The following is a 115,454-nucleotide window of genomic DNA, read 5'->3' on the forward strand; positions in this document are numbered from 1 at the left end:
TTTTCAGCTCCTACTACCCTTAATAAACAAATATAAAAATGGGCTCAGTGTTTCACTAAGACATTTTTAACCAATATCACTCCAGACATTGATGTAATACATCATCTTCGCAAACTCATATATCTCATTAAGATTTATATCAGTGTGATAAATGTAGCGTATAAAGAGTATTATTAAAACATCTTTTATTTCAATATTCCCTTTATTTTTATTTTTTAAAATATAGTCATGGGTGCTGCTCATTAAAAATAATGTTTGGAACTCCATGGTCCTGAAGAGTTTAAGAAAGACCATTCTAGAGGTTGTGAACTATTATTATTAATATATTTTAATTACATATTTTAAAGGAAAAAAAAGACAAGAAAAGAGCAAGAAAAGAGGCAAAAAACCAAATACACCATAAAGTGAATAAACAGGGAATTTACAAGCATCATAGAATTAAACAGGATTAAATTGGTTAAATAAGAATTTTCAATATTGGATCAGTTTTTTATAACTAAATATCCTATATTATTTTAAGTACTGCAGGTCATAGTTAAAATCCAATCAGTATATAAATATCAATGGCAATAATCAGCACAATATAAATCATAAAGATAAAGAATTACAGTAATTTCTGTCCAAAAAGTAAAAGATCTATCCTTATTTATCGAATAATTGAAAATTAGAATATTACAGCTTTATGTTTAGAGAAACCCAAATTTCATATGTGGTACAAGCCCATATATCTTTTCTTAGTTCAATTAAATTCTGTGTGAGATTTACTTTTGAAATACAAACTTACTGTGAACATTAAAGCATACTTTCACAATTTAATTAGCCATTCTTCGGCAGAGTAACTACATAATTTCCAATCAGAAGCATAAAGAATCCTTGCAGCTTTTACCATGTACACAGCTAGTTTGGTATACTTTGTGGGGATATAAGATTTAGTAATATTTAGGGTTGGAAAGGAAATTCAACTTTTAGAATTTGTTTCATTCTATTGTAAATCATTTTTCAAAATTGTTGAGCTTTGCAACATTGCCACCAAACATGGAAAAATGATCCAACTTGATTGCTACATTTCCAACAATGTTTAGAAAATAAATACAGTTTTCATGTGTACATTTTGCACATAACAAAAATGGTTTAAAAAATCCGCATCTTAAAAAACTTTGCACAGGCTGAAGTTTAATAACCTTTCTTGGTTGAATATGGCAAACATAGTAGAAATGAAAATAAGTTATTGTCCAACCCATTTATAAAAGAATTGGAAACTTCCGCTCTGTAAGGGAGCACATTTGAAGTGCTTTCAGGTAGACAACTCCTAATAGTGTGATCTGGGTCCAAAGGAGAGATGGTGATCTGGACTATGCATGGGTGCCCATTATATCTGATAGCACCTCAAATCAAATGCTTCTTTGCAAATTCAAGAAAACACAGCTTCTCTAAGGGATTACCAGTAGGTGTGTTGTACATACCTTTTCTCCTCTAAACCCAGATTACTGCTCAAATCTAATTCCTAGCACTACCAATCAAAAGGTATTGTGTGACAATTCCATCCTTTTTACCTTAATGGATTTTGAAAATTATGTTGTTATATGGGAGGGCTATAAATGAAATTTGGCTCCTGAACTACCAATATATTTGAGTCAAGGCAATTGAAAAATAAATGTGTTATCTAGGGAACCTTAATACACCAGTTACTAGATGGTCAACGTTTGATTCTGTATTTTGTTGTTCTGTAGAAAACTGCTTTTCATCGTTCCCAGACTCTAGATTACAAGAATGGTTTTGCCTTTAAGAAACATCCAACTGTGGGGATAGGTGGAAATCGGCTTTATGTAAACCAGCTGTCTCAAGCTGAACTTGATGAACTATCCAACAAGAGACCCACCTTAACTTATGGTGAACCCAAACAAGCCCCACCTTCAGATTTCATCCCAGCACATGTGGCTTTTGACAAAAAGGTATTTTCTCAAACATTTTTTTGGGGGGGTACAGGGATAGCAAAGCCTAGAGGAGTTAAGTATTTATTGCGAAGTTGAAAGGAAAAATATTGTTATGTGTCTCTTGAGTCACGATCAGTTGTATTCTGAATTTAAAAAATGCTTTTTCTACTTATTTTAGATAAGCGTTTCACTGTTTAAAAACACCCTAGGAATTCTTCCAATAGTTTACTGCCCCATATTCTTTTCTAAGTTTCTAAGATAAAATTATTCACTTACCAGTTTCTAGGTATGCAATCCTTTCTCCTCCCCAATCTTCTCTGTGGCTGGCCTCAATTCATTGTCTTGCTAATAGGGCTACCAAATTCAGTATTCAAATGAAAAAGTGGGAAGCCATAAGGAACCATGACATACTGAAAATTGCTTTTCTAGCTCCATGCTTAAATGGTATGATATGGGAGGGGCTGTTTTATCATTTTCTTCTCAGGGTTATATGGGAAAATAGCAAGAATATTGGGAATGCATGAAATATGTATCATCTGTGTTTCTCCAATGCTATTTTCACAACCACTCCAACCGAAAATATTTCAAGGTATTAGTATAATAACATGGTATAGTACATATAATAACTAATAGTACTATACTATTAGTATAGTAATGTTTTTAAGAATTTGCCAAATTTCAATTCCACAGAAGTCATGGGTCCTGGATTTTGGACACATTCTTAGTTAGCCCATTTGAGGTATCTTGGTTCAAAAACTGTTGGCCTATGATGCACTGTTTTGCCCAATTAAAGGTTACAAAGTATCGAACAGACACAAGAGTTTTAGTAGTGTATAGATAAATACAGTAGTAGATTTCTATCACTTGATGATCTCACAGAACTTACAAGTAGGTTTCCTGTCATTTTTATCATTAACATAATTTGCCTTATATAGGGTTGTTGTTGTTTTGGTAGGTGCTCAAGTTTGATGGATACTTTCAAGAAGATGTTCCTATATCTACAGAAGAGCATTTCCGCATTCGTCAAGTGGGCATTTATTACTATCTGGAAGATGATAGCATGTCTGTCATGGAGCCCATTGTTGAAAACTCTGGGATTCCTCAGGGCAAGTTCATCAAAAGGCAGCGCTTGCCCAAAAATGACCGTGGGGACCATTATCATTGGAAAGATCTGAACCGAGGAATTAATATTACTATTTATGGCAAGACTTTCCGGATAGTTGATTGTGATCGATTTACCCAGGTACTGTAATCTTGTTTGCCAATCTACAGCATTACAGTAACTGGATAAGATTTATAAGCCATGCCTATTGCAGTAGTAGGTATGTGAATAAAGTAGTATTAAAAATGTACAATTTGGAGACCAGAACTTTCTAACCATAAGTAGCATTGTGTATGTGTGATTTGTTTTTAGAATTATGAAACATGCCTTTACCCATGATACATTATCATCCTAGTTCTCATAATGATTAGTTCTGATTCTAATACCTGTTCACAGTAGTTTCAGGAATTTATTTCATTTAAAGTTTACACTTAAATACATTTGATTGAGATCTCTTTCTCTCTCTCTCTCTCCTTTTGATAGCACAGCAGGTCTATTTTGTTGAGAATGAAAACAGTGGGATCTCTTAAAAAGAGCTTAAACCTCACGTCATTCCCACAGTAGCATTAACCCAGTTTTGGTAAAGTTAATAATGCTATGGGAGATAATGCAGTGTAGACTTGTGCAAGGTCTGAGGTTTCTTGCCTTATTTCAGTAGCACAGAAAGAATTTTTTTAGTATGCCTGCCACAGATCACATCAGTTTCATCCCCCAAATGCAACTTTAATGATGGGATAGAGATTATATTACTTAGAAAATCTTTATTGCCTTTATTTGAATATTAACAATATGGCTATCCTTTTCCAGACTTTCCTGGAAAGCCAAGGAATTGAACTGAACCCTCCAGAGCGAATGATATTTGATCCTTACATAGAGCTACGTAAAATGCCCCTGCGTATGTATGTCACTCCCTCAGATTTTGACCAACTTAAGCAGTTTTTGGCATTTGACAAAAAGGTGAGCTTCAGGTTTGTTTGTTTCATATTACTCATAGCCTACATTTCTGTGTATTCAAAATATTTTAAGCAAACAAAATCTGTCCCCCCCAAAAGTCAATAAAATCAGTCAATGAAGCTGTGAAAAAGAAGAAGCAGGTAAGGTTGTAAACCATAATTAGGGTAGGAGCAAATTAAATAGTAGAGGCTGTCTAGGCTTGTGTAGATTTAGAGCATGCAAGAGGAGATGCTGAGAGGTACAGTGGTGAAGCCCAGCATGAGGGCCTCCTTGTCAGTGGTACCACAGCTATGGAACTGCTGAGTTTTCTGCTTTTCATCTTCAAAAGATAGTAAAGCTATTTTTAGTGAAGTCTGTTTACAGGTAGTCCTTGCTTAACAGCAGCAATTGGGACTGGAATTTCCGTTGCTAATTGATGTGGTCGTAAAGCACAATGTCATGAGACCGTGCTGCTAGCAACAGAAATTCTGGCACTCTCAGTTGCCATTGTTAAGTGAATCACCATGGCTTGTTAAGTAAGGATGTCACAAGGTTGCCATTTGCAACCTTCTGCCAGCTTTCCCATTGACTTGACTTGTAGGAAGCTAGCAAAGAAGGTCACAAATTGGGACGCTGCAACATAATTGCAAGCTGGGTGCCAAGCAACCGGATTATGATTATGTGACCATGGGGATGCTGTGCAGACCATAAGTACGAGGACCAGTCATAACTACCACTCATTTAGTGCCGTCATAAAATTCAAATGGTTGCTGAATGAGTGATCATTAAATGAGGCCCACCTGTATTTATTTGCCTCCAAACTCATCTGAAACCGGGCAGTTAACAGATTTAATCAGCGGCTTGCTATTTTATGTTGTTTTGTTGAAGTTTTAATGTGATTATCTTTTCTTAATTGTAATTGTAAGGAAGATATAATTTTGTCCTCTTTATTATGTTGTGATTCACTTTGGTTATGATAGATCAAGCTTGTATGGGAAAAGTTTTTACTCTTCCATGCTGAAACTGAACCCTTCACGTTTCTTTCAGGTTCTTCGTTTTTATGCCATTTGGGATGACACCGGGAACATGTTTGGTGAGAACCGGCGATTTATTATCCACTACTACTTGGCAGATGACACAGTGGAGGTGCGGGAAGTCCATGAACGAAATGATGGCAGAGATCCTTTCCCAGTGCTGATAAGGCGCCAGCGCCTGCCCAAAACATTTTTGGAGAAGAAAGGTAATAGCCTTCTGTGGTTGAAGATTTGGATATTTTGTGGGATAATGTGTATATAAATAAAAAGTTTGGTGCCTTCGAGTTCTATGTACAAACACTTTTAGATATAATATGAATCCCATTAAAATTTGCTATGCAAAGAATACATGAAGATGTGAACATGGGAATCAGCTGTAACAAGGCTAAGGAATGCATATGTCTTCAGAGAGGCTGATGCGCTAAAATTGGCAATTCCAAGATAAGAGATCATTTATTCTGTCAGTCAGATGCACTACTGAAGCACTCATTTCTAATTACACTCCTTGATAAAGTATTTAAATAAACCCATGCTTGCTTTTCCTAGAGATGCTGCAGCTTTTTCAGATGCTGGCTAAATGATGTTTAGCAATAATGTACTCAGATCCTATGAAAATTAGGCACATGATAATAAATGTATACCTGTTTAAAACTCAGTTGTCTTAAGAATGTGAGCAAGTCAAGGAAGGACTGCATTTCCCCCCAGCATCTAAATATATTTCTTCATTTGGAATAAACAGTGGCAATGGAAATCTCACTAAACTGCTTTTTTCCCGCAAGAAAACTTCCCAACCTGTGTGCTGGAGATTTCTGATCAGGAGGTCTTAGAATGGTTTACAGCTAAAGATTTTGCGGTTGGCAAACCCGCTACTCTACTTGGACGCACTTTTTTCATCTATGACTGTGATGAGTTCACTCGACAGTTCTATCAGGATAAATTTGGCATCACTAACTGCCAGCCAGTTGATATAAAGAAGCCACCCCCAGAGGAAATCAAACAGGTAAAGGGGAAAAACAAAGGAGAAGCCGCAAAACAGCCAGTTTTTAATTAAAGGGCAAGGAAATGGAGGTCAGAACATGGAGCAGGACTGAGAAGAAGGACTGACAAGAAGTAGAAATGAGAATTGCTGGAGAAATTCCAGAAAGTGACCAAGTCTTCATAGACATAAAGAACTGAAGTACTAGGAAGCATCACTTACGCTAAGTCAAATCATTACTGTTTATTCACTTCCCTACAGGGAAAAGTTTCAGAATCCACAGTAGAGAATTTAACTTCTTACGGTGATAAAGGCTGCTTTTCAAATGTTATTATTTATTTAGAAATAAATAAGAATATAGTGGAAGGAAAAACCAGGTAGCAAGTCCCAGATAGCAGCTCAGCACATTCATAGCCAGACTAAGCTTTTTCTTTCCCTTCCTCTTCTTCTGTTTCAAATGGAGAAACTGTTTTTTGCTATTTTTCTACCAACTCCAAATGCAGTTCTTTCAGAGGCTGGAAGAGTGATTGGAGATGACTACATGTCATTTGCATCTCTCCCTTTAATAAACTATGAACTGATCATCCAAACTTAACAGAAAGCAAACAATTCTGCAGTCAATAGTTTTGTCAATAGCTAGAAAACTAAGATGAACAGAAATATGTGGATGGTATTACCTAGGAACAGAATCTCCTAGTTATAAACATAATGTTGTCTTACCCATCCCATTTCTGCTTTTACTGATGATGCTTCACAACAGAGTATGGTAAAGTTCCTTAAATTAATATAGGTCATTTTACAATATTGTGAGTGAAGTTCCATGGTCTAATATTGTCATTTTTTTCTTGGCTTATTTTATCTACAGATAATTCCTCCCTACAATGGTTATGGTTTCCTTGAAGACTCTCTTCAAAATTGTTTCAGTTTGATTCCACAACCACCTAAGAAAAATGTTATTAAGATGCTAGAGAATGACCACAAAATTTTGCGCTATGCTGTTAGAATGGTGAGATGTTGGGATTTACAGTTTTTGTTTTTGTTTTAATAATGATTTTATTAAATATTATAGTTAAACAGATAAAACTAATAGAAACTACAAAAAATAAAAGAGTAAAAAGAAACAATAGAAAGTGCAGAAAAAGAGAAAAAATAATATAGAAAGAAAAATAAAAAAATAAAAAATAATATAGTGAAGAAAGAAAAAAAATATATAAAGCAGTGACTCCTCTCTTCATCACAATTATAAATAATTTTAACAACTTACCACCTTCTCTTAAAATACAACAATCTCTTCATCCCATATCTCATCTCTTATCTATAAACAAATCCTTAAAACCTCGTCAGTCCTAGTGAGCAAAAGTCCATTAAGGGTTACCAGAAATAACCACATATCTATTTTAATAAAATATACTCAATTTATATTCCTTCCTTTTACTCTTAACAATCTTGATCTTTAATCCCTTAATAATGTGCTAGAACTTGTTTTCTTTTTCTTTTTTCTTTGTCCCCTCTCACAAAATCCTTCAGAGGTTTAACAGATCTCTCTTGTAAATCCAATATAAGAGAGTTATCCAAGTCACTCTTTTGGTTTGCCATTTGTATATCCCTTTTAATTATCAAGACATCAGCCAGTTTCATTTGTATGTCCAATATAACCTCATTTTCTGTAACATTCTTGTAACTTACCATTTTTAAAACCACTTTCATGTCAGTCTCAGTCTTGTCCAATGAAGCTTGTTCTTCTTCCATAACATATTTTAAATACAGTCTGTCTATAATGGCAGATACCTTTAATATTTTGAAAATATTCTTCATTATGTCCAAGTTTAAAGTGTTTTGCTCCATTCTGTGTTAGTAAGTCAAATTTAAGTGCTCTTCTCCTTTAATTTTAAAATTTAGTTCCCTCTAGTGTCCAATGTTCAAATTCCCATCCTATCATGTTTTTTTTAAGAAATCAAAATAACTGCATTTCCCCACAGGAAGGATTCTTATGATTAATTTCAAAATCTTATTTCAAATCCATCTGGACCCTTTGTCCATTTATAACTTTCCAGAATCAATGTTCTAATCACCCTTTTGTTGTTTATTCCAAAGAAAGGTTTTTTTTCCTATCCTTAAAACTTTTCTTTAAAACTTCTTTGACTAAGGATTGAAGGAAGCTCACCTGGTGCGTGTTGTAAAAGTTATCTATTGAAAGGTTCTTAATGGTTGAAAGTGGTTAATAGGCAATTTCCAAAAATGATTAAGAAATGAGGTTCGGCAGAACTTTATGTTCACAAGGCTACATTGTGGTTGTGAGCTTGATGGGAATCCCTCAAATCCCAGCCGCTCCACTCACAAGCTGACTGCAGAAACATATTCCTGAAGTTTACTCATGAGGCGCAGCTATCCGGAGTACAAGTGAGTGATCTCACAATCACTCCTTTATCCAGAGAGACTTGGCCGGCCAGCAGTTGCCATCTGACCATTGATCTCGCTGCAATGCCATCTCTGCTCCCTCGGAGATGTCTAGTTTGCCTCACCGGAAGTCATGATTTACCGTTTTTGGAGTGATTATTGCGTTTTGGAATTAGAAGTTCTTCTTTTAATTTTTACTTCTGGTGGCAGAGGTCCGAGTGGTAAAATTTCAGTGTAGTAAGGATTCATATATAAGACTTTTTTATTTAAACTCTTGATGACTTTGAAAAACCTGACAAAATTGCTGAAAGAAGGTCCAGCCCATCCATAATAATAATAAACTCTAACTCTATTGCTCACAAGTCAATGAGAAATAGAAGCAGATGTTAAAATGTGTATATCAGAAGAGTCAGTTCAGAGCAGGATGGATACATGGAATCTGTTTTAAATTGGGAGTTCTCAAACTAGGGAGTTACGGGAACACGTATCTGTTTATGTATATAGGTTGCCTTGGCTGGTTGAGGATGTCTATTTAGTTCTCAGCTTCAGTATCTGTGGTCCTTTTTTTGTTGCTTCCATTTCAGACCATCTGATCATTTTATTCCTGTATGATTGCATTTCAGAAGGTTTTCAGTTGCTAGGGCAACTGTAACGTGTATTAAACTAGAAACAAGAAAAAATACAGGTGTCCCATCAAAGGAATAAGTTGCCACTAAATATGTGAAGCACAAATCATTTTAAAATGTACAGACACAAAAATAATACTCAGGCCTGTCATCAGGATCTAGGAGCTTGATTAAATCACAAACTACATAGGATCCAGCAGTGTGGTGTGGCTGCTAAACAGATTAATGAAGTCTTAGGCTGCATTAACAGAATTACGTCCAGGAAATTGCAGGGAGAAATTATTGTGACTCACAGCTGTTTAACGGGGACAATTTGCCTTCACTGGGTGGTGGTAGGGTTTCCTTCAGTGGAGGAATTTCAACAGAGGCTCAGCAGGCATCTTCATGGGGAGTGATCTAAATGTGATTTGCCTTGAATACAGAGTAGATGACTTCTGAGGTCATTACCAGATCTATGATTTGAACCATTTAAATAATGATTCAGTTGATTATGCAGCTGCTTTTTACATAATGGATTAATTCCGCAGCAAATCAGCGTAACTGGGAATTCTGGGAGTTTCAGTACCTTCATGTTGGGAATAGCCAAACATAACTGTGCCCTTAATGCACAGCTTATTTTACAGCTCACATCTGATCTTTAATCTGTCCAGGAATCCTCAAACCCCGATGACAGCAAACGGCATTTCGTCCTCTCCTACTGCCTTGCCACTGACATGATGAGCATTTATGAGCCACCTATGCGCAATTCAGGAATAATTGGTGGCAAATACCTAGGCAAAACCAGAGTCCCAAAGCCAGGATCCTGTACAGAGGATCCTGTTTATTATGGACCTGCTGACCTAACCACAGGCTCTATGGTAGAAGGTAAGTAGAAAGATGGAATATAAATATTTTGATGAAGTGAGTATCTTGGCACATACTCATTCTTCATTCTGTATTTTTTACACAAGAAATGTTTTCTCTGTTAGAATGCTCCAAAATAGTCTTCTGATAATTAAGCTGTAGACAGAGAAATATATAGGTTGCGGTTAAAACAAACTGGATACATTTTCTCCAATTCCTCCTGCATTTATTAGTCATTATTGGGCTATTTGAGCCATCTAGTTAACAAATGATAGATCTTTTCAGGCTAGTTACAACCCTTCTACCCATGATTTTTTTGGGAGGGATCTGCATTTTTAAGGTTTTTGACTTCAATATCCCTTGGAGTGATAAAATGCCATTTTACTGACAAATAAACAAAGCACTAAGAAATGGTGCAGGCCCAACATACTAGTGTTCTTACAGCTTATCCTTATAGCCTTATACACTTTCCTCAGATCAGAATATAAATCAAATGTTGTAGAAAGTAACTGCAGTCAGACAGTTCTGTCCTCTGTTGTGACAGGTATGGCTAGCTTGTTTCATGTTTTGCTTCAGTCGCTTTGCAAAGCGAAAATAGCTTTTTGAACTGCAAGATCAGTTGAAATCTGTCACTTCTTGGACTGTAGGTTTGTTCTTCTAAGAAAATAGCCAGCTGTCTACAGCAAGGATAGTTCAATCCCATCCTTGCAGCTCCCAGAGCCTCCCGGGATTCCACCAGTGCAATTCAATGGTGTATTGTTAATTTCAAGATTTCTATTTTTCATGTTTTCCCTGCATCCCTGAAAAGGTTTCAGATAAACACATTAAGTTTTTGCTAGGCTTAAAGCACCTATTCTGTGCTTGTAAAAATCCCCAAAATGTGGGTCAAAATGTTCAGCCTTGTCCCTTCCACCAGTGTTGCCATATCAACACCAGTGTTGTTGAGAGTTTTAAAGGCTGAAAAAAAATGTGCACCCTCCCCACCTCTGAAAAAGGTTGCACAAGTTTAATCTACACTTCTGATTGGCAGTTGGTTTATGGTGATGACTGAATGTCTCTTTCACGCAGTGTTTGGCCGCAGGTTCATTATTGTGGATGCAGATGACTATGTGTTGAATTATATGGAAAGCAATTTGGAAAGCTTCCCAGCGTCTGTTGTGCAGTCTATGAGAGATCATTTTGCACCTCGCCGGGCAGCAACAGAGGCAGTAATGAGGTATTTGAAGAACATATCTAGGAATATTTCTGTGGGCATGACCTGGTTCTGCTGCGAAAGCTTCCTGCCCCGTTTCATAGCCTAACATTACTTATGCTGATTCTGAAGCTGAAGGCCTGAGGATGATGTAAGTAAAGGTCCTCCCCTTACATCATCATAGACAACAAATGAATAGCTATATTGCTTTACCTTCAAACACCACAAGTAATCGCAGCTTGCACAAGGAGGACCTTACACTATGGCCCTGTTTCCAGTGACCAGAGAATATCATCAGGAAAGGGCACCTGCCTTCATCCTTCCCTAAAAATGGACATGGTTGGTTATTGTGAGAAAATGCTGGACATGATCATATTTTCTTTTAAGTTCCTAGATGAGTTAACCATCCCTGTGAATTGTGTTCAATCAGATTGAATAAACAATCAGGACTGAAATATTTTATTCATGTTGACTGCTACTTGCATGTCAGAGTTAAGAGTAGTGACAGTTCCAGCTAGAGAAAAGTTGCAACTGAATTTTAATTTAAAAAGACACAAAGAAGAAAAGAATGGTGGCTTACCTGGCAGAGTAAGATCTGGATCTGTTGTTTAGAATCAAATAAATCTGCTACAGCTATGCTGAAGTGGTTTATGATTTGTTTTCATCCGTCTAATTAATAGGCTGATTAAAAAATTAATAAATCAGAGGGTAAATTTTAACCATTAGTACTGCAAATTGGGGGTATACATTGTATGTAAGTCACTGCATTACTGTGATATAGAAGGGAATCTGAAGAATGTCTTTTCTTTTGAATACGTAAAGGTAAAGGTTTCCCTTGATGGCAAATGTTGTCCATTCGGTTGTAAGCTTTAATATCTCCAGGGGTCCCCAATGCTGACAATATAAAATTTATCTAAACATGTTAATTAGGTTAAAAGGCAGGTGATGAATACAATCCATTAATCATACTATAGGAAGCTTTCCAAGATGCTTGAGACTTGTGGACATTATAGGACGTCTTCTTAGCTCAGGTAAAAGAAGTTATTTTCTCCCTCTAGGTTAGCTTCCAGTGAGCCTGACCCACAGGAGCTGGCTGCGCTATCGACGCAGATTCAGGAGCACATGAGGCGGCATAATTACTTGCCAGACAGCAGTATGCAAGAAGCTTTCCTTCAGCAAGATAAAGATGGCTCAGGGCTTCTGAACAAAGCAGAGTTCTCTGCCCTCTGTGATCATTTTAAAATACCAATTGATGACCCAATTTTCCAAAAGGTAAAAAGTGGGAGCCAGCAATCTGTTCTATATTTATTTACTGTATTTTATAATAATTGTGATGTCGTCGTTTTTATGAGATTTTAATGTTTATATTTGGAGCCTGATTTTATTGTAAACCGCCCAGAGTCCCTCTTTTGGGGGAGATGGGCGGTAATTAAATTTGAACAATAATAATAATAATAATAATTGTAAGGCAAGTGTGATCAACAGTGAGAGCAATGAGAGAAATGTTCAAGAGGACAAATAATTGCAGTTAGGCTTTTGAAAGAATTTGGAAATGCATGTTAAGGTATTTATAGTGTATGGCAGCCTTTCTCAACCTTTTGACCCTGGAGGAACCCTTGAAATATTTTTCAGGCCTCAGGGAACCCCTGCACATTTAGGCTCAAATATAGGCCAGAAGTTATAAAATTATTGTATTTGTTTCATGTGTAGCCCTGTATATATGCATCAACAGTGTTCTTAAACTAAAAATGAGACTTACCTCTTTAATGTGAAATTGCCCAAATTTGAAATAATTTTTTAAATAAATCATGATCTCCCAGGGAACCCCTAGTGACATCTTGCAGAACCCTAGGGTTCCACGGAACCTTGGTTGAGAAACCTTGGTGTGGAGATACTGGTACAATACGGAAGGTATCCCTTCCATAAATCTACTGATATGACCCAGAGACTGGGATCAGTCTCATTGTGGCTATACATTTGTTTTCATTTCTTTCTCTTACTATCAATAAAAACGATAATCGTGGCATAAATGCTCCTATATAGCATGGAGAGGTACCATCTTCAATGTATCTTTATAGAGAGATTTCTTGCCAATTCATGTTGTAATTAACAGAATTTTCCTAAATATATCAAAGCAATAAGAAGTTACTGCATATTTTCATGAGTGCCACTTGCCCAATTTCTGCTAGGAGATTAGGAGTGGCAAATTTTAGAATTTCCAAGAGAAGTTTCTTATTAGCCATTTTCTGAAATCCTTTTGTATGCTCACATTTTAAGTATTATTAAATGATACGCTACTGCAATTAGCTAGTAGCACTCCAGGTTTTTTAAAAATTGATTTATCTTATTCAAGTCCTGATAGTGGTGATTATTATGTGGTAATACAGTAATAATTTGCAGCACTACTTCTTTAGCTAAAATGTTCCAAAGACTTTCCCAGTTTTATGTACAAGTAGTCCTCGAGTTACAACAGCAATTGGGACCAGAATTTCCATTGCTAAGCGATGTGGTCATAAAACTTGACATCATGTGACCATTGCTTAGCAACAGCAATCCTAGCAATCCCTGTTGCAGTTCTTAAGCAAACTCCATGGGCAATTAGGTGAGGACCCACCCCCATCCAAGCCATTCCTGGCTTGGTCCCTTCCAGCCCTGACCTCAGTAAGGTACGGGACTGCCTTCTCTCTAACTCTCCCCACCTGCCTGTCTTCCCCCCATCTCTGCCCTTTTGGCCACCCTGCACCCTGCCTTGTGTGGCGGCAAGCAGCCCCAGAACTGCGCAGCTCTGGGGCTGCTTGTCACACTGCAGCTCAGGGGCTTCTTGGCATGCTGCAGCTCTGGGACTGCAAGAAGCCCCTGAGCCACAGCCACCCAGCCCAGCCCTGCCCAGCAGTGCAGTACAAAGCCCCAGCTCGGCCCAGCAGTGCAGTGTGAAGCTGCAGCCACTCTGAGAAGCCCCAGCTCAGCCCCGGCGGCCCTGCACTCCGAGGGCCCTGCCGCCATAGCTGACCTTTGCCATCTTCTTGCTCTCACTGCTAATAAGATATACCCAGTCTGGCCACATGAGGCTTTCTCCAGGTCTCGTGAGGAAACTGGCAGACGCAATCCTGGGAAGAAAGGCTTGTGCGGCCAGCAGCTACCTCATGAAGGGGCAGGCTGGGCATGCTTGGTCAGTAGTGGGAGCATGAAGACAGTGGTCAGCTGGGGTGGCAGGAGGCCAAAAGAGCATAGATGGGTGGAGATAGGCAGGTGGGGGTTGTTGAAGTGCCCCTGTGGCCATTAAGTGCAGGTGGGCTGCCAAATGCCTGAATTTTGACCATGTGACCACAGGGGCGCTGCAACAGCCATAACTTCAGGGACTCGGTTTAAGTACCATTTGTTCAGCAGCACTGTAACTTTGAATGGTCTCTGAACGAATGGTCGTAACTCAAGGACTACCAGCATTTAGCTTAATTTTACATTTTCTTTGCAAGTCCTATTATTATTTTCTTTTGTTCCAGTTTGAAAAAGTAGTGATAGTCCCTGATTTTTTTCACTTTAAGCAGCATGCAAACAAATGTTACTTAAGATGTCAGATTTTATTTGAATAGCAGGGATTTTCTTTGGATTTTTGTTTAAGTAATAGTAATTCACTGCCATTGAAATGTGAGAAAGAAAATGATACAAAAAAGCTGGCTGGGGAAAACAGCACAATTTCAGTAATTGGAAGATAGCCAGTTGTCTCCTTCTCCCAACAGCATATTATGTCTGTATTTTTGCATACACTAAGAATCCAGCAATTTAGAGAAATTATTAGAAAAAGAAACAGCTTGCCTTCTGTTACTTTCTACCCTGAAGATTAGAAGCAAAAAATCTTACCACTGCAGATTAACTGTACTTGTTCATATGACATGTTGCAATTTTAAAAAATGAAATTACAGCATTTGCAACTTCTCATTGGCCCTCTCTCTCTCTCTCTGCAGCTTATTAACATATGTTCTCATGGGGAAAATCAGATAAGATACCCTGCCTTCCTCAGAGCTTTCCAGTGTTGATCAGCTCAAAACCAGCAGTTACCAGCTGTACCAGATCAATTTCTATTAAAACATGCTAATTCTTGAAAGGTGCTGTAGTATTCCTTCCTTTTTGTACCACATACTCAAGTTACCATTTTCCACATTACTTGGCAAAAACAGTCTATCACAGGTCTGGTCCTTCTAGAAGTAAAGTGAGGGTGGCTATCTCAAGGCATGTAACTAAAAGCTATAGATAGTTACTCATTTTATTGCCTGGGAAGCAAATAGGCACTTGTGGGATTTTCTGTATCAGGTGCCAATTAACCGAACTGTCCTTGAGTAATTGTATTTCTATACTGTTACTTGTTTTTAAATGTTTTAACAATCCGTAAACCGCCCAGAGTTGCTGGGAGTCAGGCAGCATATAAATTTTATTTGTTGTTGTTGTTGTTATTCCAAATGCACAGAAAAGTTAAATTCCTTAACCAACCCACCTTATGCCCCATTGAGGTTGAAGACATGTACTAGGAGAAACTTTAGAACCTCAGGATCCAACACATTCCAGTCCCTAAAGTGGGAGGGAAAGACATCCATAGCTCCCTCCTGTTCCCTGAAGTGGGAAGAAATTCCACCCCCTAAATTAGGAAAGAAAGGGTAAAACTTACTCAGGTCTATATATATGAACCAAGTGGGCTTTATGTTCCATGTTTCAATATGATGGAACTTTCTGAAAGAGTCACTACATTTGCTCTGCCCAGGATTTTCTTCTTTGGCAATTCTTACTCTCTCAGCATATATCCCACAGGAGTTCCAGACATGTTCAAGCATTTTGATATTCCTCAGCCAGGCAAACTGTAGAGTGAAGCCTACAACTATGTGCACCAAACTGGTTAGGAGCCATGCTTTCATCGTTGATGGTGAACAACAAATTAGTAGTGAATGAACAATGAGTTCTTCAGCTTGGTACTTTTCATCATTCTATGCCTTTTTTATTTCAGAAAAATAATTGTATCACAGATTGCTTTCATAAAAGCTCTTTAACAACAAAAATCCATAAACACATTGGATTTTTCAATGGTGGGAATAAAACGTTGAGAAAAAAAATCCCAAAAAGTTGTCCCCTCCCTCCCCACAAACCAGGAGCCAACAAGATTAAATTTAAATATGCAAGATTAGGCTTAGATTTGGTCCATAATTAGAAATACTAACAGGAAAAAACCCAGCCATGTACACTTGTAACATAACATGTTCTGCTGTATACTGTCACTTGTAGAACAATGATAATACTTAATTTCTGAATGAAGGTCAACAAAACAAAGCCCTTAGAAACAACCCTGATGTATCTGTGGTCTCAGGATAATAAAGACTTTTCTTCTGGAAGACACAAAAGAACGTATAGAGGTAACTGGTTTTCCACTTAATAGTATCAGAAACAGAACGAAGTCTTAATTTCAACCAGACTGAGAGCAAATTATCTGCAGCCTTCACAATAAATTTTATATAACATCTACAATTTGTTTCAAAAACAGAGCCTAAAAAACATAAAAATTGTATGGGTAGGACTTTTAATTATTTTGCTAGCTGCTTTATCATATGGATACTTTTAAAAAAAGCAAACAAACCCTATGCTATTTCCAAAATCACACAGATCTATTTACTGAGCTTTGGAACATTTACAGTTAGATCTCAATATTATGCTACATATCTGTTGATCCATCTAGGACAGGGGTAGGCAAACTGGTGCCCATGGCACCTTCTTGAACCCCATCGCACTCTCTGTTCCAACTGCTTTTTTAAAACTGCTTCAGTTTAAAAAAAATAATAAAATGGGGAAGCTGACATGCTTTAAAGCAAAGCACCAGCCTCTAGCATTATGATTATCTGCAACTTTGCCTTTGGACTCCAGAGATCTCACTGGGGTAACAAAGGACATCTTGGGGCTAGTTCACCATTTGTTAAGTGGGTATTTTGTGACTGGCCATATCTAACCTGGCACTCATTCTGCAAGCATGCTCAGCATATGCTCTCAAAATTCCAAACATGCCCTGACCCAAAATGTTTGCCTACCTTTGACCTAGAACAAGGAAGGAAGGAAAGGCACTATAAGGTTCTCCCCACTTAATTCAGTGTTAATGACGCCCCCGCCCCAAACAAATATAATTACATTATGGAGAAGTACCATTTCTTCCCCTCAAGATGAGTTCACTCACAAGGGATCATAAATCTCTGCAACCTTTTTTATTGGTTAGTGGGAGAAGCAGAGTATCGAGGAACCAAATAAGTTAAGAGTTCAGGCTCTTACTTAACTAAGAGTGAGACTATGCTTGTTCATGCAAAGGCACCCTTAGGTTAAAATCCCATTTGTGTTGGTGGATTGTCTCTCTTTACATCCACACACAACAATTTGAGACAGCAATTTGAAGCAGTACCAGAGAGGAAAGGTCACCCCACCAAGCTATTTTCACTTCAACACCCCACATCTTTTGTTTCGAGAATGAAAGCACCCAGAAGTAGAAGGCAATTCTCCATGGAAAAGTGGCACAATTGGTAATGCTACTATGCACGTGTAACTTCTGCTTAGAATTGCAGCACAGTGCTTTTTTAAAGGCCCCGTTCCTAAATACAGAACTAAGCATAACATCTAAGTCTAGCATCAGCTGCTATGAAAGAGGCTCAAAAACAGAGTTGTTCAAAAAGTTTTAGAAATACAACTTATCTATAATTGAAAGCAAGTAAGAGCAGCTAGTCTGCTGTGGCAATGTTTGTGATAATACTGGATTGTTCTGTACTACAAAAGAGAGGCTTGCATCTGGAATAGTTCCAACAACTACACTCATCAAGGAACTGCTTATGGTCAAAAAGGCATAGAAATTGAGGCAATGCATTCAGCAAAAGCTGTCCCTTTTTTGAATAGCTAAACTAGTGCATACAGTATATGTGAACTACAGCAATACATATATAAAGAAAGACCAATATGAAAGGTAAAAAGATTGGAAAGGCTATGTGGTAATGTAAGGCACTTGCACAAAATTGTACTACAATTGAAAACCTGGTGCTGGAGGAAAGGAATTGGGCAAATTGGGTCAGTGTATGGCTCGCTTGGAGGCTTTTCTGCAACTTTCTTGAAGTAGCTCTCTGAACCTTGGGAGACAGAAGACTTTTGACCAAGCTTGGTGCAAAAGAAGAAAAAGAAAAAGCTTCAGAAAAGCTCCATTTGACTAAGATAGGTCAAGTCTTAGCAGCTCAGAGTCAACAAAAAGCATGAGGGATTCCAATTCAGAACACTGATGTTAAGAATGGGTGTAAAGGAAAGCCTACAAGTTGCACACATGCTTTTTAGGGTCCCCAAAGCACTCCCAAATAAATGCAAGTAAACTATTTGGCTAGGTGTTTTTTTTTGTTGTTGCATTCCAGTGATTTTGGGGGAAAATGTTAAAGAATGAAGTGAGTTCATTATGTCTTCCAGAGACTTGGGACATTAAAAATCAGGGCAATTTTACTACACCCACTATTGGAAAGTGGTCATCAACATGTCCCACAGAGCCAAGCATGGTTCTTCTGGTGATAGAAGCCACACACCTGCTTTACAAGAGTGGTGGGCTTTCTATCAGGCTCAAGCAACAGAGCTGCTGCATTCAGGTATGCCTATAGCTTGGCCCACCATATCTGACCTATGTAGCACCATCACTAACCCAGCTTAGTCCTTCACTCCTGTATAAAAATGATACAGATGAGGTATATTTAGAACTCAACAAGAGCTAAGGAGAGACAGGCACAATGTGGTACAGTTGATTTCAGCTCAGAAGGGCTCTGATCTGGACATAAAAAAATAGCACTTCATACAGTTGCAAGCAGTGCCAAGCAGCATTAGAGTCCATAGCAAGAGAATAATAGAGATACATGCGATTCTGCAGAGATGCAAACATTGTAGGCAGTTTAGGGAGTCTTGTTCACCTTTTACACTCCACAAAATTTTACAGCTGGACTGCATCCCTGACTCATGAAACTCATCACTACCCACTAATCATGCACTGCTGCCTGCCAAAACTGCAGCAATCCCTCTTAACAGCTGTCCTAGGCTGGTAAATGCAAACCAGAGATGCCCTGGCAGGATGAAACTCATGGCTAATGTATTTGGTTTGGCAGGTCTTAACTTATGCAGACCTACTTTAAACACAACAAAAAGCTTACACAAAAAGTAGTAGTTGGGTCAAATCCTGGAAAGCCCAACTACTAAGTATGTATTCTATTTATTTCATTCCATCTATTCATGAAATAGATACTTCTATTCCAAGTTATGGCAAAAGAGAATAGAAATCGAAAGTCTCTTCTTTGTATTATAAGGAGAAACACACTGTAAGGTGATCCAGTTACACTACGGCTTAAAACAAGACACAGTCATGAATAACCCTGCTGAATAACGCGAGCTGAAGCATACACAAAGGAGAATACAAGACACTGTTTGATGAAAACAATGAACATTACAGGTGTACAAAGTAACTCTTAAGATATTTTTGAGTGAACAACCCCTATTTCTTTGTAGTTGCCAGATCAACTTAAAGGAAATGTAGGAATGGGTGGCCTCCGAGGTAGATTTCACTTTTAATATCATCCACCAGCTTTACAAACAGTGCTCTCCCCTTTTGAGACATTATTCCTTCTCCCCAACTTTTCATAATTCAACCATATACTACACAACTAGGAACTAGATTGCTTTCAATCTGAATAGAAACGATCGCTGTAGCTTTAAAAGTAAGAACGCCAGGGCAGGCATGAGTTCAGAATTCCTTAGATGCAACTTAAAAAAAGGGGTGCTTGGGGAAAAAAAATGACAAGTTGCAATCCAAAATGAAATGGAGTAAGCCTCTCTGAATTTACTGGAATTTACTTCTGAGAAAATATGCATAGGAGTACACTTCATAGGCAAAATATTACTATCCTGTGATTGGATGGTGTTAAACATGAATGACCTAGACAGCAAGACTATACTAACACTTCCTTAAGATCAGAAGAAAAAACATCAACATAAAAGACATTATCCTCTTGTGAAGAAGTCACAGTCTTCTCTTCTTCACTAATACAAATGCCCTGAGCTCCCATTTGAATGAATGAAGAAGTGTGTCCCTTCCCTCAAGACACTGTAGGTTGAGACCTTCTAGGCTAATGAAGATGGAAATCATGTTTCACACGTACCAAACTGACAGGTCAAGTATATTCTCCTGTTTTAGGAGAATTCAACTGTTTCTAAGAGAGCACAAAATACTGTCTTATGATCAGAGAGGAAAGATAAGAAAGAGGACTGCATCTGTTCCAGTCTCCAGAAGGTAGCTGAAACTACAAATGAAAACTTTAACTTTTCAAACTGAGCATGACAAATTGCAAACAGATAAAAGTAACTGTATCTTTCCTCATGTTTTGAAAACCTGACAAATTCTAAACATTTTACAAAGCTTATTGGATATGTAACAGAATTACAGAAATCAGATTAGAAGATGCTCTTTGAAGAGGATTGAAACTACATTTCTTACAAAATCTGTTCTTTCAAGAGTTGCATCTTCTAGAGGGACAAAAACCCACAGCCCCAAAAATCTAGTCCCTGGCACCAAATTCCATCATGGGCTGAAGCTGCAATCTCTCCAAGCCAAAACACAGATGTAAGAAGAGTGGAGGAAGAAAAAACACTATTATGTTGGGAACAAGTTTCTAAAGAAAACATTTCTGGGGGCATGAAAACAAGCAAAACGTTTTTTGAAATGCACAACAGGGCACAACAGGGAAATAAACAACAGGGCAAGGGAAAGCTTTTGGTGTTCCTAAGCCCCGCTGTCAAGGATGAAGGCCTTTTGGTTATTGCAAAGAGAGAGACAGAGACAGAAAGACATGGGGATGGGGGAGGAGAGAGAGAGGTTGGTTCACTATGTGGACACATCACTTGAGGTGGAGCTTTGTGAGAACAAAAGAGGGGAAGGTGCTTCTTATTTCCAGAGTCCTCACTCTTGCACCTTCTGTCTCCTCCTCAAACATCCCATGTAGGCTGTGCTTTGGCTCTACGGAGACTTGAGTTTCTTGTTTCGTGGTGAGGTACCATTTTCTGCCTTTACTACTCCATTTTCATGGTAGCCTGTAATGGGGAGTGGGGGAGGGGAATGATAATAAGGAGAAAATTGGTTGGTTTCTCTACCTTGCTCTCTTAAAAGACAGCCAGTAGTAGCTGACAAATGGCTTCTAGGCAGGTCATGGAGACAAAGTCTTCTTCAGAAATGTCATGTGGTCCCAACCCGGTGCTCCCCAAATGTGTAAGGCTGAATCCCCCAGAATCTTCACACTGAGTGAAACCACAGTGAAGACGGCTGCCCTAGCATAAGCCACAACACAATAATGTAGACAGGAGGTATTTCTATCATAGCAGATGCATTGATGCCACCCGCTGTACCCAAAAGCTTGAGCCACTATAAATCTCCAGAATTTAACTGGATTATCATCCATTGAAAGCAGTCTTGGTTATTTGCATGCTTCAGTAAACAAAACCTCTACACATTGACATGCATTATATTTTTCATCATGGCCTTTTACATGTATAATAAAAGTCAATTAATCTAAACTGGCATATTCATGGAAATAATACTTTTGAATGAAATGCGCACTTTGGTGCTAGGTGATGCACATGCAAGTCACAGGAGGTGCACTGCTTAAAGGAGACATTCCCCCACCCCCCCTTGGTATCCTCTCTTATTGAAGAAACTCTGCTCTTGCAATTTTTCATTCTTAGTAAGTACTTGTATTAAAGATTTTAATCTACTGCCCAATTAATCATTTTAGTTCATCAACATTTAGCAACCTAAGTGATTAAAAGGAAGCATCCTGCAGCTTTAGTACATGGTCCGTTAGACCCGATGCTCACCAGATTCCCTTTTCATTGCCTTTACTTGTTGTTTGAAGTGGACAGTGGCTGGAACCCTTTTTCTAGTGTTCTGCTCATTCCAGTATTCACGCCAGCGTCGCAACTGGAAATGAATGAAGCGCCACATCATCCAGGCCTGTGAGAAGCACACCAGAAGCAACACGCCCATCCTAGGAGGAGGCAAGGCAAGCACATTTAGAATAAGCATGTTTGGATCTGGCCTGTTCTATGGGGAAAATCATAATCTGCGTGCAGTCTCAGCTGCTTCCAAAGTGAGCCTCAGAGCATCTGGGGAGCCCTGTTCACGCTTCCTCAATGACCAACTGATCAGTCCTTCGTTAGCTGGGAAACAGGGAAAAGATGGCTGTTTCTCTGCTGCTAATGGCAGGATAGAAGCTGAGGATTTCCTCCCAGTGATCCTGCTTAGGGTTACTGCTTCCCCCAGGCAATGAGCATGGTCAGGAGGAAGGGATGGCAAAGCTTTGCTGCAAATGTCAAGACCAATCCCACAGGTTACAGCAATTTAACTGTCCTGGAAACAGGTTAGTTTTCCTTTTGGAAAGACTCAAGATGACAGAGATTGACGTTGGCGATCCCAAGAAGCCGGTTCTTCTGCAGTCTATTTTTATACTGGTAGACAGGATTTTTGTTGTGCTCTGCAACTATGCACAAAATCTTTAAAATATGATAGCTAGCTTCATTCAGGTGCTTCAATGAAACTATTAAGCTTATCACCCTAAAATTGTCATCTTCGTTTACCCAGAACACGAGTTCTCTAATAATAGAACTCCGTACCTTGTTTATTACCTTATTACATTTTTAGATCACAGCTTTAAGTATATTCTTCACATCTATCTTTTGTATGCTATAAAGGCCCAGGAATGTAATAAAATACTGTCCATGTAACTTTCATGATTATTCAACCACAGAAGATTGGGGTGGGTTACAGGAGAGTCCACATCCACCACTCTCTACAATGAATTCCTTCCATCCCTTCCTCCTGCTCTTAATCCTGGTTAAGCATAATATCACAATTAATACTACAAAGCAGATGCCCCCTAGCCAGCATTGGTTTATCCCCTCAGATTTAAAATAGTAGCTAAGAAGGACTCCTCAATAATGGCAAACTCCAACCAATAATGGTGTCAATGTACTTGTTAACAATATTAAAGTCACCAGGGCAGGAATTTCTGCTGAAGGAATATGTAAGGGAGAAGAAGCAATAATGCTACTACATTTTCCCAATCTATTGATCATGAGTAAGAAATATGAATAATTACATCAATTCCAAATGAACGGGAGAGATGAACTGACAATCCCTGTTTTTCTAGCCATCAAGCCACAAGCCATCTTTCTTCAACATCAAGAAGCACAACCCATTACAGACTTACCTGAAAAGCAAAGTGTTGAAGTTTCCTTTTTCAGGGTTAAATGCCTGGTTCTCAACCCGAGCCAGCCCAAAGCCAATGACCAGCACGGAAAGGGTGAGGGTGAAAAGCCGTGAGATGACGAAAACTACTGCCCATGCATTAAACCTTATGAAATTAAAAATACGATTCTTGTATTAAAGCTTGTCATATTTCAGTTTACAGCCACTGTCATTATGCACTGTGCTCTGGAATACTGTCGAGGTATCCCGAACTCTGCATCAGGAGATCTGGCATATCAACCACTGAGAATGCAGATCCACCACTAACACTGAAAGCTGTAATCAAACATCTAGTTTCTGCTAAACAGAACTGCATTCACTACTGAATGTTTGAGACAAATTTATTTGTCCATATAATTCTTTATCCCCATAGGTTGATTGGAACTGGGAATCTAACATTTTCCTACTTTAATAGAAAAAGGAATTTTACTCCCAGGCTAACAAGCCATGACTATTAGTTTACTTCATTCAACAGTTATATTAGCAATAACTTTATTTTATCAATGAAACACGATAGAGCACACTAGAAAGGATTATCCAGCTCCAGGATCACAGAAAGTTTACTGGTGGATTTTAGACGGCTTGGCCTCATTATCCAAAGTTCACTCAAGAGCACTTACAACTTTTCATTGTTTTCATCTGTGAAATAAAAAAGACGAGCCATGTGGAAGAAGAATTCAGCTACATACTGCAGCAGCATCAAGATTAGTCCCAGGCGTGTGAGGCTAGAGACAAGGAGGAAAAATCTTTAATGCTTATTGAACTTTCCCCCCCCCCAAGATTCCACGAGTGAGCAAAACCATGTATTGGTGATGGACAGAATCAAGTTAATAAATCATGATCCCACCCTACCCTTACAAAGACCATCGCTGAGACCTGATGTGTTTTATCAAACACCTGCTACTCCTAAACTAAAGTAACATAATTGTCCTGACTCCCAGGAAACACTCTGAGACAGGGAACTGTTCTCTAATGTTTTATTGCTAATACATAACAGGAATCCTAACAAACTGAACAAGCGTGGGAAAAACCCAGCCATATAAACCCCGCAGGTTAAGGCGGTCCCAATCTGTGCCTCTTGGAATGGCTCACCAATTCCTCAGTGCTACGCATGCGCTTAACAGTCTGGAAAGGAGCCCCCTGCTCGCCATCCTTACTCATGACAATAATATGTGCAATATGGACCAAATCAAGTCAGTGGATGCAGCTCTACTTGCTTCAGAGAAAAGTGAATAGAAGAAACTGTATCTTTCCTAGTCACTGAAAATCCTGCTCAAATGATAAACTTTTTTTTTTAATTGGGGAACCTGGCAGGCTGTAAAGCCTAGTGCCAACCTCTATTCATGGTGTTTATTTCCCAAAAATGCTTATATTTTGAAAATAAAACTGATGGGTGGGTGCAGCTCAGTGCTTTGTTCAGAAGTATGTCCACCTGCCCAGAAAAGCCTGGAAGTAACCTGAAAGTGACCCACTACCAGATGTGGGTTGCAAAAAGCTTGACAACCACCAGATGGCAGAGAAGAGCTAGCTCTCTGTATTTCCTTGCTGCCATCCAGTGATTGTCTGAACTTTTGCAGCCCAGATGCAGTGCAGACACAGTGCAAAGCTGCAATCCCATATTCATCACTAGGGAGCAAGTCCCACTGAACAAAATAAATTTTACTTTTATCTGGAGAATGGGTCTGCCCAGGGGTCTAGAAATTAAAAGTCTACTGTTAATAAAACAGATGGCTTAATTTTGGGCAAACAGATTAAGCAGCAATCCTATGGAAACCTATAGGCCCCACTGAAAAGCACAGAATTTATTTTGAGAAAACATTTGATTGCAAAGAACTCCCTTGAAAATCCAAAGCACTTTGCATGCTTTCTTTATAAAGGAATGAAATATTTTCAATTCTGGATTTGTAGGGGGTAAGGTACAGAAAATACAAAGAGTCCTTTTTAAATTGAAGAGGTGGCAGCTGCACATATATTTGCATTACCTGCTATATTAAGAGAAGCGTGCTCAGTAAGACTTACTTTAAGAGATATGCTCCTGATATATGCACTAGATAAAGGGTGATGTACTGCAACTGACGTGGAATCTCTTCCTAGAAAATAAGGAAAGGCCAGGGTTAATTTTAAGATGACAATTAACAGGCTGTGTATATCTGTGTTATCCTGGTTGCTCCCAAAGCAACTGGGGGATTAGAATCGGGGTTATCCATAAGCATTATAACGATACATTTTCAAAAGCTTCTAATCAGCCTGATACTGTGAGTTGTCATTGATAACATTATAGCAGAGTGGAGGAGAATGATTCTGTCCCTCTTCTATCAGGCAGTTTGGTTTCCGTTTGAGCTAAAGAAGCAGGAAAGCCAGCTCTCCCTATCCTCTGCAGCACATGTGGCAAATACAGGTAATCCTCATTTAACAACCATTTGTTTAGCGATGATTTGGACTTATAACAGAGCTGGAAAAAAACAACTTACAACCGGACCTCACACTTATGACTGTTGCAGCATCCCTGTGGTCATGTGTTCACAATTTGGGTGCTTGGCAACTGGTTCACATTTATGACCATCACAGCATCCCGTGGTCGTGTGATCACCATTTTTGACCTTCCCAGCTGGCTTCTGGCAGGCAAAATCAACAGGGAACCATATGAGTCGCTTAACGACCATATGGTTCACTTAATGCCCACAGCGATTCACTTAATGACAGTCACAAAAGGTCATAAAATGGGTCAGATTCACTTAATGTCCACTTCACTTAGCAACTGAAATTCTGATCCCGGTTGTGGTCATTAAGCGAGGACTGCCTGTAATACATTTATTTAACCAACCTGCAAACAGACTAATATCAGGGGTCTCTGCTGGAGATGGAAAAATAGTCTTCTCTGGGGAAAGAACAGTTTTGTAATTGTGAATTCGGGGCTGATTATTTCAGCCTCTGAAAAGAGTAAGTGTGAAGAGAAAGCTTTTCAAGCTGGCACTCACCTTCCGCACCTTCTGGAAATATAATTCAGGCAATGTGTGCAGCCAATAGGATAGCTGACAAAGGTAGAAAAACTTAACCTGGAACCTAGAATGTAAGAAATGGTAGCATTACGCAAACAGTTACATATTTCTTCTATCCCTCCTACTCTGTTACGAACATCCCTTTAGGAAGCAGCTTGCTATGAAGTTGTTTTGGGAAACAGCAACATTTCCAAATTTGCTTTGGAAAATAACAACTAGCATCAATATGCAGCAGTCCCACAACAGTTGGTGATACCTACTCCAATCCCAAATAATTAAATTACCAAGTACTAGGGGTGTTATTTGCACTATAACATTTTTCAATGATGAAAAGAGAAGGGAAATGAGGTATTTTTGCTAATTGTATGCAATACCCCCTTGTAATTTGATTCCACAGACAGAGAAGCTCATAACCATGTTATATCTCTGTGTTTTCTCCAGGAAGAGTTGCAGGTTTTATGCTTGAGTATGTTGGCAGCAGTGTGATGGACACAGGCTTTTGCTAGGCATCACAAACAGGAATCATAACATTAGAGACAGTCCAATTTTAATTCTATAGTAATTGTTTAATTCCTTATAGGACAGAAACTTCAGGAACCCTGGGCTGGATCATAGTCACTGCCTCAAACTGCACACTGCATCCAAAGGATATACATGTTGGAGTCCTGTGGCAACCAACCATATTAAAAACATTCAGCTGTGGGAATAATGAAAGATACCTTACGTCCCAGAAGACATGTACTAGTCAAGTGCCCCTCAAAACTAGGAAGACCTTACTTCTACTTCCTGTTCTGAGGATCTTCTGGGTAAATTAAAACCTTTCTACCTATTTGTGGGATAGCAAGTGGACTTCTTCAATGTCTTTAAATACTAGCGACTTATTTTGCCACTGCCACCACCCACAAAAGAAAGTTTAAGGACCTTTTAAAAGAACGTTTAAAGGACCTTGAAGTGATAAGGAGTGTTCATAGCAAGAGTTTCAGATATGGTTGGTTGGAGGGCAACTTGGCTATGCTCACTGGGAATTTTAGGAGTTGCTGGAGAGCATCTGGTTAAAGAAGTCTGTTAAACTATACAGAGATTGATTCCTGAACTAGGCAACTCACATTTCAAATAGGGAAGTGTACATTTCTCTCTTCCTTTCACACAGAGTAATTTGTTTTGGAAAATTGTAAGATGTGACAAGGCCCTTGGCCTCATATGAGTAAAGAAGGGGTAGCCAATATGGGAACTGTATTTAATATTTCTAATAAGTAATTCTTCATATTACTGTCTTTTGAGCAAACATCTTTATATTTTTGTACAAAACTTAGAATGTATAACTGCATAGACTGAAGCTAATTATAATGGCAATTAGCAATTCCCCTGAAGTAAACACACCTTGTAGCTCAAGAGTAGGACTGCATTCATAAAACACAGCTTTCATTTAGAAAGAAGACTCCTGTCCCATGTTTGCATGGGATGAGATGGGAACAGAGACTGTGCATTTCAGATTCTTTCTTTTGTTTGTCTTTGAAATTTCATTCAAGGAGAAAGAGAATCCTAAATTCTTCTTCAAATGTTTTTTGACAAAGGACTCCCAGTATTAGCAGTTTTAGCAAATGTGAGACTTTTTCTCGCAAGTAAAAAATGGAAATAATTACCAGAAAACAAAGGAGGATTACAACTGAAGACAACACCTGTAAAGTTCCTTACTTGTGCTGTAAAATAAAATTCTTATTTGGAATTCTTCCTCCTTGGATTTGACAAAAAGGAAGAAAAGTTCTTGGATAGCAAAGGAATGATATTAAGAAGACTAAGATGTTTACACTGCTCTCTTCTTCATACATACAGTCTATGAGTTGTATCACTTTTAGATCAGCATCATGAGCACCACCTTTTCTTGCTTCACTTTCCTCCCTACATGCTCTTTGTGGAGCTATTGAGAGTGCAGTTTAAATGGAGAAGGGAATGGGTAGAGAATGAAATGGAGTCACCCCACTTCTCCATTTAAGCCAGGGGTGCTGTTTTTGGAGACGTCTTGCCACTTAGTGGAAGACTTAAAATAAAAAACGTAAAACCAACATCTCCCATCAAACCTTGGGGAAAAAGACCCAAATGTGTCAAGTGTCTTCAATTGCCTTGTATCATCTCCTACCCAATGCAGCTCCTGTTCCTTCGAGAAAAATAAAGTGCCTCCCCACTGCTATGTAGACTCTGCATCTCTTGGAGTCAGGGATGTCTTTGTTCCCCTTGAAAAGGCTTGGTTTGTGCTTGCAATCTTGGCATTGCTCACAGGAGGGGGCTATGAGATTGCTTTAGAAGCCCTGAAGCTCTGAATGCACTCTTTTTGCTACCTTACTCACTGCTGACCTCAGATACCAAAGAGGAAGGAAGTGGTTGTGTTCAGTTGTATAATGGTTATGCTGTGACTCTCCTGAAGCGTAGAAACAAAAAATTGCCAAAGCATTAAATACTTACGGGAGATGAACATGAGGGTAGCTTTCCCACAGACTTTTGGGGTTTGATAAATATCCTTCCTGCAGAAAGGGAAAAAAAAAATTCAGAGATGGACACACATTACAGCAGCCATTTTTGCTGTAAGACCCCCTCACTCAAATTCTTGTGGGTCATGCTAAAGTAATGCTCAGTAATGCTGACAATCAAGGAGGTTACCTAGCTGGTCTGGACTGGCTCTTATGAACTGGTTCTTAAATTCTTCCTTGTCCTCAGAAGAAGGAAGAGGCAGAGCCCACCGGCTCAGGGTGAGAGAACTCATGGTCTCCCGCAGGAGGCTTGGGCTGCTCACCTCTGCCCCCTCACTGGCTGCCCCCTCTACAGCCATGGCTCTGCTGTGCATATGCTGCTGTGGCTGGGGATCAAGGCACTTCTGGGATCCAAACAGCCAGATCCAGGATGAGAGTCCACTATGCTGGCCAAGCTGGAGGAGGAGGAGGCAGGACAGAACTGGTTGTTGCCATCAGAACCAATTGTGGCTTAATTCAGATAGCACCCCTGCTGATATCCAAGCCGCTGGCAACTTATGTATCAAAAGCTAAAGAGCCTTCTGCACGGGAAAGGCAGTTGTAGAAGAGTATGTTGTTATTTTCTCTGAGAGCCCAGATAATTCCTGTTACTGGATGGTTTAAATGTAAACTCAATTTCTTAAAAAAAAATAACGTGAGAGGTGAATCCATCTTGGGGAAGACTCGCTGTACCATATTTTAAAAACTGCCCAGAGTCCCCCTTTTGGGGGAGATGGGCAGTGATGAAATTAATTAGATAGATAGATAGATAGATAGATAGATAGATAGATAGAATTTAGTTTTAGATGATAGTGACAATTTCCCAAGCTACTTTATAATCTTAATCACGCATATAAACAATGTGGTGGGAAGTAGTATCTGCAAAGGGTACAGGGTACCTCCAAAGATGGGAAATAACTACTATTCCTCGTCTTTTCCCTCCAGTCTCTTTTGTCTATGTCACTACATACACTGCTTAAAAAGTTTAGATGAGAGGTCTCCAAAGTTTTGGGCTTTGGGCAAATTTGGAATTATGTGACCATTTTGTGAGGACCTTCACAAAACAGCCACTCTGGAAAGGCTTTCCCATTCACAAAACAGATGCAATGAGGACAACATCATTTGCAAAGCATTTATTAAAATTGCCCTGTCACCTCCCTTAGAACCCTCATCCCACTCTGCAGAATTCTCCTTACCTCACCTTTCACCTTTCACCTGGCACACATTTTGAAAGAAAGCAACAGAGCCCATCACTTTTGTGCTCTCATTCTTATTTTATCCCACCTTTTTTATAAATAACTCAAGGCGGCAAACATACCTAAGACTCCTTCCTCCTCCTCTTTCCCCCACAACAGCAACCACCCTGTGAGGTGAGCTGGGCTGAGAGAGAGAGACTGGCCCAAGGTCACCCAGCCGGCTTTCATGCCTAAGGCGGGACTAGAACTCTCATACCACACCTGATTGGCTCTTGGGCTGAGAGAGAGGGACTGGCCCAAGGTCACCCAGCCTCAGACGGGACTTGAACTCTCCGTCTCTTGAATTCTAGCCGGTTGCCTTAACCACTAGACCAACCTGGGTCTCTTAGAAAAAGTTACTGAAAAACTTAATGGTATTCTTGGAAGTGAAGACACTCCTAGATACTGCTGCTTTGTTTTGCAGCATGCTACCTTTCCATTTCTTTTAATTAAAATGTTTCAAAAGTAGTTATGTCCTAAATGTTCCCAAAGGACAAAATCCAGCTCTGCAATATTCTGTTTTTTTCTTCGTAATAGACCAACCTATGCATTTCAGAGCTATCTCATGCTTTTTTGGAAGTATATGGTCCAGAATAGGATGTAGTTCAATGTGTTCCAAACACACTGCAGCCCCAGAACATGTTCATTTTGGAACACAAACTGTTTCCTATTCCAAACAAACCATTTCTGGAAAAGCATGAACTACGCATGGAATGCACAAATTGGCCTATTCCAGGGGGAAAACCCAGAACATTATATGCTCCCACGTGGAACATTTTGCACTTCTCTAATAACATCAGGTGGATTGGAAACCTGGTAGGCCCAAGGGAGAAGTCTGGAGGGATACTGGTGCCTTCAGATTCTATGCTTAAGACCATCCTGTAAACTTATAATAGAGATGCTAGAAAAAGAAACCTAATCAATCAGGGAGGAATAAACTGAATTTTATTAATGCTGCAATCATCAATCATTTGTTCTGGTACCAAAATGAAACCGTCACAAGTAGCATTTTTCTAACAAACTACCATCGGGAACAAACAAAGGGGATGGCTATTAACTCCAAGTCCTGTTTTCAAGCTGCATGATACATCTGGTTGGAATCCGTTGAAAAGAGAATGTGGGAATAGAAAGGCCCACAGTTTCATCTAGCAAAGAGGTTCACACACTCTTATGACTCCGTTCTTAGAAAGCAAAGATGGTAGGAGCTAAACACATTAGGGCCTCTTCCTACCCTACAAACACAGGTTTCCACCAGGGTACAACAAAAACAAACAAAAAAAAAACAATGCAAAACCCAGCATAGGTTGGAAATCTAGATACCAAATTAGCCAGAAACCATCTGCTGAGAACTGAACTGAAAAAACTCAGAAGGGTTTAAAGAAGCAACTCCAGTTCACCAACATTATGGCTCCATAACCTGCAGGGTTAAACCACAGTAACAGCTTTAACCAATTTCTTAGGCAACAAGAGGCCCTAGTTAAGACATCTAGGAATAAATGGGTGGCATTTGGAAAGAGCAGAAAGAGAAAAGTTTGGTTTACAAAAGCCACAAATAAAAGTCATTCAGCCTGTTTGCTCTCAAGGCAGATGGACTGGAAGGTGTGAGAAATGGAAGCAAGGGAACAGATACTCCCCCCTCCTTCATTTTTTAAAAGCACTCTTGGAAGCTCAGCTGTTCCTCTCAAAAGCATCACTTACAACTAATTAAATCAACAAGAAATAGAATGATAATAAATGCACTGTAATAACTAATAATAGCTGGTTTTAAAGTGATTGTCCCAGCAATTGCCAAAAACATTTAACTTACTACTGTATTTACACAGCATCAAATAACTAGTGAAAAATTAGAAAAAGAAATCAGAACTATTTGAGGTTGCCAAGCTTGCCCAGTCCCTGGTTGTTTTACCAATAAACATAGATTTCTCTCATTCATTTGGCTGCAAACAAAACTGGCAAGATAGTGCTCATGCATAAAAAAGAGAGGGGCTAGGGCCATCTCTTCTCATTCTCTTCACCTGTATCCAGACTGTAAATATCATGTCCAACTAGCTCATCAAAGTAAGTGCAGTATACAGGCTGTCCTCACTTAATGTCCACTCATTCAGTGACCATTCAAAGTTACAACGGCACTGAATAAGGGGGACTTAAAACAGGTCCTCATAGTTGCGGCCATAGCAGCATCCCCACTGTCACTTGATTGTGATTTGGGCACTTGGCAACTGGCTTGCAATTACATCACAGCGTCCTGTAGTCATGTGATCTCCATTTGCGACCTTCCCTGCTGGCTTCTGACATTCAAAGGCAATGGGAAAGCTGGCAGGAGGTTGCAAATGGTGATCACGTGACCACAGGACACTGTGACCATGTGGGATTCTGGGACTGCCAGAACTGCCATTTTAAGTTGGTGTGGTCACATGACATGTCTTACAACCGTGTTGATTAGCGATGGAGTTCCTGGTCCCAATTACTGTCAGTAAGCAAGGACTACCTGTATATGATCAGTATACATCAAAATGAGGAAGGAGGAAGAATTAACACATGGTTAGGATTACATACACCTCCACATGGATGGACCTTGATTCCAGCTTGGCATCCAATTAATTACATAGGACTAGTATGAGCAAAATTCCAGTTGTTCATCAGGTAAGTAAACTTACCTTAGAAAAACCTTGTAGTTTACTTAAGCAGTATTATTCACACATGACTTGCAGTGAATTCTTAAGAGTTCAGGCAAGGCTTCTACAAGTAGAAGGTCCTACAAGCCTTAACTTGTAAGGTCTTTCCAATATTCTGTAGTGTCAGATGCAGAATACTAAGAGATACAGAAATAGCTTCCCACCAAACAGAAGAACCATGCTATCAAGGCAACCCTAATGTTATTATGACAGTATAATGAGCAGAAATCATGGTGGCCTTATACAGCAATCCAAGGACTAGAGGTACAGAGTGGAAGGCATATACTTGATGGCCCTTCCACATTTCATAATGGTAACTTGAAACTTGAGCCTGCTCTGCTGCAGAATCAAAAGCAGTCCACACTGGCCAATGCTATATATATATATAAATATGATAAGTAAGTCCCACAGTTCAAATTAGGCAATCAAATAGAAATCTATTGATGGCAAAGGTTCTGTGATGAGGTTTCCACCACAAAGTGAAGGGTAGAAGGAATACCACTGCAGTAGTCTAATTTCAGCCACCAAAGTGGGGACTAAAACCCTGCAGGATTTTAGTAGGAGTGTGCAAAACATTTTGATTTTGAAATGCTCAGTTTAGAGTTCAAAATAGTTGTTCCTAATTTGACACAGGTTTTTCCAACAATTCCAGAAACATTTCTATACCATTATCAGTCTGAATTACCATGAACACAAAAACAATTTTCTAGACCACATATTACTATGAAACATTTCCTGTTCTGGAAGAGTTACCTTTACAAAACTATGGACCACCACCAGAATAGCAGGATTCATATGGCTGGGTAAATACAGAATATCCCTCAGTTTCCTAGAATGTTCTGTCTTTGGCTAGAACATTTTCACATAGCTACCATCTTCCTTTCAGGGAGAAAGTAAACACAAACCTATGGAAGAAAGCTTCAGAAAAGCAGACCCAAGAAGCAGCTTCAAGGAAGGAGAGATGAAGCACCATGTGAAGTGTTCACAAGCATCCTAGCCATAAATACTTCAGTCTTCTGTAAGTTTTTTAGGAGCTTCTATTACTGGCCTTTCCAGAGAAGTCTCAAGACACGGTTTTTCCAACAGCCCTAGGGATCCCCTGGGACCATGGAGCCCGTGAAGTGGCTCTACTATGTCTGAGTTTTTAAACCCGCTCCAGGATTATACTGTATGCATGTTTCTTGTTTTTACTGTTATTTTAAGATGTGCTTTAAAGATGTGTTTTTATTGTTCTGTTTTTATTTTACACCTCCCAGAGTCACATTTGTGAAATGGGCAGCTGTATAAAATAGATAGACAGACAGACAGAGCAGCATATAGCTAATCTTGGCTGATCTTGAAAGGCAAAGCAGGTTTGAACCTGGTTAGTACTTGGATGAGAGATCACCAGAAAATCCTAGAGCTGTAAGCTAGATAGGGAAATGAAAAACACACCCTATATATATTCTTTATTCCTTAAAGAATAAAAATGCTCTGCTTTCACTTCCTTTTTCTCTTTTGTTCTCGTTTACCACTGGCACAATCTTTCTCTCTTTAAAGATGACTCTTTCCTCTGATGGCTGCAGCTGCCTTATCCAGACTGGAAGCATGCATAACGTTAATTCTTGTATTTCTTTCAGTAATTCTGGAATAAGGCTTTCAGAATATCTGGCTTTTTGTGGAATTGCCTTGGCAGCTATTTTCCATTAAGATTACAAGACCTAAAATTATTCAGACAGTTTTTCTGTATTACTTCCTCTAGCCCAGCCTTTCTCAACCTTTTGACCCTGGAGGAACCCTTGAAATACTTTTCATGCCTCGGGGAACCCCTGCACATTCAGGCTCAACTATAGGTCAGAAGTTACAAAATCATTATATTTGTTTCATGTGTAGGCCTGTATATATGTGTTAACAGTGTTCTTAAACTAAAGATAAAGAATGAAACTTAGCTCTTTAATGTGAAGTTGCCCGAATTTGAAATAAATTTTAAAATAAATTGTGATCTCCCAGGAAACACCTAGCAACCCTGGGAGATCAGAACCCTGGTTGAGAAACCCTGCTCTAGCCTCATCAGTTCTCAGCAAATGTTCTTCCAAAAATTATCAGATTTCATGGCAAACCAAAATCAGCTTTTCCCAACTTGGTGCCCTATGAACACTGCCAAAAAAAAAAAAAAAAACCCCTGCAGTTTTAGAAGTGAGGCTATGTGTACTTTCTGAGATAGAACAACTGTTATTTACAAATAATATTTCAGGATAATGTCTATTTTGGTTAAATCAGCAGGAAGATTTGCTTGTAACAAAAATATTTATCATATACAACCCACTTATATCAGGAAGCTCAAGGAGTTGGACCAAATGAGATTCCTATACCATTAATAACTGAATGCACACTTAGTTCGCACCATTGCAATCAAAGTTTTGCACATTTGGACAGCACTTGAATATTTTAATCCCTAATTCATTAAAACAGTTGCTCACTCTTGAGTATAAGATGCAAAAATACCTAGGATGGGGGGAGGAATGTTCAACCAGCTGAACTCCCTCTAACAATCCAATCTGACACTTCAATGACAAGACATGTGCAGCATTTGTATCCAAAGTAGAAGTACAAGATGCCTCAGGTCGAGCACTGGCATGTTAATGCCTCCTTAACACGAATATGTCATATTTTTCTGGAATTACATACATTGAACAGGAAAAGACATGGCTTCTTAAAGACCTTACCAATAGGTAAAACAAGCATGCCTATGATGAAGTACCTTGCTTGCTTTGGATCCAAATGCACACCTCTAAGAAAAGTGTTTTAATTACTTTTTGAGAACCATGCTAGAGTTTATTATAATATTCAATCAAAGAAGAGGACTACAATTCTTGACTAGCGTCCTCAGAATCCTCTTCAAAATACTGCTACCAATTTTCAATGATACGGTACCACTGCACTAATTTTGCAGCAGTGGGAATTTAACAGTGAAACTTCCCTTGATAGAAATCTGCTACGCTGTGAACTCACTCTTAACATTATCTTCTCCATCTTCTCCAACTTGCAATTTCTGTCATGCTTTCTGCTGCTGTTGCGTTGCTTTTCTGCCTTACCGCTCACTTTTTCCCAGCATGTAATACCTTTGATCTTACTCTCCACTCACTGCTCTGTTTCCTTCACTTTCCCCATCCATGTTCTATAGCATCTGACATATTCCACAAACTTAAGTAAAATCCCTAATGCCAAAAAGGTTTCATGTTGATGTATTAAAATGATATCTTCACAGCCTATTGCCAGGTAAGCTAAAAATATGTCTGCTTCCAACTTCTGAAAATCATAAATTGTGAGCTGCCCAGAGTCAGTCTGGAGTTGGGTGGTGCCTAAATTGAATTAAGTAAATAAAACCAATCTCCATGAAGAAGATGGACATTCTTCTCAAATTCATCACTGTTCCCACACAGAAGACTATTCAAGCCTCTGTTACTGTAGTCTCCATGGAATCTGTAAATCCTCATTCAGCAAAGTTCTGCTAAGGGTTTTTGACATTTACTGCAAGCTAAATTTGGGTCTAAAATACCCTATTTGATACTGGGGAAAAAAGCCAACCAGTAACTATTAAAACAAAAACAAAAGACTTACAGAACTAGAATATTTTCACTGGGGATAAAGAATTCCTTTAATCAATAGATCATGCCTGCCTTTATTGTTCTAAAAAAGAAATGTTATCATTCATTTTTGGATTAACATTTCAAAAGATGGAAGTTAATTCTTTTCTAATCCTGTCTTTAAAGCTGATACAGACTACACCAATCATATCCTCTGTCTGCAAATACTATATCAACAGCCACTTACGTAGAAAGAAAATGTATAGCATTCATTACTATGTCTTACTACCAAAGTTTCTATCTCATCAAGGAAGGAAGGAAGGAAGGAAGGAAGGAAGGAAGGAAGGAAGGAAGGAAGGAAGGAAGGAAGGAAGGAAGGAAGGAAGGAAGGAAGGAAGGAAGGAAGGAAGGAAGGAAGGAAGGAAGGAAGGAAGGAAGGAAGGAAGGAAGGAAGGAAGGAAGGAAGGAAGGAAGGAAGGAAGGAAGGAAGGAAGGAAGGAAGGAAGGGGCTCAAGGCAACTTACTGTTACTATTACATATAAGCACCAAACCATAGAAGCAAGATGAAATGCTACCAGTTGTCCAGATTCATTGAACTTGCTGTGCTTGATTTTGGAAAGATGAAGTCGACGGTTAATTTTCTAGAGGAAAAGAAAAAAATCAATAAAAGCAGAAGAAAAACAAACATTCCACCCCACTACCCATAAAAAAACATAAAACCCAATCCCAGCCATGCTAGTCCACAAAAAAAAAAAAAAATGCTCAAGATGAATAGCTGTGTTGCTTTCACTAGGACCTCCACAGTAACACAAAAGGCACTTGTGTTCTTCCAAACATTTAGTCAGGCAATGTATTTTTAAAAACCAGGAGGCAGGGAAGAAGCATGATATGTCATTACACCAGCCAAGGACAATCAAGTCAAATGACCTGGGGATCTAACATGCGGGACCCATGCATTTCAACCTGGCTTAAAATTCAGCATTCGTTATTGCTGCTGGCCGTTCTCCTTCCAAGCAAAATGAAACAGGGATCCCCACCCACTCACCCCAGCTTCCCTGAGACAGGATTTTGGAGAAGGAGGTACAAAGCAAACCTATTTCTCCAAAGCAGGTACGTTCATCATTGGCGACAATGGCAACGCTCTCCTCTTTCACTTGGAAATAAGCAGATGTTGCTGGATATTAGAATTGCCTCTAAGTTAGAGCCAGATGTACCAGAAGGTGCTTGGGCAGCTCACAACGGTCTTTGCCCCCCTCTAGTCAAACAAGCTATCTTTGCTACCACTCACGGACAGGATGGAGAAAACAGGACCCCGCAAACACCAGCAGCAACCAGAAATTCTCTCCCCTCCCACCAAATGGGGTGGGGGAGAGAAGAAAAGCTTTCCCACTCCCTCCAACAAGCAAGGACATGCCTGAGGATAAAACTGATTTTTTCCCAGGCAAGGGAGAAATATGCACGAAAGGAAAAATGGAAGAGATCTAAAGATCTGATAGGTTAAAAGGACAGATTATATCATTCAAGATGGGGCAAATTCACATCTGCCCACCCCATGCTTTAATAAAGTTGAATGTAAAACAAAGACTAAAGTTACTTTACAACCTCAGTTGTAATACAGGATCAGAAACGCAGGGGGCTGTTGTGCCAAACATTCACCCACTTTAGGTTTTCTACTGAGCATGATGCAAGACTTACATCCAACGCATATTCCTGCACCACAGCATGCAGAATGATTGCTATGAAGATGTAGAAGAGGATTGTGACCAAATCCTTCAGCCCGTAGTGATAAAGAACAATTTCACCATCTAAAGGAAAGGAAACAGGGATTGGGGAAGAAAGAGATCAAGGTAAAAAAATTAAGCTGAGAAACCATTTAGGAACCAAGCTTTCCAAGGCAGTTTCAAAGAGGCAGAACTATAGAAGGAATGAGTGAGCTTAACACTGGCAAGAGACAGAAATCAAACCCCATGAATATTAATCAGTTGGGGCTGCATATACGGTGACTATCGCTGGACCCTACTGTGCTGGACAATTTTCCTCCAGTCTCCCACCTCCCTTTTTTGGGGAAGGTGGTTGAGAAAGTGGTGGTATTGCAGCTCCAGAGGATCCTGGAGGAAGCGGATTATCTAGACCCCTTTCAGTCAGGTTTCAGGCCTGGTTATGGGATGGAAACGGTATTGGTGGCACTTCTGGATGATCTCTGGCGGGAGCAGGATGGGGGCAGTGCATCCATCCTCGCTCTCTTTGATCTCTCAGCGGCTTTCCATACCGTCGACCATGGTGTCCTTCTGGGGTGGCTCAGGGAGTTGGGGGTGGGCAGCGTGGTTCTGCACTTGTTCATCTCCTTCCTCCAGGGCCGGTCCCAGTCGGTGTTGATAGGGAGCGAGAGATCTGGCCCGCGGCCCCTTCTTTGTGGGGTACCGCAGGGCTTGGTACTCTCTCCGCTCCTTTTTAGCATCTACATGAAACCGCTGGGCGAGACCATCTGTCACCATGGGATGAGGTTATCATCAATATGCTGATGATACCCAGTTATACTTCTCTATCCCGGGTGCAGTAAGTGATGCCATGACCACCCTCTCTTGGTGCCTGGGGGCTGAGGGGGACTGGATGGGGAACAACAGGCTTCAGCTGAACCCTGGTAAGATGGAGCGGCTGTGGGTTAATGGCTCCTCAGTATCTGGGAAATTGTCATCTTTAGTTCTTGATGGGGTTGCACTGCCCCAGACAGACCCGATGCAGAATCTGGGGGTCCTCCTGGACTCATGACTCCTGCTCGAAGAGCAGGTGGCAGTCATGGCCAGGAGGGCTTTTGCTCAACCATGTTGTGCACCAATTACACCCCTTCCTGGATCAGGAGGCCCTTTGAATGGTCACTCATGCCCTGGTCATCTCCCATATAGACTACTGTAATGCACTCTACATTGGGCTACCCTTGAAGAATATCCAGAAGCTACAACTAGTCCAGAATGCAGCTATGCAGGCAATTTTAGGTGCCCCAAGATCAGCACATGTAACACCTTTGCTACGCGAGCTGCACTGGGGCCCAGTTTGCTTCTGGGTCCAATTCAAGGTGTTGGTTATTACCTTTAAAGCCCTGCATGGCATGGGGCTAGGCTTCCTGAGGGACTGTCTCATCCCCATCACATCGATCTGTCCCACCTGGTCATGCAGACCCCATCTGTAAGAGAATTCCACCTGGCGGGGTCCAGGAAGCGGACCTTCTCTGCAGTAGCTCCCACCCTCTGGAACATTCTTCCCCTGGAGGTGAGACAAGCCCACTCTCTCCTGGACTCTGTAAAAAGCTGAAGACCTGGTTTTGCCAGTATGCCTGGCACGGGAAGGGGAATAGTCATTCATGAGGATGGCTAGTGCCCTAGAATGGCCCTTTTATATTAATGGGCTGGTGTAGAATCTTCAGCCATCGGGATTTTATCACATTTTATATTTTTATTTTATATCTATATTTATATTTATTGTATTTATAATTGTATTGAATTTTGAATTTTGTTTTTATTGTAAACTGCCCAGAGTCCCTCCTTTGGGGGGAGATGAATGGTGATAAAATTTGATCAATAAAATAAATAAATAAACAAAATTATGTTAGGTTGAACATACACAGGTTTGTTCTGTGCTCCCACCAGTTCAAAATCAAAATTCACTTGACCATCCAGGTTATCTACAAGCATGTTTATGTACAGATCTACGGGCATATATACCTGTTGGCAATCAGAGGCTGCAGTAATTCAAAGGACCAATATGTTCTGGGAAGATTCAGTTCAACAATTTTTAATTTCTGGGTAAAGGCCTTAGCAGGTTGGTTTAAATTACTGTAACATAATGAAATATAGACCCCTGGATTGTTAATGTTTTCTACTACATTTTAAGGTTACTATGGTAACTAATCATTTTGGCCAGGTGAAGAGGTTGAATTCAACTGTCCCCTTTTCCAGTGTTAATTTTTGCACCTGGGGGAAAGAACTTGCCTGGACTTGTTTTTAGTTTCTGTTTCCCTTCTGTGTAGGCATGTAGCAGCTCTCACTGAGAGCCTGTAATGAATGCAGAAGCCTTTAAAGATGTTTTGCTTTCTGTAAATAAAATTATTTTTATAGAAATGCCTGGTGTGTGACTTTTCTGATCTCTCCTGGGCCAAAGGCTTTCCTAGCAATCTGCCAACATGGATATGACCTCAAAAAGTTAGCAGAAGATCATAGCTGGTTTTTACCTAATACTTTCCTCTTTTGTACATCCATACATTTTCCTAGTTACTATTTTCTGTGTGCTTTATCAAGAGAATTGGAGATTTAATTACATAGGATCCACTCACAACAACGTAAGATTATTGTGTGAACAAGCCTCTATTAGTAGAGAAAGACCATATCAGAGGTTAACTATTGAATTCAATTAGTGTGTTCTTCATAACTGACCTGAGAAAGGGGGAACTGAAAATAATTACTTCTCCCTACACAAGGTACATAGTGCTGCTGCTTCGGGACACCGTAGCTCTACCTCTGTTATTTAACTGGCAGATAAACTCAGTATTCAAGGTTGATAGTCCAACACTTTGCATAAGTATGTCATTATTTGACTGTAAGGCTCAAGCTGGCAAGTGAGTAAGACTTGATGCAAAAAAAAATTGTTTTAAGCTGGCAGCCTCCTCCCTTTCCTCCTCCTCCTCTGCTAAAGAATCCAGGAACAAGGCAGACTCAGCCTCCTGGAAAAATTGCTGTTGTACCAGGGGTTAATTAGCATGAGTATTTCAGCACTCCAACTGCCACGTGCCTCCATGAACGCTCAGCAAGAGTTCAATTTATAAGTATTTTAAAATCACCCAGGCCAAGCAGCAGCACTGGAAGGATGGAATTCAACTCCAAATAAGAATTTTTTTGGCAAAACGGTTACTACCCAAGCCAGGGATCAGTCTTAAATATTACAAGAAACATGTTTCTATGGGTAGACAGAGGTTTTGTTAAAATTGGGGGGGAGGGCAGGGGGAAAAGAGAGAGGAAGCACCCCACACACTACTGTTTTAGAAGGCTTGCAGCACATAATTATTTAACCAAAAATGGTACAATATGTGTAACTAGGAGGGATTTCATTACATTTCCCCCTACTTTCCCCTCAGAATTTAAACAGTGACAGAGATATTTTTGTGCTTTTTCTGCTATGCAAAAAGAAAAGGCAAGTGAAAGATCAGCAATGGCTAGTAAAAGGCCAGCTGCTGCCCCTCCCCTTCAGAAACAGCACGGCTCACTTTTTTCAGTGTGCAGCCTTCACCTGTCTTGTTCTCACTAAGGTTTTGAGTACACCATTTCAGACTACAAGTGGAGATGCTCTTCATCTGAAGGGGGGGAAAAAAAACTTCATGTACAATTAGCGAGAAGGGTAGCTTAGAACTCTTCTCCCTGACAGCTACTTCATCAAGAAAATGTTTTGTATGAAACATCATTCACTCATGAAGTGGCACTCCAACTAAAGGTTACAATCTGTGAGCTTAACAATATGTACTCCCTCTTCCAGGCACAGATTCTCTAGCTAAGATTATTTGAGGCTGCCATGCTTCCAGTTAATTCATCGCCCGTTTCCCCAGTTCATACATGCCTTTCTTCCTCTCCTGACCCCCCATCAAAAGAGCAGATACATTTTTTACAATAGAAACTTGCATTCAAAAACAGGAATTGTTCCTCTTCTGCTTCTTGAGCATCCAATACTGTGCTGTAAATCTGGGTCTCCTCTAAAGGGCCCTGGCACAGCCAACAAGCAATGTAATATAAACAACCACTTATATTTTAAGTCATCCTTTCCCAGCCTGCCATCCTCCAGATGGGTTGGAACTAGAATTCCCAACTAACATGGTCAACAGGAATTCTGGGAATAATGAATCTAATGCATCTGGAGGGCTTCAAGTTAGGAAACAGTGTTTCAAATAATAGTAATAATTCAGAAAGGGGTCAGTACTAAAAGCACCTAACCACACATCAGAAGCTCTAAGAACTGAAGCTGGCAAAAACAATACTCTTGTTTATTCAACAAGTTTTCTGGAACTATGGCTTGCCAACTGTGTCATTTCAGACGGAAGCCCACAATTCATGGTGCATTTTTGGAAAGCTCTAATGCTAGATATAAAGCTTCCTCTGCCCATCATTCATAGCTGGCTGCTGAAACTGAGGGAACTAATGCCATGTTAGAGCCCTATTTTCACTGCTCTGTAAAGTACCAGCAGAATAATTGGCTTCATCACTTATCTATTTGCTGAGTTCATCTAGAACAATTTACTTCATGCTTCTACTTATTGTCATTTCAGGCCATCTATGGTTACCAACTTTACGTACTACCAAATGCTTCACATCCCTCCCCAATTCCAGAGGGGTTCCAGCCACTGCTAGTGGCTTCACACCTCCTGAGGAATCAACTGGATGATGCTAAGGTCTCCATATAGGATTCTGCTGACTGCCATCACCAGGAAGATTCTCCTCCCCCACCTTCTGTTGGAAGATACCCAGTTTTTTTTACCAAACTTCCTCCCTCCATAGAACTGTCTAAAAAAGCTGGACACCAAATTTACTAGATCATTTCCTATACTGGCACACATCAGTCTGCAGCTTCCAGACACATTGAAAATACAACTGTCCTGACTCCCAGGAAACACTCTGAGACAGGGAACTGTTCTCTAATGTTTTATTGCTAATACATAACAGTAATCCTAACAAACTGAACAAGCGTGGGAAAAACCCAGCCATATAAACCCCGCAGGTTAAGACGGTCCCAATCTGTGCCTCTTGGAATGGCTCACCAATTCCTCAGTGCTACGCATGCGCTTAACAGTCTGGAAAGGAGCCCCCTGCTCGCCATCCTTACTCATGACAACAACTGATACTTTACTGGATTTCTGATCAACATCTGTAATAACATTTTGATTTGATTTAACATCCATATGTTTCTTGTAGTTCTGGAATGCCCCTGCTGTATTTTGAGTACCTGTGCCCTGTTACCCCCCTCCCCCCAATACTGGGATAGGACAAAGAATTAAAAGAGGAAAGTATTTTGGACTCCTAGCAGAGACTGCAATATTTGATTCAATGGAAGGGCTACAAAGACATGGAAAGATTCCAGCAAGCAGCAGATCATGTACATGCCCCTTGCTTCTTTTGACAGTTCCATTTGCAATATCTTCATGGGGCCAAACCACCTAACTGGTGTCATGTTCTGGCTTCGGTGCCTTCCAACAATTCTGATTCTGAGGTAGAAAGAACCTAGTTTGGGGAAGGAGAGGAAACATCATTTTGGACCACCTGCAAGGGCTGACTGATAGAATCACCACTCCATCTGGTTCTACTTCTACCTGAGTGGGGGTTTCCAGCTGATAGTAATGTGAGAAGAATGATCAAGCCCATGGTTGCTCCAGTGTGAAGTACCAAAGGGCTAGACTGCCAGAGGTAGGTTTCTGAGCCCAGTCCTAAGAACTGAATGAATGAAAATCCTATACAATGTGCCTCAAGATTATATCAGGGACAACCTTACCCAATGTGATTCTGCCCCTCCTGTACAGATATCAAGAAAAGGCCCACTCAAAGTTCCATCACCACAAGAGGTAAGAAGGTCATGAACAGGAAGCCAGCCTTGTCAGTGGTGAGCCTGGAACAGTCACTTGTGGCGTTTCATTTCTATCTGGTTGAGTCATTTGTGGGTTATTTTAGATGTTGCATTTTACTATGGAGTTTACTATGTACCATCCAGAATGGGCACAATTGGCTGGTATAGAAATAATGCAAATATATACATAAATACATGCATTTCTCCGACAGTATCTCCGAGATACTGCTGTACCTGAAGTTAAGAAGGAAAGTTCTGGAATGGGGAACTGGAAAAGTAGCACATACAATGTCTGGTGTCAGGAGGAAAGGGAAAAGAGGGCCCTAAATAGGGAAAATATGACTTTTGCTGCAGAAACATGAAAATGCCCCCTCCAGCTTCATCCCAGGCAAGAGGAAAGCTCTCTGATTTGGACAGCCAAATTCTCCTCCCCATACCAGATCAAGTAGGAGGAGAGAGAGGTAGAGAAAACTGATGGAAGGACAACTTGTCAGTTCCAGCCAAAGAAGTAATGGAAAAGAAAGAAGGGCACAATGCATTCAGTTTCACATGACTAGAAGGAAGGGGGAGGAGATGCACCTGGAACTTCCATGTCCAGCAGGGGAGGGGAAAGAGAAACTAGATATGGAGGTAGCATAAGGCCTGAAACCGGAAAGTCAGGAACCAATGTGACTCATTCTAGACAGAACTGCTGTCTAAACACCGAGCAGGTGTATTCTAGCCTCAGAGGTGGGAAACGAACAACTAAAAGTCCATTGACCCAAAAGGGCAGGAGAAAAAGGCTTATGATTCAAACCCTGGGTCAGAAAGATACATATCAGATTTGGTTTTTAGTTTTCCATAGGCAGATCTTGTGTATATGATTTCTTTTTTGTCTGTAATAAAGCAAGTAATCTAGTAGTATCAAGTCCTTGAAGTCTAATCTGGATTGAGTTTCTGGAAGTATGGAGATTTATAGCCATGCCTATTCCAAAGTCTGACAAGAAGCCAGAGAGCAAATTCCCTGTGATTTAAATAATAAAAATGATCTGGCCCTCACAAATTTGATTTAAGATCTTTTTATGTTTTAAGGTTTATTCTTTCCACCCGATAAACCCTCTGAAGATTCACGGAACCATCTCAACCTTTGCCTACTCCTCATATTAAAATTCACAGATCTCCAAGACATTCAGAATAAAAAAATGTAACATTATTTGACAACTACATCGCAGAATTTACTACAATAAAACTTATGATACTGGGTCAGAACACTTTACAAGATGATTAGAGAAATTCATAGAGGAGATGACTACTCATTATCTGTGCTATATATGAAGGCTTCATTGTTTAGAAGCTACTATGTTGGGAACTGGGGGAGATGTACATAGTTCCAGCGCATCTGGAGGGCAAGAGATTCAGGAAGGCTGATTGTATTATGCAAATGAAAGCTAGAAAGGTTTAAGGGTTTTTCTTTTAGGATGCCTTGGTTCTGTACATTTGTGCCTGTCTGTACGAATGAATGTGTAAATGTTTGTGTTTGCCTACCATATGCACAACAAAGACACTTTACCCAAAAATCAACAGAAAGCCAGTTTGTGGTTACAACCACATAGGTTTTGAGTTTAGAGAAACTTGAGCATGCAGACTACCAGGCAAAAATTTTCAATTCAGCATGCTATACTCTTACCTGCCGTCAGCACACTGACGTTATACTGAGGTAAGATGAACAAGAAGGCAGTCTTAGCTGTAACCTGTGAATATAAAATACATTCCTCAGTTAGCTTGCTTCATTCCACCTTCATAATGAAAATCCTTCTAATCTGTTATTCAAGCATCCTCTCAGGCAACCAGATACTCAGTTGGCCTTAAAAGCTTTCATGAAAGAGGATTCTAGAAGTTTAAGTTCAATTCGTCTTCCTGCTTCTTTCCACATCTGTTTTTGCTGGAGGCATTCATTCATTCATTTCCCCAGCATACCCCAAATCCAGCTGCTTATTCCACAGATTGCTACTTACCTCTCACAGAGCTGCTAATTTAAGCAATGGACAAAATCCACCTCTCGTGGTCTGGGAGCTTGCATGATTCTATCATCCATTTGTTTCTTCCACATCCTCTGTTCTAATGAAGTCTAAAATCTCTATTTCTTATAATATAACGGTATGTATGGAGATACACAGTACAACAGAGAGAATTTCAGCCAAAGCTAGCTAGCTTCAAGATGTCAGGGGGAAGGACTAATCTATGCATTTTCCTTCCTCCTCCTCCTGCTGCTGGTGGCAAAAGGCAGAACTTTGTTAAACTATGAAGCTTTATTCCCAGTTAAGCAGCAAGATGGAGGTAATCAAAGATTAATGCATCTCAAGGGATAAAAATCACCGACAGATGGCCACAGCAGGCAAATATGGCACAAAGAAACTTGCCAAGCAGACTCAAGAAAAATAATTTTTTAGCTAACAAGCATCAATGCAGGACAAGCAAAAACAAGTATTAGTTTTCAGGTCCTTTTTGGAAATCTAGTTCAAGAAAATTCAAAGAAGAGAACTGCTATCCTGATGGCTGATGAAAAGACAATGATTGAGGCATAGGAAGCTGGATATTTAATCATATTTAATTCACAGACTAGAGAGATAGATTGTCCTCCTGCTGTGTACTTCACAAGAATTAATATGCGAGACTGAAACAGCAGAAGAGAGGTTCTCTCTCATACACACAAACTCTGAACCCCCCTCTAGGAAAAATATGTGAGGTTAAGAGTAGCAGAATTCAGGAAGTTAAAGACTATAGCAGAAGAGAAAGATACAATCAATGCCTGTGCATTGACTGTCTTGACCAAATCTACTTGCTGGAAACCTTAATTAGATTGCAAGAGAAGGCATAATGTGTTGGACAAAATACATCCATCCCCACCTGTTACACTAAATTTACTCTTTGTAGCTAAACTGGAAGCAGATACATGGAGATTACAAACAGACTTTGATCCTATTACGACATACCCATAGTCTCTTTACAGACGGCTAGAATGAAACATGACCCAATCAATTACTTCTAAAACAAAGAAATGTTTGTATTTTGACTCAGAACTAGTAAGAACTACTTCAGGTTATAGGCAAAGATAATTTAGAGCTTGATAACAGGAGCTAGTCTAAGAAATCTGGAGGACATGAGGTAGTAGAAGGCTAGTGCAAATCAACTGAAGGACATTTGACTGATTGAAATTGCAGTATCTCACCATTCCAGCATTTTAAATTAGAGGGTTCATGAAATACCAACCCCTTCCCCCCAAATCCTCCAGATGACTTATCAAATATGCACTGAATATCTTCTACCACCAAAAGGAATAGCAAGGAAATATTTTCCGTATATTTCCGTATCTCTAGATTTTTTTCCTCTTCTAATTATGGCACAATAGCAGCTTTGGTAAGAGCCATGTGTGGCGCAGAGTGGCAGGCGGCAGTATTTCAGCGAAAACTCTCCCCACAACCTGAGTTCGATCCCAGCGGAAGCTGGATTCTCGGGTAGCTGGCTCAGGTTGACTCAGCCTTCCAATCCTTCCAAGGCCGGTAAAATGAGTACCCAGCTTGCTGGGGAAGGTGACCACTGGGGAAGGCAATGGCAAACCACCCTGCTATAGTCTGCCAAGAAAACGCTGTGAAAGGGGCATCCCTCCAAAGGGTCAGAAATGACTCGGTGCTTGCACAGGGGACCTTTCACATTCACAATAGGTTTGGTGGACATTAGAAACAGAACCTTCTGTGAAATTTTGTTCTGAATTATTCCATTGACATACTCTGTGGCTGCTTTTAAGAGAAACTGAAGAATCAATCTGTTTTCCCTGCTTTTTAATTGATCATTTTAATGAGTTTGCTGCTGCTTGCTGAACATGTTTAAATTGTTTTTGATGATCACTGGTTTTATTTAATGTTCATTACAGTATATGTGTATGTGTGTGTTTCTGCTGCCTTGGGCAGAAGATAATGTCTTGAAAGGTGCTGAAGAAATGAATTAAATAAAAATAAATTAGAAGAGTTGACCATTCAAAGTGAGATGGTTGCTACATGTGCTGTTAAATAGGTACTTTTTAAATGATAGTGATTATGAAGTTAAGCAGTGCACAATTTAGGGAAGTTAAATTTGAGGTAGTTTGACCCTTGTGAGAATTTAAAATTTCCATACATTTAATTGACTTACATCACTACATAATCCAGAACTTCTTCATTGTCTGTACAATGTCTTCTATGGCAGTACATTATTCTTTAATAGGTAGAAGAACCCTATGATCCTGCTGGCAGCTACTGTTGGCAACTATTATACTAGGACAAATGTCTGGCATCAAATCCAAAGCATTGCACAGCCCCAAAATACACCTAAGCAGCAGAGTCAGAAGTCTAAGCTTCAGGAATAAATATGAATCTAGCAACATCTCCAGTTATTTGAGTTTAAGTGGCACAATGCCTAACTAAATTACAGAATTTGAAGTCAAAACTTTTGGGAAGGCACCAAACTGAGGAATAGATCAGCCACGCTGGCTAAATGATGTCATATCATCACACAACCCAAACATACACACACTGAAATGTATATTGTGAAAACAATGCCCCAGAAAGAGACACAGCAGGCGGCCAGGAGTTGACACCAATGGCTATATAAGCCAAAGCTCCTTAAAGGCAGATATTTGAAGTCAGTGGAAGACCCATTCTAGGCCATTGTAGTCACAATGTCCAGGTAGATCCTACTAGACCGGGTAGAATATAGTAAGAAACCTAGGATTGCTGAAGAGATATTCAAGACAAAAATGAAGGTAAAAAACAGGTAAGTTTAGAAACAGAAGGATTGTTATAATGAAATCTATGAATGAGGAGGTTTTATATATAGTAGAAACAAAATAGAATTTTAGCCCTCATGATTTTATGTTGACATCTTAGATAATCCAGATTCCTTAAACTACAATTGGTAAGAAATGTTTTTATAACCTTGAGTTCTCTCTCCTCCACCTCTGTAATCTTTAAGAATGCACAATTGAACAGGAGCTTCTATTTCAGCAATAAGTGTGTAAAGTTTGCTGCTCTATACAAATACTTAATGACCATCATATAAGACTGTCACTGTTCTTTACAAAGTATATTGTGAGTTCCTAGAAATTAGCTTTGGGCCTGGAAGTATTTTTCTTCTGTGCAGTTCTAAATGAAGAAACTGTGCCCCTTCCTATCAAAACTTTTGCAATAATGCCAGTAATACATGTTATGGATAATTTTAGCCATATGTGGAATATAATGATTAAGATAATGATTAATGTTAATGATTAAGACTAATCAGAGGAATATACTATGTCTTTTTATATGGAAGTCTCTAAAATACATGCATTTCAAACCTAGCATGATATATTGATGAATATTAGAAGACTTGAGTGCCACATGGACCCACGGGTTCGATCTATCAGCCTGAGTTGTCAGAAGCTTCTCATTTTTGCTATACATCATCTGAATTTATAATTATTGCCCAAAACTTGTGGTAAGCTCTTAATGCAAATTTATCAAAAGTTTAATAGGTTTTAGATTAGTTTCTTTGTTATTAGATGCATAAATGCTATTAACTGAAAAGTTTCTAAACTGGTTACCTAATTTTATTTAATATGATTTAATCAATCACAGAAGCATTATAAATAAATTAAATATAAATTAAATCAACTCTGAAATGCACTAAAACTGTTACATTTAATTAAACATCTGTACATCCCATTTACTAGGGTTATCCTTTATCTCCTTGTAAAAGCATTCAAACAAACATGATAATATTTATTGCAAGAGATTAGTTATCCTGGCAATATTAATCAAGTATTTCCATTACCATCTGAATGCCTGGAATGCAGTTCAACAGATAACTACAAGTTTCCAATTCATGATGGCTATACTTTATTAGTGAACATATCTCTGGGATACAAATACATTCTCCAGACTTCACTAACTTGAAAAGCTCTTCAAATCTAGGAGATAACAGCTGTTGTGATAGATAAATTGTTATGCAACAGATTTGAATGCACTCTTGAATCAGAGAAGAGACCTAAAAAGTTCAAATAACACAGCATGTGAAGAGATTACTGGCAAAACTTGTCTGAAGAAGAAGGAAAACTGAAGTTGATAAACCTGCCAAGTAATTGTCCCTAAATGGAACTAATCACAAAACAAAACATTTGGCTTAGATAAATAGTATTAGTATTTAAGGACCATCCCTGATCAAAAGGGTTGCTTGCAGATGACCATTTTGCTGTTTGAAATTTGGAAAGGTGTATCGTTATAAGAAGCAATTACATTTGTAAATATAATTCTTTCCTCAAAGTTTCAAGCACCTGCCTTTTTGCAGGGGGAGGGGGGAACAGACTTCAAATGAGTTTTGAAGCAAACTTGCACCTTTCCCCTAAAACTGAACAGGTTTCATCATCTTAGAAGCACCTACTGTATGTGCTTACAATTTTTATTCAATTTAATTAAAAATAAAGAAATTACATCTATTGGTTTTTTTCCAGTATGGGTCGATGGGAGGGATGACTCTCACTTCAGCCAAGGTGCTGAATTAGGCCCAACTCAAATCAGGCATTATTCTAAAGGGTGCAAACCAAATCATATGGTCAGTATACACCTCTAATTATATTGTTTTCAATTGAATTTAAACTGCTTTACAGAGTGCCAAGGAAAACACACTTGCCCCTAAATAATTGGACCAAGTGCTACAAGTGATATTTGCTCAACTGCCCACCTCTGTGGGCACATTCTTATCACGTACACTGTCCTACCTGAATACTCCAGATGCACGAAGTTCAACACCCAGAACTTCCCAGCCAGTATCACCATTGCTCAAAATTCCAGAAGTTGAACTCCATACATCTGGGAGGCGTCTAGACAGGGGAAAGACTGATCTACATATTTGGACCATATATAGCATTGTGATAGAAGGTCAACGTTTTCTGTAAATAGAACCTCAGCTTCCTATATTCGTTCAAGCTTCCTTTATTCAGGGAATAAAGCCAATTTTGAGAGAACATAACCCGTGATGGTACTGATAAGGAAATGTTGACTTCCACATGCTGGAAACCATGGAACAAATGGTTCAACAGAAAAAAAAATGCAAACATGAAATTCTTGTTACGGCTTTCAGCAGGAAAGAGATTCATTCCACCTATTACCCAGTGGCTGCTACAAGAAGAGGCAATTTGTACCCTCTAGATATTTTGTACTAAAACTCTCACATCCTTCGTAATTGGCCATGCTGGATGGGGCAGATGGGACACTACCACATTGCCTACCCCAGGCTACAGGTTTCACAGGTTTCATAGCTTTCATCAATTTGGGAAAGGAGGGGAAGGAAATGCAAGAAACTAGCCAGTTTAGATAGTAAGAAATGCTATTTAAAACCTAAGGAAAGGATAAAAATAATAACTTCAAGACTGCACTTTTGTACAAAGGATTTCACTCAAAGAATATTTAGTTGTTCCAGCTATTTACAAAAAAAAAAAAAAAAGTGCACGTGTGAGAGAGATCACCTGTGGCAAGGGCCATCGCTTCTTGGATATTGGAAGGACCTAGCATAGGAGTAAAGGGTTCATATTCAAGTTAGATATGGAATTTGGCACTTACATTCATTTTAACAGAGCGCTTTAAATATATTAGGAAAAAGACTCAAACAATATGGAGGCAATACACTACGACTGATGATCTGTGTGATTGTGTTGAAGTTTTGCACAGAACCCAAAGGTCATATGATGCGTCAGCCACTTTGTGCTGGCTACATGCTGACTTCTATGTTTCATGTCTGCTGGGTCTGCATATCCTGCAGGACATGCACTAAGATCCTCACTCCACAGCGCAATGGGGATCAATAAATAAAATGGAATTCAATGGTGCTACCAGCATTGCAATAAAATGTGGCAGTAAGACCCTAATCGTCTTTACATTTTAAGTTCACTGAAACTTTTCCCCCAGAAAAGATCACAGCCTAATTTGAATGCACAAAAAAAGAAAAACAAGACTAACGTTTACTGAAACCTTTTGGTTAAATTGCTTATGCATATTTTTCACTTCCAAAATGATTGTTGTTTCTCAGGATAAGAGGCATGAAAAAGAGACCCACAGCTGCATCCGTCGACTATAAGGTACAGATGCTTTGGAAAAAAATGGAAAGAGAAAACACCATTCCATCAGTCACACACTGATCATGGCAGAAATTTCTCTTTGGAAACTATTTAGTAATAAAATATTTTTTATTAGCTTTTCTTGTAGATTTTTATTTTTTAAATGAACTGTTTAAAAAAAAAGTAACATCACAAATGGAGCCAAAACAAGGCATTTCAGGGAGGACCGGCATACTTCCGAGTTCCTCTAACATTGCTGGGCTACTCCACATCTTCTGCAACTGAGCCAAGGGACTCAACAATTGTGGTGCAGGAAAAAAAGCTGTGAGAATAGTTGTGCAGTTGGGATGTGCACAAAGTGAAAAATGTGCTTTGCTCTGTGCTCTGATGAAACACAGTGTGGCTGAGAAATTCAGCTGGATCTTTCCTTGCTGGTCATGGGCCAACCAAGGTGGAAGTTGGATCATTTAGATGAGGGGTTCCTAAACTTTTTGCTATCGCACCTCCCTTTAGTGTAATTCTAAGGTACACACCTCCCCTAAAAATCCAAACACCAAAATGAACACAAATGAACAATAAAAACAATACAATAAAACTTTGGGAAAGGTGGATTTATTGCAACAATGTACAACTAAAAGGTTCTTCATACCACCCCTGGACTTTAACTGCACCTCCCAAAGGAAGGTACACCTCACAGTTTGGGAAACCCTGATTTAGACTGATCCTAATTTTGGCCAGGACAAATCCAGGTAAGTCTTACGGAGTAAGTTCTCCTATCGTCCTCTGCATGGCTTGGGTGCCAACCTGCCGTTAAACTTCCTGGCATCGTCCGCCCACTCATCACTCTTTTGACACTGCCAATCTTGAATTCAAGTGCAGCATAGCTATGCAACTTATCTAGGCCTGCCAATCTTTCCAGCAACTTCCTTCTCTGTGAACCCACATTCACACAATGCACCCATTGGATCCACCCCTATATTTTTCCAGCACTACATATCACCAACCTTCCTTTTCTGTTGTCTCCCATCCTGGGGTATGTTTGCCAGAACATGTATGCAAGGACCTAGCACACAGGCTTCCACCCAGGCACAGAATGACTGATTCATACGCAGGATGTGCAGCGCACCAAATGATTAGCACATCCCTATTCTACGGCTTTAATTTTGGAGCTGCAAGGTGAGTGTTTTCTCATTAATAAAACAGCTGCTTTGCCCCACCTCTCAGCTTCACAGCTCACTCAGTTACCTACTGAAATCAAGGGCCATGGCAACTCCCCACCTTTCTGCTGCCCTTCTGAGAATAAGTGATTGGGACTTATGGATAACGAATTAGAAAAGACTCATGGAAGACTGATTTTGTATATGGCAACCACAGCAAGATTACTATACGCACAAGAACAGAAGAGTACTGAAAATCCCACAATGGAGGAATGCATTGTGAAAATGTCTGAATTGGCGGAAATGGTAAAACCGACCTGTTTGGCCAGGGAGAAAATAATGAGTACCTTTCTGAAAGACTGGAAACCTTTTATGGACTTTTTGCTAAAAGAAGAAAAAGAAGTGAGATGATGATTTATGGATATAATGATTGAAAAAGATGAGGATTAAATAAGGGGCTGAAGGGATCTCTGGAATAGTTACGAGGGAGGGCAGATGACGGTTTGTTAATAACTGTTGAAAAGAAGGTTGGAAGTCATTTATTTTACTTCCTTTAGTTATCTCTCTTTTTTCTTTTTTTCTTTGCACTTTATTCTCTTTTTTTCTTTTTTCTTTTTTAGATTTATCTTTTACTTACAAAAAAACCTTTAATAAAAATTATTTAAAAAAAAGACATTTTCTTGCAATCCTGTGATTTAAAAAAAAGAAAATGAGTAACTAGTTGCTACAGAAACAAACCCAGTGTCAGCCCTATGAGGCAGACCAAGAAATAGATTCCATAGAAGACTAAAAGCCAGTTTTATTAGATTGCTTTGGTAATCAAGATCATTCTCTTTACTCTACACCCAGTGAGACAAAGATGAGGATGGGACAGAGACTGAAGGTGATTTTTTGACCTTCACAGGTCAGCTGAGGTAGTACTGATGAGCTAATGGGGAGGGGGTTTCAATAATGATATTTCTGTGAGCAATCAGTGTATATAGAACAGGGGAAGGATGGATAAGCCTGGTAGCTCCATCCCTCATTATCATTCCCCCTCATCCTATCAAGCATCCAAAAGATAAGTCCTGAAACAGCAGCAGACTACAGAAGGCTCACCTCCCATCCCAGTACTGCTGCACTGAATGAAAATAACTTGGGGAGGGGGGAACCTACTTGTGTTCAAACCAACTCCCCAAATGACCAAGGAGTGTGAGTGTGTGTGTCTGTTTGTATTGCTGCTTTTCTCTGGTAACCTTAGTTTTAGAAATTAAGAGGGTTCACGCTTCTGCCAACAATGAGCAAAATTCTTTTTTTTAAAAAGAATTTTATTAAATTTCAGAAAAATATAAAAGATACAGAAAAACTAAAAAAACTAAAAAAAAAACTAAAAAAGTATGAAAACACAAGAGAAAAAAATTAAATAGATTACAAAGAGAAGTGACTTCTGACTTTAAACATCAAGGATATACAGCAATTTCCAATAATCAATCTCTTACTCTATATTAAACCAAAATCACATTATTTTTACAAATCAACCCCTTAACACATTGTAAAAATCACTAAATACCATTGCTCCCTCCCCACATATTAAAAGAAAAGGAAAAGTATAAATCACCTAATCAACTCCCCCCCTAAAATAACAATTACTTAATTATTCCCTTCCTACTACTATTCTATACATTCCTGTCTACTATAATAAAGATCAAAAATACAAAAGCATGTAAATTGTCTGCCACTATAATTAATAATACAAGAAACACGAATTAATATTATTTTTCTTTAAAAAAACCTTAATAATCATAATCCCAATCATTAATGATAAATAAAATCATCCAAAGCCAAAAGACCATCCAGATAAATATTTTTGGTCTCTTAACCCAGGGGTCCCCAACCCCTGGGCTGCGGACCGGTACCGGTCCATGGACTGTTAGGAACTGGGCCGCACAGCAGGAGGTAAGTGGTGGGCGAGCGAGTGAATTTACAGCCTGAGTATTTACAGCTGGCTCGCATTACGGCCTGAGCTCTGCCTCCTGTCAGAGAAAGCAAGCCCACTGGCTGCTATCTCCAAATGGCATGAAGAAAAAAGAATAAAAGGTCGGGAAAAAGAAGAAGCATTTGAATCATCCCCAAACCATCCCCCCACCCCAGTCTGTGGAAAAATTGTCTTTCACGAAACCAGTCCCTGGTGCCACAAAAGGTTGGGAACTGCTGCCTTAACCCACTTCAAAATAGACCAAAACATTTGCATATCCCCATAATAAACACAGAGCTATTTTCTTAAAGAAATCAAACAGCCCAACTACTCCCCTCACAAACACAGACTTCTCTTCAAAAAACCTCCCATACATAAATAACTCCTTCTTTTCCATGGTGTTCCATCAGAAAGTCAAATTCACTCATGTCTTGCAACTCAATTTCTCCCTTAAACTTCTTCAATTCAGCATTGTCAATTTCATCCCACATTTCAACAGAAGCCCTGATCTTGCTCTTAGAAGAGACATTTCCACTGCTGTTAAATTCTTCAGTTCCATCCACAACAACCCCAACTAGATGGCACATTTTATACCACATATTTTCCACAATGTTCTGAATGTCTCGCATAATAACTTGGCAGGAATCAGAAAAAGAATCTGCTTAATATCTGCTTTAATATCTTGATGAAAGTCAGAGAAAGCCTGGTCAAGATCCTCCACTGTCTGAGGCAGTAAGTTATGGCGCCCCCTAGATACTTAACCAGCAGAAGTGAAAGGCAATGGAAAATTTCTGAATTGAGTTAAGATAACAGACAGTTCCCCAGAGAAAGTAATGGCAGGAAAGTAAAAGTTCAGAACGGCAGTCAACTTGTAGGAAAAAAGCTAAAATCTTCAAAATTAGCACAAAAATAGTAAAAGGGAGATGATAACATACTCTTAACCCTCCTTAGTATTGGATGGAAAGCAAAATCCAAAGCTTTCAAAAAAAATTTTTAAAAATTAATCACAAAAATAACAATAAGCACCAAGAGAGATCGTTTCTCCTTAATGTAGAAAGCCTCTCTTAAGGTAGAAATATTTTTTTAAAAAAATTGGGTGCTTTAAAAATGGGGTGGCTGGACGTAATGTCCCTTTAAGGCTACAGTGCGGCTTGGAAATGGTGACGTCCCAGCCTCCTGGCAAAGTCTTACCCGTCGATCGTGAACGCTATTTACGATCTCCTGGCTGCAACTTGCCGTCTGGAAGACAAATGGGTCAATTCCGAGCAATTTCCTTGGTCTGGAAAAACACTCCTGGCTTCCAGAGGAACCAGCCAGAGCCCAAAAAAACTGCCATGATGCCGGTTCTGCATGCAGAGCTTGCAGGCACAGCTGTTCACTCCGCCATGTTCCCACCAGAAGTGAACAATGAGCAAAATTCTTAAAGCCATCACAAAAAACTCAACCAGGTTCTGACAGTCCTTTCCACCTCTTCATTTGTGTCAAACAGATGACCACAAAAATGCTTGTTCAATTCTGGGAAAAGGTGGAAGTTGCATGGTGTTAAGTCTAGACCGTATGGCAAACTTTGCAATTGGTTCATGACAAGTACCGTGACAAGCAATTCAATCATGGCATGTTGTTCAAAGCACAGTGATAAGTACCCACTGCAGGCTTCCATTTCACAAAAAATGGCAGCACAACCTTTTCTCACAGCAACCTGCCACCAACTGAAGCAAAAGAACAGATGCTAAAGAACATGTCAAAGCTTGTAGAGCATCAGTATTGCCATATGTTGGTGACTTATAACAATGGAGGCACTACTTTTCATTTAACCCTTGTAGAAACACAGAGCTGCTTTTAGAAGGAAAAATGGAGTACAAACATGGATGGATGGATGGATGGATGGATGGATGGAAGGAAGGAAGGAAGGAAGGAAGGAAGGAAGGAAGGAAGGAAGGAAGGAAGGAAGGGAGATTGTATAGTCTCATTCCTAAAGTGGAGTTAGAAATGTTCCAAAAAACTTTGCTGAATATTTTGTTTTCATTTGAAGAATTGAAGAATCTTTTAAATCAGTCTTTTAGAATAGCATTAGACAGCCATTCATACTGATAATCGGTTGTTTTGATCCAACACTCAAACACAATAATACGAGCTGTAATAAAAATGTATACTGCATTTTCTTGGATTGCCATATGAGAAGTATTTTATGATCTATAGTGGAAAAGAGAATTCCAGTGTTGAAGAATATAAAACATCTTCACATAGTTGGTATTCAAATGTGGGATTCTGTGGAACTTCTATGCTTTTGAAACAAACAAAGCCTTTGTACAACACAGCCTCTTTTCCTCATGCTTCTCAAATTCCTCCATCTCTTCATCAAAAAAAAATATGAATGTTTGTATGTTTTCAAGAAAATCAAAGCATCAGCCAACATGTAAAGAGACATGAGAAGTTTCTTCAAATCATATATATCTTCTCTTTTCTAAAACTCTAAATTTCAGAGCAAGAATTCTTAATCCGGATTAAGGAACCAGGCCTGTTTCAGACATGGTTTCTGACTACAGGAAAACTATTATTTTCAAGTATATGTTGACAAATATAAATTAAATAAATGTATATCCAATTCTAGCTATCTAAAACTACTGTAACACTTGCAGTATAACATAAAGAAATAACATGGAAACATAAAATGGCAAAATGTATCCAAATGTCTACATTTGGATTTGTCTTAAATTCTAGTGATTTTCCTAGTTTTTCTCAATAAAACTAAGTTATACTTTTACTTCTATGTAATCTATAAACCCTTCAGCAAAGGATTGTTACCTTGTCGTGGTACTGGAGCTTGAGTACCTCAATGATGCCATGAGCTAAACCATGAAGGGCCACCCAAGATGGGAAGGTCACGACAGAGAGGTTAGACTAAATGCAATCCCTGGGGAACGTAATGGCAACCCACCCCAGTATTCTTGCCGTGAAAACTAAATGGATCAGTACAACCAGAGATATGTCGGTATACCATCGGAAGATGAGACCCCCAGGTCGGAAGATGGTCAAAATGCTACTGGGGAGGAACAGAGGATGAGTTCAACTAGCCCCAGACGTGATGATGCAGCTAGCTCAAAGCTGAAAGGATGCCTAGCAGCCGACGGTGCTGGTAAAAAGGTAAAGGTTTCCCTTGACGTAAAGTCCAGTCGAATCCGACTCTAGGGGGCGGTGCTCATCTCCGTTTCTAAGCCTTGGAGCCGGCGTTGTCATAGACACTTCCGGGTCATGTGGCCAGCATGACGACTCGGAACGCCGTTACCTTCCCGCCGAAGCGGTACCTATTGATCTACTCACATTTGCATGTTTTCGAACTGCTAGGTGAGCAGGAGCTGGGATTAACAGCGGGAGCTCACCCTGCCGCGCGGTTTCGAACCACCGACCTTCCGATCGACAGCTCAGCGGTTTAACCCGCAGCACCACCGACGGTGCTGGTGGTGAACGGCAAATCCGATGTTCTAAGGATCAACACACCATGGGAACCTGGAATGTAAGATCTATGAGCCAGGGCAAATTGGATGTGGTTATTGGTGAGATGTCAAGGTTAAAGATAGACATTTTGGGCATCAGCGAACTGAAATGGACTGGAATGGGCCACTTCACATCAAATGACCACCAGATCTACTACTGTGGACAAGAGGACCACAGAAGAAATGGAGTAGCCTTCATAATTAATAGTAAAGTGGCTAAAGCAGTGCTTGGATACAATCCAAAAAATGATAGAATGATCTCAATTCGAATTCAGGGCAAGCCATCTAACATCACAGTGATCCAAATATATGCCCCAACCACAGATGCTGAAGAAGCTGAAGTAGAGCAGTTCTATGAGGATCTGCAGCACCTACTGGACAACATGCCTAAAAGAGATGTTATTTTCATCACAGGAGACTGGAATGCTAAGGTGGGCAGTCAAATGACACCTGGAATTACAGGTAAGCATGGCCTGGGAGAACAAAACGAAGCAGGACATAGGCTGATAGAATTTTGCCAAGACAATTTACTCTGCATGACAAACACTCTCTTCCAACAACCGAAGAGACGGCTTTATACATGGACTTCACCAGATGGACAACACCGAAATCAGACTGACTACATCCTTTGCAGCCAAAGGTGGCAGACATCTATACAGTCGGTGAAAACAAGACCTGGAGCTGACTGTAGTTCCGATCATGAACTTCTTGCACAATTTAGGATCAGACTAAAGAGATTAGGGAAGACCCACAGATCAGCTAGATATGAGCTCACTAATATTCCTAAGGAATATGCAGTGGAGGTGAAGAATTGATTTAAGGGACTGGACTTAGTAGATAGGGAAGAACTCTGGACAGAAGTTCACAACATTGTTCAGGAGGCGGCAACAAAATACATCCCAAAGAAAGAGAAAACCAAGAAGGCAAAATGGTTGTCTGCTGAGACACTAGAAGTAGCCCAAGAAAGAAGGAAAGCAAAAGGCAACAGTGATAGGGGGAGATATGCCCAATTCAATGCAAAATTCCAGAGGTTAGCCAGAAGAGATAAGGAATTATTTTTAAACAAGCAATGCGCGGAAGTGGAAGAAGACAATAGAATAGGAAGGACAAGAGACCTCTTCCAGAAAATTAGAAACATCGGAGGTAAATTCCAGGCAAAAATGGGTATGATCAAAAACAAAGATGGCAAGGACGTAACAGAAGAAGAAGAGATTAAGAAAAGGTGGCAAGAACATACAGAAGACCTGTATAGGAAGGATAACAATATCGGGGAAAGCTTTGACGGTGTGGTCAGTGAGCTAGAGCCAGACATCCTGAAGAGTGAGGTTGAAAGGGCCTTAAGAAGCATTGCTAATAACAAGGCAGCAGGAGATGACGGCATCCCAGCTGAACTGTTCAAAATCTTGCAAGATGATGCTGTCAAGGTAATGCATGCTATATGCCAGCAAATTTGGAAAACACAAGAATGGCCATCAGATTGGAAAAAATCAACTTATATCCCCATACCAAAAAAGGGAAACACTAAAGAATGTTCAAACTATCAAACAGTGGCACTCATTTCACTTGCCAGTAAGGTAATGCTCAAGATCCTGCAAGGTAGACTTCAGCAGTTTATGGAGCGAGAATTGCCAGATGTACAAGCTGGGTTTAGAAAAGGCAGAGGAACTAGAGACCAAATTGCCAATATCCGCTGGATAATGGAAAAAGCCAGGGAGTTTCAGAAAAACATCTATTTCTATTTTATTGACTATTCTAAAGCCTTTGACTGTGTGGACCATAACAAATTGTGGCAAGTTCTTAGTGGTATGGGGATACCAAGTCATCTTGTATGCCTCCTGAAGAATCTGTATAACGACCAAGTAGCAACAGTAAGAACAGACCGCGGAACAATGGACTGGTTTAAGATTGGGAAAGGAGTACGGCAGGGCTGTATACTCTCACCCTACCTATTCAACTTGTACGCAGAACACATCATGCGACGTGCTGGGCTTGAGGAATCCAAGGCTGGAGTTAAAATCGCTGGAAGAAACATTAACAACCTCAGATATGCCGATGATACCACTTTGATGGCTGAAAGCGAAGAGGAACTGAGGAGCCTTATGATGAAGGTGAAAGAAGAAAGTGCAAAAGCTGGCTTGCAGCTAAACCTCAAAAAAAACAAGATTATGGCAACCAGCTTGATTGATAACTGGCAAATAGAGGGAGAAAATGTAGAAGCAGTGAAAGACTTTGTATTTCTAGGTGCCATGATTACTGCAGATGCTGACTGCAGTCAGGAAATCAGAGGACGCTTAATCCTTGGAAGAAGAGCAATGACAAATCTCAATAAAATAGTTAAGAGCAGAGACATCACACTGACAACAAAGGTCCGCATAGTTAAAGCAAGGGTGTTCCCTGTAGTAACATATGGCTGTGAGAGCTGGACCATAAGGAAGGCTGAGAGAAGGAAGATAGATGCTTTTGAACTGTGGTGTTGGAGGAAAATTCTGAGAGTGCCTTGGACTGCAAGAAGATCCAACCAGTCCATCCTCCAGGAAATAAAGCCAGACTGCTCACTTGAGGGAATGATATTAAAGGCAAAACTGAAATACTTTGGCCACATAATGAGAAGACAAGACACCCTGGAGAAGATGCTGATGCTAGGGAGAGTGGGAGGCAAAAGGAAGAGGGGCCGACCAAGGGCAAGATGGATAGATGATATTCTAGAAGTGATGAATTCGTCCCTGGGGGTGCTGGGGGTGTTGACGACTGACAGGAAACTCTGGCGTGGGCTGGTCCATGAAGTCACGATGAGTTGGAAGCGACTAAACAAATAAACAACAACCATCTATAAACCTGTATCTGAAGCAAGTCCATTTGAGTTCAGCGGGACTAACTTCTGCACGGCATGGTCATTCATGGACAGGACCAAGATGTTGCAGATAAACCTGGTGGGAGGAATGAAAGGTGGGAGGCAACTTTTGCTTATTTCCCCCTTTCCCTCAATCCTCTCACACAGCTCCAAAGATCCATCTACACCCAGGAACATTAGTGGAATTGTTTCAGCACTTTCTTTGTTCATATACATATGGAATACATATGCAATTACATATGGGCAGGTGCTGGATACAAGGAGCATCTCCCAGATGTATGACATGCAGAATGCCTCAACAAAGCAGAGGATACTTACTGTAAAATGCAGAATATTAACTCATTCCCCAAACCACAGATTTATTTTTTAGATAGACACAGATACAGAAGGAAAAAAAGCTTGGAGAGAATACCAATTTAAGATAGTCCAGACTGGTAGACTACTCATAATAATCCTAACAAAGAAACAGAAAAAGGCAGACATTGAGGACGACAGTTTTCCCATACTAGCACTGAGTAAAGGTGTTTCTGAAATGGTAAATATCTATTATGGAAACGTATGCTGGTAAAAATTTATGTGCTTTGGGAACCAAATGGACAGATTCAAAGTAACACAAAAATACTGAAGTTTCAGATCTGGGGTAAGCACTAAGAAAAATACTTAGGCAAAGACTATACTTTAGCTTCCAAGGAATTGTTATGAATTTCACAAAAGCAACAATGACTTAAATGCTTCCAAATGATATATATGAGCATGACTTTGATACAACAGGAGTTTATCATATTGATGGGGAGAATGAACAGACAGTTAACTATTAGTAGGATCCTCAGAATTATTATAATCTGGTATACATGGGAGAACAAAGTGGTTAAAGGATTGCATTTGGCTGATCTTGTTTGGTAACAGTTTCCCCAAAAGATCGAAATTCACACTTCTGCCACCAATGGTGGCAAATGGTGACAAAATTCACAGCTCAAACATAAGACAGTTTCTTTCCTGGGACCAAAAGCAGAAATAAAGACTTTGCAGGTTTTGCCACCCCATGTATGGAATGAGGACTTCAGCTTAATGAGCCAAAAGATGAACAATTTCTCTGTGGCAGTACAAAACAAATTTTATTCATTCATTTATTTATTAGATGTATTGACTGCCTTTATCTCAAGGGACAATGAAATATGGTTGTTCAAGAGAAAAAACAGAACTCTACCCCAAAAGTAGAACAGAGTTTGTACTCGGAAGAGAACATGAGAAGGGTCTGGAGATTAAGCAATGCTTGGGTCAATCTGAGAGCCGATCAAAATCCCATAAACCTGAGGGATAGAAAAAACCACACACTTGGTATCCAGACTTAAGAATAGTTTTAAGTTCAAAACAAAGAGCACAAAGACTCAAAAGCTATAAAGCTGTGTGCAGGAAGAAGCAAGACAATAATCAATATAATGATCCAGTACCATGAAGGCGGCCTCAGGGGATTCCTGAGCGCTCAATTTAACTAGAACGATACAAAACCCACACAAGTAAATATTGAGAGGAAAAACACATGGTGTCATGAGAGTTGCCCCAACAGTACTCTGATAAGGCAATCTGTCTTGGGGATGGGAAAGCTTTAAAATTAGGCAAATTTTCCAGTGAAGGATGTACATCAATCACCTTATCAGCAGCCAGGTGGTGACCGGGCAGTCAAATAAGCATTTGCAGGGATCAGCAAGTCTATTTAATGTAATCAATAATGGAAAAACAAAACTCTTATTAAATTAATCAAATCAACAGAGGAAATGAAACACTTAGGATCTGACTTCTCTACAATAATCTGGTGTATTATCTTCAATCGTTTCCCCAGTTTCTGATTTTAATGCTTTTCATGGAATAAAATGGATTCATGAATAAGGTGTTAAGAGTCATGTCAACAGAATAAATAAATATAAAATAGCATAAAAATTATACAAAGAAGAAGCCAGCAGATCTGATTTCCTCTGTACCAGAATTCAATTCAGGAGACATTCATATCAGCAGGAGCAAACTCAGAGAGTTTCAGCAATATATTTCATGCTCTTAAAATAGTCAAAATTATTTTCTAAAATACTGTAAATAGTGAAAAACTAGAGCAAGTAGATGATTTTTTTTGTACCTCAGTAGCATATTTAGCAAAAATAGGAAAATGGACAGAAAAATATTAAGACATGCAAATGCTGATAGTAACGTAGGAAGTATATGATGTGACCTCTTTTAAACAAAAGAACTATATTGTAAAACAAAAGAAGAAAGGGCCAAGAATGTATGAGCACTGTACTGTTACAAAATAATGTAGACTGCATAGAAAAGTGAATGATGAGTATGAAGAAAGTACACTGAGGTGGTTTGGTCATATAGAGAGAATGAATGCAGATCAAAGTGCAAAAACAAATATATAAAGGAAGAGGGAAGGGATCAAGAGAAAGGGAAGACCAAGAAAGCCTGGTTGGGTGGAGCTGAGGAGCTCCTCAAGAAGAGACAGGAGAAAAGTTTAAAGAACAAAACATGTATGAAATAGTGTATGGAGCTGGTGAAGGCAAGGGCAGTTTGCAAAGACAAAAGGATTAACAATGATATTGGCATGAATTAATCTTATGCTTCCTCTCCTTTTTTTATCTTATGTTTTTTATTTCTTTGGCCTGCCATTTCTTACTTTTTCTATGTGTTTTCTATGACATTTATTTCTTTGTTTGTTTTTCAAATTTCTATCACCGCCCATCTCTCCCAAAAAGGGGACTCTGGACAATGCTTCTTTGAAAAGGAAAGTGTGACAGGGATGTATGTACAACAAACTGTTGGTACAACAGACCTCAGTTTAGCAGATTTTGGATATAACAGGCAAAGTCCCATTGTAACTAAAGCAATCTGGATGATTTACATCATTTCTATCAATTTACACCATCTGACTAATGACATAATTAAACAAATGTATATTACATCATTTCCATCAATTTGCATAGCAACAGAAATGATGCAAAATGGACAGAAGTATCTTAAATCTGAATTTAACAGACATCTGGGAGTAATGGGCATAACCTTCCCTCAAATGGTCTGTTGAACCGAGGATTTACAGTATATATGTAGAATTCATTCAATCTCTATCTCCATGGCTCAAATAAGGTCTCTATCTCCATGGCTCAAAATATCTAGATGTTTACAATCTTTTTGTGACTGTAAATACAATAAATTAAAATAATGGGCAGGAGAGCCAGTTTGGTGTAGTGGCTAAGAAACCAGGAGACCGTGAGTTCTAGTTCTGCCTTAGGCACAAAGCCAGCTGGGTGACCTTGGGCCAGTCACTCTCTCTCAGCCCTAGGAAGGAGGCAATGGCAAACCACTTCTGAAAAACCTTGCCAAGAAAACTGCAGGGACTTGTCCAGGCAATCTCCAAAAACTGGACACAACTGAATGGATTAAAAAAAATTGACAAGTCTGATATGGTAGAACCAAAATTTGGAAGAGTTTTCATTATATATAGGGCAGTTTTAAAGAATCAAAATAAAAGTAATATTTATCTTTTATGCAACATTTTGTGTTAAAGTATTTTGCAAGATTTGTGTTTCCTCAAACAAGTGACGAGCAGAGCACCATTCATGCACTGCAAAATGTTTGTAACTCCCCAGAATTGAAAAGCTTGAAATGAGATCTACTTTCATTGCTTTATGGACTCTATCTCTCATGTTCCAGATGGGAAAAAAACCTCACTGTAAGTTAATGTTTATGTGGGAGAAAGGAAAGAGAATCACACAGCATTTTCTTGAAGATAATCCACTTGACTACCTTGCTAATTTAAACTAAGATCATCTTCCCAGATAAACAAACGACTAATTTCTGCTTAGTACTAAGCAGTTAAAGATCAATAGTTAGCATCTTATGTCTTTCATTGATTGATTATGTGCCTTTATTACTGTACATTTCTCACAAGGAAACTCTGATTTCCCAACTTTTAGTACAAGTACAAGCAAACAGACAAAAATAATCAATACTCCAACTCACTGGGGGGAAAGGTCCTCTGGAATCCTTAATGCTTCTTTTAAAAAATAGTCCACATGGTTTTTGCACAGAGTTTCAGAATGCATAACTGCCAGCTCAGTTTTCTGACTAATTAAAAGGATCCTGTTCTTCCCTCCCCTCTCTGCGTGCTGGTAATGGCTTGTTAATTCAAGGGAATGGAACTGAAGAGGAGAGGAAGGGGGGGAGAGGAGTAGGGAAAATTCTCCAAGTTGCAAGCTTAAAGCAATCTGTCTCTCCCCCTCCCTTCTCACCTCAGTTTGCTTTGAAACGTGGCACTGAGCTGCAAAGGATGGGGGCGGAGGGGTGGCGGGAGGAGTATGCATGTGTGTTAACTGTCAAGTTCTCAATCACAGACTCAGCCGAGCCTCTCGCAGAGGGACTGCTGGCAGGCGCAGCCAGACTCCAGTCAGGATAGTCTGAAGGACCCAGGCTTGTGTCGCAAGAGCCGGACCCCCTCCCTTGCCTAGAAAGCAGCAGGCGGTGGCAGTGGGACAGCAGGCTGGGAAGGCGAAGGCGGAGCTCGGCATTCCTGGCATTTCTGTGCAAAGTGGCAATGCTGCGAGGCAAAAGGCCTAGGTCTGCCTGGAAGGAACCCCAGCAAGGCAGAGGAGGGGGAGAGGGAAGCCTCCATTCACAACTCTCCAAATCTGCTTGCGGAGATGGAATTTGGGACGGTCTAAAGTTCAAAAAGAAACCTTCCAGCTGTAGCCACGAAAAAGGCGGGCCCGTACTAGAACCAGACATGAAGGGAGTCCGCTCAGTTCAAGAAGGGAAATGAGAGGAAACAAAGGCTGAGGGAAACGTGCATTTGGTTTACAAAGAGGTGGCTGGGGAAAAAACAGCAAACAAATGGAGGAGGAGGTGGAGATGGAGATGATTTGGGAAGTAAAGCAAGTAGCCTCTCCCTAAGGTCAAGCCTGTATCTACAGTAGTACTGGCCTTCGACAGTGAAGAGAGACTTTACTGGGATGGAGGGGGGGAGGGAAAGAACAAAACAAGCAACAGAAAGGAGGGAGAAAAGAATGAAAAAAGGAAAAAGCAGGACCGGGGTCACACTTCACACTAAGGTAGAACGACACAACCTGAGTTCCAGAAAGCCTTCAGTACAGCAACACAAGGGGGACATTTATGAAATCTGTTACTTGTATATAATCGCATTACTTATCTTTAATTGGAAATTAATTTAAATGAAAATGAGATCTAGCCGTTTCCTGGCCTCATCCATTATATCCGCTCTCTCCCCAAGGTCAAGTGTAACCTCATTTCACAAAACGAGCACCCCGATGCTAAGCTGTAATATGGGTTGGGTTGGGTTAGGTTTTGGCTTAGCAAGTTGTGTGAACCCAGCAAACTGTGGTTTCTTTGAGAAATCAAGTTAAAAAACCACAGCTTAGTGTAACATGCTAGTCATTTTTATAGAAGGCCAACAGGTATCTTTTGTGAATTTTTATTTTTTTTTCTTTTGCTGTATTCTAGCTAAAATGGAGGCTTGCTTGACCTTCTGAGTAGTGTACCACCAATATGGATCAAGAGAATGCATCTGGAACTTTCCAGACAACACAAGTTTCGGGGATTAAAATTGGTCTGCCAGAGCTTTCCGACTTCTGCATGGAGAATAGGGAGAGAAATAAGGTATTATATAGCCAGGGATTTTAACTGCAACTTTACCAAGCTCCATAAGTGACAGGAATAGTATAATCCACACCATAAGTCTATTGTGCCCACACGACAGATGCTATATGAAGAAAAAAGCCTTTTCCCAGGACATCTGCCACTCTCTGGGTTAGTCCCCTCATCAGCTTTTTTAAGAAGCAAAAGGCAATCATCCAGATGCCCTGATCCCATGAATCACAAAAGTAAATGTTTAGAACAGCCCCCCCACCCCACCCAGCAACTTGGTTCCCTCCAGTGAGCCAGAGAATGCTGGGAGTCATAGCAGAACCTATCTGGAAGGCACCAGGTATGGGAAGGGAAGCCTAGGATAACAAACAAGTGCTAGCCTGCCCACCTATGGGACCAGCGCCAGTACTTCAACAATGATCAGCATTCCTTTCCTGGAAGGACAAAGCAAATACAACTTGGATTTGCAGATGCTCCCAGCCAAGCTAGAAAGCAGCCAGTCCCAACTTCCACAATATTCATGCATCCAAGAGATCTACCACCAAGCAACAACTGAGCTGACTGCATCTCTATGTGGAGACTCGATAGCATCTGACTCCAGAGACAGTGATGAACAAAGTAGACAGGGCAAACCAAAACTGCAAAAAAATTATGGCCTTTCCTTCCTACCCTAACATTTTTCCTTGGTTCTTGCTGCTGACACGTTGCTTTAAACCATTTCTATCATCCCTCTCTGCAAGATACACACACACTTTTGCTCTATGTATATTCGTCTGTAAAGTGATTGTTCTAATCATTTCAAGAATGGAGACTGACATCATCAGGAAATATCAGTTTATTAGCCAATCCAGAATAAGCAGGGATCATGCATCATGGTACAAACCATTCAATACTGTCTCTGACATAACCAAATACAAGCAGATAAACTTTTAGGATTGTGGATTTGGACAGGAGGGTTCAAAGTTGTTTAGCCACAGAACCTGTACCTCCCCCCCACCCCCCAGGCCATGCTACCTCATAGAGCTGTTGCTGTGGGAAAAACTAGGAAGACAGAATGTTGTGTATGCCAGTTTAGCTTCCTGAATGTAAGGCAGGATAAAAATCTAATAAATACATTAAAAATAAAAATAATGTCTTTCCCTGCAAAAGGAGATAAAGATCTAAATAAACTGTTCCTTAATTACATTCAAAGAGAGCTCATGAATGTATCTTATCAGTGGTTCAGCAACTCTTTATCTTCAAAAAATCTTTCATATTCATGGTTTGAGGACGATTATCCAAAGAAATGTTTTCAACCGTATCAATCCTAATCTTGCTTCCATGCCCTCCTGCCCAATCAGTTAGGTATGTTGATACAAGAGACAGAACTCTTTCATTGGTGACTCTACAGCTGTGGAATACTTTCTCCGTGACTCCAAAGACTTAAATAGCTTTTAAAAACTCATTAGTTCAAAATCAGTTGTGCATAACTTTTCATGTGCTGCTATTTAGCTTACTTTTTTTAACACTGACAATTTTATCTGATTTTTGTGGCATTCTGCTGAGCACAACCTTTTGGCATACATTTATTTTGGTGTTATTTCTTATGGGTGTTTATATGCTGGAAGCTGCTTTTAGAGTATGGTTCTAAAAAAGGCAGGATTGAAATCTAATAAAATTATTGTAAATATATAATATTGCAATTAAATAAATCTAAGAAGCTCAATCAAAGGTTGTAAGGCACAGAATCCATAAACGATGCTGCTCAGTCCTTATTGGTGTTGCGCAACAGCACATGGTAGAATGTAATTCCTTAGACTGTGGGAGACTACTGCTATGGGGATAATATTTAGGTCAATTTCGGCTGCATTACTGATCTCTCACAAGGAAATTCTCAGGATTCTCAGGATTCCAGGGAATATAGGGCGGGACTGATCTAAGTGCATTAGACAGTGATAAAACAACAAGATCCAGTAACTGAACTCAACCATGGTAGTCTTGATAATGTAAGGCTGCTGGCATCTTTGTTCTCATAATAAATATAAAAGACAAGACACAGAACAAAGGTTATAAAAGTACATGCCACCCAGAGTTGCTTGCTACTAGTGATCACATATAAAAAATGTTCCTAGTATCACCCAGTGATGCTTAAATAGACAAATGCATGGAAGATAAGGATAATAACAAGGATGATGTATGCAGAGATTATCCAGTTCAAGGGCTCCAAACCAGTACTCTACAAACAGTCTGATCTGCTCTAGGCTAGGAATAATCTTACCAGATTTCCTGCCCAGATCCAGAGGAGATCAGTTAAAAGCTACTTCTAAATGGTAGATGCATTGAAATTGGAGCACGGAAGATTGAAGTTACATACCATGAAGACTGAGTACAGTAGGAAAATGAACAAAGGAGCCTAGACAAAAATATGATGTTGAAACACCTGATAATTGAGGGAGAAGCATATAAAAGGATATTAAGAAGGGGTAACAAGTTGGAAATAAGTCTTTGTCTCCTAATGAGGGGCCATGCCTGGCTCAAGAAAGTTGCCCTTACAAAAAGGGGTGGGAATCAGAAAAATCTAGACCTTCCAGGCAGATTTTTTTAAAAAACGTTCTTTACCAATCCTTCTTTGGTTTTAACAGCTTGCCTATTCTGGCTAACACAGATGTAGTGCAAATGTTATAGGGACTCGTCCCATTAGAGAAGTTGAAGGGAAAAAAAAACGCAAAATGGAAAAACTTAGCATGAGCACTGCATTCTCCCATCTTTTTCAAACTAGATGACCTGAATAGAGGGAACACACCAAAAAGGAATGCAGCAGACCAGACCCCAGAAAAAAATGACTGCTAGAGCAGAGGTCCTCCTCTACACATTGCTAGAGAACAGAATTAAAATAAATGAATGCTGGGATAGGTCTTAGTACTTCCAGTCCCTACCCATCACAGTATTGCACAAATGAAGGACAACAGGGTTTTTGTTGTTGTTGTTTTTCCAGGGGAGGGGGGTTCTTTCCAGGATCAGTTCAGAACAGTACAAGCTACATCCAGGATTCGGAACAAAATGGATTCAGGTCTGTCCACACTCCAAAGGGAAAAGCCATCCCATTGCATTTCAGGATCCAGGCTCTAGATAAGTGTTTCTTAACCTTGACAACTTTAAGGTGTGTGGACTTCAGCTCCTAGAATTCTGGGAGTTGAAGTTCACACATCTTAAAGTTGCCAATGCCAACACTGACCTAGATGCATCTGATGCACACCCTTATTGGCACCTAGTCCTTATGGCTAAGTTCCTCTGAATAACAGCTTTTGGGGAACATAAACAGAACGGTGTCATTGCACTCATGCCCCGCTTATGAGCATTGGGTGGGCTATGGTGAGACTAGAATGCTAGACTAGGTTGGCCTAATCTAGCAAAGCTCTTAAGGGGAATAGTAATCAGCTACAAATTGGTAGTAGAGATCCAGGAAAGAAGCCATTACGCTTAAAGGGATATCAATTCCACAAATATCTCTTGATGAGTTATCATAGTGTTAAAAAGATCAACACCAGTTCTTTGCCCTCAGGACAAGAGTACTCTGCCTACTTCTGGCCCCTGGTATGCCTCCAAGTAGTGGAAGCAGCAGCTGCTGCCTCTCTGGTAGCTCAGTGCGAAGGGCTGGATACACTGCATTCAGTCTTAAGAGCTGTGCCATCCAAGGAGAGAGGAGCAGCTGCTTTCAGCCATTTGCTTACTGGAGTAGACAACTGTGCATTAGAGGCAATTGCCTCTCCTCCTGCACACGCTCTCCTCTTGGCAGCATGGTGGGGAGAATAAATCTATTCCCAACTGATTTTCTGTTCAGAGAAAGAGGACAAAGACTGAGTGGGGTACTGTGGAAGTCTTCCTCACTGTACCTCTGCTGTTCACTCACTTTGCCTGAGCAGGTGAACAAACCAGTCCCTCCCCTCCCTGGTTCTCCAAAAGGGGAAAAGCTGTGGTCTGTATTTATTCAACTGAGCCCTGGAAGAGGCCACCCATTCCTCTCTCCCCCTCTTTGGGCATTACTGCTGTGTTGAGATGGTGGCTATGTTCACACAACCTGCTCAGCCAATAAGCTGAAATAACAGAGAGACATGTGTGCCATCATCTTTAACTGCCCTCCCTCCCATTGCAAATTCATTCACCAGGGCCAAAAGCTTTCAAATTCTTTTTTTTTTCAACTTTGCAACAGAAGCAATTCTGGTTCTGATGGCCTACATGCCAAGCCTCTGATGCCAATTATCAAGCCACAGGTGACCAGTGTAAGGTGACAGGGCACACATCTTTACTGACCCCTTCTTGTGGTTCATCCAAGAGCAAAAGTGAGCAGAGCCAGAAGTACTTGGCAAATTGCCTCTTCTGTTTATCTAAATGGGCCAGTGAGTAACAGAGATGGCTAAAAAAAGCTGCTGCCGGTCTCTTCACTCTCTCTGGTGGAAGAGTGTCTGAGGTTGAATGCTGTGGACCAAATGCTATCCCCTCAGCTTTCTGGAGGAGAAGGGCACCCAAAGGAAGACCAGTTGTCTTCCACAGTTGCAGCAACCATGGTTTGCTCAGTCACCCAAGCTGGGAATGAGCCATCAAGCTGGTTGTCTGCACTATCCAGAATGGGGCTGAGTTTGGGCTATACTGTAATGATTAGGTCTGTGCAGCAAACTATGCCATAAACAAAGGTGTACAGACCACAGTAGCTGGGTTTGTTCACAAACCACACTACAATTCAGTGCAATGCCAAATTCATTCATAGGGTGCAGACAACAGGTGATCCTGACTACCGATGCTCTTTCACTGACCATGGAGCAGCAACTTCCACCATGCCAAACCCAAGCCAAGCAAAAGGAGCTTGCAGGTCCTCTGATCTGTCACTCCACTGTCTGCTTTTGGCAGGCGAGGAGGGTTGCTGATGTTGCCCTGAAGGGACTGAACTTCCCAAGGAGTCCTCCTGCTGACAGTGGAAGTTGTCCCACCTCAGTGGCAAGCCATCAAGACTTGGCCGTGGCCGTTGCCCAGAAGGGCTAGTCCTCTATCAAAGGCTCTGAATCAGGACAGGGCAAAGACTTAAGGCTTGGGAGGAAGTTCGGAGAATAAAGAGAGCGAAAGGCTGTGAAAGGAAAGCAGGATTTCCAGGCTAGATCTTCAAATCCAGGCAGCCAAGTTTAAGCTCCAGGGGGCGAGAGGGCTCCCAAGCAGGAAGAATAAAGAGCAGTGCAGTTCTCTGGTTTAATACCGTCTCATCCAGGAATTGAACCTGGGAGAGTGACAGAGAGAGGAGGAAGGAAGAGATGTCCCAAGCGAGAAAGACAGAGGAAACGGCAAAAACCTTCGCGGTGGAAGGAAATCGCTCGATGCCTCCGCCCCGGGACCCAGGGGGAGCATTCAGCGCGAGGACATGCAGCCGTAAGACCCGGCAGGACCCCCTTTTCCCAAGGAGAAGGCGATTGGTATCCCCCGACAGGGGCTGCTCACCTCGAACATGAGCGAGATCAACACGCAGAGCACCAGGCAGAAGCCGATGTCAGCGTGGTTGTGGATGAGAAACTCCTGGCTGAAGAGCGGGTGGCTTTTAGCCCGCCTGCGGAACGCCATGGCCGGCAGGGACGCGAGCGAGCAGCCCGGCCCCACCGCCCTCGCCTCCGCCCAGCGCCGCCAACTTCTCCCCGGCCCCCGGACAACTTCGCGAGCAAGGCAGACGGGGCCAGAACCCGGCCCCCCGCCCTGCGCAGGCGCGGCTCTCGCCGGCTGGCTGGCTGGCTGGCTGGCTGGCTGCTCGGCCCCGCCTAGCTTAACCCTCTGTCTGCCTGCCCGGGCTGAAGCGGGCGGGCGGTGCTGGTCCGCGCGCGGCGTGGCGGGAGGCGCCGCCTCCTGCCAAAGTCCGGCCTTGCAGATTCCCCCAGGCCAAGACCTCCCCTGCCGGAGCTCAGCCGGGCTTCGTGGCTCCATCCTTCCCGGGAGAGTCCCACTCTCGGGGCGGTGAACAAGCCTGGTGGACGGTGAATTTCTGACCGTGCTTAGAAGAACCCCGCAGTTTCATCTAGACGGGTACAGTCGGTAGCAGTTGACGTAGCAGTTCGTTATGCGCGCGTGGTGAAAGCAGAAAAAGGGGTTCAAATATTTCAGTGTCTGAGCTTTGGGTGTGTAGGAAGGGCAGTCCAATTCTATGCAGCTTTATTCTGAAGTTAGTGCTATAGAAGTTAATCCCAAATGCCTGCGCACACAATAGCTACGTGTTGCCACCTAGGAGATCAGAATGCCTTCCAAGGGTGAACTGTGCATATTTTCCCCGTTCCCGCCCTGTTTAAGGACACAAAAAATAGCTTCTTGGCGGTCTGATAATATCAGTATTTTATTTCAATTTACATTAACATAACATACTAAGCTATTTTTCCTCCATAGGGATCTTCCCCATAAGGCTAACCCATCAAATAAAATGCTGTACATGCTGATTTTTTTTTGCAGGCTAACAACTGTGGTGGTGGGGCATATTTTGAGGATACTAATTGGCTGAATAAGGGGCGTGGTGGCTCAGTGGTTAAGACTCCAGGCTTGTCGACTGGGTTGCAAGAGACCTGAGCGTGCCCTAGCTCTTGCCAACCTAGCAGTTCAAAAGCATGTAAATGTGAGTAGATAAATAGGGACTTCAGCGGGAAGGTAATGGTGTTCTGTGACTGTCATGCTGGCCACATGACCGTGGAAGTGTCTTCGGAGAACGCTGGCTCTTCAGCCATGAAATGTGGACACAAGTAAACAGGAACCTTTAGCTTTACATTTAACTGGCTGAATAGTTTTCCTGCCCCACCTCTAAAATACAGGCCCCTCCAAGGAAAATCTACCAAGGGCTGCTCACTGCTACGCTGGAGACAATTCCCAATGAAGTTTACACACTTTGGCTTAGTGATGGATGAAGCAGGAAAATTTTTTTTTTTTTCCAGAAGACTTTTTAAAATGTAGGCAGAGTGTACAATACATCTTAAATCTGTGATAAGGGTGAAATATTTGCCAGGGCATTCTGGTGCTTACGTAAACTCTTAAATTCAGAAAGGGCATTAGGAATTAGCTTCTCATGTAAAAAACTTGCGTAACTTACTTGTTAAAGGAAAGGTCTTTCTGTTCAAGGCAAGTAATGAGCACATACATAACAAACATCTGACTTCTTTTCCTAGTTCTATTGTCACACTATTGCAGCCACTGTTTCATCTGTACATACACCCCTCCATAATGTCTCTGCTCCTAAGAATTTTAGAGCTAGGCAGGGGCTGTTAGTAATGCTGCTCTCTGCTCAAGACAGCAGTGAAAGGAAAATTTGGTAGATTGGGGGGCAGGAGTGAAAATGCCTGTATTTCAGGACCATGTTTGAGTAGAGACAAGCAAGAAACCACAGAATACCATTAAGAGTCCATAAAACTAACTCTGCACTATACAGGTAGACCTTGCTTACCAACCACCTCATTTAGTGACTATTCAAAGTTACAACAGCGCTGAAAAAGTAAGTTTACGACCAGTCCTCATATTTACGATTGTCACAGCAACCCCACGGTCACGTGATTGCCATTTGTGCATTTCACAACCAGCTTCCAACAAGCAGAGTCAATGGAGAAGCTGGCAGTAAAATCGCAAGTTGTGGTCACATGACATCTCGCTTAACAACCCACTGTGGTTTGCTTAAAGACTGCAGCAGAAGTCAGGTAGTAAGCCCATTGCAGTCACGTGGTGTCTTGCTTAACGACTGTGTCAGCAACAGAGTTGCTGGTCCCAATTGTGGTTGTTAAACAAGGACTACCTGTAATCCCATCTTCCCTCTAAAAAATTCAGGGTGACTTACATGATTCTTGTCTTCATTTTCTGCTCAAAACAACTCTGCAAGTTGCAAGGCTGACTAGTTTAGGACTGCGAGGAGCATCACAGACTAAACCTGGTCTTTCCAGTCTGTTGCTATTTAGAAGAATAACAAGTGCCTTTCCATAGCTGAAAATGGGCCCTTCCCATCCTAGTCGAACAACTTAACCTCTCCACTACACTCGTTCAACTGCTATATCATAGTAGTCTTATGCAGTATTCTGGAGCTAGAATGATGCAAACAATATAATCTATCTATAGATTAGGAACCTGTGAAAATAATTTTCATTTAAAACCAGTATAGAAGATGGAAAGAGAAATACTTTTTGTAGGGTACCACTGCCAAACAGTCTGAAAATATTAAATGATAGTGAAGCATTAGGACCAAAACTTATATTTCTCTAATTGGATCATGCATTGTATAATTACATTCATATACTTCATGGTTCATATTTAATAGCAGTCAAGGAGGGATGTTTTAAGTAAGAAAATTAGTGTAGGGGCAAAACATGAAAAAAAAAAAATCTCCACGGCATGATCATAATTTGGCTCCTTGAGAAAGAAGAACTTTACATTAGGAGCACCAATCCAATTTTAAAGTGTTTGAGCTGGCTTATGTTCTTTTTCTTTTTGTTATTTTAGAATGGCCTTGCTGTATTTTTTAAATTTGCAAACTGTGTAAACTGTTTTGAAAACTAGTGTTGAATTAATAAAATTAATACATAACATGCAGTTTGACTCACAAAATTGCAGTTCTTTGCAGTTACATGCTTTATTGTGTGTTTTAACCTATTTATTTTGATGATTGATCTCTCCTGAGCCACTTTCTCTCAGCCCAAAAACAGGAGGAGGAAATGCTGTGTACAATGGCTTGAACTCCTGAATAAAAAGTGGGTATAAACAAAAGCAGACCAATAAACCAGTCTCCTTGCAGTCCAAATGATTGCTTAGGTATTTTCTTCTGGTGAAACTGAAACTACAGTTTTAACTCATGTCTTACAGTTTCATGGTATGAGGAAACTACTAAATTTAGAGAAGGCACAGCTTAATCATGTCTACTATAGTCTGAGAGTTCTGAAAAGTTTTCTGAGATTTGTCCCCTTCTGCAGTAAGGCTTGTTTAATGTGCGCGGGGTGCAAACCTTACATATTAACTTAGCAATAAGGGTTTTTTACTTCATTCCTTACACATTTGTGCATTTGTACATTTGGCATATGGTGGCTAATGAAGGTTTGCATGTCTTATTCATGTTGGCAGACATCTCAGTGTCTTTGCGATTGCTTGACCAATACTTGACCAACACTTCTTGTAGGTTTTTTTTAAAATAAGTTTTATGTTTTTTTTAAAAAGTAATGGTCTAGTTGGAGTGAGGGAAGGCTGAAGTTTATACCCTTGGCATTCTTATTTCATTTCCTGCACGACCACAGGGATTAAAAACAGATGAGACACCATGGCTGGAATAGCTGCATTTGGTGGCCATCCCTGCCTTCTGTCTTTGTCTGGTTGTCTAAAGAGGCTTCACCTTAACCACAGTTTAATCCAGTGTTTCTCAACCTTGGCTGCTGGAAGATGTGTGGACTTCAACTCCCAGAATTGAAGTCCACACATCTTCCAGCGGCCAAGGTTGAGAAACACTGGTTTAATCTGTAGTGTGGGTTCAGATGTCATGCTTGTCCTGACCCTTCACTTTGGTGACTATTATGATTTTAAAAATCCGAACTTAAGTGTCAAAAGAAGTAATAAGAAAAACAAATGATTTTTATTATTTTTATTTCATTAATGTAGCCTTTAAATAGGGGATGCGGTGGCGCTGTGGGTTCAACCGCTGAGCTGCTGAGCTTGCCGATCGGAAGGTCGGCGGTTCGAATCCGCGTGGCGGGGTGAGCTCCCGTTGCTAGTCCCAGCTCCTGCCAACCTAACAGTTCGAAAACATGCCAATGTGAGTAGATTAATAGGTACTGCTTCGGCGGGCAGGTAACGGCGTTCCGTGTAGTCATGCCGGCCACATGACCACAGAAGTGTCTACGGACAAACGCTGGCTCTTCAGCTTTGAGACAGAGATGAGCACCGCCCCCTAGAGTCAGACACAACTGGACTTCATGTCAAAGGAAACCTTTACCTTTACCTAGCCTTTAAATAGCTATTATTTCCCTATCTTCATTTTGAATCCAGGTATTTCTAGAGTAAAGCATCTTTGGAGGCATAATTGAATAAACACAGAGGGAAATAAGGTTCCTTCCCAGCTCGTAGATTTCCACTCTGATAATGGAACAGCTGAGCTTGCTAAATTCCTATCACTTAACTTCCATTTTCCAGAAAAGGAACTGGATGCTGGACTAGCCTCCTCTGTCATAAGACTGGCTGAAATTAGTTGCTGTTTTGTATGTTTGTTTCTTTCCCTTTAAAAAAAACAATAAAGCTCAGAAACATCTGAAGTTCTAGATTTTTTTTTTTTAATCTTCCTTGGAAGTGCACATGTGTTTTAAGTCCCTAAAGCTTATGCGATTCAGCAAAAAGGAAGAGTCTGTGAAACAATCAGTTGGGCTGAGTTACATTCGACATTCCTGGACTATTACGTGTCAGCCTACTCCTACATGGAACTGGGGGCGTATGTCTTTTAAAACTTACTTCAGTAGAGACATTTTACCATTGATAGTCTTTTCAATTTCCTGAAACATGGCAAAGAGAACAGAGGACCCAAAGCATTATATTTTGAAAATTATATGCAGATATGCAAGACTGCAGACATAACAAGAGGTTCAGGAGCTGTTGTGGAAAGGAAATCAAGTTTATAACTGCTAGACAAAGGAGAGAATAGCAAGTCTCCGTAGCTCCAGACATACAGGAGAATTCTTAAGCCTGCATTCTCAGCAGTTACCTCCCCTGATTTCTGCAGGAGTTACTTCTAAGAAAGAATTGGGATACAGCCCTAATGCAGCCTGATCATTACAGTTGAATCCGACATATCCACTCAGAAAGTACCACGACATTCAATGAGATCAGGCTCCAAGCATGCTGACAACAGCATCCTTACTCATTTCGTATTCTCAAGTTAAATGCATTCCTAGAATAAATGTGCAGAAAATTTCTCCCTAAGAATTTTTTTAGGGAAATGGATCCAGGGTTTTGGCTCATTTGGTTTATTCATCCAAATATACAAAGTATTTGTAGGATCGGTGCCTCAAAATCCTATAGAAAAATATGGGGTACAATTAAAACAAGCTGGAATACTGTTTCAAGAAGAAGCAGGACCAGTCCACTTGTGACACCAAGGCTTTAGAACAACCTTCCCCAATCAAGCTCTTCTCCAGGTGCTGTTTGATTACTTTTTTTACCGTGTCTAGACAAGAGTGGAGTTATGGGCCTGTGAATCTAGAAGTTAGTAGAGTAGAATAAGGGTGGACAACATTTGGGAGCACTGTACTTTTCTGCATCATATTGGACATATGCAGGATTGTGCCAGTGATGCCATTGATTTGGGAAGGATCACAAAGATAAGAGTGTTAATCCCTACAAGCCCCTTAATGCAACTATTAGATTGCTTATACTGTTGAAAGAAGAGGAAAAATGTACTACTAAAACCCTTCATTTAGTTGCATTTCATTAGATCCCACCAGCCTTCCACTTTAGAATAACCACCTATGGTGGTAATTACCAGATGGCAATTCCTGGAAAGAGTAAGCCACTGGTTGGTTGGTGCTTTTGAGTCAATGTTGACTGTGGTTTGCCATTGCCTTCTTCCTGGGGCTGAGAGAGAGTGACTGGCCCAAGGCCACCCAGATGGCTTTGTGCCTCAGGTGGGACTAGAACTCTCGGTCTCCGTTTCTAGCCTGATGCATTAACCACTACGCCAAACTGGCTCTCAACCCACTCTTACTACTGTTATATTATTAAGAAACTGTTTAGGCACAGGGTTTGCCCTAAGCCCATGGAGAGATTCTAAGAACATACCTAATCAGGAGAGGCTAGATGAAAACTCCACACCTTTGAGAAGTGATTAATCTGCTGGCTTTTGCATGCTAGACTAGACATTTCAAAGCCACATATTCAGAAAGCTGAACGATGAACTACTTCAGCTTTTGTAAGAACAGTATCACTGGCCCCAATTTTACATTCGACAGCATGACCTACATTATTCTAAAATATTTATGCGGAATATGTTGCTGTTATACATCAGAGGCTTTTTATGTTTAGCATTTGTTATGGCAATTAGTAGAGCAATTAGTTGTTTAATAATGGTTACTTACTTATGAATGCCATTCAAAAAAAGACTTCCGTGAACTACAGTAATCCTACATCTAAAGTTTATAACCCACTTTTATAGATCCACAAGCCAGGCCTGTTCCAATACAGCAAGAACAAATCGACCTTTTCCCAGAACCTTTCTTAGGTGCATCTTATAAGTTAATTATGAAGTCTGAAGGGTATTACCCAAATAGTAGCATCTCCAGAGAACCCAAATGCTGCAAAGCATAAACTGTATAAATGAAGAAATAAGAGGTTTGCCTGGAAGTCACCATACTCTGTATACCCACTGAAATAAATTATCAGAGTGACATTTACTGCTAAAGTAACATGCATTTACATTTGGAAAATACTGCTTAAGCCAGGCAAGGCAATTCTATCTCTTGGAGTCTTTGAGATTTCCTGTCTCTTTCCTGATCACATTTTTGTTCTAACCTCAGGACTGGTCAGAGTAGCTTGGTGCTTGGCAGACATGCTCAAATGCTAGAGCCCCGCTGGATCCAATAGAGTGAAACCCTTTTTTAGCCACCTATTGCCCAATTCCCACCCCACGCCCTTTGTCTGAATGAGTTTCCCAACATCAGAAAGAGTCAGCCTCAGGAAGGTGGGGGAGGTGGGAGGGAAACATGACACCGGATTTCATCCAATAAAGTTTAAGCTTGCCCTCTGGTCAAAAGTGGTGGTGGTGGTGGGGAGATCAAACACAACTTTATTCTGGGGCATAATCAGCTTCTCTTGACAATGTTTGAGAAAGTCTGATGTGAAAAATGAGTGCCACCTATTGGTAGAAAAACAGAAGATAAATTCCAGAAATCAGCCAATCAAGTATGGACAAATAGGTAGTAGCAAGAACGGCATTTATTTCACCATCATAAAACAGCCAGTTCTTTTTCTACTTTGATGCTGACTTCCAAAATCACAAGCATTGCTTTGGACTGCTTATTCCTCTTTCACAGCTGCCATGACCAGCAGAGGTTTTACTGCTTATATTTTCTGATGTCTTCAGCATCATCGACACAGCAATTTCCCATCCCGTTGTTGCATCGACCAACATAGACTTCCACAGGATGGCAGAGGGTATGTCGGCAAACCCCTTTTAGTCTCCTACATCGTCCGGTGCCTTCAAAGAAAACAGGAAGACTTGAGATTCTTACACTTCCTTTTCTAATTTCCGTCCTTTAATGTCTTTGGCTTAGCATTTCTTAAATCCTTTTTTGCGCTTCGATAATGCTGCTGGCCACAAAAAGGAACTACTTAATAGGAATGCATGTCTGAATGAGTATTTCTAGTGAATGAGTATTTCTCCTATGCAGAAGACACGTTATGAGGCCTGAGAACACATATGCACACATGTACATTGATAAAGAAGGTTAATAATTATGTTCCTAAGTAGGTGACAAATGTAAGGAAGGAAATTTTAAAAGAAATATTAGCAACCCAATATCCTTGCCACTACAAAATTTAGACAAAATCAGAAAGCAATATGCAAAAATTAATTAACATGCTCATGCCAACTACTGCTGGGAATATCTAGTAACTGATTACACTGGAAAGTCTGCATAATTTTAATTTTATTTTATCACAGAATAATGCAGTTAGCTCTTGAGTTCACAGTCATACTCTATATGTCTTCACATCCCCAAATACTTTGTGACAGAGCACCATTTGTATGTATACAAATTGTATGTATAATTGGTGCCCACTTTCAGTTTCCTTACTTGTACAGAAATACTGCCAAGAGACCTTGATATTACTTAACAGCTCAAACACTGTTTTTTTTTACAGTAATAAAAGGAGGTAGCAGTTTCCACACTCAGTTCAATACACTGAGCAAAGAGTGATGCACATTCACACACTAATCAATACTGAAGTTTGGTGTGTATGTTGCTCTTGCGTATTTCCTTCCAACTGTCATACTGCAATTTCTTCATCATCCTTTTCTAACCATTTATTGTTATTATTGTTATTATTAATTCAAATTTTTGCCACCGCCCATCTCCCCCCACAAGAGGGGACATTTCCTAGGATAAGTTACATAACTTTACATAACTGTTGTTCATTACAGTTACAGTTGCAGTCTAAAGCTCTAATCTTATGTATATCTCCTGGAAACAACTCCTGTGGAAAGCAAATGTAAACGTAACTGGTTAGAAATTGTACATTTCTAAAGTACTGAGAGACACTCAGTTTAGAGTTTAGAGTGAAATTGCATTTAACAATTGTACCATTAGAACAAATCCTCCAAAGTTTCATCTAGACAAAACCCGAAGAGAGAGAAATTAATTTTGATTGCCTCTTAATACAAACATGCATTTTTGCAGCCTATGGAATGGCTCCTATACATAGTAGGCATACCTATCTTGGGAATAATAATTCCTGTTTAAAAAAAAGTCACAAAACAAAAGTCAGTAGTGATAGGGAAATGTCTCCAAATAAAAATATCTGAGGAAATGTTGGCATTCTTACCTGATTTGTCCAGATACACCGGGTGGAACAGGAAAAAGACAAGTAGAAAAAAATAAAAAACCCTCATGCTGATTGAGGAAAAACTGGAGTTGGAACTGCACTAGAGAAAAAAAAATTAAAACAATATAAAGAGTCAGTAGAGGTATAATGTTTCACTATATAATGTTTTGTGATATAAAAAAAACTTTCCTCAAGTTGAGTTTGACTCCTGATAGGGGCACAGCCATGTGGCTTTCTTGACAACAGGACCTTTTTTTCCCCTTCCCAATCAAACTATGGTCTGAGATTTTCTCATGTTGCACTCTGGGTTTCACAAGACCCTCAAATTCTAATTTCTGTGGCCTTTAGAGTTTGCCAGCATTGCACTGCTGAAAACTGACAGTACAATTTTCCAGTTTTCAGATGTAAAATAACAGGCAAGGGAGGCTTCACAGATATTTATATTCTTTAAAATTTCCTATCCCCTGAACTGAAAAAAAAATAAAAATGGACCCAACATTTTCAGTTTCCCTCCCTCTCTAGTGATGACTCATGATCATTGCCATATCCCAAGTGATTCCTGGAGGCCAACTTTTATTTGTTTGTTTATTTACATTTCCAAAGGATCTGGGAAGCTAACAAAAAAAATCACCAAGCAAAAAGTAATAAACTCACACACTCACTCATAAAATAAACTAAGTACAGAAGCAAAATTATGCAAAAAGAAAGAAAGAAAAAGAAAGAGAAAGGAAGAAAGAAGTACAAAAGCATATATAGTATCTGCCAAATTTAGATCTTCCGTCACAGCATGCATTCCTCCTGCACTTGATGGAAGAGCCACGTCTTAACTGCCCTCCTGAAACCCCAAAGGGAAGGAGCAGACCAGATCTTGGTGGTGAGGGAATTCCTCGTATGAGTAGGACCTGGAGGGAGCTGATCCTGTTTGACCTTACTGGACAGGCAGATGAATACAGGAAAAGGTAGTCCCTCAGGTAACCTGATTGAGAACCATTAGGTTCTTAAAGATGACAACCAGCACCCTGAAGTGTACCCAGAAGCCAACTGGCAACCAAATGCAACTTCCCAGACAGTGGGGTCATCCTGGTGTATTAGGGTCCACTGCCTGGTCTGCCACATTTTCTACCAGCTTCTGTCCAGATGCTTTTCAAGGACAGGCCCATGTAGACTGTGTTACAGTATTCCAGGTGTGAAGTGATAGGTAGATAGATAGGCCATATCTGGAAAAATGTTGCCCAACTAACCTGAGGCTTCAATCCTGGCCCCATTTAATCTGGTACTAAATACTACCAAATTCAGTAGGATACTGAGTAGATGTTTATTGCAATATCATCCAAAATAAAATGATCATTTATTATTCTTAAGTTCTCAAAATATATTCATAGCAATCTAGTTGTAGCTAAGAATGTTTAAGTTCTATTAAATGCCAAGATTTAATAGAGATAATATTGTAAAAACATTGCTTCAGGGGTATTCTAGTATCTGATTATTCAAAAATTTATGATTAAATCTATAGCAGAGTTAAATACTGTTGAAAACATTATATCTTAAAAATGCCCAATTGGATGAATTGCACCTATGTACAGTGAAAGTATTTAAAATAAAAGCTTTCATTCACTGATAATGATGATTGGAGAACACACAGAAAGAAGACTCATGTCCCTTGCTCTAAAGCAATACCTGCATGTAGAGTTTATCTCCACACTTAGTTTTCATGGAAATAATGTTCTGTCATTTGGGGGGCAAACAAGCAATCAAACACCCCACCCCACCCCCAAAAAAGTATTCATATGCCTGATTTTCAGTGTAAACACTGGCTATCTCAGTGGGTCAGAATTTTTCACTGTTCACCTGAAGCCTCAGAGTAGTATAGAAGATACACTTTTGATTACTTACTGTATATCCTTTCATTCATTCATTCATTAATGCATTGAAACTCCAGTGATTACATGTATACCTTCAGTGCTATGAAAAGATTTATCCCAGCTTCCATCAGCTGATTCCTTGTGGGTAACCAAGAATGCATAAGCATTCCTCAGGGTCAGCACAGATGAGGTCAGACATCCACCCATACAACAAATGCTATGGGGTGAGTGGACACCAGCAGGTCCATTGTTTTGTTTTTCTGAACTCTGACCAGGTGACAGCATGGCCTATTGTTTGTGATTGGGGCTCTATCTTTCTAGTCACCTTCTCCAAAGGGGTAGAGAGCTCCAGAGGTGATATTGGAGAAACTACACAAAGACAATGGTTACATAAACAAAACCGTGCTTTAAGCCTAGGACACAGAGAAACAAGCTCCAACTGGTTCCACCCTAATTCACTGGGATATAAAAGGAGGGAAGGGAAAACTCTATCAGGCTTTCATGATTCTGTTACTAAGCCTATATCAATGAAGGAGTGTTCCTGCCTAACTTGTGGAGCCTGTTTCCTGACCTGGACTACCTCAAAGGACTGACAAACTGCTTCAAAAACTGCTTTCCTGACAAACTGCTTCACAAACTATTTTCCTGGGAATAGATCTGTGACCAAGCAGCAGAATGCAGTCAAAATCATGTATTCAAGCAGACCTTCTGCATCCACATCTCTTGTTCTGCTCACACAATACACTTAAATACAACTGATGCTATCTTTGGGTCAAGCTCTTGAAAGGCTGGCAAACTCAGAAAACAAGAAGCACTTGGATTTTTGGAAATATCTTTATTGCTAGTAGAAAAGTGTAACAGAATCTTAAGAGCCTAACCAAGCAGTTCTGCTGCACAAATCATATCTAGTGTAATTAAGGCAGAGTTATTCTGAGTTTCTTTCTCATGGTCTCCCCCTCTGCTGGACTCAAGATTCTTCGATAACAGCTCTGTTTCCTCCCGTAATGGTCTTGCTGCCCCATATTCCAGATGGACCAGTGAGAAAGATTGTCATGGCCAGCTCTGACTGAGAGGAGTAGGACACAGAGGACCCTGCTGCGGAAGAGCCGGGTGGATTTCAGCCTGAGGAAGCTTCAAGCACTCAATAACTTGAGGCTGATCCACCCAGCAGTCACCAAGAGCAGTTGCCCCCACTATCCAAAGATGATGAACTGGAGCTGGAAAGACCACCCAGCCCCAGAACATGCTATATGCAACAGGGAGCACAGCAACAGTGTTCACCATGTATCTTTATGTGCCAGAGGTGTTCCCAGCCTTAATTAAGTTCACCACGTTGGGCTCTATTTAAGAACAACTATTAGCTGACTTCTACCCATGGCTGATAACCTACCCACAATGCTGAGAGCTTTGGACCATGCCCCGATGATGCTTCTACCCACCGCTTTCAACTCTGGTTACTAGACACACTACAGGCAAGTTTCCAAGAATTTTTGGTACTGCTCAAAACTGTACGTGTGATTGCGCACATGCCTTGCCTGCTGCTGCTTATACTTGCATCATTTAAGTAAATCCTTGCAACTGAACTCCTTTGCGTGCATGAGGGCATCTGGTCTAGAACAGGACAAAGGGGCAATAAGATATTAGAAGGCCAAGTGATGTGTGCTTTGTACTTCCTACCCAGCATCCCCTAAGTGAAACTCTGCCCTCAGGTATGGTAGAGGGGGCTGTTCTTTCACTGCTTCTGAAAGAAAATTTAACAACAGTTTCCATTAGCCTCTGTATATCAAAAGGTGAAGGAGATTACCTTGACTTTCAGCACAAGAAGCAAAATGTCAGTTCTATTTTTGATAGCCCCATACACCAACCTTCAGTTTGGTTTGAGTAATATATTGTTAAATAAAAGCTTTGGTTGGTTATCACAGTTTTGGAATTAACCAGCTGCAACTGTCATAGAGTGGAGAAAACCACTGTGGAGGTTGTGCAGCATACAAATAATTGATTCAGTTACTTCTAATGAAATAACTAAAAATCACAGGCTAATGGAAACCTGGAAGCTCAAAAACTTATACTTGAGTACCTGAGGCCTACTTTTACTATCTCTTTAATAGCTTTTTGATTACAGTAATTACCAGTTGATTATTTAATCCATGGTACTGTTGATGAACTACAACTCCCAGCATCCTCTATTTTTATTTTTATTATTATTATTATTATTATTATTATTATTATTATTATTACTACTATTTTTTATTTTTTTTATTTTCTATCCCACCTTTATTATTTGTACAAATAACTCAAGGCAGCAGACATACCAAATACTCCTTCCTCCTCCTATTTTCCCCACAACAACAACCCTGTGAGGTGAGTTGGGCTGCGTGAGTGGCCCAAGGTCACCCAGCCAGCTTTCATGCCTAAGGCAGGACTAGAACTCACAGCCTCCTGGTTTCTAGCCCGTTGCCTTAACCACTGGACCAGACACTGGCTATGGTAGTCCCTATGTTGCCAAGGTCTGCTCTCATTCAGGAACATTTGGAAGGCCACAAGTTCTCCACCCTGGTTTAATGTCATCATGTGAAAAGCTCCTTTTTATCAATCCCATACAAAAAATATATGAAATGACCAGTCAAGTTGGCAATCCTTTAGACGCTGTGTCGTGCTACTGATGGCTTAGCTGAATGCCTTCTGTATATGTGGAACTTCAGCTCACAGAATTCCCAGCCAACACAGCCTTTAATAGTGAGATTTGAAGTCCTCTCAAGGGCACTAGGCTGGGAGAGACTGGCTTAAATATACAGAGGTTCTTGTTGTCTTTGGTTCTGAGGGTATACCAGCATGTTTTCAAAAGAAATATTACTCATGAGGCAAGAGCTTGTTTGTGGGAGCTTGTTTCAACAAAGTGGCTTAGTAGGAACGCCTCAGCTGGCTTCCAGATTACTTAGCCTGAAGTATATGACAGAATGTATGCCCATGGAGATACATCTGTCAATGAAATAAGATAAAACTTGACTCATGGAAAAAGAAATATACAATTGTGGAGATACTTAAAAATATACTTTTTTAGTTATTAGAAAATAGGAAAATGGGGAGTGGACATTCTAGAATATGAATTTTATTGATAAATAAAAAACATCTTATCTCATATATGACAAAATCTCTTTTCTTGAATTTCCTTTCTACCTCTCTTCCTGTATTTGGCAAATGTACAGCCAAATCCTATTTATTTCTACTCACTAGTAAGTCCCAATGAATTTAGTAGGACCTCCACAAAAATAGTTTCTCAGCAGATTTCACTGACTAAATAGTTTCTAAAAATTGAAAAATTGTGGTGGGTAATTTCCAATTTGATTTGCACCCAACATAGTCATTCCCTATATCCAGATCATAGCAAGCACACACACCACTCTGCTCAGCTAGCAAAAATATAGCTTGATGTTTATTTATTAAACATCAGCAAACATTAAATCAGTTAACTGACAAAACCTGGATAAAAGGCAGGTGAAAACAGGAAGAGACATGAACAACAGGCAGCAATTTACATTAATCTACCTATCTCTATATATCAAAAGGCTTTGCAGAGTAGCTTTTGGTTGTTCCAACTTTAAGTACCCAGCAGGAGAAGAACAGAGATGGAAAGCAGGACACCAGCCATCTCTCCTATATTCTGTACTATTAAAGAAAGAATATGATGGATGGGCATGAAATATCCAACACTAAATGTATTAGGAGTACAATTCTCATCATCCCAATCATCAAGGCCAACCATGCTAGCTTATAATGATGGCACATATAATCCAACATATCTGAGAATCCTAACATACATCTGGACAATTCTTAAGGAGCATCATCAAAAGCAATTAAATTCAGTGGGGTAATACCATATTTATTGATGAATCTTTACCTGATTCTGTTTTGTTTCCTTTTTTTCCCTGGTGATGAATCTATACTAATAGGCTGTTCCCCAGCAAAATGAAATTGGAATCGTTGTGGTATTTATAAAAATATATGCCCACCCTTCATGAGCAGCCACCAGCTTCTGCCACTAGCCTCAGTTTGGCCTCCACTGGATACAGAGTAGAACCCTCATACAGCAGCCCTGTGATGTCATCATTTGTGACATTCCAGCCGAGGCTTCAAATAAGTTTCTCCCTGGCTGCTCTCACCAGTGGCTTTGCTCATTTGAAGGTTGTATATTTAACGTTTGTTTATAATGCAAAGGACAGGAAAAACAACTAATTATTCTAACCGATGGAGGATAATATAGAGGGAGATCTCTTAATGAAACCATCTTCTGCAGTATTCAGTTGTACTTGGCTTTGCCCCAAATATAATAACCCATGATTGTGTCCCCAGAGACCCTGGGAATATTATCAGGTGAGCCTTTTCTTTTGTGCCCCTAGTTTTGAAGGTCAAGCAGGATACTGTAAGCACTGAGCTTTATTAGAAATGGTGTGGTCCATGTGGAGCTCGAAGCTTCAGATATTTGATGAATGAGAACTTCCAGACTCTGTCATTATTGTTCATATTGGCTAAGGCTGCCAAATCTTGTAATACAACAGCATCTGATAGGTTAGGGTGGTGTTTTTCAACCTCGGCAACTTTAAGATGTGTGGACTGCAACTCTCAGAATTCTCCAGCCAGCATGGGGGATTCTGGGAGTTGAAGTCCACACATCTTAAAGTTGATGAGGTTGAAAAACACTGGGTTAGAGATTACCCCTGCTTAAGGAGGGGTTTCACACCCTTCCCTGTCTCTGCAGCATCACTGGTGGAAGAGGCACTGCATAGCAGTAGTCTGGAGAATAGCAAAGACAGCCCATGTGTCCTTGCAGAGACCATGTTATCTAAAACATCTAATTAGAGAAAGCCAAGATATTTGGTTTTGCTGCATCAGTTCCTCTAGATGTTTTAAGTATGATGTATTAGAAATAGGGGAAATGTGAAAGAAATTGCAAAGGCTGAGACAGGCCCCAGGATAAAGACAATTGGAGAGGAGGCTTTGCTAGTTTTCTTCTTGGCCTGGGGTGGGGGAGGGCTTCCTCCCTAGAGATCTCTTTGCTTAGTGGTGGAATATAAACATACTTGCTCCCATCAGATGATCAGATGAAAGGAAGTCACTGGAGTAAGAAGAAGCTAAGCTCCATGTTCTTTGCATTAAAAAGGCTGGCAGGCTTTGTCAGCCTTGAGTGAGTGAGAAATTACTATAAAGTTTCAACAACAACAACATGTTTATTACAGCCCTAAGGCCAGATACAATCAACGTATATGATAGTAACAATCGTATATGTATATGTATATATATAAAACAGAAAAACAATTAGTATGATACGATCTAAAATTAATTAAGAATAAAAATACTAAAATAAATTGAAATAAAATACTATGTTAACAAATTCTCAACCTAAGTAATGGTGTGGTGTATTGTGCAGATGGTAGCATAAAACTGGGCAACCTGGGAGGATATTTTCTGGTTGTCTGAAAAAAGTAGCATTAAATAGAAATCACACTCCCTGCCTGGAAATTTCTTCAATATCAGATATATAAGGATCTGTCTAGAGTCCTTATATAGGGAACAGTATAATAACATATGGCTTAGGTTTTCTATTGAGCCATCGCCACATGGACATAATGGAAGGTGCATAGGGGTACCCTTAAAACATCCAAAAAGGACTGCTGAGGGCAGAGCATCCAGCCTGGCTAAGGTGAAAGCCTTACGAAATTTCAAAATTGTAATGGATGATAAATAGGAGGCTGGAAGGAATCCTTCTGGAAGAAAATGACAAATATTGGGGTATAGCACCTTACTTAAATTTGTTTGGAGATCTATATCCCAGATTTGTTGTTTCAGGGTAGTTCTAGCATTATCAAATCCTAATGAGCACAGACTTTCCATAGAGAAGCCCTGCAATTGAATTTTGTCTAAGGCTTTTTTTAGCCACAATGATTTAAAATGATCTCTAAATATTAATAGGGCTAAACCTATAGGCAACGTAATTAACTTTAGCCAGAAGGTAAGAAGAAGGAACCATGCTCTGGCATCCAATGAAACTATACCTATTTCTACCGGTAGGATGGCATTTTTGATACTTTTTGGTACCATCAATATGGCTCTAATGAACTTATTCCAGGTGGTTTCAATAATATTAAGCTTTGCAAGGGTGCAACTTTGAGAAGCCGAGGGACTACCTTAGCTTGAAAGACCTTGCAAGCTGCAGGGATATAATGGGCTCCTTTTGAATGGTAGAATCTTGCAATAGCTGATGAGGTACGCTGTGCAACACTTGCCCAGTACAGAAAATGAGCGTTCCAAGATAAGGAAGCAGGGAACTGCACTCCAAGGTATTTATAGGTGCGCACCTGTTCAGCTGGAGTCCCATTTATTTGCCATTTGTGAACCTTATAATGGTGTCGGGCAAAAACTAAGACTTTAGTTTTCTCATAATTTATTGACAGTTTTTGATCTGTGCAAAATAAAGCTAGTGCCCTAAGTGCTTTTCTCATTCCCACTTGTGAGGTAGACATAATGACTACATCATCGGCATACAGTAGTGCTGGAATCGCACGATCAGCCAAAATAGGTGGATGATGGGCTGAAAAAGGCAAGTGCTTGGATTATTGGATTTAGATACAAATTGAAAAGTAATGAAGTTTCAATATCTATAGATATACTGTAGATGAACAAAACAAACCTTGGTGCATGTGGCGAAAGGGTTCACCGAAGACCTTCACATTCTAAATACAGTGTAGAAGACAGTAAATAAAAACCAAAAGTAAAACATACCACACAAACAGTCCACCTGGGATTTACATTAAATCTTAACATTAACACAACAATGACAATTTAAAATAGGAAATAATGGTATTTGGCACCAATGGGCCCATCAAGTTCTCTGTCCTGTTTGCACATTACAGAGCCAGTTTGGTCCAGTAGTTAAGGCAACGGCCTAGGGACCAGGAGACTGAGAGTTCTAGTCCCACCTCAGGCATGAAAGCCGGCTGGGTGACCTTGGGCCAGTCCCTCTCTCTCAGCCCAATTCACCTCACAGGGTTGTTGTTGTGGGGAAAATAGGAAGAGGCAGGCGTATTAGGTATGTTCGCCGCCTTGAGTTATTTATAAAAATAATAAAGGTGGGATAGAAAATAAATAATAAATAAATAAATTATAAAAATTCTTTTAACCTAAATACATAGGACATTCGGGGGTGGGGGTTGCAAAGCAAAAGCCTCCAGCGTCACTTTTAATTGCAACCATGGTTTACGGTCCCACTGGGATAGTAGAGTGCATCCTGGGGAACTAATTCACCTCTAGTAAATGGTAGTTTTGTCATTGGCCATGCTCTCCATGAAAACCATTTTGTGAGTGTACCCACTACATGTGTTCAGACTCCAGATGTGGACCCAGCCACGGCCCCCTTCCCCCAGTTGTTAATTCAGAACTATTCAGCACCTTTTCTAGAAAGTTTGCAGTAATCAGTATACAATTACAGCTAGGTCGCAATTAGTGTGAGTTTGAATAATGCAACAATCAATTTAGTGCAAATTGTAAATTGATACCAGGTTGCATTTAATGCAACCCAAAATTCAGTTAATGTGAGGCTAGCACATGTGCAACTGAGGCTAATGCATGCACAGTTCAATCAGGCTTTTAGACTCTGCTACTCTTTGTGTGTTCAAATTGGAAAAAAAAGGAATATTCCATCAGAGGAAAACAGTACAAGGTTTTAAAAAAATAAGCTCATTATTATCTTAGAGCAAAAATTTGATGGAATTGAATACATGACACGGTCATAGCAACACTAAATTTTTGGAATGCCTGAATCTACGGTAGAATTTTTTGTTTTTATTTTGCTTTAATAGTGCAAATTTGAATAATGCAACCATTTTGTGGGATTAATTAACCCCACTAATCAAGACCTATCTGAACATAATAATTGACAAGGTGGTTGTAATCTTCTGTAAACCAAATGAAAAATTATGTCTCAATAAGGAGTGAAAGCTAACAGGCTGGAGCAGTGTTTGGGAGCCTAAGAAAAGTTTTTCTCCAAGCCCAAATTATATAATATATTCAAATAATAAATGAGAGGTTATTCATCTATGCACTTGATTCTATTTTATCTTCCTTTTTAAAATTCCTGTCCTGATGGAGGGCTCCTAATGCTATAGTATCTATTCCTTTTTTCAACTGATTTTCTGTGGTAAGAAAAAAGATGGAAAATGTCATAGGAAATGTACAAATGAAAGATGGTACCGATGACATTTTGATTAGCACACTAATTAAATGTGGGTCGGATGCCATGATAATTAAGAAGATATATAACTGGTGTAAAAACTCTACTCAAAGACTATTCATTAATAGTTCCTTGTCACAGTGAAGGGAAGTATCAAGTGGGTAGCTTGTGCTTTAGTTCTGGGATCTGTTTTCCTCAACATTTTTATTAGTATCTTGAAGGAGGAGGCAGAAGTAATGCTGATGAGATTTACACATGATGCAAGACCACTAGAATATTCCAGACTATGCAGTAGGTATGACACAAAATTGGGTGGGATAGCCAATATCTTGGAATATATAAATAAAACTCAAATGTTTTTGATAGCTTAGAAAAATGGGCTGAAAACAACAAAATGAAATTTAATAGTCACAATGCAAAGCGAAACAAACATACAAAAATATCCTTATATCAGAAATGCGATTGTGCTTATGAATAACATGTTCTGATCTTTCCAAGACTATCTCAGTTTTCCCATGGATTTTCCTATGGGTGTCCACAATTTAGAAGGTAACTGTGATGTTAAGATTTATTTCCTTCCAGCAATCTATGAAACTTAAAGATGGAGAGAAGGGGGTAAACCAAAGATAATAATCATTCTCAGGCAAACCAGCACTGTGGTCTTTGTTACAGAGGGTTTGATTGCATGTCAAGTGATTGGCTGATCTTTCACCCTTTTCTTCCCACTTCCCCCAGACAGCCTGATTTCCCCAAGAGGACCACCCAACAAGAGTTGTACCTCCCCAGCCACAGAGCACTACCTGTGGAAATGCCCAGGCTTGACAAAGCTTTTTCCAACAAGAGGTCCAAAACCTTTGGTTCTTTCCTGAACGTGCCTCTGAGCTGGAATGCAAATCCATGGAATTCCCTCCAAGTTAAGCACAAGTCAGGGTTTTGTTTCTTTTCCTGAAGGACTATTGCTCTTAAAGGAAATCAATAGTCCTAAGGCAAACATTGGGCTAGCTTCTCTGGAAGGGGAGACTTGATTTCCCTCAGAGCTCTCCATGCCATACATTCAGAAGAGTAATGAGTGGTTGGTTTTCCCACTGGGTGGTTAGGCTGGCTGGGAGGGAAAAGGAGGGCACAGAATCCACCAACCACTGCCCTGAAACAAACTCACATTAAACTCACATTGCATGAGCAGGGCAAAACTGTCTGGCCTTATTGCTGAGGTGCAGAAAAGGTAGGGCAATTTACGTTGACAGCTGACTTGACTTGCCCATCATAATGGAGGCACTGTCTGAGATAAAAACCTTACACTTTTCTAGGCTGGGTCCTGAATCAGAGAGATGTTTTTAATGGCCTTTCCAATGTTTTCATAACCTGTATGATTTCCTCTGGGTGACTACAGCATATGATTGAATCTTCTTGAGAATCTCCAAGAGTGACAAAGGCAGTGCAGAACATGTCATCTTTATCATGTTCTCAACAAATCACCTGAACTTTCTGAGCACAGCCCTTTTGGAAGGCATCTGCACTCTGTCTTCCGATGACACAGATAGTTTCGTGTGTATGTTCATGCACGTTTCTTAACCGTTTCAACTGTTTGGAAACAGTCTGCTTACAAGTTTATTAAAATTACTATTCACAGCAGATGGCAAATGGTGTGGCATTAAAAAATGTTCTGCATTCACTACTCTGTCCTCGGGTTCTGTGAATTGGATGAAGAGCTCATTGGTGCTCAGGAGGACTTTAGACTCATTTGACTTTCTACATTAGTCCTCTATGGCCCTTTACAATTCCCATCACGGGGTATTGAGAAATCACAAGCACATGTTTCATGGAAGACGTAGATATTTCCTTTCTTGAATTGCAAGTCTTCTGCTTTTTGTGGAATATGAGGAACTGGGAGTAGTTCTGCATGGACTTCTGATTAGGCATAGTGGAATAGTATGTTCTGATTTTTCTTTCTTTTTTCCTGTGTAAAGAGGGACCATGCTACTGACTTCCGTAATTGTTTCAGTCCCAGTTGCTTGTTTGATTTATATCTCACCTTTAGTTCAGGAGTGTGACAACAACCTCTGAGATAGGGTGGACTGAGAAAGATTGACTGGCCCAAAGGCAGCCAATGAGCTTTCATCACTGACTAGGGTGGGCTAGAATCAGTTGCTAATTATCTATTTTGTTGGACTTATCTCTATCTTTGTGTCTTGGGAGACCATCTGCATCCTGGAGGATGGGGATGGGTTGGGGGAGAGGAACAGAAAGAAAAGCAAAATCTTTGGGTGTTGCCTGCATACTGAAAGAACCATGTCCCGATTTCTAAATTTAAATGTTGGCGGCTTAGAGTCACTGAAACAATGTGACTTCTGCTCCATGCTGCAAATTCCCTCCCCCCCCCGCTTTCCCATCATTTTATTTTATAAAAAGATTACAAAAGATAAAGACTACAAAAAGTAAACAAATGATGAACTATAGAAAACAACTAATCCTTAAATAAATAAAGGATAGAAAAAAAGGAAAAAATATTAAACATCTAAATATATCAGATAAGACATTGTATAGAAATCACTGGTTTACAAAAAAATACCTTATAATACTCTATGTTCAAATAGAAAAAAATGAACATGATATACTATTGTCTTACTGTAAAATATCATGAAATCTGTGCCAAAGAAAACCATGTTTTTTGTATTTTAATTGTTTTAATTGTAATTGTTTTAACTGTTTTATAGTTTTATTGTTTTAAGCCGCCCAGAGTCACTTGCTGAGATGGGCGGCTATAGAAATCGAATAAATAAATAAATAAAAATAAATAAATATTGTTTCATTTTCTGGAAAAAAAAACCTTTTCAAAAAGAGATAAATTAGACATTTCCAAAATTCAGTCCTTAATACTTGGAATAATGTCACACTTCCAATTTTTCAAAATAATTCTGCTATGAATTCCTTTTGGAATTTGGAACCATAACCATTCAGGATTGCTCTGCTTCCATTTTCTCTCCTTCTTCACCAAAAGGGTAACATCACAATGGGCCTATCTTTTGGCACAGCATTAGCTATAAGTACAGTATATACTGGAGTACTTGAGTCCATGGTTGTTAAATCTTAGACATTTGCATTATATTAGATAGAACATTAAAGTTTGTGGTTATCATTAGATTTACCATTAGATGGCAGTAGCACTTCTCACTCTGATAATCAAAACAGTCTAGATCATGTACAAGGCATTGGCAAAATTGCCTGATTTTGACCCACTAGACGGAGAAGCTCCACTGATGGAATTGAGCCAGGCATTCTGATCAACCTTGCCTATCTCCTAATTTAAGAAGAGATTAAAAAGAGAGTGAAGACATGGGAGAAAACAAAACTGACAGTGCAAATCTGCCCCTTCAGAGTTTGGTTTGTCCCTGTGTGTTATGCAGCCAGGCCTGAGTAGCTGGAGTGAGGCTGTGATCTCTTTTTTTCAGTAGCCTTTTCAGACTTAACAGATTCGGGTAAGCATGGCCTAAAACCAGAGTGATTCTTATTGAATCTGCCCACTGCAGATTGGTAAGAATATTCATTAGTTTGAGTTTTTAAAGTATAAATTTCCCCAAATCTACAGCATACCTTAGAAATAAGATTTTAAAAAGTGTTTTGGGATTTGAAAACATAAATCTGGAGGAAAGCAAAATTGATAGATCTGGCTATTCCTAATTTACTCTTTCCTCCCACTGAAGTCACTGTTTCCATGCTAGGCAGATGAAGTGTTGACTCCTGCCTGACCTTCCTGGAGCCCATCAATCACCTGCTATTCAATGGAAAAGATGTAGAAAAGGAGCTCATTTTATTCATCTGCTTTTTCCTGTTTCCTATTCCTTTTGTTACTCTGTTGAAATTCTTGTAAAAGGCAGGCGAAATAAAATAAAAGAGGGAGTTTGTATCCTTTGGGAAACATGTCTCAGTAGCCCTGCAATCTCTTTCACTGCTGCTTTGCTGCATATTCTTCAGTGAAGCCGAACTGATGGGTGGAAATGCACTAAATACCACCTTTTCTTGGTGCAATACTTCAGCTTATCCTCCTCATTGTTGCACTCACTAGTCTTTGGTCATTTTTAATTTTTTTGGCTGTGGTTGGTCACATGAACATTAATGTTATCATTCAAACACCATGAACACCCAGTTAGATGGACATAGCTAGCCAACATTGGCTGATCTCAGAAAGCTAAGGCGAATCAGACCTGATTAATATGTAGGTCAGAGATGATCAGGAAATTCCAAGGCTAGATTGGGAAGTCAAAACAATATTGCAGAAGACAGTCACAAACTGTTTATGTACGTGATCAGGAAGACTACATGGTTGTTGTTTTTTAAAGTCACCAGGAACTTTAAAGATTTTTTTCACTGTGACATCATCAACAAAAACCATGTTGGCTTCCATAAACCAGAGTTATAATTTGGCCAAATAAGAACAAGGGCTGGGAATATGGAGGAAGGGAAAAATGTCAGAAGAATTGCACCGAACACTTTTACTCAGAATTTGAAGGAAAAGGGTTGTTTGTCCCCTAAAGGAGGAACTATCTGCTCACCTCGACTTGGCTTTGAGAAGCAATCAGGGATCAGTTGTGGAACGAGCAAATATGGTAAAGCCCATACCAGTCAACAGAAATAAATTTAAACCAGACTTTCCTTACATGGACAAGGAGATAAGGTTAGATGCTTGGTTACTGCAAATAACATTAACCTACCACCTGGGACTTTGCATTCTAGAGTAGCCTAAAAAACAATCAGAATTATTGCTTTCCCTCTTGACCTCCAAGGTGTCATGCGCTGCCTACCTCTGAATAATGCTCAGACACTGGTTCTGTGGAACAGGCTCTGATTTATTCACGGTGTAGGTACAGTATAGGAAAAAAGCTGAGAGTGACAGGAGCGCGCCGGTGCGGGGTTTAAATACCCCGCACCGGTCAGCGCCCCCTCACTCGCGGTTACGTCACCCCCCTTTGTCCAACACATTGTCCTGCCAGTAGGTGAGGGGTTGCGAGGCCCCGCTGGCGTTCCGGGATCGCCCATCATCGGTTTCTCTATTCCTCCGGTGATTGCTGTCAGCTGGGCGATCTCCGTTGCGTTAGCGCTAACAGCTTGGGTGTGCCTCGCGATCCGTTTAGCCATTGTTTCTTGTCCTTCAGTCTTTGTGAGTTGATGGCTACTTATCTTGAGCCCCTTCCCCTGTTTCCTTGCTATTGTCATGTGTGCCATTGCGCTGATGTCTTCAGCTCAACGGCACTCATGACATACTGCCCCCTGTCCGAATGGTGCCCCCCCCCCGATTTTCTGGTTTTTTTTTTCTTTTTTCTTTTTTCAGGAGAGCTGTCAAAAGAAACTTTTTGAAATTCCCGCCGGAGTATTTTTCGCCCCTCCCTTTGTTCCGCCCTCTACCACGTGCCTCCCTAGGGTGTGTCCTTAGTGCGCATGCCCAGGTCACACCCTGGCGTGCGCATGCTCCGGCCACACCCTGTTAGTTTGGCTCAGTTCGGCGAGGAGAGAGGCGTGGCTGGTCGGGTGCTTATCGGCTCCAGGTAGGGCCCTTCTTTTTTATTCAAAGTGCGTCGCCTTTGTTATGTGTGCTCCTGGGCGTTGCCCCCAGGATGCCCTGTTGGCTTGCTTGCCACTCCCCCGTGGGCCCGGGGCGGGGGGAGGGTGCTGGCGAACGCTTGTTACTGCCTCGTGGGCCCGGGGCGGGGGGAGTGAGTCCCGGGGGGGGAGGTCCACCCAAGTCGCGGCCTTGGGGGGGCCCTTTCCCTTGGGGCACGGTAGGCGGGGGGGGCCCGCGGGGGAGGGGTTTTGCAGGTGACGGCTTGCTAGCCTTGGTTTTGGCTTGTCGGGGTATGCCCGGTGAAAAGCCCAGGTCAGGTCAGGCGCGTTAACGTTGTGCGCCGCCACCCATTCTGGGTGGGGGAAGTGTTTCCACCTGATCAAATAGTGTAAAGTTCCCCGTTGCCTGCGAGAGTCGAGTATGTCCCTTACGTCAAAGTGATGTTGCCCGTCGATCATCACCGGTGAGGGCTGTGGCGTGCTTGGGTGCCATCGAGAGGTGGTTGCCGGTTTCAGGAGGCTGGTGTGAAATACCGGGTGGAGTCTCCGTAGGTTGTGTGGCAGGTCCAAGCGTATTGCCACCGGGTTCACTGTTTGCGTGACTCGGAACGGCCCGATGTACTTAGGCCCCAGTTTTTTCGAGGGTTGGGGTGACTTTAGAAATTTGGTGGATAGGTAGACCATATCCCCCGCCTGGAACGTTGGTTGTTGGCGCCGGTGCTTGTCAGCCTGCTCTTTGTAGGCCGCCTGTGCATCCTTCAGCGCTGCCGTGATTATTGGCCACGATTCCGCAATCTTCCGTCCCCAGTCGCTAGTGTCCACCTGGGGTTCCGGGGGTTGTGGTAGCTCCGGTATGGGGACGAAGTCGCGCCCCGAGACTACCTCGAACGGAGTTTTCCCCGTGCTCGTGTGGACGGCGTTGTTGTATGCGACTTCGGCAAACGGGAGCAGTTCGGCCCAGTCGTCTTGATGATAGTTGGTGTATGAGCATATGAATTGCTCTAGGGTGGCATTGAGGACCTCTGTGGCTCCGTCCGTCTGGGGGTGCCAGGCAGTGGATAGGGCCTGTTGGGTCCCCGTCAGCTTTAGGAAGGCCCGCCAGAATTTAGAGGTGAACTGTGTGCCCCTGTCGGTCACCACACGTGCGGGACATCTGTGTAACCTGTACACGTGGATGAGGAAGAGTTTGGCTAGTTGTTGTGCGGACGGGACCGACGTGCAGGGGATGAAGTGGGCCTGTTTCGAGAAGTAATCCTTCACCACCCAAATGGCCGTTTTCTTCTGGCTGGGTGGGAGGTCCACTATAAAATCCATAGAGATTTCCTCCCATGGGCGGGAGGGTTCTGCCACCTGTTGTAATAGCCCCGCGGGTTTGCCTGGTGCCCGTTTGGCCCTAGCACACGTTGGGCAGGACGCTACGTATGCTTTCACGTCTCGTCTGAGCGCGGGCCACCAGAATTGACGTCTTGTTAGGTGTAGGGTCTTGAGGAACCCAAAGTGTCCCGCTTGCTTGGCGTCGTGTGACCTATGCAAGATCGCTTGGCGTTGCGAGTCCGGGACATAGATTCTGCCTTCCCCCCATGCCAGGTCCTGTGCCATCGTTACCTTGTCGGGGTTTGCCAGGAACCAGGGGTCGGTTTTGAGGGCGGCGGCGAGGTCCGTGCGTATTCCCCCTGGTAGTTGCGGTTGGCGTCGTCTGGTCGCAGGTTGTCCCGCCGTCGGCTGCGCCGTAGAGTCGAGCTGCCTCCGAGCGCCGCTTCGGGTGGTCACGGCCATCCCCAGTTGCGAGGCGGATAGGACCGTCCCAATGGTGTCTGGGGCGGGTTCTTCGTCCTGGGGCAGTCGGGAGAGGGCGTCGGCCATGAAGTTCTTTTTGCCCGGCATGAACTTCAGCTGGAATTTAAAGCGGCTGAAGAATTGGGCCCATCGGACCTGTTTTGGGCTAAGGCGTCTGGGCGTTCGGAGGGCCTCGAGGTTCCGGTGGTCGGTCCAGACCTCGAATGGTTGGGTGGCTCCCTCGAGTAGGTGTCGCCATGTTTCTAGCGCCGATTTTACCACGAAGGCTTCTTTCTCCCAGACGTGCCATCGCCTTTCTGTCTCGGAAAATTTCCTCGACAGGTAGGCGCATGGTTTCAGGAGTCCCGTGGGGTCCTTTTGGAGTAGGATGGCCCCCAGGGAGAAGTCTGAGGCGTCGGCTTGGACCACGAACGGCCGTTCTGGGTCCGGGTGCGCGAGGATTGGCTCCGTGGTGAACAGCGCTTTCAGCTTGTTGAATGCGGTCTGGCACGCGGGAGTCCAATTCAATACTGTGCCCGGGTTCTTGGCGCGTCGGGTGTCCCCCACCCCTTTGGTTTTGAGGAGGTCCGTTAGGGGGAGGGCTATCTCTGCGAACCCCCGGGCGAATGACCTTTAAAAATTCGCGAAGCCGAGGAAGCTCTGGAGTTGGCGTCTGTTGCGGGGGCGTTCCCAGTTCAGCACCGCCTCGACTTTTGCGGGGTCCATTTCTATGCCGTCTCCGGAGATTCGGTACCCCAGGTAGTCTAGGCGCGCTTTATGAAATTCGCACTTTGTAGGTTTGGCATAGAGCTGCGCCCTTCTGAGCTTGTCGAGGACTTGCCTGACTAGGGTCACATGTTCTTTGTGCGTTTTCGTGTAGATAAGGACGTCGTCTATGTAGACAAGGACCCCTTTGAACAGGTGTTCATGCAGTACCTCATTGATGAGCTGCATAAACACCCCGGGGGCCCCCGCGAGTCCGAACGGCAGCACTTTGTACTGAAAGGCGCCTAGGGGGCAGTTGAACGCAGTCTTCCATTCGTCCCCCTCCCTGATTCGGATGCGGTAGTACGCCTCGCGAAGGTCCAATTTGGAAAAGACTTTGCCTGTGGACAGGTGGGCGAGCATGTCTTTCACCAGGGATAAGGGGTATTTGTTGGACAGGGAAGCCGCGTTTAGGCCCCGGTAGTCGGTGCAGAGCCGTAGGGTGCCGTCTTTCTTCTCCCGGAATAAGACGGGGGCTCCGACCGGTGAGCATGCTGGCTCTATGAATCCCCTCTCTAGGTTTTTATCGATGAACTCCCGGAGGGTTGCCATCTCCTTCGGGGTCATCGAGTAGATCTTCGGTCTAGGTAAGGGGACGTCGGGCAGCAGGTCGATTCGGCAATCCGTCTTGCGGTGGGGGGGTAGTTGGTCAGCTTCCGCCTCTCCGAAGACCTCGGAGAAGTCGGCGTATTGTTCCGGTAGGTCTGCTGTGGTAGCGGCGTTGTCCTGTGTAGTCGCCTCTGCTCGTCCCACAGTGGGGTTGGTTCTGCCTGCTGGAACTTGTGCCCGATACTTGCCGTCGCCAAATGTGAAGGTGCGGGTCTCCCAGTTGATGCGCGGGTTGTTTGTCGCGAGCCATGGCATTCCCAGGACTGCAATGGGCCGTCCGATGTGGGTGACGACGAACGATGTGCGTTCGGTGTGAGTGCCCATTTGCAGGGTGACCGGCTCGGTTTGCATCGTAGCTGGTTTCCCTCCCGCTGTAGAGCCGTCCAGCTGGTGGAATGCCAGCGGCGTGGGGAGGGGGAAGCAGCGGAGGTCGAGTTTGGCGACTAAGTCGGGGTGGATGAGGTTTTTTGAGCACCCCGAGTCCACTAGTGCCGCGGCCGTGGTGGCTCCGTTGCCGGCAGAGAGTTTAATTGCCGCCATTATCACGGAGCTTTCGCCGTTCCGTCGAGGTGGTCCGCGCTGCTGTCCCACCGCCTGCCTCGCAACGCGTTTCAGGGCAGGCGGGGAGCTTTTCCCGCCGGCTGGTCTGGGTCTACGTTGTCCTCTTCCCCCCAGTAGGCGTCCCAGCCTTCCTCTGGTGTCGCTGTGGCTACGGTCATTCGGCGGTGAGGGGGCGGCACCAGGTTTGGGGCTAGCTTTCGGGGTGGGTTTAGGCGCACTGGTCGGCAGTCGGTTGGCGAAGCAATCCGCCGTCTTGTGCCCAAGTTTTCCACACCTCCCGCAGGGCTCCCGATTAAATTTCTTCTTTGGGTATGTGGGGCCGGCCGTCCCCACGTGTGGTGCGGGTACCTTTTTGCAGCTGTAGTTCGCGTCTTCCGTAGTTGTCATGAGGAAGGTGCGGTGCGCGTGTTCGGCTTTCCCCGCGAGGTGGATCCACCCGTGTAGAGTTTCTGGGTCGTCGCGGTAGAGGGCCCATTGCAGTACGTCGCGGTTGAGCCCCCTTTTGAACATTTCCAGCAGGGTGGTCTTGGACCAGTCGCTGACCTTCCCCGCGAGGGCTTTGAACTCGAGGGCGTAGTCTGGGACAGTGCGTGTGCCCTGTTTAAGTCTTTGGAGTGCGCTCTTCGCCCTCACTTTGGCTAGTGGGTCTTCGAAGTAGCTTCTCATCTCCTTGATGAAGGCGGGGAAGTTGGCGAGGGCGGGGGAGCTGGACTCGTACAGTTGGACGTACCAGTCCGCCGCCCGGTCTTGTAATTTGATCGCCACGGCAGCGATTTTGTCCGCTTCGGAGTCGTAGGAGTGTCCGTGCCTCCCCATGAACTCCCTGGCGTTCGTGATAAAGAACGACAGTTTCGCGGGGTTCCCATCAAAGAAGATGGGGAAGTCCTTTGGGGCCCGGGTGTTTTGTGCGGCCCTTCCTCTCGCTTCCCGGCCTGTGGTGTCGTCCGCCTGGGCCGTCTGTTGACCTTCATTTGGCCCGTGGGGGTTCGGCGCGTCGCTCGGGGTGCGGACCTGTGCGGGGACGTCGTTGGGCGGCGCGGGGGGCATGAGCGACTGAAGCATGGTCCGGAGTTCCTCCAGTTGGGTCTGCATGGCCGCGAGACCAGCTCGTGCTTCCTCGTCCACGATCCGCGCCGCCGCTGGGGCCGGTTCTGTCGGTGTGTCGGCGGGGGTGGGTTGCCGGTGGGGTTCAGTCTCTCTCGGCCGTTGGTCCGCTTCCTCCGCCGTCTGCTGGGTGTCTCCATCGTCCTCCTCCATGCTTACCGCCGTTGGGCTGTCGCTCCACGCCCGTTGCTGGGGTGCGATGTGGGGCGCGGGGTTCTCCGCTGGTTTCAGAAGGTATGTTGCTCCTTCCCGTGGTCGGGTTGCCTCCGTCGCCATCTCCCCTTGGGGTTGGAGCTGAGGCTCGGGTTGGGTCAGGTGGGCGTCCATGGCTCCGGGAGTCCGCGGTTCCTCTGGCCTCGGTCGGTCCTCCTCTGCTTCTTGCCGTGCGGTTCGCCCTCCTTGTCCGCGTCGCGCCGGCCTCATCTTCCTGGTCTTCTCGCCGTCTACTCCTCCCGCGGCTCGTTGTCGTCTGGTGGGGCTCGGCGAGGCTGAGTTTATGACTCTCAGCTTTATGTCATGCGCTGCCTACCTCTGAATAATGCTCAGACACTGGTTCTGTGGAAGAGGCTCTGATTTATTCACGGTGTAGGTACAGTATAGGAAAAAAGCTGAGAGTGACAGGAGCGCACCGGTGCGGGGTTTAAATACCCCGCGCCAGTCAGCGCCCCCTCACTCGCGGTTACGTCACCCCCCTTTGTCCAACACGTTGTCCTGCCGGTAGGTGAGGGGTTGCGAGGCCCCGCTGGCGTTCCGGGATTGCCCATCATCGGTTTCTCTATTCCTCCGGTGATTGCTGTCAGCTGGGCGATCTCCGTTGCGTTAGCGCTAACAGCTTGGGTGTGCCTCGCGATCCGTTTAGCCATTGTTTCTTGTCCTTCAGTCTTTGTGAGTTGATGGCTACTTATCTTGAGCCCCTTCCCCTGTTTCCTTGCTATTGTCATGTGTGCCATTGCGCTGATGTCTTTAGCTCAACGGCACTCATGACACAAGGGTACCACTTTAACCAGAAAATTTGGACTTCCAAAAGCCTTGAAACAGATGTGCAGCAGGGGTTGGGACAAAGAAGAGGCCAGAAAGCCCCAAGGACTTGAAGAATACTTGGCTGTCCAAGCCCACCACCGTGATACCTATTGGAAGAAATTTTGAACCAGCTCTTCAGCATAAGGAAACGAAAACTGTTTTGAAAAGCAGGAAGTGGGCAGACAGCTATAAAAATCTCTCATATTTCATTCTTCCAGTCTGCAGCTGACAGGATTTTAAATTATTTGGAATGCTATGATGTCAGTGCCAGAACTGAAGATTTGTTTTTAGCTTGGCATTCCTATATTTTATCTGATTTATATCCCATTATATGGGTAGGTTTGGGGTAGGGTTTGTTTGTTTGTTTGTTTGATTTGGTGAGGCTTTCTGAACTGCTGGGTCAAAGTGTTCTCCACCCATCCTTGAATCCTCAAAAAAGTATACTGTCGTGAAATTTATTGCTCCCTCTCTGGCCTCTTTGACTCGTTACCAAATGGTGCTGTCCTAATTATGTATGTGCAGTTCATAATAAGCAAACTAACTAGTTAATTCCTGCTGCCTTTCCTCTTTAACAGGTCACCAGCTGGTGGGAAAAACTTCCACAGATCACAGCAGCTCAGCAGGAACCAGGTAGATCTGGCAGCAAGACTCCACCCACCACCTTCAGGTTCCTTTCTGGTCCTCTTTTTTTTTAATACCCCATTTGGTTGTAACCCAAGCTGAATAAAATAATACTTTTCAGAAACAGACTGGAGTCAGAGTCACACTCACAATTAGCACTTTTATTTAGAATGTATCTTCTTTTCTTTTTATATGCAACAAATGCTGACATACAGATACTTCAGTGTTCCTGTAGGTACTGTGGGTAGGGAATTGGTCCTACGATGTCATGCTACTTCACTATTATGCCATTTAAATGTTATACTATTTCATATCCTGGCAAATCGTTTCACATGCCAGTGCCAAGCTCTTTAGAGACCATAATAGAATGGGAGCAGAGAAGGCTGTCTAAGGGCCAGAGCAGCTTTGTGGTTCACATCAGCTTAAAACAGCCACTAAGAACCTCTTTCCTCCCACCCATCACTGGTCATCTGACTTTGCCGCTAATGTAATGTACAGTATGGTAAAGGTTAACAGAAGTTTACACATCCTGTGGCTATTCTGGGATGCTGTTAGACTAATGGAGAATATGCAGTTTTAACACTTATCTAGTAAGGACAGCTTAAGCCTGTCTGACTCATGGGCAGGGGACAAGATGAAGGCAACATTATGGAGGTGTGGCAGAAAAAAAAAAGACCGAAAAAAACTTTGAATCATGGTTAGGTAAGGATTTTCAGATTCATCATTCAACCTTCTCCAATCTGATCATCCTCCAGACGCATGGCTTTCAACTCCTGGCCTACATGGCCATTGCTAAGAATTCTAAGAAGTGAAATTCACAAATCTGGAGACCAATCTGCAGGATGGTGCAAACTGGTTCAGGGGATAAAAGAGGCTAAACAAATAGAAGATATATTACAAATAGACGATCTGTTTAAAAATGCATCTTTGTCCAAAAAGCCACCCAAGGATCTGTGCTTATTTCAAGTTTCATACGGAAATCTCTCCCACTGAAAAGACTGAGAACTTATTAAATATATTATACATTAGAACAGACGAAGCAATATATATCTAAAATACAGACTCTGTGTGTGTGTGTGTATCATCTCTCTCTCTCTCTCTCTCTCTCACTCTCTATCTCTATCTCTGTGTGTATATACATATCTGTATATACACACACACACACACTCAATTGTCTGTTTAATTGATGGAAATGTGCATAAAGCTATCATACCTGAAACCATAATTTAATATGCAACCATGTATGTAAATAAGTGCTATCAATATGGTATCCCTCTTAGCTGTTGAAACTAGGGTTCTGGAGCCTTTTCTTGAAAGCTAAACTCATGTCAGTTGGCTTGGGAAGGGAAAATGAGGCCATGAATTTAGTCTCCAGCCAAATATCTGATCAGCGGCATTTTATTCATTTATTTATTCAAATTTAGGTTTAGGATTTTAGTTGTTTGTGAACTTCACTGTATAGTTCTATCATGACTTAGCTGAACTGTTAATCCTGTCCCTTTTGTTTGCTTTAAAAAATGTAGTGGGAAACCTTCCAATAATGCTAAAAAGGAAGCTATAATAATGTAGGCCAAAAACCAGTCACAGAGAAAAGTGAGTAGTGGATAGTAAGTGAAAAACATATAAACAGATGTTGCACACATTATATAGCAAGGTGTGGATGACTAACCAGGCAGACAAGTACCAGACTTGCTGTATGTTGAAAAGGAAAAATATTTGAAGCAGGGAAACAGATACTATAATTTCTCTGTCCCATTTCTTCAAGTGACTGATTTATTTATTAATTTATTAACATTTTGGTAGCCTGTGTTCCTATGTGCAACAGGGCACTAGTTCTCAAATACTTCTGGATCCATAGATGTCCTCTTTAAGAGGGGCAGCCCCACTGCCATTTTTAAGGAAGGAAAAAACACCTTGAATGGGGTAACTTGAACTTATCCTGTCAACCTCCCATTTCTTGATTTTAATAACCAAAATGGGCAAGGACTGAGCCTATGTGTAGTTGACCAAATACATCCTGTCCACATCCTCAGGCTTCAGAAATAAAAACTGATCTGCAGAAATATAATCAGATGATACTTTGAACCAGGTATTATAACAAGTCTGGTACCAAGTTCAACATGAATGTGATTTTCCCTTTGAAGTGCTTAGCAAATTCTTCATAGCAGATATTTGAGAGCTCAGGAATAATAATTTCTGGGCCACTACCCAGGATTATCTTCCTACCCAGAACAATTCCTATGCCTAACTCACAGACTTTTCAACTTTTCAGTTCAGAACAGAACAAAATAAAAACTTTCCTGCCATATTATATTGTATATCTTAACCCACTTCAAAAGTTACTATAAAATAACTTCTATTTTCCAGCATTCTGGCCACTGATTGTGAAGGCATTGAGAACATTGGGTCATGCTTTTGAACAGGACAATGATGCCAACATGGGAACCAGACCCTGCAACAAACCCAGATGTCTACTTTGCCCTCGCAGTCTACACCCACAGCACCATCATAGGCCCCAACAAGCACACACACAAGATTAAAGGTGCCTTCACATGCTCTTTTTCTAATGTAACATATGCCATCATCTGCCAGCCATACCCTTCTGGATTCTATGTAGAACAAACAAGATAAACTGCACAAAGAATTAACGGGTACAAGTTTGACAACAGGACTCAGAACAAGGAAAAAGTAATATAAGAACATTTTAACTTTCCATTTTAACCTCTATGGCAGAACTTTGTTTAGGAAAAATGGGACTTCATCAGCACTATTGAATGAGAAATTATTGAACTCACATATATCCATGGGTTTCAGACAATATCCAAAGGTCTCAACAAACATATACACAATGGGTTTTAAACACATTACAATTGTTAATTAAAAAGGTACAGTACTTGTAATCTGTACTCACATATAATCTGCATCTGCATTACCAACCTATCTATCCTTCCCTTCCCCCCTTCCACTGCACCCCAGTTTAAATCCTACATCAGTTTAGTCTGTATCTCTGATGAAGTGAGCTACTGCTCACAAAAGCTGATGCTGTTTAATAAAATTTATAATTTGGAAAAGTGCTACCAGACTCCTGATTTTTTTGACAGTATAGACTGACTGTCATGTTCACCATTTCAATGTGCATTGTACATCGTAACGTTTCACGTGCCAAGGCACTGACATGTGTTTCTGGTTGGGAGGGAGCTGCTGTGGGACCTTGTACCAAGCTCTGTATGTGAAATCAGTACAATGGAATGTGTTTGGGTTATTTTCTCTGCTCAAGGCCTTTTCCCGCTGATCAGCAAAACTCGTTAGGAGCAGTTAGATTGTGAATTTGAGATGATTGTATGGGGGGTGGGACTTCACTTGTATTGGGTTTTTTTAGTTTGATTTTTGATTTCATCATTCTCAGCTTTCTTTGTACTTGCATACTATTCTTAAATAAACCAGATATTATTAAGCTCCTGCTTGTGAGTCTGAGAGTGTTTTAGAATAGGCAACCATCACACTGACATGGTTCTCCTCCTACAATGCTTTTGAAGTTTTCTTTGATTCATACACTTAACAGTATTTAATCACATATCTAACTTTCACTTTAAAAAGAGGGTATTTTGTTTAAGGTTTAATTTTGAGACAGCCAGAACACCACAATATTGTTAGACCCAGCCCAAGAATGACAAATGTGAGAATCATACTCACGGAATAAATTTGATGAAGTCTTGAGAAGCAGAAAAAAGGTTTTTTTAATGTTCTTGCAAGGACAGGTGCCCAGCCAAGATAGGCACACCTTTTCACACACATTTATTCCCTACACCCGGCCAGTGAAATCCCTTCTCCTGTTCCCCATTGGATAGGTACTTAGGAGTTCACAGCCTATCCGAGACGCCTTAGATTCTGCAGGAAGTCCTGCTTTTGTTTATATCTCCCATTCCTCACTTTTTACCTCCCCCAGTCCCCTATTTATTCTTTTCCTTATAAGGCAGCTACCCCCCTTGGAGTAAGTAGGTCAGGACTTGTCTGACCACAAAGTTCACTAGAACTGGTGTTGAGCATATTTTCAGGATCAGTCAGGCAGTTATTTCCTTAGCACCTGTCAGCATAGAGGTATTATCTTCTGTTCCCCTGACCACATATCCCACATCCTCAAAATACTGACAAGCAAGCCTAGCTACTAGAAAGCAAGCTTCAGTTGGCCAGTTACTGAAAAAGCAAGTTCTGTTCTATTGTAGGCCTTGCAAAAACAACATCACTATCCCCCCTTTCTCACAATCCCCCCCCCCTTTTCTTTTTAATATACTGTTGCTTTTTGCAGCTTTATAATTCGGTCTTGTCAGAATTTTCTAATTGTTGGAGTAAGTCCTCACAATTCCTGTCATACTCCTCTTTGCCACCTAGACCACTCTCACCTTCTTCCATTAACATCAGAGTTTCACTGTACAGAGGAGGTTTTAAAGGCATCTGTTTACACCACGTCCCGATCAGAGCCCTTTCCTCATCACTGTTCACAGGGGGCGGTTTGCTGCTTTTCTGTGCACGTTGCGCACAAACTAAACATTAATTTGCCCGCTGATTTGTGGGGTAGCACTGGAAAATAGAGGCTCCTTGGAGGGTACACTTTGACTTTGACTATCCCAAAATACTGCTTAATATCCCCAAAGTTTCGATAGAGGATTTGAGGATGGCCAATTGGGTACTCCTTGGTTTTGTTCACGAAGGGGTACAAACCGGTGAAACCACAATAAAAGATTTGCTCACCAGGTTTTGGTTTGTAGTACAGGCATGTAGCGTTTGTTCTACCCCCCAAAAGAGCATCTCGTGGGTTCAAAGGAGTTGGGAGGTTATTCTCAACTAGAAACTGCTTCAAAGCAGGATCAGTGGCCACCATGGACCTCCATTCGTGTTCCCAAATACTGCGCACAGCATAACCCTGCTCCCTGGGGTACTCTTCTTTAATCATAGTACAGCTGTGCAGACCACCATATGTTGAATCAAGTAATTTGTTGAAGTCATTTTCAGAGTAGCAGACAGGACACCCATGAAAAAAACAACCGTGAAATTAAAAGCTGTGGGAATCCCATTTATGATGGCAAAGCCATCCAAATAATTTTTGCCTACTTGCTTTTCACCCCCATTCAGAGCATGCTGAATATTGAAATTCTCGGCATGTGCTATATGGAACAGCCACTGAATGGCTGGAGCTGAATACCTTTTCTGTGTCCCATGGTAAGAGTCCAGAGGTCCTAGAGCAATGGCATTGCTCTTCAAATACATGAACAGGTACTGGGCCATGCAGACAGAGGCCAATGTAATATACTGGAAGGGGTCAACACAGCGAATTTCTATCTCCTCAACAATATCCCCCCCGCGCCCGCTGAAGCACTCACGCTCTGTCATCCCCATCACTTGCTCCCTAAACCGAATACAGGCCTCCCTCAGTATCTCCACATCTTGTCTGCAGTAGTAAGCCAGAGCTTCCTTTAGTTTAAACACTGTACCGGTATTAGCAGCATGCCATTTCAGAAATTCTTCTCTCTCACTGGGCATTATGGTTTCAGGGCTGTAATACTTGACTTCAGGGAGTGGCCCCACATAGTCTTGATTGGACTTTGTATTGAACAAATGTGGGAAATACCCCTTGCTGCCTTGAAACCCCATAGCTTTGGGTAGTTTGTTTAATTTAAGGGGCAAAAAGGAGAGGCTATCAATAAACCGAATCTTATAAGCCGGGAGGTTGATACACAGCAGCTTCCCTCCCTGACTTATCAGCTCAACCTTAACCTTTTCAGGGATCAGCTGCTTCAGCACCAGGTACCCATCATAACCTTTGGCGGGTCGCGGGGGGGTCCGTGGGGGGGGTGTCTGCGGGGGGGCAGCCACGTCATATCCCTGCACCACACTTCCTGGTGATGTCAGCAACACATGGCTTTGTTTGTTTGCATTCATGACATAACAGGAAACAGGAAATGACATCACTGATTGGAAATGCTAATAAAAATGCATCGAATTTGGTATGTACTCTTACTACTTCAACCCAGCCAAACTTCAGTTCTTTATTTGCTCACACCATATAGTAGAATCTTATCAGACTAAAGCTACTCCTCCTAACCTGAGGGGAAATAACCTGGGAAGGCTCTAGGGAGGAGCTATTCTGAACCTCTTAGTCTTCCCACATTCCATCTCTGGACTGTGTTTTCTCTTATCTTGCTCCCCTCCTTGGAATGTGCTCCCTCCTTCCTGAGAACCAGCAGCGTTACAGTGTCCATCATGATATGTACCACAATAACTCCTTTCAATGGTTAATTGTCTTTCCTGAACAGGAATTCAGTTAAATATGATTGCGGCTCAAAAGCTTGCTCTGCAGCCAATTTGCACTTTACAATTGTTAAGTTGTCTTATTTATGAGTAATGGAGATGATTTGAACTTCTGACACTATGAAGCATTTCAGCTATATTGTAATTATCTCCAAACTATATTCTGTAGTTGGTACAGAATGAAGCCACCCAGATGGTACTGGGAACCAGAAAGTCTGATTTTTGTGACAACTTGTCCTGGTTATCATTATGTTCCCCAGGTCAAAGTCCAGCACTGGATTAATCTTTAAGTCCTAAAAGTGTATTACTTTAAATATTTTTCACATCTACCCATAAGCTTTGTTAGAAGTCTTTCTTATTGTCCACCAATAAAGTAAGGATGAATACTCGAGGCAGAGTCTTTCCCTGGTGGCCCTGGGGGGCCTAGAGTTCTGGGATTCTCTTTTAGTTAACATTTGCTTAAACTTATTTTTTAATGCTGGAATCCAAGAAGACCTTTAAAATTTACCTTTCTACTTTTGTATTTCAAATCCAACCTCCCCACCCAGCCACCCTGCCCTTGGGATACCTATATATAATGGTCAGATTTTGAGAACTTAATTCAATTAACAGGCAAGTATTAGCACCCTGTTTTAGTTCATTCCTCATGCATATAACTGCAAATCTAAATGCAATATTTGATCAGGAGATAATGGTGTAATATTGTTTCACTGCAGTGGAAAATATTGTTTATATTGGTGGGATCCATAAGTACCATAAGATTTTTTTCTGTGAATCAAGTGCCTGAATTCAGATCATCCTGAATCTGGATGTTTTATGAACAGTGTACTTTCTTTCAAATCCAGAGTAGATTTCACATATTTCATCCCTTTACAGGTCATTGTTGGAATGTCCTAGGGAGATATACTACTAAGGTGCAGTTCTCCTTCGATCAAAAACACACCTTGACTTCTTTACCCAACAAGTGGATTATTAGAAATGTCTGAGTTAACACCATAAATGCTTTTTTGAGGAAGGGCTTTGATTGTCCAGTTGCAACCACCATTTTGACACTATTGATCTATCTTTGTGGATGCTGCTGGCAGGGGTATTACCAAATACCTGCTTAGTATTAGCATATGTTTTCCCTGACCTTGCTTTTCTTTCAGGCATAGTAGAAATCTCTAAGATGTCTTGGCTTGACCCTGCCTGAGATCTCTTAGCACGGAATCAAGATTTTCTTATTTCATTTTGTGCAGCATTAACCTGGCTCAGGTTCTTACTCATTTTATTGGCCATGTAGTTTTGAATCCAAGCATTTTAGTTTTCTGCAGGAAATCCTGTATGGCTTAATTTCTGAGACAATGACACCTTTGTATAGAATGGAATACTATTTATACAGAATGGAATACTATTGTCGTTTAGGACTTTCATATCACCATGTGGTCCTTATTACAAGCAACAAGTGCTTGTATTTAGGATTCATTTTAGAAGAGATTCCTAGTTCTTCACCAAGGCAAGACAATAGAAAATCTGTGGTGTGTACTTTATTCCAAATGGGTTTACAGAACAGCAAACTGTTTATAAAATTGGAATGAGGGGCATCAGATATAATATCAGTTCTTCTTGCAGTTTCTAGAGGATAAGTGGCACTATATTAATCTATTGTGGCAAAACCTATAATGTTTTAACATCTTAAAGACTAACATTTTATGATAGCGTGAGTTTGGTGGACTGAAGATTGTGGTCAAAAGCTAGCAGGTGCTTCACCTGTTCTTTTTTCCAAAATATGATTCAGCTTTTCAAGTATCCCACAGAATTTATTTTATTCCATAGTAATACATTGCTGCTGAATGCTGGCAGGTCATTAAATTACGTGGAGTCTGGCATTCCACTTTGATTGTTCATAGAAATGTGAAAAAGTAGCTGTGGCATGTATTTACCCTTAGGATCTTTAATTCTGAGATGCTGTAAATTAAATGTAATACTCATGGAGTAATATCCAATAATATATTGCCCAGCTTGTGTACATAATAGCAGGAGTAACAGAGCAATCCAAATCTCTTAAAGCACTCAGTTTTGAAGGCTGTAATGTATAAATTGGTGCCTTTGAGTCAATGTTGACTCCTGGCAACTGCCTTGACAAGTTCCTGAAGTTTTCCTGGCAAGGTTTTTTGGAAGTGGTTTGGCCTTGCCTTCTTCCTAGGGCTGAGAGAGAGGGACTGGCCCAAGGTCACCCAGCTGGCTTTGTGCCTCAGGTGGGACTGGAACTCCTGGTCTCCCGGTTTCTGGCCTGATGCCTTAAACATTATGCCTTTTTATGCCTTTAGGATTATGTCAGTTTGAAAGTTGCTCTAGACCTTTGTGAGCCCATGATACTGTTCAACAAGTGAGCAGATTTCTTTCTGACTCAGCTGAAAGAACTATGCCGAAAGAACTCACTTTAAAACTCATCTGCTGTTGTTATTATTGTTAATGCTGTAGCTTTAGGGGAACTTGTAAGAGGTTCATTTCCCTATTTTTCTTGACTAGTTTCCCAGTTCTTGGGCTTCTGATTTTTCAGGTGGAAAGGTCACTTGATGGCTTTTCAGCTCCCCTGCACAGGAACCATCCAATGGGTGGGTGAGTCACAGTGTTGTTGTTATGGGGAAAATAGGAGGAGGAAGGAGTATTAGGTATGTTTGCCACCTTGAGTTATTTATAAAAATAATAAAGGTGGGATAGAAAATAAATAAATAGTTATTTACTTATTTTATTTATTTGCCTGCAAGCAACAGGACACCCTGGAGAAGATGCTGATGCTAGGGAGAGTGGAAGGCAAAAGGAAGAGGGGCCGACCAAGGGCAAGACGTATGGATGATACTCTAGAGGTGACGGACTCGTCCCTGGGGGAGCTGGGGGTGTTGACGATCGACAGGAAGCTCTGGCGTGGGCTGGTCCATGAAGTCATGAAGAGTCGGAAGCGACTAAATGAATAAACAACACAGACAAATGCCCACAACATGAAGTAAGGTTGTGTGGGGGCTGTGTGTGTCTGTGTTTCTGTGCATACAAGCAATGTATTGCATTTTTCTTTAATGGAGTTGAGCTGAAAGGATTTTTGTCACTGCAGGACCTGAGGCAGCTCAGGGCAGGGCAGTGGTATTTGCCCTTTATTCTCAGAATTTTGTGGTTGGCTCTCTTCAAATTGCTTTTGAGAGATTGGGGAGTAAAAGCAATGGCAGTTTAGAGGGAGTGCCTGTGGTTTTCAAAGGAGCAAAGTCAAATGAAGTTTGGATTTTAATTTTATACACATTTGCTAAGTCCAGTTGCATTTACTATTCCAGTCTTCACCTCTCATGTTAGGTATAAGCCATTTTTATCTATTAAGTCGCAGCTAAAGCCATCTGTATGCAAAACCGATTGGCTAGCTTTCTCCTCCCTCCCTGAAATAGTTTTTGAACTTTCTATTTTTAATATTGTATGTGCATGTGTGTGTTTAATAAATCAAGAACAGAACAGTAAATTGAATGTATACTCGGTTTTTAAGAATTCTATAAAAGGCAGACAGCCTGATTGAATCATGAGGAAGCAAGACAATACACCCAATCTGCAATTTGGCAATTAATATGCCTGTCACGGGGAGGAAGTTGACTTAATGCCACAGGGAAAATTCTGCTTTGTTTTGTGACATATTCGTACTCAGCCTAAATAATCTTTCATCTTCCTATCATTATATCATTACTTGCAGAAGCCTTCCTGAACAATACAACTGGCTTGAAGAGGGGACTAATCCCACAGTGCCAGATTTGAACCACGTGACATATCAATCGTGAGTGGAATATCATTCTCGTTGTCGAATGCAAACTTTTGAATGTGAGAACCAAACTGCATACACACACATGCACACAGTTATATAAACCGAACTGTAATGCATTTGGATATTGTTCCTGATTAAGCACGACTGTGATCTGTTAATGTTGCTTGGTTACCTTGGACTGCCCATAGACTGGGCTATCTACAGAAGCTGGAGGTTCCATTAGAATGTCAAAGCAGGCATCATGACATCACAATGCAATTTCTGCCCCTCAGGTCTGTGCATGCAACTTCTCAGTGCATGTACAAAAGGCTTGGAGTTTGTGTTAATGTCTCAATGCACATTTTACTGTTTCTTCCCCTTGTCTCCTGATAGTGATCAATGCCTGTATGTGTTGTAATTCTTGCAGACTTGATGGAGTTAGTTCTTCCTGAAATTTCAGTCATACAGAAAAACTTGCTCCTGACTCAAGTGTCTTTTGTTTCATCAGTAAAACAAACAGAAATCCCACAAAACTAATCAAGGATATAAAAGTAACATTTTATTAGCTATGTTTAAAATCAAACCATGTTAGTTTGCCAAATGCCAAAGAAGGGGAAAGCCATGGATGAAAAGGGAATTAATTCAACTAAAATTACTTTTTAAATTAAAATCTAAAACTATTTACTTTTAATTCAACTAAGGTTAAATTGAAATAAAATGTTAATGTGTCACTTTATTCTTTGTTTAAATTAATTGGTCCAGGCTTTTCAATAATTTTTAAAGATGCTTACACTTACCGGAAAATAGTAAATCCAGAACCTAAGCAAGAGGGACCAGAGTCCCTCTTTTGGGGGAGATGGGCGGTAACTAAATTTGAATAATAAATAAAAATAAAATAAAAGCTTGAGTAAAATATTGGCTAAAAGACAGAGACTCTTCTCTGCTCAATGTTCCCATTGAGTATAATGCCTCAGAAGGTGACAGCACCTAACTGACTTGTGCTGATCTCAGAAGCATGGCTACATCTAGGAGTGCCTTCTTCCAGGAATTTTATTTTATTTTATTTTATTCTCAGTCTAGCCACTTGCCCTGGAATTCCCAGATGGTTTCCTCATGCAACTATTTAGCAGGGCCTACCTGCTTAGGGCAGTCAGCTTGGTGTAGTGGTTAAGGAGACCACTTAGGCACAAAGCCAGCTGGGGGACCTTGGACCAGTCACTCTCTCTCAGCCCTAGGAAGCAGGCAGTGGCAAACCACACCCAAAAAACCTTGCCAAGAAGATAAACAAACAAAACATCCCACCCTCAACCTTGCTTAGGTTCTGGATTAGCAAAATTGAGGGGTGCTGCCAAGGGAGTCTTTACCTTTTATGGGATATTATAAAAATAGTGATTTATTTTAAAACGTTGGAATGAATATGTGAGGGGGGGGGGCAAGGTAAAGAAAAACCCTTGTACGTGCCTCAAACTCATGAGAGAAGAAAAAGGGAGTTAGCCACAGGTGGGTGACTGGACCCCGAACCCGTGGAGCTGAGGATATGCGTGTCAGATAGAGCCGTTTAGGTTAGGAATTTATAGCTGGTGTCTACAAAGAGGTGTTTGAGTGGGATTAGCCT

The 115,454-nt window shown here is 41.1% G+C and overlaps 2 protein-coding genes across 2 annotated transcripts in view; one reads left to right on the forward strand and one right to left on the reverse strand.

The window, feature by feature from the left end:
* The window catches only part of EFHC1 (EF-hand domain containing 1), a 15,806-nt gene extending 649 nt beyond the window's left edge, over window positions 1–15,157 (forward strand). The window contains exons 2-11 of the mRNA XM_063317101.1: window positions 1,731–1,952; window positions 2,890–3,177; window positions 3,844–3,993; window positions 5,017–5,209; window positions 5,783–6,003; window positions 6,845–6,985; window positions 9,653–9,866; window positions 10,914–11,061; window positions 12,096–12,309; window positions 15,000–15,157. Of these exons, the coding sequence (XP_063173171.1) occupies window positions 1,731–1,952; window positions 2,890–3,177; window positions 3,844–3,993; window positions 5,017–5,209; window positions 5,783–6,003; window positions 6,845–6,985; window positions 9,653–9,866; window positions 10,914–11,061; window positions 12,096–12,309; window positions 15,000–15,071 (1,863 nt within the window). The 3' untranslated portion in view covers window positions 15,072–15,157. The remainder of the gene's footprint in view (window positions 1–1,730; window positions 1,953–2,889; window positions 3,178–3,843; window positions 3,994–5,016; window positions 5,210–5,782; window positions 6,004–6,844; window positions 6,986–9,652; window positions 9,867–10,913; window positions 11,062–12,095; window positions 12,310–14,999) is intronic.
* Window positions 15,158–20,815: 5,658 nt separating this feature from the next.
* TRAM2 (translocation associated membrane protein 2) lies at window positions 20,816–72,833 on the reverse strand. Its single transcript, XM_063317349.1, has 11 exons — window positions 72,601–72,833; window positions 45,601–45,664; window positions 38,037–38,146; window positions 36,866–36,982; window positions 28,822–28,880; window positions 26,341–26,425; window positions 25,382–25,452; window positions 23,983–24,087; window positions 23,325–23,468; window positions 21,934–22,103; window positions 20,816–21,153 (listed from the first exon to the last, which is right to left on the reverse strand). The coding sequence occupies exons 1-11, from the start codon at window positions 72,718–72,720 to the stop codon at window positions 21,080–21,082; spliced, it is 1,119 nt and encodes a 372-aa protein (XP_063173419.1). The 5' UTR covers window positions 72,721–72,833; the 3' UTR covers window positions 20,816–21,079.
* Window positions 72,834–115,454: the final 42,621 nt, after the last annotated feature.

Source organism: Candoia aspera, chromosome 1, assembly GCF_035149785.1.
Source record: "Candoia aspera isolate rCanAsp1 chromosome 1, rCanAsp1.hap2, whole genome shotgun sequence".
Taxonomy (NCBI): Eukaryota; Metazoa; Chordata; class Lepidosauria; order Squamata; family Boidae; genus Candoia; species Candoia aspera.

Bases quoted from the DNA above. Each gene is read 5' to 3' on its own strand.
- TRAM2 (XM_063317349.1), bottom strand. From the start codon at position 72,720: ATGGCGTTCCGCAGGCGGGCTAAAAGCCACCCGCTCTTCAGCCAGGAG. The intron at 28,881-36,865 runs GTAAGTTGCCTT...CCCTTTCTGCAG, and splicing joins GCTTATATGTAATAGTAACA to GAAGGATATTTATCAAACCC. The intron at 25,453-26,340 runs GTGAGTGCCAGC...CTTATTTTCTAG, and splicing joins ATTTCCAGAAGGTGCGGAAG to GAAGAGATTCCACGTCAGTT.